The sequence below is a fragment of the Balaenoptera physalus genome (assembly GCF_965194825.1).
Source record: "Balaenoptera physalus genome assembly, chromosome: X".
Lineage (NCBI taxonomy): Eukaryota > Metazoa > Chordata > Mammalia > Artiodactyla > Balaenopteridae > Balaenoptera > Balaenoptera physalus.
Window position 1 is genome coordinate 43,699,331 of NC_138903.1, and position 139,795 is coordinate 43,839,125.

General features: G+C 49.0%; 5 protein-coding genes and 1 long non-coding RNA gene across 10 annotated transcripts; 2 read left to right on the forward strand and 4 right to left on the reverse strand.

The window, feature by feature from the left end:
* Window positions 1-424: 424 nt before the first annotated feature.
* Window positions 425-12,274, reverse strand: SYP (synaptophysin). The gene is made up of 7 exons (XM_082446637.1): window positions 12,185-12,274; window positions 10,948-11,013; window positions 9,626-9,750; window positions 6,723-6,918; window positions 5,817-6,008; window positions 4,295-4,625; window positions 425-2,049 (listed from the first exon to the last, which is right to left on the reverse strand). The coding sequence occupies exons 1-6, from the start codon at window positions 12,218-12,220 to the stop codon at window positions 4,299-4,301; spliced, it is 942 nt and encodes a 313-aa protein (XP_082302763.1). The 5' UTR covers window positions 12,221-12,274; the 3' UTR covers window positions 425-2,049; window positions 4,295-4,298.
* A 3,805-nt stretch (window positions 12,275-16,079) lies between these two features.
* On the reverse strand, window positions 16,080-39,978 carry CACNA1F (calcium voltage-gated channel subunit alpha1 F). The gene is made up of 45 exons (XM_082446778.1): window positions 39,314-39,978; window positions 37,269-37,374; window positions 36,893-37,032; window positions 36,499-36,641; window positions 36,245-36,397; window positions 35,413-35,609; window positions 35,197-35,300; window positions 34,398-34,588; window positions 33,887-33,979; window positions 33,681-33,774; window positions 33,484-33,510; window positions 33,165-33,325; window positions 32,051-32,276; window positions 30,684-31,108; window positions 30,487-30,568; window positions 29,206-29,284; window positions 28,610-28,857; window positions 28,294-28,423; window positions 27,762-27,821; window positions 27,506-27,612; window positions 27,337-27,424; window positions 26,829-26,936; window positions 26,678-26,730; window positions 25,553-25,699; window positions 24,586-24,787; window positions 24,332-24,490; window positions 23,398-23,508; window positions 23,086-23,169; window positions 22,244-22,264; window positions 21,906-22,034; window positions 21,500-21,565; window positions 21,152-21,243; window positions 20,566-20,725; window positions 20,212-20,339; window positions 19,816-19,912; window positions 19,527-19,629; window positions 19,161-19,262; window positions 18,852-18,982; window positions 18,485-18,619; window positions 18,100-18,218; window positions 17,690-17,815; window positions 17,470-17,597; window positions 17,253-17,365; window positions 16,656-16,853; window positions 16,080-16,384 (listed from the first exon to the last, which is right to left on the reverse strand). Exons 1-45 carry the CDS (start codon window positions 39,391-39,393, stop codon window positions 16,154-16,156), a joined length of 5,877 nt encoding a protein of 1,958 aa, XP_082302904.1. The 5' UTR covers window positions 39,394-39,978; the 3' UTR covers window positions 16,080-16,153.
* Window positions 39,979-40,994: 1,016 nt separating this feature from the next.
* On the forward strand, window positions 40,995-54,573 carry CCDC22 (CCC complex scaffolding subunit CCDC22). Of its 2 annotated transcripts, none has more exons than XM_082445167.1 (17): window positions 40,995-41,244; window positions 42,278-42,455; window positions 47,274-47,406; window positions 48,154-48,260; window positions 48,404-48,470; window positions 48,571-48,749; window positions 50,685-50,879; window positions 51,426-51,488; window positions 51,583-51,702; window positions 52,239-52,358; window positions 52,448-52,564; window positions 52,670-52,771; window positions 52,853-52,960; window positions 53,219-53,314; window positions 53,536-53,595; window positions 53,676-53,750; window positions 54,197-54,573. In XM_082445167.1, the coding sequence occupies exons 1-17, from the start codon at window positions 41,195-41,197 to the stop codon at window positions 54,308-54,310; spliced, it is 1,884 nt and encodes a 627-aa protein (XP_082301293.1). In that variant the 5' UTR covers window positions 40,995-41,194; the 3' UTR covers window positions 54,311-54,573. The 2 variants fall into 2 exon arrangements, with proteins under 2 accessions (XP_082301293.1, XP_082301294.1); XM_082445168.1 differs by lacking the exon at window positions 40,995-41,244 and adding an exon at window positions 41,275-41,894.
* Window positions 54,574-54,685: 112 nt separating this feature from the next.
* On the reverse strand, window positions 54,686-61,786 carry FOXP3 (forkhead box P3). The gene is made up of 10 exons (XM_082445193.1): window positions 61,540-61,786; window positions 60,916-61,020; window positions 60,690-60,828; window positions 60,035-60,296; window positions 59,060-59,147; window positions 58,804-58,884; window positions 57,881-58,031; window positions 57,107-57,183; window positions 55,789-55,890; window positions 54,686-55,568 (listed from the first exon to the last, which is right to left on the reverse strand). Exons 1-10 carry the CDS (start codon window positions 61,747-61,749, stop codon window positions 55,419-55,421), a joined length of 1,365 nt encoding a protein of 454 aa, XP_082301319.1. The 5' UTR covers window positions 61,750-61,786; the 3' UTR covers window positions 54,686-55,418.
* A 7,816-nt stretch (window positions 61,787-69,602) lies between these two features.
* LOC309651947 lies at window positions 69,603-73,255 on the reverse strand. Its single transcript, XR_014258466.1, has 4 exons — window positions 72,964-73,255; window positions 70,114-70,150; window positions 69,787-69,964; window positions 69,603-69,694 (listed from the first exon to the last, which is right to left on the reverse strand). It is a non-coding gene; the product is annotated as an uncharacterized lncRNA (long non-coding RNA).
* Window positions 73,256-73,361: 106 nt separating this feature from the next.
* On the forward strand, window positions 73,362-88,711 carry PPP1R3F (protein phosphatase 1 regulatory subunit 3F). 4 transcript variants are annotated; one of them, XM_082445149.1, is made up of 4 exons: window positions 73,362-74,400; window positions 83,884-83,939; window positions 84,158-84,240; window positions 86,946-88,711. In XM_082445149.1, exons 1-4 carry the CDS (start codon window positions 73,400-73,402, stop codon window positions 88,239-88,241), a joined length of 2,436 nt encoding a protein of 811 aa, XP_082301275.1. In that variant the 5' UTR covers window positions 73,362-73,399; the 3' UTR covers window positions 88,242-88,711. The 4 variants fall into 4 exon arrangements, with proteins under 4 accessions (XP_082301275.1, XP_082301276.1, XP_082301278.1 ...); XM_082445150.1 differs by having other exon boundaries at window positions 84,161-84,240; XM_082445152.1 differs by having other exon boundaries at window positions 74,400-83,784; window positions 84,161-84,240.
* Window positions 88,712-139,795: the final 51,084 nt, after the last annotated feature.

The following is a 139,795-nucleotide window of genomic DNA, read 5'->3' on the forward strand; positions in this document are numbered from 1 at the left end:
CCCGGTTCTCCAGCTGGAGCAGAGACAAGGAGATAGAGAGACATCAGGGTCTGAAGAATGCGAGGCGGGTGGCTAGAGGGAAGTCTTCCTTTGAACCGTTTGGGGATTCAAGGACAGGGCTCCACAGGGGCTGGGAAGGGGCATGGCTAAGGGACCAGAATTAGAACTGAACCCTAGAAAGACTGGGCATTCGGTGGCCAGTAGTGGGGCAGTCGGCAGGGCTACTCAGAGCGTGACTTAGAATTATCGGCAGGCGAGGCTTCACAGAGGACAGGGATCGGCAAGACACTGTTGGAGGGGCCGAAAATGGTGGGATGACTCGAACGGTGTCCAGCAGGTCGGAGGCGGAGCTTCCTCTCGCCTCTTCTTCCCCATCTTTCTCTCCCCCCTCCAAAAAGACACACTGAGAAGTAAGAGCCATGTGGACTAGGTGGTTGAGGAGTTTATTTAGGGGAGAAGAATTAATCATATTTGTTCCTCCTCGGGGATGGAGTCTTCAAACAATACCGAAGGGCACGGGAAAGGGTGGGGGTCTGGAGGGGAGGGGGAGGGGCCACAGCCAGACAAAATGGCAACACACAAGCACAGGCACTACCGACGTCACAGACACAGCAGAGGGTACAGGATAGGGGCTCCAGACCGGGCCTCCAACCACTCCGGGACGGATGGGGGTGTGGAGGGAGGGAGGAGGCCGGGGGGTGGGGGGAGAAGGGTAGGTCGGCCTCACAGACCCTTTGGCTCTGTCCTCTGATTGCCTAGCTGTCCCACCTCGGGGTTGGCAAGGGTGTGGGGGGTGCCTCTCTCTGGATCCCACCCCTTACCCTCCAAGTCTTATCTCTCATCTCTTCCCAGGCCACCTCAGTCCTCAGCCTTGGCCAGGGATATTCCCCCCTACCCCTAACAAAACCCATCCCTCAGCTCCTGACCAAGCCTCTCACCTCGCCCTCCCCACTGCCAAGCCCACCCACTTTAAAACATATTTTCTTCACTGCTCCTTTGCGGGGGCGGGGCTGCTCCTTCAGAAACCACCATGCACGCCCCACTCTAAGCCCCGAACTGTCTAGAACCCGGACCACGACCTCACTCCAAGTTTGGCCCATTCCAGAACTCCACTTCTTGCCTTGCCCAAGGTCGGCCCCCTTTAGAATCAAACTCAGTCTCTCGAGTGTTCCAAGCCACACCTCTTCCATAGATTCTGGTCCCAATCCAAGGCCTGCCCACTCTGGGGCCTCACCCACTGCCTGCTTCAAGCCCCACCCCTTCTAGAACCACGCCCTTAGCGTTTTTCCAAACCCAGTGTCCAGGTCCCAAGTCACACTCCTTCCGTAGAACCCTGTCCTACTCCAACCCCTGCCCACTGCGGGCCCACCCGCTGCCTCACTCAAAGCTCCACCCCTTCTAGGACCACACCCTCAGCCTCCTTCTAAGCCCCATTCTAGAATGCTGTAGGGCACCCTTCTTCTTCAGACTCCAGATCCAGGATGTCTGGAACCCAACCCCTCTGCTTACTAGCCCCGTCCACTCCAGAGGTCCTCTTCAAGACCACCTTGGGTCCCACGCTTCCCCAGTCTCTGCCTTTCTCCTCTCTTCAGGGTTGAATTTTCCCTAATGGCCCCTGTTCAGGCATTGCTAGAGGAATCAAGGCCCGAGTTGGGGAGGAGGGGAGGGAGAGAGGGGAGAGAGTCTGAACTCACACCCACCCTCCCCACACAGCCTTCTGTCTCCTCCCTGTCCCCCTTACAGAGCCCCCCAACCTCAGGGCACAGGGCCAGGGAACAGAGAGGGGCCAAAGGATGAAGGGGAAGGGGTAGGGGTAAGAGAGGGGCCCATGCAAGATCGGGTCCCTAATGCATAAGGGGAGTGGAGTGGGGGCAGGGCTCAGACAGATAAATAGATATTTATATATAATATATATATATATAAACAGCAAAGACAGTTAAGGGTCTCCTGGTTTGAGGGGTGGAGACCTGGGGTGTAGGGATGGGAATGGGGGGCAGTCCTTCTCCTGAGCTCTTGCCTACCAACGGGGTCCTCCCGGGCTGCACTGACCTGTGGAGACAAAAGATACAAAAGGAGAGGGGGTCCAGACACAGGTGGTGCCTTTAGGGAAGGGCTGGGCTGCTATGCCTCTGCCCTGGCTTCACCCTCTATCTGCCATGCCCTTTCTTCCTTCCTTCTTCCTTCACTTATAGTCTTGGGGTCAGCTTCATCCCAGCTGCCCCTGCTGGGAAGATATACCTTGCCTCCACTAGATTAGGTACCAAAGAAATTATGGTTTCCCCTTCCCCCAACCCAAAAAAGTCTGTTAACGGGTACTGTTCTCCTCACTGGTGGTAAACTATATTGAGCAGAGCAAAGATCCTTATCTTCGTGGAGCTTACATTGTAGCAGGGGAGAAAGACTTTAAACAATTACCATGATGTATAAATAAGTTATCTAGTAGGACATAAGGTGATAATAAGTGAAATGGAAAAACAAAAAGTAGACTGGAGCGAGGGGGATTAGGAGTGACAGTAGGGGAAGAAAGGTTGCTGTAGTAAGTAGGTAGTCAGAGAAGACCTCATTGAAGAAGTGACATTGGAATAAAGACCTAAGGAGGTGAGGGAATGAGCCATGCAGATAACTGGAGAGAAGAGCATTCCGGGTAGGGAGCACAGCCAGTGCAAAGGCCCTGGGGTGGGACCACATCTAGTGTGTTTGAGGAACAGCAAGGAGATCAGTGGGGCTTCAATGGAGTGAGCAAGTGAGAGTGGTAGGAGGTGATGTCCGAGAGGTAGGTAATGGGGTCACGTAGGAGCTTGTAGACAAGGCTGTGAGGACTTCAGCTTTGACTCTGGATAAGGTATAAATCAAGTGAAGATTTTAAGCAGAGAAGAGTAAAATGATAGTAAAATGTCTCATGCTATGTTGTTTCTTTTATTTCCTCAATAAATGTTTCTTAACATTAGTAGTGCTCTAGGTGATGTGTCTGTAGCGTGAATTAGTCATGGTCACATCCCCTAGTCTAGTAGAAGAGACAGTCAATAAACATATAAACTAATAATTACAGACTGTGATAAAGAAAAGCACAGGGAGAGGTAAGAAAAGGGACTTGTAAGGAGTTGGCCAGGTAAGGTTATCAGTGCGTGTGGGTGTGAAACTCCAGGAGGAAAGCAAGTACCAAGACTGTGAAGTTGGACTGTTGTGCCTGGCACGTGGAGGTGGCCAGTGTGGCTGGAACAGAGTGCGGGGGAGTGGTTGGAGGTGAGAGGTCAGAGAAGTGAGGGGTGGGGCTAGATTGTGTAGGGTCTCGTGGGCCATAGCTTTGGCTTTGGCTTTGAATCTGAGTGAGATGGGAGCCCCAGTAGAGCTCTGAGCTCTGAACACAGGAGGGTCGTGGCGTGATTTAGGATTTAACAGGATCGTTCCCCACGCCATGAGCAGAATATAATGGGAATGGGGGTGGAAACCAGTGAAGAGGTCCAGGGGGACAGTGGGAAGATTATGGATATATTTTGAAGGTAGAGCCAACAGGAATTTTTAATGAATTAGATATGGGATGCCTGATAAACTGCTCCCTGCCCTTTCCATCCTGGCCAAGTGCCAGAAGCTACCTCCACCCATGTGTTGCCACCTCCTTGCCTTTCCCCTCTAACGCCATCAGCCTGCCTCTACTCCCCATCTTCCCCCCTCACATTTGAGGGAAATCTCGCTTCTCTTTTGAGGCCCAACAAGAAGGCCGGCAAGACTTTCCAATGCGCCCCCCCCCACCCCGCCCCGCTCCGCCCCGGCCCTTTCCTTCTTTGAAATTCCACACCACCTCCCTCGCCTCCAGGGTTGTGGAGAGGTGGCAGATCTGTCACCTCCTTCGGATTAGTGATCTTGTCTGACCTTCATGATCCAAGCCCGTTTACCCTCATCATCTGTTGGCCTTATCATAACGTATTGGCTAAGACCCACCTCTTCTTCCCTCCATGGCTCCTGCCCCCAGCGGATTTCCCACTACGCAAGTCCTCCTGTTATTCCCTCCTTTCATTGGTTGCTCTGCCCACTTCTCTCTCCCCTCCCTTCTCTCAGAGCAGCACTTCTACCTCTCTCCCATTGGCTCTTCATTCTGCCCATTTTCAAACACCACTCTTCTGCTCTCCACCATTGGCTAGTTTTTCCGCCCTTAGCACGTAGCTCCGCCTCTCTATTGGCTCCTTCAAATTCCCATCCTTACCTGTCCGGCCAGTGTCCTACTCCTATTGGTTCACTAACCCGCCCATCTCCTTTCATGAACCCTCCTTGGCCGCCCCGCCTGTCTGTCACTCACCAGACTATATCTGATTGGAGAAGGAGGTGGGCGCACCCTGAGGGCCATAGCCTTGCTGCCCGTAGTCGCCCTGAGGCCCGTAGCCACCGCCACCGCCACCGGCGGGCTGCCCGTAGTCAGGCTGATAGCCGCCCTGGGGCCCGTAGGAGTCCTGGGGCCCGTACCCGCCGGGGCCCTGCCCGTAGCCTGCCTCGCCGTAGGCATCCCCGGGCGCCGGTTGCTTCTCGGGGGCGCCGGGAGGAGCGCGCAGGAATGGGGCGGCCCAGCCTGTCTCCTTGAACACGAACCATAGGTTGCCGACCCAGAGCACCAGGTTCAGGAAGCCAAACACCTGCGGGGAGACAAAGCTCGGCTGTCGTCCTGCGCCCATTGCCCTGGCGGCCCCGGGGAACATCGAGGCCGCTTGCGTTGGGCTTGGATTCGCGGGCGCCCGGAGGGTGGTGGTTTCTGAGACCCCGACCCTCCGAGTCCCAGCGCATGAATGTCAATGTGCCCAAAAATCACCTTGGTGGGGAGGGGGGCGTGGGGCGTGTTAGAATTCAGATTCCCGGGGATGTTGAGATATATCAGTATTACATATATGTGTTTATATACACGTTTATACATGTACAAAATATAGTAAACCTAATTTTGTAATATATAGTAAAATGTTAAGCATAAATTTTTATTAAATATGTAGATATACCACTAATGGATGCATATATACACATATATATGTATATACAAATATATGTATAAATACCCATGTATAAAGTATATAAATATATGCTTTTATATTAAAACAAATATATATATATTTGTATAAATATATGCAATGTAATTCAATTTGGGGACAGGAAGTAATATTTCCACTTTACAGCTGAGGAAACTGAGGTGCAGAGAGGCTAAGTGGCTTAGATCTCGTAGCCAGCAATTGACCAAAAAAAGAGTTGGAATCTGAGGATCTGTAACACTTGTATACTACTTACCATGTGCCAGGCCCTTTTCTAAGCACTTTGTATGTTATTAGTTCACTACTTAACTTTGGAGCAGGACCTCTTATTTTCAATTTATATGCTCAAACTGAGGCCTGAGAGGCTGAGTAACTAGTTTCAGGTCGTAGAGCTTGCAAGTGGCAGAGCTCGGATTTGAGCTCAGTCTGACTCTGGCCAGTAGGGGGCGTCCATACGGGAAACATTTCAAGTTATTCTTTCATTTTGCATATAAGGAAACAGGTCCCAAGAGGGTTCTTACTGAGTTGCCAGAGATTCTACATGACTAGGCTGAGCCTGTGATCCAGGTCTCCCAAACCTAACTGGACAGAAGATCTCACGTTCCCCTTTTGGGGACAGTCTGTGGTGTCACAGTGGTTACAATTGCTATCTCATCCTACAAGGCTCTGTTGTTGGCATGCCTCCTCCAGGGAGCCCTCTTAGATTTCCTTTGAATTCTCCTCTCTTTCTCTCTCTCCACCACTCCCCATGCCAGACTAAGTTTCCCAGCCACCCTCCCCAGCTGGCCCAGCCAGCTTCCCAGGGCTTACCACCGAGGTGTTGAGGCCGGAGGTCACAGGGTCCCTCAGCTCCTTGCATGTATTCCCCGTCTGGTGGCAGACAGGCATCCCCTTGATAATGTTCTCTGGGTCCGTGGCCATCTTCACATCTGACAGCCCCTTGGCCCAGGCCGACGAGCTAACCAGCCACATGAAGGCGAACACTGCCGTGGCCAGAAAGTCCTAGGCCGGGCAGGGGGGAGGGAGATGGCACCGTGAGTGGGCTGCTTCATGCTGGGCTGTGGGGCCTCCTCAGATCACAGGCTTTCTTGGGAGGGGGTTCTCCCAGAAGAGACTTGTCTCTCCCCTGCCTTTCCAGCTCTTGAAGCCCCCAACACTCACTTGAAGGTGGCCCTCCTAGCTTGGGCTTGTCTGTGCATGTGTGTGTATGTGACAGAGGGTGTGGGAGTGTGATTGTGGTATGTGGTGTGGGTGTGTGTGGGGGGGATTCTGTGAGATGGTTGCCAAATCTGTGGAAAGTAGTGTGTCTTTCCACTTTTACCTGAATGTGGGAATTTGTGTCATTTTGTGTCTGGGATGAGGGTGTATGAGTACAGCTGTGTAGGAATCAGTGTGTCTGTGTGGTGTGATGACAAGCATGACTGTCACAATGAACCTCTGTGTGCTTCTTTCTTTCATCTAGACTGTAGGGTTTTGTGAGAGGTGGCAAGTTTCCAGGTGTCTGGGATTCTGTGTGGGCTGTGGGTGTGTCCCTGTCACTCTGATTCGGTGTCTCTGATGCTCATAGCAGCAGCAGCAGTAATGTGTGTGGCTGTTATCAGGGCCGCTTGCATGTGGGCCTGTCTGGGATTTGACGTGGCCTCTGAACATGGCTGTGTCCCCAAGGTTCCATGTCCCCTGGCCCCTGTATGCATACGAATGGCTGTGGGAGCTCACCAGCATGGGCCCTTTGTTGTTCTCTCTGTACTTGTTCTGCAGGAAGATGTAGGTAGCCAGAGCCCCCATGGAGTAGAGGAAGGCAAATACGGCCACGGTGACAAAGAATTCAGCTGATGAGGAGTAGTCCCCCACGAGGAAGATATTTTTAGGGTCTCCTTGGCAGGTGGGTGCCTCAAAGTACACTTGGTACAGCCTGTGGAGAGAGGTGGGCAGGTGTGGCCCAGGCCCTAAGAACTCCCTCCCCTCCCCCCCACCCAGTCATGGGTCCCCCCCAGATTCTGACAAGGTCCCAGGAAGAGGAGGAAATAACCATTCACGAGCACCTACGGTGTACCAGTCACATTTCACTGATTGCTGAGAGCATGCCGGTGAAATAGGTATTACTCAGCCCTCACTCCAACCTAGGTACTTTGGCCCCTTGGTTATTCATAGAACATACCAGGCACCCTCCCACCCTAGGATTTTTGCACTGGAATGCTCTTCTCCTTCAAGCTTTGCTCCACTGGTCACCTTCTCAGTGAGGTCTTCCCTGATCTATTTAATTAAATCTAACCATTCCCTCCCAGCACTCCTTAGCCCCCTTCTTTGCTCCATTTTCTCTGTAGCTGTGATACCCCAACTGACATACCATGTATTTTACTTTTTTCCTTGATTTTTTTTTGTAACTACAAGAGGGCAGGGCTTTTTCCTTTGTTTTGTTCAGTGTTGTACCCTTAAGGCCTGGAACAGTGCTGCCACATAGTAGGCGCTCAATAAATGAAGTATATGGAGGCAGAAACAGAGGCTCCGAGAAACGCATTAACTTGCCTAAAGTCACACAGCTGGTATAGGAATGACAGAGTTGGAATCTGAACCCTGTGTTTTTCCCCCTACGTCATGTTGACTCTTCTCCCCACCTCACTTCAGGTCCCCAAGAGAAACACAAATGTGTACATAGCAGGGGAGAGCCCAGGGACTACAAAATAGGAGGAGACAGATAGAAAGACAGGAGGGTAGAAGGGATGATGGAACAGGATGCGTGTATGTGAGGTGTGGGGTGGGGGGCGGCTGCAGACTGGGAAGGCATGTGAGGCTAAGGCCTTTCCTATGGTGTGATGGAAGAGGGGTCATAAGGAGGAACGCGTGTGGAGAGAAAGAGCAGGGTGAAGTCCCAGAGCTCTGGCCTCAGGTTGGGGGGCAGGATCCAAATGGTGCCAGTGCCCTTGTATAGCAAAGGCCCTAAGGGAAGGGCTTACACTTATTGATCACCTCTAAGCATTTTACATAATTGCTTCATTTAATGACCCTCCCCCACAATTCTCTAAAGCAGGCATTATTATACCTGTTTTACAGATGAACAAAGCGAGGCTCTGCAAGGCTAAGTTACTTGCACAGGGCTGCATGGCTGCTAAATGATGGAGCTAGGAGTTGGATCTGGGTTTAAGTTTCTGGGTTTCTAGGGGGAATGAGGGGTCTTTGGGGAGGATTATTGGGGCAGTGGCAGGGTTGGTCAGGGGGACACAGGGCAAAGATTTTTTTACCCTGGGAGGCTTGTGGGTGAAGGGCAGATCCTCAGGACCCGAGGTCCTAGACATGGGAGGAGTTGGGGGGGTCCACAGATTTTTCTGGTCTTCTAGATACCCAAAGGGCCTGCTCTCAGCAGTATCCCATGCTGCAACTCCCACTCCTTCCCCAAACTCTCTTGGCTTCTGTGAACTGGTGGATCCCTGGTTGTCATCCTCCCCTTCCCCAGCCTCTCAGACCACGCCTCCCTGGTGCCCCCTTTTCTTTTGATTATTGCTCAGGGCCTGCGCTGGGCTATCTTCTCTTCAGTCTTGCCTCTCACCCTGGGTGATCCCCTGAGCCTACATTTACCCTTAGTGCTCAAAAATCCCTAATTTCCAACTCAATCCCTGGTCTCTTTCCTGAATCCTTTAAACTTATTTATTTTCCTTATTTTAACAAACACTTATGGAGCACTTATTGTGTGCCTGGCACTGTGCTAAGCATTTTACAAGTATTAATTCATTTAATATTTATCATAACCCTCTAAGGTCGGTATTATTATCCCCTTTTACAGATGAAGAAATGGAGACCCAGAGCAGTTATGTGATTTGTCCTAGTAGTGGAGGAGCCTCAGGAGCCTCTATTGAAATTGTGTCTGTGGGTCTCTGTCTTCCCATTCCTAGGAGGTAAGCCTCTCCATGAGGGCAGCAACCTTGCCTGCTTGTGCTCACTCTTGTGTACCTAGCACCCGGCACACGGTATGAGCTCAATAACTCCCAGAACTGTTTAATTGGGCTTAATCTTTCCCCATGGCTAAGCAGCACCCCCCCATTATTCTCTATCATAAAACCCTGCATGAAGATGCCCTCCTTGGATTTCTCCCAATCTGCAATTATCCTCTTTATTCATTTGTTTATTTGTTATAATGTCGGCTCCATGAGGATAGGGAGCTTGGTCTGTTTTGTTCACTGTTATATCCCCAGCACTTTCAGCAGTACCTGACATACAGTAGGTTCTCAAAACATGTGTATGGGATGAACGAATGGGAATTAAATAATAATATTGGCTAACATTAATTGAGCACCTACTGCCTTAAGGATATATATATGTGTGCATATATATATATATAAAATTTTGAATCTTGTTTATTGCCAGTCTCCTGCCCCTCCTCTTCACTAGAACACAGCCAGAGGGCAACAGCCTATGCCTGTCTTGGTCACCACGTGTCCTAGATGTCCAGAGCAGTGCCAGGCACAAGGTAGGTGCTCAGTGCATGTGCAGTGACCTGAGTGGGTGTGGTCTCCCGAGGTGGGGGCTGGGCAGGAGCCGCTGGGGGGGAGGTGTTGGCCGGTCCCACCCCCACCCCCATCCCAGGTCTGTCAGGATCCCAGGGGTGGGCTAGTGTGGGGGCACACCTGAAGGGGTACTCGAATTCGACCTCGATGTTGAGGTCACTCTTGGTCTTGTTGGCACAGTCCACACTCAGCTGGAGCTCCCCACTGTAACTGCCGCATGTGGCAAAGGCGAAGATGGCAAAGACCTTGGGCAGCAGGGATGGGGATGGCCACGGTGAGCCTGTGTGCACGTGGGATGGGGCTGCCCTCCTCTGGACAGATCGGGGCCCAGCATAGGCAGCAGCAGATGGACTGGTCCCCACCCCCACCCCCTAATCAGGGCTCAGCGAGGCCCAAGGACAAGCTGATTAGAGGGGTGTGGCTATCTCTTCCAGTCTTTCTCCCAGTGTCTCTCTTGGTTTCTACCTCTCAATAATGCTCTGATTCCCCTTATTCTGTCTCAGTCTATTTCTCTGTCTCTGTCTTTGTCTCTCTCTGTATTCTGCCTGTCTCTGTTGTTCTCTGTGTCTCTGTTTCCCTCGGTATCTCTCTGTCTCTGTTTCTCAATGTGTCTTTGTCTTTCTCAGATGTCTCTGTCTTTCTGTATCTGTTTCTCTCTCTGCCTCTCTAGTATCTATGTGTGTCTCTTTCTGATTCTTCTCTCTCTCTCTCTCTCTCTCTGAATGTGTGTGTGTGTGTGTGTGTGTGTGTGTGTGTGTGTCTTTCTGTTTCTTGGTCTATCTGTCTCTATCTCCCTGCTCTGTCTCTGACATTATCTCTACGGTGCTCTCTCTGTCTCCCTCCTGCCTCTCTTTCTGTTTATCAGTTTCTCCTTTTCTCTTTTCCCGGAGGGTCTCTTCTTCTCCCTCTGTCTCTTTCTCTCCCCCACCGCATTTCTCTTCCTCTCTTCCTGTGTCTGTTTCTCTTTGCATCTCTGTTCTCTGTGCATCTTTCTCTGTCTCCCTTTTCTTTGTCTCTTTCTGTTTGTTTCTCTCCCATCTCCATATCACTTTTTTCCTGGTATTTCCATCTCTGTCTCCATCATTCCTGATCTCCCATTCTCTCTGTCTCCTTCACTGTCTCTGGGTTTCTCTGGCTTTTCGTCTCTCCCTGCAGCAACCAGCTTCAGTCTCCACCTCCCCTGCCCCTCTCTCACCTCAGGAGAGGAAGTAGGACGTCGCAATCTTCCACTTCAGAATGGGGGTACCCTTGGCCTTATGTGGCGTCACATCACAGCCCATCTGTTCTCTGGCCCCAACCCCCTGGGACTTCACCCAGGAGCCCAATTCCCCCACCCCCTTCTGCCCCCCCCATCCATCCCTCCCTCCTTATCCCTCCTGCATCCCTGCTCTTCCGGACCCCACTACCTCCCTCTTTCTCCCCACAGCCCAGACCACACTCACCCATTGCAGCACCTTCACAAAGCCGAGGGGCTCCTTGACCACCCGGAACTGACCCCCGGCCACCAGCTGAGGAGAGAAACGGTGGGGAGGCGTGGGGTTGTTGGGGATGGAGAGGGAGGTGAGGGACAAGGCCACCAGGCAATGACCCCTGGGGATAAGGCATGTGATCTCCGGGAGGGAGTGACGTTTGGAGAGGCGGTGAAAAGGAGAAAGTGACACTTTGGGGAAGGTGTGAGCTCAGGGTCTCTGAGAGAAGGTCCCCGGGGTTCAGGGCTGGTGGGGACGTCTGGGGAGATGGTGAGATAGATGGCAGAGGGGGTCAGGGGTGAGCAAGATGGGGATGGAGTCAGGACTAGTTAGGGAAGGGGAGAAGGTCTGAAATGGTAAAGGTGAGTCAGATGGTGAAGGGGATCCGGTGGAGAGAGTGAGGAAGGAGTTGGGGTTCATTAGGGTGGGGGAAGGGGTCTTGGATGGTGAAGGTGAGTCATAACAGGGAGGGAGTCGGGTTTGCTAGGGTGGGGGAGGGGTCTGCAGCGGTAAAGGTGAGTCAGATGACGGTGGTGGGGTGTCTGAGGTGATGAGGATGGGGAGGGGTTAGTCCTGGTTAGAGATGGGCGAGGTTCTGAGGTGGTGAAGAGGAGTTCGATGGCAGAGAGGATCTGGACTGATTTGATTAAGGTGGAGGAGGGCTAGGACATGGCTTCACTGCATATGTGCTGGGGGGAGGGAGACTAGGGGTTTGGGAGAAGCGAAACCGATCGTCCCCCTTGGTCTGCTCTGGGGGAAGAGGTGGTCATCTACCAGGGTACCATCTCTGTTTGGAAGGGGCAGGTGTCAGCCCTCCCCTTCACCCCCGCCCCCACGCCTTCTGTCGCTCTATTTCCTAGCTCATCTGCAGCACCCCCCATCTTCCTTCCACTCTCCCCTCCCCTCCCTCCTTGCCTATACCCTAGCTCCAAGACCCCTCTTCCTCCCCGGTCGCCCGTAAGGAACTGGCTCCTGGCGGCCCCCGCTGCGGCAGTGAGGACGGCCCTCGCTGCGGCAAAGGGCGCACTCCTTCTTTTCTCCACCTCCCCTTTCCTCCCCTCGCCTGCCGCAGACCCCAGCCCCAGCGCCGGGGACCGGGTGTCCGCTGCTAGGATTCTGGCCACCACCTCGTAGAGTCGGCGGATTCGCTGCGACCCCGGCGAGGAGGCCGGCCAGCGGCGGGCTCTGTCCGCGGTGCTGGAACGCGTACCTGATTCACCACGTCCATGTCGGCCAGCAGCAGCATCAGCAATGCGGGGGGCGGGAGGCGCCTGCTAGCAAGGGCGGGCGCGGGGCGCGGCGGGGGCGGTGCGCGATCGTCGGAACAGCCCAGGGGGCCGCAGCTCCGCCCCTCGCGCCCCCGCCTCGCTCGCCGCGCGCGCTTGCGCACAGCGGCCGTGTCTAAACCTCGTAGGCAGCCATTCCAGTCCGCAGGCTGGAACCGTGAAAATGCTGTCAGAAGATCGTTATCTCTGAAAACACAGCGAGAGATCTGGGGAGGTGGGCCGTTGGGTCCTACAGTAGGACAATTTGCCAGGCCGTTTGCTGAACTGTTGAATGTGTTCACTTACTTAAGCCTTAGAACATCCCTACGTGGTAGGGACTATTGGCCCCATTTTTACCGGTGAGGAAAATTAGTCCCCAGAGAGGTTAAGCGACTTGTACAAGGTCGCCCAGCTAGTTATTGGCAGTACCCAAAGTCCCTGCAATTTAAACATGGTTCAGGGTTTTGAGAGTTTCTTCTCATCTGCATTTTAAGCACTTAAAAAAAAAAAAACCCTCCCCCTCCAACCATTTCCCCTATTTCGCTCTTCCTTAGTCAAAGTGTTGCCTACTCCAACTCTCAACTTTTTGCATCCTGTTTATTCCTCAGTCCTCTCTTAATTGGACTATGCCTCCTTCATGCTACTAAAACTAGGCCCACCAAGGTCAATGGCAATTGCCATGTTGCAAAACCCAATGGATAAATACAGCTGGAATTTAAGATGCTCAACCTCACTCATACTAAAAGAAATGCCTATAAAAGCTACTAAGACACTGTTTTTCATCTTTGAGGGTGATGAATATAAAAAAGTTTGATAATGCTCAATATTAGCAGTTGGCCAGAAACAGGCATTCTCATAAATTGCCAGTGGAAGTTAAATTGGTATAACTTCTGTAGAGGGTAATTTGGCAAAATGTAGCAAACTAATAAGTCCATATATGTGGCTCAGCATTTACACTTCTAGGAATTTGTCTTACAGAGAGATTCAAACATGTGCTAAAAGAGGTATGTATAAGATAATACACTGCAGCACTGTTTATAAAGTGTGGACACTCCCCAAATGCTCATTACTGGCGGCCTGTTTAAAAAACTCAGGTAGAGCCGCAAAATGGACTACTATGTAGCTGTCATTACTAATAATATGGAGCTGTGTAATGATAGCCAAGATACTTAGTTAAGTAAGAAATGCAAGATGCCAAATTATGTGGGAATTGTGTACAAAGAGAAGGGAAGCATTATATCATAATTATAGAGAGAATAGCTAACATTTTAAATTGTGGCTGTTCTGTGAGCTTCCCATATATCACTCATTTAAATCCTCACAATAGGGACTTCCCTGGTGGCAGAGTGGTTAAGAATCCATCTGCCATAGCAGGAGACACGGGTTTGATCCCTGGTCCGGGAAGATCCCACATGCCATGGAGCAAGTAAGCCCATGTGCCACAACTGCTGAGCCTGCTCTCTAGAGCCCATAAGCCACAACTACTGAGCCCATGTGCCACAACTACTGAAGCCCACGCACCTAGAGCCTGTGCTCCTCAACAAGAGAAGCCACCACAATGAAAAGCCTGTGCACTGCAACGAAGAGTAGCCCCTGCTCTCTGCAACTAGAGAAAGCCCGCGTGCAGCAACGGAGACCCAATGCAGCCATCACTCAATCAATCAATTAATCCTCACAACAGCCCTATGAGTCAGGTACTACTACTATCCTCATTTTATAGCTGACTACACTAAGGTGCAGAGAGCTGAAGGAATTTTCCTAAGGTCACACAGTTGGTAGGTGGTAGAACTAAGATTTGAACAGGTGGTAAGTGGTGGAACTAGGATTTGAACCCAGGAAGTTTGGCTCCAGCACCTGTTACTCTTAGCCACTGTGCTAACTTATCAGTACAGCATCCTATAACTATATAAAAGATATCTGATAACATTGGTTGCCTCCAGAGGGAAGGGAAACTTTCACTTTATACCCCTTTGTACTTCTGAACTTTGAACCATCTGAATGTATACCTATGTTTTTTTTGTTTTTTAAACAAACACACTCACACTCAAGTTCACACAAATATTGAATATGTAATGGGTACTTCACAGTTATTGCCTTTTCGGGGGAAGAGCATGGGTTTTGGCATTCAATTGCCTGAATTTGAATCTCACCTCTAATATTTATTCCTGTATGACTTTGGACAGGTAAAATAATTTAAAATGGTACTTATAGGATTGTTGCACTGCTTAAACAAGATAATCACTGTAATGCACTTAGCACAGGGCCCAATAAATGGTTCGTTTTACCTTCCACGCATCTCTGGAATCTACTCACTTCTCACCATCTCCTCTGCCACCTCCCCTGGCTAAGGCGACCATCGTTCCTGCCAAATTTAGCATCTCCAGTCTCTTCCTCCTCCCATCTGTTTTCAGCACACCCGTCAGAGCATCTATTTAAAATGCAAAGTTAACTATGTCACTACCCTGCTCAAATCCCTCCCATGGCTCCCCACTGCTTTCAGGAAAAATCCCAGGGGTTGGGGCCTGGCATTCAAGGGTCTGCATCATCTGCCTTCAGGTGGCTTATCCCACCTCCTCCTTCAACAATCTCCCTTCACTCTCTTTACCCTGTCCATGACTTACTTTCGCACAATACACCAGCCCAACCACTCCAAGCCTTTGTTTCCAGACCTAGTGCAATTCTATATTCTGAGTCCTAGTCTCCTATTTTGGCTTCCCTCAAATTTCAGTCCTGGTTCAATTGACACAAATTAGACAAATGAGAAACCCCTGCTCTGAGAGCTGGGAGGAGACCCTAGGTCAGACCCTCCCCAGGGGTGGCCACATCCGGTGTCACTTCTAACACTACCTCCAATTCCTTTGGAGTGGGGATGACTACCACTTTGGACAACCCCCGTCACATGTCTAAGCCAGCTCAATTTGTGCTGAGGGAAACCCAGAACAGTGCCTGGCACAAAATAAATGCCCGATAAACCTTCACTGAATGAATGAGACCCCAACGGTTGGGCAATGACTAAAAGTAGGGCAAGAAACAGAGAGGAGCTCTGGGATCTGGGAGTGGGGTACTGTTAGCTGGTCTCAGGAGAGCCAGGTAAGCCCTGAGTGGGTTGCCCCAGGCTAGGAGCCTCGCCCTTTGCTGTCACCCATGTCTTTTACAAATGAATTTAAATTTCCTTTTTCTCTTTATTTATTTATTTATTTTGGCCACACTGGGAGGCATGCGGGATCTTAGTTCCCCGACCAGGGATCTAACGGTGCCCCCTGCAGTGGATGCATGGAGTCTTAACCAGTGGACCACCAGGGAAGTCCTAGATTTCTTTTTTCACAAGCAGAAGGGGGGAGGTGGGGGTGATCCCAATTTAGCCTCCCTTCCTGATGCTGTCAGAGGACCCCTCTGCCTAAGATACATCACATGCCAGGCTAGTTCTAACCTCCAGGCCTTTCTACTGGCAGGACTCTCCTGGAGGTTTCCTTATCCTTTCCTTTCCATCCATCTGTCCTGCCTCAGTCTGATCTGCCTGACCCCTTGTGGAATCTCTGACTTTCCCCCTCCCCTCATCCGAGCCCTCACACATCCTCACTCTCTCCACTTTCCTCCATCTGTCCAGAAACCTCCCTTCCCCCACCACCTCCACTCTGTCTCCAGCTTTTTTTGGCTGCTGCCTCTTCCGCCTCCCCTCCTCCTCCTTCCTTCCCTGACGCTGAATAATCAGGCCTGGCTGTCCTGGTTTCTGGAAATACCCGCGTGTGGGCAGTGGCTCAGGGCTGAAACAGGGGATGGATAGATGGGGACTGCTGGGCAGCCCCAGGCCTCCAGTGCAAAGACACCAAAATCCAGGGGTGTGGTCCATGCCGGTCTCCTTCTGAGGAAGGGAGGGCAGGAGGTTTATTGAGCAGTGGGGGAAGGATGGGAATTCAGAGGGCATGGACGCAGGCCATCTCGTCTCCCAGGTCCTCCTCATCAAAGCGGGAGAGGATGGACTCCTCGTCACTATAAAGTGAGCTGGTCCCCTGTGCCAGCAGGTCACTGGCGGCACTGTCCATCTCGTCCAGTGTCAGGCGACATGCATCTGCAATCTCCCGCTTGGCCAGGGCCACGAAGCGCGGGTCTCGGGCAAACAGGCCCAGGCCCTCGGAGATGAGCACCTGGGGGCACAGATGGGATCAGTGTTGGCAGAGGGCACAGCATGGAGTCGAAGCAGTGTGCACAGAGGGGTTGGTGTGGATGAGTGATGAACCCATGAAGGCACGCAGGGAAGTCAGTGGGGGACAGTGGGGCACACATCTTGCTGAGCAGAAGTCACAGAGCAAAGGGATAGCTTCATACACAACACAGAGACTGGGGACCCTCCTTCCCAAGCTCCCACCTTCTCCCCTTCTCTCCCATCCCTCCGGCCCCCTCCCCTTCTGGACTCACAGCCTCCACCAGGCTGTCAGCACTGCCCCTTTTGCCATGGCTGGGGTCTGAGTGGGTTCCAGGCACGTGCAGACAGGTGAACGTGCGCAGTGGACCGCTGGATTTGCCGAGGTATCCGTCCCCTGCTGCACCCTCCTCCACCAGTAACAGTGGGGCGTATAGGAGCCGGCCCCGCTGAGGAGGGGTTGCCCAGGAACCCTGGACCAGAATAAACATCAGGGGCATAGTGATTGATGGGTAGGGTATGAGGATCTAGGCATCACTCCTGTGCCTACCTCTTACCCCCAAACACAACTGGAGTCAAACTGAATGGGTATAAATCAGCCTTGGGTTTATTTCAGAGCATAGAAGGCCTGGGTTTAAATCTCAGCTTTGCCACTTACTAGCTGTGTGATCTTGGGTAAGCCTCTCTGGGCCTCAGTTTCCTCATCTGTACACTGGGGCTAGTAACAGTACCCACGTCACAGGCACAGTGAGGACTGTGTGAATTCACACGTGCCCCCTTCTTCAGAAGAGCCCGATTTGTAGTGTATTTGATAAATTCAGCCTAGGCTGCCCCCCACCCCTCCAGGCCTCAGCCCCCCTCCCCCACCTCACCTGTGTCCTGCTGGGCCCTGAGTTGCGCCCACGATGATAGGTGCCTGGGATGGGTAAATCTTCACAACTGCCCTGGCGCCGCAGACACTGGATGGTGAAGGAAGGCTTCCGGCCTGGGGGTGTGGGGGGCACCAGGGGCAAAGAGGAATGTCAGTGCCTCCCCAGCCCTCTGCCCTTATGGCCCATGGGGCCCCCCAGGACCCATGTCCACTCTCACCTGCAGGCGTTGGGGGCAGCAGACGGCGGCGTGGTGCTTGGTGGCCATCCACATATCTCTGGGGTCTGTGAGGTGGCAAAAGGATGGGGCGTGGGGGAGTCCCTGCCTGCTCATCTAGGTAGGAGAGCCTGTTTGGGAGGGAGGGCTGGGGTGAGCTCAGGCCTGGGCATGCGCGATGGGGTGCCATCCCTCTCGCACGTGGCTCATGGGCTCATCCTACGTGTCATGGCCAGAGTGCTGGCTGGGGACTTCCTCTTGTTCATCCTGCTTCTCTTGCCCTTTGGTTGCCTTGGACTGAGAACTTCCTTCTTCCGGAACGGTGAAAATGAGAACCCCAGAGCTTCTCCTGGGGAAAGTGAGGCAAGTTAGGCAGACCAGATCCCCCCAGTGTGGCCCTGGGCCCCTGGTTCCCTCTCATTTCATGCCCTACCTTCTACAGAAACACTAGACTTTTTTTAACTGGGAAAATTCACATAACATAAAATTAACCTGTCATCATTTTAAAGGAGACATGGGCTTTCTTTTAATAGACGTTTGTCTCACTGGAAACACCCTCTGCCCCCTGAAGTACCCCCATAAAGTGGCTAGTCCCTGCCTTCCCTCACAATCCTCCTGCAGACCTTTGCATACCTGTGGGCGTGGGACCCACCCTGGGGCACACTGGACTGTCTGGAGTTGGGAGCACCGGCAGGCAGAGACACAGAAATCACAGAGCTCCGGCGAGATGGGGGCTGGGAGCCCATTGGGGCCTGTGGAAATCACAGGACTGAGCGTTGCATCCAGGTTATAACTAAGTCACTTGGTCAAATAGTGTGTCTCCAATGAGCTCCCCAGGGGCCAAATCTGGGTCTTGCCCTCCAACAGTGGGTGGTAGGTACCACGTAAACATTTGTCTATTGCAGGGGGTCTTCTCTGGGGGGCTTCCTCCCAGGCGCAGTATGGAAATCACTCAGGGGGTTGAAGGAGTATTTTACAATCAAGAGTTCCTGGGGGAGTGAAAGCTTATTGTCCTTACTTTGTACGTTTCCGGGTCCTTCTCGTCTTCCTCCTCCTCTCCCTCCTGCCCCTCTTCCTCCTCCTCCTCATCTGTGTCACAGGTGAGGGCCTGCCGCATCTCAGGACCCAAGTCTTGCAGGCTCCTCAGACCAGCCTGTGGGGGTGGGAAAATAGGGAATCGGGTAGCTCAGGGTCTAAACTTCCCTGTCCCTGAGTAGGAGTGTGGGGTGGGGGAAGGAGCCCCACAGTCACTCCTGACCCTCTGTGGGTCCTGGGGTCTCAGTTTCCTCATCTGTGACATGGGTTCCATGAGATCAAGAAGGCAGTCAGCCTCAATCACAGAGCTCCCACATACCCCCACCCAGCTCAGGCCCTGCTCCCAAGACCTGAAGGGCAGAGGAGGTGCTTGGGGGGGCCTCGGCCCCTAGTAGCCCCTTTTCTTTCCTCCGCCGGAATTTGCGGAAATAGTCCTGGATCAGAAATGTGGCGTAGAATTTGCCCACGGTAACTTCTTCCTCTGGGAGCAAGGGAGAGGAGGCAAGGTCACACAGGAGTCCTCTGCTCCCCAACCCCCACATCAAAGCTTGGACTCTCCCCCTGCAACCCTCCCTCTCCAGCCAGTGATGGTTTGGTGGTGGTGAGCAATCGTTGACATTCAGAGGCAGGCTTAAGGAATTGGGGTGGAGCTAGCTCACCGTCAGCTGGGGGGATGACCTCATCTAGCAGCTTCTGCTTCATCCGCTTCCAGATCTTTTTGATGACAATCCGCAGCTCCTGATTGGCTTGCTCCAGGTTCCCTGCATGGGGAGAGGATGTGGGGCATGAGCCAATAGGAAGAGCCTTTCACAGCCACTCCTTCACTGTTGGAGGGCGCGTCACAAACTTCTACCGCAGCCAAACACCGCCCCCGTTGGACAGGTGGGAAAACAGGCCTGGAGAAGGCAAAGTCACCTATTTTGAGGTTAAGAGCTAAGAGTGGGGCCCATCCCTCAATGAGTTTGCTCCTTGCACCTTCCCCAGGGACCCTCCCCCTCCTGCCCCTCCCCCTTCTCCCCACACACCTTCTGTCTTGATCTTCAGGGATGTCCGAACGAGGGCAAAGAGTGTGGCATTGAATGTCACTGTCCCATCTGAGTTGAGAGGCATGTTCATCGCCACAAGTCTCTGTGCACACCAGGGACATGGAACCCATTTTGGGCAAATGCCAGGGATGCAGGCATGTGATGCCCAAGGGCAGAAACGTTTGAGGATGCCACCAAACACCCCCTCCCCACCCAAGGCAGGGTCCCTGCCCACCCCTGCTGTGTGGTGACAGTCCTCTCAGGGGCAGTGGTGGGCAGGTGCACAGACCTTGCAGGCCACTCGGTGTGGGCACAGCTTCCCGAATCCCAGGGGTGGCTGGATGCGTCTCAGCAGGGCAACCACATCCAGGTGCTTGATGCGGCCTCTGGGGAAGGTGGGGGTGGAAGAGAGGCACTACTGGGTTGGAGATACCCCCTCTGGTCCTTACTCAAGGCCCTACCAGCTCATCACTCCCTCGCCCCACCAACACCCCATAGCCTGCCAGGGAAGAACTGGAGGGCAGTGAGTGAGGGGAGGGGAAAAGGCAGAGGACAGGGGCAGTGGGAACCTTGGGACATCTACTTCCTGGGTAATGGGAGGCATAGGTCAGAGGTTCCAGAGTTGGAAGACTGTGAGGCAGTGCACTGTCCTCTGGTATCCCAGGTATGGGGTCAGAGGGCATACTTGGCCCCAGGGTCATATTCAGACCAGATCCTCTTGAATTCATCGAGGTGATGGGGGCCCAGGATGGACCAATCTCTGGTTAGATAATCAAAGTTGTCCATGATCACAGCCACAAAGAGATTTATGATCTGTGGGCCAGTGAGTAGGAGAGGTTAGGTGCAAGGCAGAGAAGAGTATGGGGGGTTTGGTGGGGGGCGGAGGTAAGCTTCTATGGTCACTGGGTCATGAGTCCCCGGGTTGATCTTGTCGTCAGGCCAGCCCTTTCACCCGCTCTGAAGATCTGGGCTCCCCACCTCATCCCCATCAGGACCAGCCCCTGGGGCAGTAGTGGTGGTTGTGGGGATTGGTCCTTACCAGGAATGCACAGAGCATGAAGAAGCTGATAAAATAGGCTATGGCAAAATTGCTACCACAGCTAAACTCCTCACCAGGGCCGAAGTCAGACTCAGGGTCACACCGGCTCCCAGGAAGGCTGGCAAGCATTATCTCCTGCCATGCCTCACCAGTAGCACACCTGGGGGTCACACAGTGGTGCCATCTTGGTGGGGAGGCTATGAAGTCATGACAAGGGGCACTGTGGGGGCCAGAGGGGTGAGGAGATGACCTATTTCTTAGCAGGGGCTACATCTGGTAAAAACAGCGTTTCAATATTTTAAAAGCTGGTGTGGCCATGTTGATGACAATCATGTTTGCATTTTACAGAGGGGGTGCTGAGGCCTATGAAAGGTATATGTCTTGCAGCCAGAAAAAGGATGGCTGAGGCTAGAATATTCTAAAAGATTCTTTAGAACACAGCCAGAAAAGGTCTCAGGCAATATGGAGCCCCATGCTGCCCTGTTACTTCCATAGCTCAGGCAGTCTGGGGCCCAGAGAGGATGTGTGGGCACCCAAAAGCATGCTGGAGATCAAAGCAGTAGGGGAGAGGGTGTGTGTGTGTCACCTGAACAAAAGCAGCACAGCCTGTGGAAAGGTCTGGAAGTTGTTGTTTCGGTTGATTTGTGTGCCATCCTGAAGAGCCACCTTGCCGAAAATCTGTGGGCATACAGGGGCTGTGTCAGAAGGGTGACTCCGTGCCCCTACAGGTTCCCATCCATTTCACAACACCTAATACTCAAAGGATCCTTACAACCCTGACAAGCAGGCACTGCTGATCCCATTTCACAGATGTATGGACTGACTCAGGGTGGTGCAGCTTGTCTGTCTTTCTACCCCCACTTTGGGCTCATTCCCATCTAACCCCCCTCAACAGAGGAGTGCCTGAGGGATGCTCCCCAGGGTTCCCACTTGCCTGCATCCCAATGACTGCGTAAATGAAGAATATCATTGCGATGAGAAGAGCCACATAGGGCAAGGCCTATGGGGGTGGAGAGGAGGATAGATACTCAGGTCCAGGCAGAGAACTGTAAGCCCCAGAATGCACTCAAGCCGGGGCCTGCTGAGAGATGTGGTCCATCCCCAAAGTGCCCATGACTGCCAGGGTCTCCCGAATATGGACACAGTATTAAATACAATAGAGTAAGGTCAGTGAGGCCAAGACATGTTGGGAATTGAGAGCCCACAAGAGAGAGAAAACTGGACATGGTAAGCTGCACATGGGTATGGCATGCTGGAAGGTGTAGTTCTGGGGGCGGTAAAAGGACAAGCTGAGGGTGTGAAGTGGGGATGAGGGGTGAACAAAGGAGTGGGGGAGTTACCTGAAAGGACTTGATGAATGTCCAGAGTAATGTGCGAATCCCTTCACCCTTACTGAGAAGCTTGACCAGCCGCATGACTCGGAAGAGGCGAAAGAAAGTGATCGAAATGCGGGAACTGTCCTCAGAGCTCTGGGGTTGGGCGTGTGGCGGGTATGCTCAGTCCACATTTGCCCCAGCCACCTCCCTGTCTCATGCTTTGGCCCTCCCAGCCTCCAAATCCCTCAGAACCCAGGCCCCAGGGTGGTCAGGGAGCATTTCTAAGGACTTTCGGGAAGAAAGGAAAGGAGGGTAGGTGAAGAGAGAGGCAGAGAGTCCCTGTTGTGAGGTGGGGGGTCTACCTCGCCAAGGTGGCCACCATTCTGCACGGAGATATTGCCAAAACAGAGGTGATGGAGGAGATGGTGAGATCACAGGGCCAATGAACAAGGAGAGAAATGATGGAGCAGATACGGAGGATAATGGATGGTAGAGTTATTATCCAAGGGATGATAAGGAAGGTTATGTGGTAATGGATCAGGATGGTTGAAGGAAAAGTTGGTAATGAGGGTGAAAGGTAGAGGAGAGGGCACAGGAGATGGTGGAGGAGAGATATTGGAGCCAATGGAGGAAATGATGAAGCCGGTGGTTTCACGGAGATGAGAGAACCGATGGAGGATCCAATGGAGAAGCCAGTGATGGAGATATGGACCCAGCAGCATTGTCAATGGAGGACCATGTAGTACCCAGTGAAAGAGATGATGGAGCCAACCGTGCAGTCAGTGGTGATGACAGAACCGTGAAAGACCCAGTGTCAGAGACGGTGGTGTCGGTGGAGGAAATGGAGCCAATGAAGGAATCAGAGGAGGTGATGAAGTCAAAGCAGGAGTTGGTGGAGATGATGGGGCCAATGGAGGGGGATGTAGAGGCAATGAAGAAAATAATAGAAATAACAGGAGAGTCATTTTAGGAGATGCTGGAGCCAGAGGATAGCTTGCAAATGAATGAGCGGGAGCTGGTAGAAGGGGGCTTTGGCTGAACCCAATAGGGACTCAAGAGGTAGAGCTAGAGGGAGGAGCTCTGAGTCTCCAGGAGTGGGGTGGATGTGAGTGGGAACCACCTCCCCATGTGAAAGAAAGCCCTGGGGTTGAGGTGAGGGAAGGTTGGTAGGGGTTGAGTGGGTTAGTGGAGAGCCAGTCCTCACGTTGACTTCAGTGACGGCAATGTCCACTACGCTGCCCACCACAATAAGAGCATCAAACGTGTTCCAGGCATCGGTAAAGTAATGCTGTAGACAGGAGGAAAGCAGTGCCCTGTCTTCTCAGAGCTAGCAAGTTAGGGTATGGGGCTAGTAGTGGTTGGGGGCATTGGGGAGGCAGGGTCTAGGTTGGATCACATGATAAGGCTGCATCTAGATTCCTCGTCCTCCCTAGTCTCATGACTCCCTGGTTGCTGCCCCCCTGAGAGCTGTGCAGTGAGTTCCACCCTAAGGAATGGGTCTAGGCCTGGGGGGTACCTTGGGTTTGAAGGCGATGATTTTGAGCACCATCTCAACAGTGAAGAGGCCAGTGAAAACCATGTTGAGGATGTCCATGACATAGTTGAAGGGAGCAGTCTGCTCATAGTGCTGGGGGAGAAAATCAGATGTGGGGACATAGCCTGAGGCAGAGATTTCCCCCCTACACCCCTACCAAATATTCTCTGTCTTGGACTGAGGTAAGTCTGGGGATGTGGTAGCACTATGGGTTGGCCAAACCTCTCACACTGTCCACCTCCCATTATGGATATTGGAAAGCCCAGCTCTTGATTTCCTAGCTTTCCTTGCAGCTAGTTCTGACTGAGACAGAAACATAAGCTTGCTGCTGCTTGGGCAGCTTCTGTGAAAAATATTTTTGATTTCCAATAAAAGGTCAAATGAAGAGAGTCCCTTGGTGCAACCTTCCTTCCTATTTCCTGCTTTGAATGTGGTTTTGATGCCTGGAACTGTGGCAGCCATCTTGTGACCATGAAGCAACAGTCATGAGAACGAAAGCCAACTTACTAAGATAGTAGAGCAGAAAGACAGAGCCTGGGTCCCTGATGAGCAATGAGCAAACAGCCTACCTCTGCACTGCTTGCTATGTGAGGTAACTATCATAATTCATTGACTCCAGGATATACATCTTTTCACAGTTTAGAATCTCTGAAATTGGGGTGCATTTCTCAGTCAATGATAACTTACATTTGCCATCTGCCATTTTCCCCACATTCTCACATCTCTGAAATCAGGATACAACTTATGATTATTGGCCTTTGATTTGAAGATATGTGGCACATATCTTTAAAGCTTAAGTCTCTGTCAGTTGGGGGTTTTGTTACTTGTAGCCTAAAGCATTCCTGACAGTTCTCAAGGATTTGTGCAGACAGAATAGGGTCAGGTGTCTGGCGGGATCAGGGTGGGGAGCTCAGACCTGCATGGCTAGAGCAACCGTGTTGAGCAGGATGAGCAGGAACATGAGATACTCGAAGGCAGCAGAGTTCACAGTGGCCCACACCCGATACTGATGCGGGTTCTTGGGGATATAGCGGCGGAGTGGCTGGGCCTTGAGGGCATACTCCACACACTGGCGCTGCATATAGGTGCAAGGCATGAGTGAGCAGTGGGGTCCCGAGGCAAGGAGGTGGTGGGGGGGGGGCGGTTGGTGGATCAGGGGTTGGAGGTCACCTGGTTCTTGTCCAGCTCACAGTCTTGGTACTCCTGCTCGCCCTGGGCACGGAAGGTGATGATGACGAAGCCCACAAAGATGTTCATCATGAAGAATGCAATGATGATGATGTAGACAATGAAGAACACTGAGATCTCCACGTGGTAATTATAGATGGGGCCCTTGTTCTCTGCGTTTGCATCGATGGCCTTGTATAGCAGCCTGGGGAGCCAGTGGAGGCAAGTGAAGGGATATCCCAGACCCCTCAGACCTGTCCCCAGATACCTTAGACACCCCAGAATATCCCCAAATCCCCTGACCTAATTACCTGAGACCTACACACCAGGCCCTCAAAGACTCCCAAAGCCCAGCCCTCCAGAGACCCAGAGATCCCCATCCAACCTTCCTGAGAATCCCCATCCAGGCCCTCCAAGACCCCCAAATCCCTTAGGTTCCCACAGACTCCCAGTTCTCCTCCAGCCATCTGAGGATCCCCATGCAGCTCCCCAGAACTCCCCAACAAGCCCCCAAAGATCTCTAAATCCCCTGTCCCATCAACTTGAATTCTTTGCTCCATCGCCCCCCAACTAGTACTCCCAAAGACTTGTGCAGCTATCTGGAAACCCCTGAATCTCCAGCTCCATCTCCTCCAAGACCTCCACCCAGTCCCCCCAGACCTCTACCTGGTACCCCCCCTAAATCCCACGCAGTCCTCTCTAGACTTCCACCTAGTGCCTCAGAGACCTCTCTACCCAATTCTTGGAGGCCCCCCCTCACCCAGGTCCCCAGAGCACCCCCAGCCAACTTCTGGGAGATCCCCACCTAGTCATCTGATACACCCACCAGTCCCCAGAAAACCCTACCCACTCTCCAGAGACCTTCTTCACATCCCAAGATACCCTTCCACCCATCCCCAGGATATCCAAAGCCAATCCCCTAAAGACTCTTGCCCAGTCCCCTGCCCATCCCTGGGGCCCTGCCCCTCACGCAGGCCAGCCTTCGAAGGTGGAGACAGTGAACAGGGCCATCATGGCTGAAAGGACATTGTCAAAGTTGAAATCACTGTTGACCCAGAGCCGCTCCCGGACCAGGGGCCTTGACACATCTCCATCGGGGTAGACCAGGAAGGAGCCCCTGTGGATGTTGCAGACATGCTGGGTGGGTGAGGAGGGGTAGGGAGCTGTGGAATGGGGACTGGTGTCTCCAGCATGGAGGCAGCAGGGCATAGTGGTGGAGCTGGATAGCCTGGGTTCCAATCCTGCCCTTCCATTTACTGGCTGGGTGACCTTGGGCATTTAACCTCTGTGCTTCAGTTTTCCCCATTTATGACATAAGGATAATGACAGTAGGTATTTCCTGGCTTGTTACAAGGATTAATTTTGTTAATCAATGAGAACAGTGTCTGGCACATTGTTGGGGCCGTATACGTTAGCTATCATCAGCATTATTATCACCATCATTGCCATCCAGGAAAAAGTAATACGAATAATAGCCAACATTTATCAGCACTAAGTATATGCCAGGCACTGTGCTAGGCTTTACATGTACTAACTTTACATTGTAGTACACTCTCTGTGTAGTAACTCATTTGCTCCTCACAACAACCTTGTGAAATCCACACTCTTTTTATCCCCATTTTTCAGTTGAGGAAAATGGGACTCAGCAAGGTTAAGAAATGTATCCAAGTCTCATGAGATCAATTTGAACCAGGAATGTCTAACTTCAGCGAACTATTACCCTCTGTAGGAGTCTCAAGACGGAAGCTGGGGACTTGGTGGTGGGGGTCGGGTGTTTGGGGATTGTTGGGAGTCTGGAGTGGAACGTAGGTAACTCTGGGGAGTGTGGAGAGGGGTTTTGGGCAGTTATTGGGGGGGGCTCTTAAGGACTGGTGATGTCTGAGGGCTTTTGCCATTCTTGGGAGAATTCTCGGGATGTATCTTGGGGCCTTGAGGAATTCTAGGGTCTTGGGGACCTTGATAAAATCTGGGGGGGTTCTCTGCAGTTCTTTGGAGGAACATCTAGGGGTTTTAGAGGCCTGGGTGAGATCTAGGGGCCTCTTTGGACTTTGGGAGGGTCCTGGGCTCCATGGAGGGCAGGGTTTCAGGCACTCACTTGCATTCTTGGGGGGTGTGTTTGGCCTCATCAGTGCAACTGTAGAATTTCCCCTGCAGAGAGGATATTTGTCAAGCAGATTCACCCTTCATCCCCCACCCCCTCCCTGCCTTGACTCATGCCTGGGCCTCCCTCCAGAGTTTCCTCCCACCTTGAAGAGCTGCACGCCAATGCAGGCGAACATGAATTGCAGGAGCGTGGTCACAATCATGATATTCCCGATGGTCCGGATGGCCACGAACACACACTGCACCACGTGCTGCAGACACCCACAAATATGGCTCATGGACACAGCAGGCCACGGTGGCCACAGGGCAAGGACTCCAGGCATGGATGGAGCTCAGGGACTTGGGTCAGGAACATGTGGTCTTGGGTGAAGGATGTGTGGGTACCAACGGGAAATGTGTTTGCCAGACAGGGGTATGTGGCCACATGTCAGGAACTTGGATCACAGAAATGTGGCCTTTGGTAAGGAATGGATGGTCACTTGTAAGGAACATGGATCAGGCCACATGGCCAGTGGTCAGGGCCGTGTGGTTACACATTGCGGCCAGGCCATGTGGTCATGCATCACTGCAAATGGTCAGTCGGATCAGTGATCCTGGCCCCAGGGGCGGGGCAGGGTCTGGGTCCCACGGATTTGGGTGGGATGGGATTACCTTGAGTCCTTTGGCCCTGTTGATGGCTCGGAGGGGCCGTAGTACTCGGAGTACTCGAAGAATCTTCACCACCGAGATGGCACTGGAGCTGAGGAGGGGGCAGTCCTCAGGCCATGGCCCGGGCCTGGTCTTGGCTCTTGGAGGAATGGGGTAGGCAGGTGTCACTCACTGGATGCCAAAGGAGATGAGGGACACGCTGACCACCAGCAGATCCAACAGATTGAACCAGCTACGGCAGAAGGAGCCACGGTGCAGGAAAGCCCCGAACACTGTCATCTGGGGAGTAGGGGGACATCAGGCTAGTTACACCCCAGATCCGGGGATAGAGAGGGGAGTTGGGGATGGAAACAGGAGAGTTGGGCTGCAGGAGTGGGTGGGGAGTAGGTTGAGGTAACTGGGGGTATGATGGGGGGTCCATTAGTCACCTTTAGTAGAATCTCCACAGTGAAAATGGAGGTGAAGGCATAATCGAAGTACCCCAGAATCTGGGGGGCAAGAAAGAGGGGGAGCCACCAAGTCATGGCTGAGGGGGATCTTAGCTGTGTGTATCTCTCAGTAAGTTTTGCTGTCCCTCCCTCCCTCTCTCCTCCCCTCCCTCTCTCTCTCTCTCTCCCATCGTCATCATCATCAAGGACTTTTCTACGAGGCAAAAGCCTTGGCCACCAGAAAGACAAGGGTTCAGATTTGGGCTCCTCTGCCTCTACTCAGCTACATGGGCGCCCTTGGTCTCCTCAACCTCTGAGCACAGCTTCCTCCTCTGCCAAACACTGATCACCTCCCCGGTGCTTCCCCAAGTGTGTTGCACTCATAATAAAGCCTGGCACTGCTGCAGCTGCCATTATTGCTCCTCTCTCTCTGCCCAACTAGGGGTCTTCTCCCTGCCTCCACCCTGGCCCCAGCTTGTGCCCAGTAGAACACCCTTGGGAGTGTCCCCTGAGCCCCCAGCCCAAGGCTCACGTGGTTGCGGAAGGAGTGGGCTCGGATGGGGTCCTCAGCTGCCAGGGACACACTGCTGAGGATGATGAACACCAGGATAAGATTGGTGAAGACGTGATGGTGGATGAAGGTGTGGCAGGCCTTCCTCAGCCTGGGGAGTGGGGAATGGTCCATGGTCAGAACACAGGACCGCAGAGTTGATTGGGGGAGCCCGAGAGATACAGCATGGGCCCTGTTGCATAAGGCCGTGCACCCCACCCGAGCCTTGGCTGCTCCCTGGTCCTCCCCCTGCCCCAGCCCCTCAAGCCCCAACGCCCTGCACATTCGCAGCACTCACGGGTTGGTTTGGCTGAGGCAGAAGAAGGCGCTGCCCTCAGGGATGGGTACCACCTTCTCCTTGGGTACAACTTCCTGCAGGAGTTCCACATGCCCTGCACCCCCTTCCTCCTCCTCCTCTTCCTCCTCCTCCTCCTCCTCTTCCTCCATGCCTGGCAGCAGAAGAAGATCAAAGGAGAGAGAATTAATTGAGAAAATGTATGTAAAGCACCTAGAACAGTGCTTGTCATGTCGTAAATTCTCATCTCCCTGCTAGAATGTCAGCTCCTCAGAGAAGGGATTTCAGACTGTTTTGTTCACTGTTGTGTCCTCAGCACTTAGAACAGTGCATGGGACACAGGAGGGGCTCAGTAAATGTGTGTTGAACGCACATTGCCATCTTCAGCCATATACATACTATTTTATAATAAAGGCCCTGAGAAGTTCTGCAGTAAAACAAAATGTCTGTTTCTCTTCTTTAATCTCAGCGTCTCAAATGTTCCTGGCCACACACCAAGCCCATTATTTTAAAGATGATGTTGGAGAAGGCTGCTCTCCAGAGAGGAGGGTCTCAGGGGTCACGAGCTCTGCCTGGGTGCTGTCCCCAAGGTCCCATACCTCTTCCACCCGGCCTTGCCCACTTGCCTGCTCCTTCATTTTTTGCACCTTCCTCTTCCTCATTCTCCCCACCAGGCACCTGGGGACAGGAAGATGGGGGTCATCGATGATGGGGTAGACACCAGGGGATGGACACAGGGGAGGCTTGGGAGGGACACAGTAAAGAAGGAATGAATAGGCAGAAGATGCGGGATAAAGACACATACGCATAGACAGATACTGGTGGTAGTGGGAGGTGTAGACAGAGCCCAGGCCTCTAACTCACCAGTGCTCCATTCTCCTGTGGAGTTTCCTCAGTGTTCTTCTCCCTGTGCGAGGAAATTGGGGAGGAGGCGACTGTTAAGGATCGAAGCAGATAGGCAAGGCCAAGGGAGGGGGTCATTGCAGTCAGAACAGACCTTTCTCAGGTCCCATACAACCTCCCTGCTTCCTCCCTCATCCCCTTAGTCTACTCTCACAGCAGCAGGAGGGATGCTGTTAAATTCTGTCTGATACATTCCTCTTCTGCTCACACCCCTCCCATGGCTCCCCACCACTCAGAGCAAAACCCAAAGTTCTCACCATGGCCCAGAATGCCCTTCATCTGGCTTTTCTATTCCCCCCATTTGAGCTCACCTCCTACCACTCTCCTTGTTCCCAGACCAGGTATCGAACGCGGGGCCCCGGGTGAAAGCAGTGAAAGAGCCGAGTCCTAACCACTGGACTGCCAGGGAATTCCCTCCATGGTGTCTTTTGAATGTGCTAAGAATATTATCACCTCAAGACCTTTGCACTTGCTGTCCCCTTGCCTTGAACACTCTTTCCCCAGATATTTGCATGGCTCACTCCCCCACTTCATTCAGGCCTCTCTTTAACTGTCACCTTCTCATAGAGGCCTTCCTTGATTACCCTAACCAAAATAGCAATCTTCATTTCTCTCTATTCTCTTATTCTGCTTTCCTTTTCTTCATTACATATTATTAACATATATTTAATTAAATTGTATTGGTATATATTCATTTGTTTGTTTTGCTTGCCTTCCCCAACTAGAATGTCAGCTCCATGAAAGCAAGGACTCTGTCTTCTTTAACCCCTGCTGTCTCTTTAGCATCTAGAACAGGGCCTGGTAAAAAGTAGGTGCTCAATAAATGCATGTTCAGTGAATGAGGACTGGAAGGTTGGATCTGCAGATGGGGATTGCCAGGGTGACCAAGGCATCTCTGGTGGTGTGGGATGTGTGTGGGAGGGTCCCAGTCAGGGCTCCCAGGGAGAGACTGTCTTGGAGGCAGAGCCAGACCTCACCTGCCCTTGCCCTTGTCAGTGCCTGCATCTCCACTGGCCAGGTTGTCCACAGCAATGGCAAGAAACACGTTCAACAGGATGTCTGGGGTGAGCTCAGGCTACAAGGATGGAGAAGCAGCCTGCCTATGGAGTGCCCATGTCCCCATTATCCTCCCCCAACCCTGCCACGATCCAGCCTCCCAAGGCTCTGAGGATACAGTTGCCGCAGATGAAGAGGATGATGAAGTACACGCATACCAGCATCCCTGGGAAGAAGGGGCCGCCATAGGCCATGATACCATCATACATGACCACATTCCAGTCCTCACCTGTCAGGATCTGGGAGTGGGAGGTCACCGTGAAGCTCTTGGGACCCTCTCCCCAACCTTGGGTCCCCCCGCCTCGCCCACCCATCCCATGATCTCCAGGTCCCACCTGAAAGACAGTGAGGAGGGCCTGGGGGAAGGTGTCAAAGGTGCTTCGCTTGGTGTGTGTCTGGTCAAAGTTGAACTTGCCCCCAAACAGCTGCATGCCAAGCAGGGAGAAGATGATGATAAAGAGGAAGAGGAGAAGCAGCAAGGATGCAATGGATTTCATTGAATTGAGCAGGGACGCCACTAAATTGCTCAGAGATGCCCAGTGCCTGCAGCAGAGATGGAGGGGGAAGGGTTGACACATCCAGTGGTGAGTCAGGAGCCGGGGCAGGGCTCCAGCTTGGGATGCACTGGGGCAGACTGGGTTAAGATGAGCTTTTGTGTCATTGTTGGAAGTGATTTTGGAGTTGGGGTGAGGTGAGAATAAGAAGTAAGGAGAAGGTTGTATTCAGGGTTGGGGTTGGCATTAGGGGAGATGAGGTTAGTATGGAGGGTATATGGAAGTTGGTGAAGCTAAAATTGGGTTTCAGGTTGGGCCTGGGGTTAGGGATTGTAGCTGGGGATGGGGTTGGGGAATATTTGGAGTTGTAGATGACTGAGTCGGGGATAAGTCTGTGGCTGAGGGTTGGGATAGAGGAGAGGATGGATGGGGATGATATTGGGGCTGGGACTGGGGATGGGTTTGCATTTGGAGATAGGCTGATGGTTATGAATTTGGGCTGTGGGGGTTGTGGCTAGTGATGGGGATGAGGCTGGGAGCTAGGAATGAGGCTGGAGGTGGGCTTGGGCTTGGGTTATGGGGCTGTAAATGAGCTTGTGGATGATGAGTGGTTGGTGGTTGGGGTTAGAGATGGTGTTATGGTTGGGGGTGGGGTACGGGGTTTGGGTTGGGGATGAGTATGGAGTTGAGTTTGGAGATGGGGTTGGGAATAATGTTCTAGCTGAAGTTGAGGCTGAGGAAGGGGATGGAAATGGAGTAGACACCCTCCCCAGCGGACTTTAATCTCCAGGAAGGCAGGAACTTGTGTCTGCTTTGATTCCTGGTGTTTCCCTAGGGCCTGGAATGGCGCCTTATATGCAGTAGGCACTCAATGGATATTTGATAAATGAATGGTGATGCGGATATAGTCATCATTGGAGCTGGGGTGGTGGCTGTTGGGGCTGTGTTTGGGGCCCCCATCCTCTCCCCCGACACACACACACACACACACCTGGTGACCTTAAAGATCCTGAGGAGGCGCACACAGCGGAGCACCGAGATGCCCAGGGGCTGCATGGCGCCCACCTCCACCAGGGTGGTCTCCAGGATGCCCCCACAGACCACGAAGCAGTCAAAGCGGTTGAAGAAGGAGGAGACGTAGACAGAGGGCCCCAGACCATATAACTTGAGAAGCATTTCCACCGTGAACAGACAGAGCAACACTTTGTTGGCATACTCTGTGGGGAGAGGGGCAGGGGTGACTGGGCTAGTCAGTTTTTGTGGTGACATGTGTGGAGGTAGGGGCCATGGGGCGATCTGGGGTAGTTGGTATCCGTCCAGGCACAGGCCGGTGGCGTGGTTAGGACTAGGGATCGGGTGATTTTGTAGGTCACAGTGGGCAAGGTTCTGAGGGGCTTGGAGCTGGGGCAAGGGGCAGAGCTGGGGTGTGGGCCTCGGTCAGCCTCTATGAATACAGAAAAACTCCAATTCAAGGGTAGAGTTAGAATCTGGGGTTTAGTTGGGACTGGGGCTGGTTTGAGGGTTGGGATTAGAAGTGTACTCAGTATTCAGGTTGGGGGCTGAGATTAAGATGAATAATAGTAAGAGCTAACACTTGTAAAGTGTTAGCTTTATGTGGGCCAGGCAATGTTCTAAGCATTTTTCACTTTAACTCATTTAATCCTCCCCACCACCCCCTGAAGTGGATACTACTACTATTCCCATTTTGTAGATGGGGAAATTGAGGCACAGAGGGCTTAACTTGTCCAGACAGTGCGGTGTTAAGAGCCTGGACTTTGGAGCCAGGCTGCCTGGGTTTGCCACTCACTAGCTGAGTCCTGGGATTAGTCACTTACTGCACCTTAGTACTTAATTCACCTAAAGTTGCAGTGAAGAGAAATTGAGTGAGTACAGGTAAAGTGCTGAGAACAGAGCTTGACACACACAGCAAGTGCTATACAAGTGTAAGCTACAAGGTAGGATGGAACAGGCTAAAGTTTCTGCATTTACTTGGGTAGGAGGGCACTATCTGGGGGTGTGGGGCACCCGAGAGATCCTGGATTGGAGCTTCTGGGGTGGAAGGAATTGGGGGCTGGGGGAGAGGGCTGGCAGGCTGGGGGGTGCACCCTGGATCTGGGTGAGCCAGATGGGCTGCCCGTAGTGCTCCGAGGCGATGGTCAGCGTGTTGAGGAAGACGAGCAGCAGCACGGCCCAGTAGCAGGCATTGGACTTCACAGCCCGCCGGCAGCGCGCCCGAAGGCCCCGGTTGGCTCGGCGGAGGCAGCGGCTGTGGGGATGGGGAACCCACCGGATGAGATCACCTACCTAAGCCTGCCCTGGGGGGCTCAGGTGGGGGAGTCCAGCGGTCATGGGGGGCTTGGAGGGCTTGGAGGTGGGGCTCACAAAGTCATGGGGTCCAGCTGTCACACAACTTTTGCAACTCACCAGACACTGGTTTTCATGATCTTGTTTCTGGAAAAGAGGGGGATGGGAGGTAGGCATCGTCAGGGGCTGAGCGGCAGTCAGCGGCGAGGGCTGGAGGTCAGGGGCTGAGGTCAAGGTTGGAAGCTAAAGTAAGGATTGGGGTCAGGGTCTGTTCTGGGTTCTGGCTGGGTCAGGGGTCAAGGGCTGGGGGCCCTCACAGGCAGCGTGTACAGCTGGCCAGAGCCCCCTCTTCCTCTTCCTCATCGCCTGGGGTCTCTGCCATCGAACCGGTGTCACTGGCTGGGAGGCTGGCTGTGGGCAGGGTGGAAGAAGCGGTCGGCACATGAAGATCCCAGGGCTCTGCCTTTGGCTTTCTCCTCTGCCTACCCATCCCTCCCCCTTGTCAACCTTGCTGGACCCCCACCGTGGCTACTGGTGGAGTGCGTGGAGTGGGTGGAGTGACTGAACCAGTGCAGACGTCCTCGTCTCCTATTGGTCAGCTCTGCCAGTTGTGGCCCTGTGGGGACATGGAGGACAGTGGTGGATCACGGCCTGGGGCGGGGTTAGGGCCCCACGTGTGTGTGTGTGTGTGTGTGTGTGTGTGTGTGTGTGTGTGTGTGTGTGTGTTCTGGGTGCAGTCTGGGAAGGGTATCTGAGTCCGGGTTCTGTGTCCTAACCGGAGGCTGGGCCTAGAGGTTTTTTTTGTTTTTGTTTTTGTTTTTTTTGGCCGCGCAGCATGGCATGTGGGATCTTAGTTCCCCGACCAGGGATCGAACCCGTGCTCCCTGCAGTGGAAGCGCGGAGTCTTAACCACTGGACCTCCAGGGAAGACCCAGGGGCCTAGAGTTGCTGCGGGCTGGGGCTGGATCTCAGGAGGGCAGCCCACATCTGAGGCATGTGTGGAGCAGGGAGTGGGCCAGGTTGGGATTGCCTACGGTGGCTGGCCTGGCCCTCTTGAGCCACAGAACCAAAGTTGCCATCAGCTGAGGGGTCCTCCATGTCCAGCTCCTCCGCCTGTGTGATCCAGTCCAGGTAGCCCCGCAGGTCCTCCTCCAGCTGCTGCTTCTCTCGAAGCTTCTGGAAGTCCCCTCGCGCTTTTGCCTTCTCCCTCTCCTTAGAGAACTCTCTGAGGGAGGAGAATAGAGGGTTAGGTGGGGGAACAACCCTGGCCCCCTTGCCATCACCTCCCAGCCACACTGACCTCCTTGCTGTTCTTTGAATATGCTAAGCACGTTTTAGCTTTGGAGCCTTTGCACTGGCTGTTCCCTTTGCTTGGAACACTCTTTCCTCAGATACCCACATGGCTCAATCTCTTTCACACTTTTACTCAGATAATGCCATCTCAAGGAGGCCTGTCCTGATTGGCCTTATTTGTAACTACAAGATCTCAGCATTCCTATCTTAACTCTTCCTTTCTTTCCATAGCACATATTCCATATAAGACACTACACATATGTGTGTGTATGTATGTACACACACACATTTATTGTGTATGTTGCTATTGTCTGTCTCTCCCCACCAGAATGTAATATCCAGGAAGGCAGAGATTTTTGTCTCTTGTTCCATTCCTAAAACAGTGCCTCACACACAGGAGATGCTCAATGTTGATTGAATGAATGAAGGGGTATTTTAAATGGGTTTTGAAGGATGCCTAGCAGTTTGCCAGGAACAAAGTAAAGGGACAGGGGCTGAGGGGCAGGAAGGAAGGCCTGGGTAGGTGTCTAGGTTCCTCACCCACTCAGGACACCAAGTACAAGGTTGAGGACGAAGAAGGATCCAAAGATGACAAGACTCACGAAATACACCCAGGGCAGCTCATACCCCATGGCATCCTGCATCTAGGGAGAGAGAGGGGGCATGCATCCCTCAGGGTGTGCGGACACTCCCGCCCGAGCTCGGTGAGGAGAGGCAGGTGCAGCTTCTGCACTGTGTGCCCGCCGTCCACCTCACCCAGTAGAGCACGTCAGTCCAGCCTTCCATGGTGATGCACTGGAAGACTGTCAGCATGGCAAAGAAGAAATTGTCGAAGTTGGTGATGCCTCCGTTGGGACCTGCCCAGCGTCCGCGGCACTCGGTCTGGTTCAGCGTACAAGCACGCCCCGATCCCGATGACGCGCAGGGCGATGGGTCCTCCTCCGCCTCTACGTCTGTGGGAAGACTGGAGCTCTGGAACCCGAAGCACGCCCACCCACAGTCGTTGCCACCTTGGAGGCCCGCCTACCTGGGAAGCTCACCTCAGGGTTCTAGATTTTTCTAAATCAAAGACAACCCTTAGCCTCTGACTGTGCTGGGTCAGGATTCTGAACCCCTGGGAAGCTGTGAAGCCCAACCACAGGGATCTGAGGAGTGGGACTGTAAACCTTGGGGCAGAATCTTGTGAATAACAGTGAGGCGTGAGCCTAGGAGCAGTCTTGTGTATTTGGGAGGGTCTCTTGAAAGAAGGGTGGGGCCAAGACTTGGGTTTGGGTGTGGATGAAAAAGACCTGACTATTTGGGACCAGTTCTGGAGAATGGAGTCTTCAGTGTGGGATAGGGCCTTAACCTGTGAGTGGAAACTTGTGATAGGGCGGAGCAATTAGCTAGGGGGGTGGTTGTAGTCTGGAATTGAGGGCGGAGTCTTGAATATGGGGGGGCGGGGTAAGACTTGTTTATTTGGGGGCGGAGCCTGAACTTGGGGGCGGAGTGTTGTGAATTTGAGTGTGTCCCCTTGAGAACAGGGTGGGGCTTAGGAGCCAATGGAAGGGGCGTATCCTGTCCCGGGGGCTGGGGTGGGCTTGCTGACCAGATCCCAGGAAGTAGCACGTTTTGTGCATGCGTCCGAGGAACAGCTCGAGCCCGATGATGGCGTAAATGATGATGACAAAGAGCACGAGAAGTGCAATATGCAGCAGCGGCACCAGCGCCTTCATGATGGAATTGAGCACTATGTGCAGGCCTGTGGGGAGCGAGGGGTGGGCAACGTAGGGGCGGGGTCAGCTCAGCGCCCCTCCCGCTCTCCCCTCCACTACCTCCAAGCCCGGGGGACGAGCCACTCACTCGGGACCCCGGACACCAGCCTCAGTGGCCTCAGCACCCGAAACGCCCGCAACGCCTTCACATCGAAGCCACCCGGCTTCCCTCCGGTATGCGGGGCATCCCCCGGGCGTCCGGGCCCCTGCTCCAGCAGCACGCTGAACAGCCTGATGGGGGAGCACAGGACAAGGAGGCGGGGGTCAGGGGTTGGGACCCCCCCCTTCCCCCCTCCCTTTTCCTCGGAAAAGTACAAGTCCCTCTAACTGGAAATGCAAATAGGTTTAAAATATGTTAATATTCCTGATTCTGGCTGCCGAATGGAGGCAGTCTGAAGCAGTCGCTTCCCCGAGCCCCGAATTTAGCGGGCCTGAGGTGGGAAGTTGAGCTAGGGTTGGGGGTATCCCTTGCAGAGGCGCACCCGACCACGACGATGATGAAGTCGAGCAGGTTCCAGCCATTGCGGATGTAGGCGCTGGGGTGGAGCACCAGCCCGTAGGCCACGATCTTGAGCACGGTCTCCACAGTGAAAATCACCAAGAATACGTACTCCACCTGCTCCTGGGGGCGGAGCCGGGGGTGGGGGGCGGGAGATCGGGAAGTTATTTGGGAGTGGGGTTTGTTTGACAGGGGGTAGGGGAAGAGGAGCTTAGCGGGGACCGAAGGGGGGGCGGCTGGGCAGGAGAGGGTCATCTGGGTCAGAGAGGGGCGGGGCCTGGCTGGAAGGCTTGAGGTGTGGCTCTACTGGGGCTGTATCTAGCTGGAGGCGGGGCGGGGCGGGGCGGGGCTAGCCTCACCAGGTTGTGGTTGGCAGTGTTGGAGTCATCCTCTGGGAAGGGGATGTAGACCCCAAGGGCCACGCAGTTGGCAAAGATGGTCAGCAGGATGAGGATGTCGAAGGGCCTCAGGTGAACACAGTTAAGGACCCAGGCAGAGTGGTCTCAGAGCCCCACATTCCCTTGGGGCCCTCTCCACCCAATGCTGACCCTTGACCCTAAGGTGACCAGCTCTGACATTCCCAGCCCCTGCCTTGACCAAAGCCTTGACTCTGACCCCCCTGGAAACCTTACCCATCCTCAACTCTTGCTGAGATTTAGTCTTTGACTCTTGACCCCCCTGGTGACCTTCACCTTTCTCAACTCCCCCTTGAATCCAGTTCTTGATCCTTGATCCCTGCTGACCTCAGCCCTCTTCCATTCCAGCCCTGGCTTAATCCTTGACTCTTGGTACCCTGGTGACCTTCACCCCTGAGCCCTGCCCCTGGCCTTCCAGGATGCTTCCATTCCACAATGCTGATGCAGGACCGCCGCAGGGGGTTTGCCAGGGTGAGGCAGAAGAGTGCCCGGGGTGAGCGCTGGGCACTGGCCACTGCCACTGTCTTGTGCTTACTGTGCTGAGTCCTTCGCTTAGGGGTCCCCAGGCTGGATGCCCCGCCGATTTCACCACCTGATGCTGGGGGCCCAGGGCACAGCCCCCATTCGGGCCCAGGGCCTGTCCCATTGGCTGGACTGGGCTCTGGGGTGGTGTCTGTGTGGAGAAACCGAGTTGGGGGGGGAACAGGGTATTGGGGCAGTCATGGCTGCCTCCTACATGATCCTATCCCTCTGTCTGAGGGAAGGAGAGAAGAGCATGTAAAATTAGGGAAAGTTGAGGGTACCTGAGTTAAAGATTGGGGGATAAGAGTTGGGATTGGAGTTGATTGACGATAGAGTGAGAGTTTATAGGGGAGTGAAGGTGAGATTATGTTTCTAATTGAAGTAGGGTTTGGTGTTAGATTTGGGGGGGTAGAGCTTAAATTAGCATGGGGTAGGATTAAGTTTATAGCTGGAAGCAAATTTAGGATTAAATTTGAGTGGTAGATTTTGGGTTGGGTTTAAATACCGGTGGGAGTAAAGTGTTCTTGAGATATGATTTAGGGTTAGGACTGGATATTTGAATGAGCTGGAATTTGAATTAGGATCAAGGTTAGGTTTTAACGAGTTTGGGTGGGATCTGAGTTTTGCACTGGGGTTTTCAGCTAAAACCATTCCCAAGTCCCTTGGCCTTGTTTCAGCCTCCAAGGGGCAGTGGGTTGGCCTGGTTAAGATACCCAGCTTTGGAGGAAACAAGCTATCTGAGTTTAAATCCTGACTCTACCACTTGGTAGCTGTGTGTGGCCTTGAGCAAATTATGTAACCTCTCTGAGCCTCAATTTCCTTATCTGTATAATGAGATGACAGTAAGAGTACCTACAATATAGGGTTGCTGTGAGGATTAAATGAGTTCAGCATTCAGAAGAATGTCTGGCACATAGTATTATTCCCATTTTGCAGGTGGAGAAATTGATGCAAAAAGAGAGGTTAAGTGATTTGATGAAGTAGCTGAATTGGGAGCCAAATCCAGGCAGTCTCTGACTCTAAGCCTTCACAACTTACTACCACCATCAAGTGTGTATTCTCTCTCTCTCTCTCTGGTCCTTAAAAATGGGTCTGCACTCTTTCTGGAAAGTCAGAGACCCACTCACTAACAGTGCTTATATCCAGGGGTTGGGGTTGAGTTTCGGTAACTTTAGAGCTTATGGTAAGGTCTGTATCCACGTTGGGGTTTGGACTCTAAAGGGGGTTTGCCCTCTGGTTGGTAAAGTTTGTGTTAGGATTAAGCTTGGGGCTGGCACTGGAGTTGAAGTTGGAGTGGGAGCTAGGATAGAGATCAGGGCCAGGATTGGGGTTGGGTTTCAGTTGGGATCTAAGGCTGTGTTTGGGGCTGGCTGGGATGGGAACAGGGTGATGTGATTCTGGTCTCCTAAAGGCTCTCCAGGGGTGGGGTCCTGGTGGGCAGTGGGTGGGTCAGAGGGGCTGAGGATGGAGCAGAGCCCAGGCTTGCTCCAAGGGTCTGCAGGGGTGGAAGCCTGTTCTCACCTTTCCCGCCTTCAGATGCCGCCATCCTCCTTTCGAGGTTGAAGAGCCATCTGCACACAGCTCCCCTCTCTTCCCCCAGCTTTGGAGGGATTAAGGTCACAGGGCGGGGCCATAACAGGGTCGGATGGGAAGGTGAGGAGGGGTGGAGATGGGACACTTGTGGGCCAGAGCCTGGCAACAGAAAAGGCACTGATTTAAAAAAAATATTTTTACAAAATATATACCAGCACCAGAGTCAGAAACTAAAATAAGAAAAATGATAATTGTTTCCCAACAGTACCTGAAATTCGAAGTATGTAGGAATAGACCTAACATAACATATGTGCAAGATCTCCATGGAAAAAAATTATCAAATATTATCAAGTGATTAAAGGGGACCTAAATAAATGGAGAGATACATTAAATTTACTAATTGAAGTAGTCAATATTGTGAAGATGTCAGTTCTTCCCGAAGTGATCCAGAGATTCAATGCAGTCCCAAACAAAGATCTCAAAAGGGACTTCCCTGGTGGCGCAGTGGTTAAGAATCCGCCCGCCAATGCAGGGGACACGAGCCCTGGTCCGGGAAGATTCCACACGCCGCGGAGCAACTAAGCTCGTGTGCCACAACTACTGAGCCTGCGCTCTAGAGCCCGCGAGCCACAGTACTGAAGCCCGCGCGCCTAGAGCCCGTGCTCCGCAGCAAGAGAAGCCACTGCAGTGAGAAGCCCGCGCACCGCAACAAAGAGTAGTCCCCGCTCGCCGCAACGAAGACCCAACACAGCCAAAAATAAATAAATTAATTTAAAAAAATCTCAAAAGATTTTTCCTTGAAATTTGACAAACTGATTCTAAAATGTATATTGATATACAAAAGACCTAGAAAAGCCAAAATCCTTTGAAAAATAACAAGATGGGAGGACTTGCCATATCAGATATCAAAGCTTGTTATAAAGCAAGAGTAATTACGAACAGAATAGAGTTCAGAAACTGAGTCCCACATATAGGTACACGTGATTTATGACAAACGTGGCACTACTGAGCAGTGGAGGCAGGGTAGCCTTTTTCATGAATGGTTTATATGGATGTTTACTATGTAATTATTCTCTGGAGTGCACACATATATATATAACATTAAAATAAAGCATTTATTGAATGCATGAATACTAGTGACTGTAACTTACATAGTGTTTTGTTTGTTTGTTTTGTTTTTTACAGTATTATGTATCAGGCACACATTTCAACGCTGCTTTACGTGAGTTAATTCTGTTTAATCCTAGGAAGCAGGTACATTAACAGTTCCATTTTACAGATGAGGAAACTAAGACACAGGGAAGCTATGTAACCTGCCCACGGTTGCACATTTAGCAAGTTGCAGAGCTGAGACTCAAACCTAGTCGCTTTGTGCGAAAGCCCCTGCCTTAACTTGTACACTTCTACAATCTAGAAGATGAACGCTGCCTTAAATGAATGAGTAGAGAAGCCTATCTCCGTCCCGCCCCTTCCCCCTTCCTTCCTGACATACACACACACACACTTGCGCGTGCAGTATAATCCTTTGCTCACTTGGGAGAGCGCACTGGGCTGCAGGAAAGAGAAAACAAAAAAACCCCAACCTACAACTCCCAGCAGCCATTGCACGCTCAAGCCTGCGCGCGCCCATTCACACCAGAACGACAGGCATCCGGTTTGCGCCGAACTAGGTCTCGGAACTACATTTCCCGGATCTCCTCGCGCAGCCCGTGACACTCCTTGGACCGCGAGCAGGGAGCGGGCTTTCCACAGCTGCGCCTCTCTTGCTCGGACCCGGCCCTGGACCCAACCTCGGACTCCAACACGGCTCCACCATGGAGGAGGCGGACCGAATCCTCATCCATTCCCTGCGACAGGCCGGCACGTAAGGACACAGCCCCCGCCCACCCCGGAATGCCCACATCCGGGACTCCAAAACTCCGGACCTTGACATCTAGGGCTGCAACTTCCAGGACCCTAAGACCCTCCCTCCTCCTTACACACACACACACGCACGCACACACACACACGGGGCCTCCCAAACCCTTTGACCTCTACACTTGGTAAACCCCAAACTCCAGGACCTAGACACCTCGAGACCTTAAAACCTTGGAACCTCAAGACCCGGGATTCTGAAATCTGTGGATCTTGACATCAATACCCTGGGACTCTGACATCTGGAGATTCTAAGCCACCTTTATCCTGTGAACCAGGGAACTTAAAACTCTGGGATCCTGGCACTCAGGGACTCCAAAATCCCCTGGGACTGGATACTTGGGAACCTTCAAACCTGGTTTCCCAATACCTGAGGCTTTTAAAACCCCAGGACTCTAAAATCTGGTGGCCTTAATGCTTGGTGACCCCGACGCACAAGGACTCCTGCATTCGAGGGTCCTAAAAACCCAAGATGACAACATCTAGGGAGCTTGATTTCTGGATTGCTTGAGACTGGGTGGTCCTGATACCCAGGGACTCTGACATTTGGAACTCCTGAAAACTCCAGCCTCCCAACATCTAGTCTCAAAATCCTAGCAGGTCAGTATCTAGGGGCCTCTGACATGCAGCAAACATGATATCTGGGGATGCAGAAACCCAGAGACTATTCCACCTGGGCTCCTAGGCCTTCCCAGACCCCAGAAATTTGGGGCTTTTAGGCATAGGGAAATTTGAGATTTTTTGAACTCGGATCCCTTCCATCCACCATTCTACACCAAGATCTTAGGACCTGAGGACTCCCTCCATTCTTAGTTTTCCAAATGGAAGTCAGACAACAACACCCAGGACCTGTCTGAACTGTGGCCACCCTCCCCACCCCATCCCAGTACTAGGGCTTCCAGAAGGCAGCACGGCCCAGCCTCATCCTTGTTTCCTGACTGCTTCCCCCCACCCCCCATCGAGCCTGCCTCCTTCTTCTTCAGGGCAGTTCCTCCAGATGTGCAGACCCTGCGAGCCTTCACCACTGAGCTGGTTGTAGAAGCTGTGGTCCGTTGCCTGCGTGTGATCAACCCTGCTGTGGGCTCCGGCCTTAGCCCCCTGCTGCCTCTTGCTATGTCTGCCCGGTTCCGTCTGGCCATGAGCCTGGCTCAGGCCTGTATGGTGAGTGTCTTCCTGCCAATACACACAGCCTCTTCCTTCCTCCTTCACAAAGTCACCAAGCTCCTTTGAGACTCTTGACTTTCCTCTCTGCCACCTCCCGTTGTGGCTTAGCGTTCATTAGTGGTTAAGGCTGCCGGCTCTGTGGTCAAACTGCCTGAGTAGTTCAGACCCTGGCTACAGCACTTGCTAACTGTGTGACCTTGCTAACTGATGCCCCTGTGGGCATCAGTTTCCTTATCGGTGAAATCGAGATGATAAAAGTAGGGTTGTCCTGAGGATTAAATGAGTTGATCCAGTTTGTGCCTGAGTTGCCCCTGGCTCCCATATTTTGAGCTTAGCACCAAGAACTTTTCCCCCTATAGTATCCATTTACCAGTTCCTGAAAAGGCCCTGTTTTGATTCACTTGCTCAGGCTGAAATTAACCACCACGTTCTCTGGTTGGCCCAGCTTGGATCACATGGTCATCCCTATAGGGCACTGTGATTGGCTGCTCCTTCAGGATCACTTGGAGTTGGGGGAGGGAGGGTTACCCAAAGGAAGATACGCTGCTTAACTAAAACAGTGTCTGCACTAAAACTTTACTCTGCCCTGTTGCAGCTTGCCTCTCGTGAGAATAATTTACATACTGTCTCTTTTGTAAATAAAGTGCCTTCTGGTGAAGCACTCATGCCTCCCCAGTACAGACCTGTGTCCAGTTACTATACCCAAGGGCTCCAAGTAAATGTCATTTCTCCTGGCTCATTAGTTCTGGGATTTTAGGCTAGTCTCTTAACCTCTTTGGGCTTAAGTTTTCTCATGTGTAAAATGGATAAGAATTGGACCTACCACGTAGGGTTGCTATGAGGATTAAAAATGAGTTCATACGTGAAAAGCTGGATATAGTAAGCTTTGTGCAAGTGGTATTACTATTATTGGATAGGCTTGATCTGGCTGCTTGTGTTCCAGCAGCTTGTGGCTATGTAATGAATGTCAACATGCCCAGCATACCCAGTATATGGTGGTAGAGGGACAACAGAGTAACTACAGCGAAACCTTCCACATAGCCCCAAGGGACTGGGTGGTCAGGTTTCTTGAATTTGTTCCTTGCTTGTGCGGTTTCTGTCTCTTAGAAATAGGCCTCAGAGCTCTACCCTTCCCTTGGCTCTCTGGTTCACCTAGCTCTCAGGAGTTCTCAGGTTCTTCTGTCTGGGGCTCTTGGTGGCCCTCGAGGCAGGCAGTCTGTCCCCTGGCCTGGGGCTGTCTTCTCGAGGATGGCACTTTATAAGGGGGAACTCGTGTCCTGTTTGGCTAGGAGGGTGCACAGTGGGACGTGTTGAGGAGGGGCTGGGGATCAGGCTTCCCCCAGTTTTCTCTTCCTCCCTTCTCTCAGTGCTGTTTCCCACTGGATTTGGTGGGGACCTACTTTTCCTCACACTAACTTTAGCGTGAGTATGGCTTTTTCAGTGATTGAGAGGTTCACGTGATTGTCTGGCCCCAGAGCCTCGGTTTGCCCTGAGCAGGTAGAAGAGGTCTCTCTTAACCCAGCTGGGCGCTGCTCATGTAGCCCACCTTGGCTCAGCACTGCCGCCTTCTGGCGTCTGCCTCTTCATGTGCCCTACTCCTGGCACCACTTTTTGCGACTCAGCCACCTCCATACTTTAGTGTCTGTCATTTCACACACCCCACTCCTGGAGTGAGTTTCTGTATCAGTCACAGCTCTTTGATTGCAGTTGTTGGAAAAAACCCAAAGTAAAGTAGCTTAAAAGACAGTGGTTTTCACACTGTTTTGACTGTGATCCTCTGAAATAAATATATCTTACGTTGTGACCAAATACACATATGTGTGTATAATAATGATGTTTTTTGAGTGTGTGCTCTGTGCTGGGCATTGTGGTAACCTGGTGTTAACTCACTGAATTCTCGTGACAACTTTCTGAAGTAGGCACTGTGGGTATCCCTTTTCTCAGGTGAGAAAAGTGAAGCTCAGAGAGGTTAAGTGATTTGCCTGTGGTTACCCAGTTGGTAAGAAGCAAAGCTTGGATTTGCATCCACGAAATATGCTTTCAGAATCCATGCAGCTCCGGACCAGAACCCTGATGGGCCCTTTTATCCCTTAAAGCATCCACATCGGGAAAGTACTGTCAGCCCCATTTTACAGCTAGAAACTGAGCTTCTTGGTGGTTGAGTAACCAGTCCAAGGCCTTATAGCCAGTTAAGTAGCACAGGCTGGATTTCAACCCCAATCTTTTTGACTCCAAAGCCCATAGTCTCTTTTAAAAACATTATTTACTATTTTGCGTGGGTCATTTTTATCAGTCAGGGTCCAGTCCAGAGATACAAACCCCAGCAGTAATTTGAATAGGGATATTTCAATATAAAGAATTGTTAACTAGGTAGAAGATGGTTAACTACTGAAAGAGTCAAAGAAATCTCCAAGGTGTGACAGAAGTAACACAATACCTTGAGAAGTCCCACTGGCACTCCAAACCGTTCACCTCGTTACCCTTACCCGTCTGCTGTAAGGGGATTACTTTGATTAGTTTCTTGTGTGTCTTTCCAGTTTTTAAAAAATGAAGATATATGCAAATATAAATATATATTCTTATTTCCCCCCTTTCTTACACAAAAGAGAGCATATGCCTAGTTTCTTACCTTTTTTTCCCCCTTGCCACATATCCTGGAAATCATTTCATATCAGACAATAGAGATCTTTTTTTTTTTAATATTTTATTTATTTATTTATTTATTTATGGCTGTGTTGGGTCTTCGTTTCTGTGCGAGGGCTTTCCCCAGTTGCGGCAAGCGGGGGCCACTCTTCATCGCGGTGCGCGGGCCTCTCACTATCGCGGCCTCTCCTGTTGCGGAGCACAGGCTCCAGACGCGCAGGCTCAGTAATTGTGGCTCACGGGCCCAGTCGCTCCGCGGCATGTGGGATCTTCCCAGACCAGGGCTCGAACCCGTGTCCCCTGCATAGGCAGGCAGACTCTCAACCACTGCGCCACCAGGGAAGCCCCCGTCAATAGAGATCTTAATCATTATTTTTTCCTTTTTGCAGCTGCAGAGTAGTTCATTGTATGTATGCACTGTAGTTTATTCAACCCCTGTCCTATGCTTGGACATTTAGGGAGTTCCCAATATTTTGCAGATAATGCTGTAATGAATAATCTTGTGCATATATATTCTTGAATTGTTGGAGGCCTGTCTTCAGGGTAAACTCCTAGAAGTAGGATTGCTAGGTGGAAGGGTAAACGCATACGCCATTTTGTTAGATTTTTCCCAATCGCCTTCACTGGGATTGTTTAATTTCTGCCTTCCCAACAGCAGTATATGAGAGGGTGCCTGTTTCCCCACAGCCTCACCCACTGCATGTATTGTCAGAGTTTTCCCCATTCAACAGGTGAGGAATAGTATCTCTATATAGTTTTCCTCCTAGCTTTGTACTTTGAAAAACTTTCAAATTTAAGGAAAAATGAAAACAGAAAAATAACACCCTTCTCCTAGCTTTCTGTGTTGTTAACATTTTCCTCCATTCTTTTCTCTCTATCTGGGTACACACACACACACACACACACACACACACACACACACACACACACACACATTTTTTTCTGAACCTTTTGAAAGCAGCAGACATCACGACACTTCATACCTAAAACTTTCAGTGCACCTCTCCTAAGTAAAAGGGCGTTCACCAGTATAACCACAATATCATGATCCCACCCATGAATTGAATATTGATAGAGTAATAGTATCTAATATTTAGTGCATGGTCAAATTTCCTCAGTAGTTACAAAAATATCCTTTGTAGCTCTTTTTGTTTCCAACTACAGAGTCTAATCTAGGATCATACATTTCATTCCACTGTTACATTTCTAATCTTCTGTATCCAACAGTCTGCCTTAGTTTTTGTTACTTTGTTTCTTTTTACAATGCTACATGTTTTTGAAGAGTGCAGGCTGGTAGTTTCCTGGAATGCCCCACAATCTGAATTGGTCTGATTGTTTGCTCATGACGAGATTCAGGTCTGGGACAGGAACTCTGTGCAAGTGATAGTATCTCCCTGCCCGAGTGGACCTCAGGAGAACGTAAGGTCAGGTTGTCCCGGATCGGTGATGCTCGTGTGGGGTCTCTCCGTGTGCTTTCAATTCAAGTCTCTCTTGTAAGCAAGGTTGGACATATTTGCATATGTTTAAGGGCCGTTTTTCATTCTATTTCTGGGAATTGTCTGCTCCTGTCTTTTGCCCCTGTTACTGTTGCACTGTTGGTCTTTTTGCCTGTGTAGTTTTAGGCACTCTTTATATACTAGGCAGATTCACTCTTTGCCTATGATATGAACTCCAAATATTTTTTCCCAGCTTGTCATTACGCTTTTGACTTTGCTCACTGTAATTTTTCTTTAAAAATTTTTTCACGTATTCAGAAATACCCATCTTCTCTTTCATGGCCTCTGGATTTAGAAAGGCCAGAGCTTTAATTTTATTTTTTTTTAAATGTTTATTTATTTATTTTGGTTGCGCCGGGTCTTAGTTGCGACACAGGAGACCTTTGCTGAGGCATGCGGACTCTCAGTTGTGGCACGCATGCCACAGCTAGTTCCCCGACCAGGGATCGAACCTGGGCCCCCTGCATTGGGAGCGTGGAGTCACACCCACTGGACCACCAGGGAAGTCCCCAGAGCTTTAATTTTTAAAGCTCTGAAGGCCTTGGTGAGCCAAGGGTGAGTTCAGAGGGTGGTGGTTGGTGAGAGAGTGGGAGTGCTTGTGGTCTCAGCCCTGGGCTCCCAGGACAGGAGGATCCTGCCTGCCCGACTGATAGCGGCCACCCTTCCCCACCCCCAGGACCTGGGATATCCCTTGGAGCTTGGCTATCAGAACTTCCTCTACCCCAGTGAGCCTGACCTCCGGGACCTGCTTCTCTTCTTGGCTGAACGTCTGCCCACTGATGCCTCTGAGGACGCAGACCAGCCTGCAGGTGTGGGGTGCCTGGGGCGTGGTGGGGATGAGGGAGAGGGTGTCGTGGGGGCTGAGAGAGGTGGAAGTGGTGAAAAGGTTGATTGGTGGGGGGGGGGTATGTGTCTTCAGGAGAGCTAGGTGGGAGGATTGGGGCTGGGAGAGGGGATGCAGGGCAGGGGAAAGGGAACTGGGGCTTGGGCTGACCCAGGTGGGGAGTTGGTGCTGGAAGGGGCCTCTCTGCCTCACCTCCTGCCTTGCCCCTGCCTCGCTCACTCCACTCTAACCACACCAGGCCACTCCGGCCTCAGGGCCTTTGCATCTGCTGGCTTACTCACACAGATAGCCTCATGGTTCACTCCCTTACCTCTTGGAGGTTCCTGTTCACATGTCACCTCAGGGAGGCCTTCCTTGGATTGCCTTGTTCAAAATTATATCTTCCTCTCAACGGTCCTTATCTTCCTTTCCTGATGACCACCTGACAGTCTTCTGTATTGTACTTACGACCTTGGTCATGCTCTCCTCTACCTGCCTCCACAGGAGGGCAGGAGGATATTTATCAGTTTGTTCACTGAAGTAGCCCAAGGGTCTAGAATGGTGACTGGTACAGAGTAGGTGCTTAATAAGTGTTTGCTGAATGACTGAGTGTGAGAATGATAGCTACATAGATATGTATCTCTGGGGGGACAGTCAGGCTGCTTTCCCAGGTTATGCATTTTTGGAGTTGTGGCATTGTCACCTGATTGACACTCCCTCCCCACTTCCCTAGGTGACTCAGCTATCCTCCTCCGGGCCATCGGGAGCCAAATCCGGGACCAGCTAGCCCTGCCCTGGGTCCCACCCCTCCTTCGCACTCCTAAGCTGCAGCACCTCCAGGTGGGACCCCTCAACTCATGTCAACATTGCTTGTTGCTGCGTTGCCTGCCTTGTCCCCATTTGGGTGCTCAGGTTTTTGGCCCCCTCCCACTGGTGCCCCCGTCACGATTCATCCTAGAGGTCTGATTCTGCTCTCTCACCAGGGCTCGGCCCACCAGAAGCCTTTCCATGCCAGCAGGCTGTTCATGCCTGATTTGCTCTCCAGAGGAGGTGAGGATGAGGCTGTGGAGAGGGGCTGGGGGGAGGGGTAGAGGTGGGCCTAACTGCATGGTGAGGCAGGAGGGCTGGCTGACTCTGTTGCTGCCTCCAGAGCCCCGGGAGTTCCAGGCGAGTCCCTTGCTGCTACCAGCCCCCGCCCAGGTGCCCCAGCCTGCTGCGAGGGTGGCCTCGCTCCTCGAACGCCACGCCATCCAACTCTGCCAGCACACTGGCCGGGACCGCCCCAGGGATGAGGACTGGGTCCACCGGGCATCTCGCCTCCCCGTCCAGGTACTGCCCAGTGCTCGGTCCCTGCTGACGAGGTCCCTGCTCACTGTGGCTCCCATTTCGTCTCCCGTTAGTCCTCTGCCCCTCTCCTTTCCCCACTTTGTCCCTCTCTTCCGTCATCTCCTCTCTGTGTGCAACTACCTGGCTCCCTGCCTGAAAGAACACTGGAGTCAGAAAGGTTGTACAAGTCAGTATGGCCCCTCGGAGCGTCGGCTTCCTGCTGTGAGACACGGGTGGTGATACTGCTCTCTTCTGAGGGCGATGTTCCACCGAAGGACGTGCACAGGCAGCCAGAGCTGTCAGGATCTGCCCCCTTCCTCCCTGTTTCTACTGCCTTCTTCCTGCCCCTGATTCGCTCCCTCTTTCTCTGTCTCTGCTGTCATCACCGATGTGTGGCCTCCAGATCTCTGCACCGTCTCTTCTCATCACTGGCTTTCTCGTTCTGTGGTTTTGCTGCCCCTCTTCTCTCTCCCCACCGCTGTCTCCTCGTTTCTGTGTCTCTGCCTCTGTCTTCCTCTATATCCGCCTCCATCTCCCCTCTGTCCACCTCAGTATCTGTCCCCATCCCCTCCCAACTTTCTCCACCTCTGTAGCTGTCTCCTTCCGCCTCCTCTGCTGCCATTTTTTCTGTCTTTATCTTTTTCTCTCTTTCTTAAACTTACAGGCATTTCAAATACAGAAGTAGAGAGAATAGTCTCATAAACTCTATGTCCCTGCCATCCACCTTCAATTATAAGCCTTTTGTGGGGATTCCCTGGCGGTCCAGTGGTTAGGACTCAGTGCTTTCACTGCTGAGGGTCCAGGTTCAATCCCTGGTCGGGGAACTAAGATCCTGCAAGCCACGAGGCACAGCCAAAAAACGAAAAAAAAAAAAAAAGATATAAGCATTTTGCCAGTCTTTCCTCATCCCTTCTCTAACTTTTTTTTCTGTAATATTTTAAAGCAAGTCCCAGACATCATATCATTTTAACTCTAAATACTTAAGCAGACATCTCTTAACTCATAAGGGCATTCACTTTTTAACGCAACCCCTGGGCCATTTTCACACCTAACAGAATTAACAGTGACCTCTTTTTCTTTTGTTTTTTTTTAAAGCTTTGTATATGCATTTTATCTTTTGAACCAGAATCTATTACATCTTTTTTTTCCCCTAAATTTATTTATTTATTTATTTATGGCTGCGTTGGGTCTTCATTGCTGCGTGTGGGCTTTCTCTAGTTGCAGTGAGCGGGCTTCTCATTGCGGTGGCTTCTCTTGTTGTGGAGCATGGGCTCTAGGCACGCGGGCTTCAGTAGCTGTGGCACACGGGCTCAGTAGTTGTGGCTCACGGGCTTCAGTAGTTGTGGCACGCGGGCTCAGTAGTTGTGGCTCGCGGGCTCTAGAGCACAGGCTCAGTAGTTGTGGTGCATGGGCTTAGTTGCTCCGCAGCATGTGGGATCTTCCTGGACCAGGGCTTGAACCCGTGTCCCCTGCGTTGGTAACAGTGACCTCTTAATACCATCCAACACTTGAGTTCATAATCAGATTTCTCCAGTTGTCTCAAAACTGCCTCTGTTCTCATGTCTCTCTCTCTCTCTCAATTCCACTCTGCCTCCGCCCCTTCTTTGCCCAGCACCTCTGACTCGGTTTCCGCTCTGTCCCCACATATCTTTTGAGTGTCGGTCTCTAATTTGGGGGCTGCAGGCTTACTTCTCTCCCTTCCCACAGCGTCCTCCAGTTCAGGGAGCCAGTGGGTAGAGAGAAGCAGGGCTGAAGAAGAGGAGGCCCTGTCCTCAGGGAGCTCCCAGGCCTGTGGACCAGGAGAGTGGGTCCGGGCCCCCTCGTGGGAGAGGCTGGATGGCTGGTGTGACTTGGGGGTAGCACCTTGTCAAGCGGCTCCCTGGTGGAGGCAGGGCCTTGGGTACCCAGCAGGCCTCCACACTCTTCCACTGTTCCTAGGAGGATACTCGGGCTCAGCGGCAGCGGCTGCAGAAGCACCTGGCTGAGCATCTGCGCCAGACCTGGGGCCGGCCAGGGCCCCCCCAACAAGCCCGAGACCTGGGAGAGCTGCTGCAGGCCTGGGGTGCTGGCGCCAGGACTGGTGCTCCCAAGGGCTCCCGCTTCACACATTCAGAGAAGTTCACCTTCCATCTGGTGGGTGGGCCTGAGTGGGCCTGGGGCATGCTGATGGGGCCAAGGCGGTATTGCTTTATGTACACACACCACATTTTATCCATACAGGGGCCTGTGTTCCCACCGGGCCTGCCCTCTCCCCACGGGGGGTGGGCACCCAGAACGGTCCCCTGGCTTCTTGGGAACTTCCGTGGAGAAAGGGTAGAGGGGTGGGAACTATGTAAGCGTGTAGGGCTGCTCTTTGTGCAAACCCCAGCTTTTCCTGGGCAGTTTCCTCTGGACATATCTTCTCTCCTTGGATGGTCATCCAGAGGGGCCCTCATCCTTCTCATGGGCAGATGGGCAAGAGCTGTGTCAGGGTCAGGGAGGTTTCTTTATGAGCAAACACTCCAGTCTAAGGTCACAGAGAGCGCATTGATCCTCACACACATTCTGACAGCCGTCAGTGGTACAGTGGTACTGTACCTGGGTATCGTGCTGGGAGGGTGCTTTTGGGGGATGTTGAGGCTGGGCTGTGAGGGGCAGGGCTTTCCCCGACAGCCAGGACGCTCCTTTCTCGCTCCCCAGGAGCCTGAGGCCCAGGCAGCCCAGGTGTCAGATGTGCCGACCACCTCCCGGCGGCCTGAACAGGTGAGCAGAGCAGTGGTGGGGCGGGGGAGGTGTCCTGGGCCCTTGGCTGTCTACTGGGCCTGACATCCCCACCCCGACTGCCTGTGCCTCCCAGGACATGTGGGCAGCTCAGGAGCAGGAGCTGGAGTCTCTTCGGGAGCAGCTGGAGGGAGTGAATCGCAGCATTGAAGAGGTTGAAGCCAACATGAAGACCCTGGGAATCAGCCTTGTGCAGGTGGGTGTGGGAGAGGGTCTGCCCACCGGGGTCAGGTCACAAGTCCAGCCTAGACGGCTTAGAGGGACTTGAGGGGGTACTCTGTAGAGGTCTGCAGCTGTCAGAAGGGTTCATGGGAGACACTGGGGACCTGTGGGCCTCTTGAGGGTTCAGGAGAATCAGTGGGAGTGAGAGGGCGATGTAGGGGTGGGGGTGGTGTCGGACCTGCAGGGGTTAGAGGTGCCTTGGTGTCTGTGAGAATCAGGAGGGGTGTAAGTGTCCGTGGGCCTCTGTAGGGGCTTGTGGGGCTCATCAGGGGTCCTGGGGAGTCAGTGTGGAGGTGGAGGGGTCAGAGGGGCCTGTGGGTGCCTGTCACTGCTTATAGGTCTCCGTTGCTATCAGGAGGGGTCCGAGGGGCCCATAGGGCCCCTAGAGGGATGTGTTGTCATCTGAGGGGCTTGGGCTAGGCCAGGGCATTCCAGGCTCAGCGGGGGCTGGGAGGTTGTGGTGCACGTGGGGCTCCCCCACTGACTGGGAGTGGGGATCCCGGGTGCCAGGTGGAGACCGAGTGTCGGCAGAGCAAGCTCAGCACAGCGGAGCATGAGCAGGCCCTGCGCCTGAAGAGCCGGGCGGTGGAGCTGCTGCCCGACGGGGCTGCCAACCTTGCCAAGCTGCAGGTGGGGCTGGCGCTGAGGCTGGGCTGGGAGGGTCGGAGTTGAATGGGCCCAGCCTGTGTGACATGTAGCCCCCCTGCCACCACCCCCAGCTCGTGGTAGAGAGCAGTGCCCAGCGGGTCATCCACTTGGCAGGTCAGTGGGAAAAGCACCGTGTTCCGCTCCTTGCTGAGTACCGCCACCTCCGAAAGCTCCAGGACTGCAGAGAGGTAGGTGGTGGGGTCCGGGGCCGTGGGTGGGGCGGGTTCGGTCCCTCCCTAGGGGGCTAGCCCTGCGCTCTGCCTCACTGCCCTCTACCCGTGGGGTACTGGCAGCTGGAATCCTCTCGACGGCTGGCAGAGATCCAGGAGCTGCACCAGAGTGTTCGGGCAGCTGCTGAAGAGGCCCGCCGGAAGGAGGACGTCTATAAGCAGCTGGTAAGGCCCGTGTGGGGGCCCTGGGCCGCTCAGAGCCGGGGAGGTGTCGGTGCTAAGGGAGCACCTGCTGTCTCTGCCTAGATGTCAGAGCTCGAGACCCTGCCCAGAGACGTGTCTCGGCTGGCCTATACCCAGCGCATCCTGGAGATTGTGGGCAACATCCGGAAGCAGAAGGAAGAGATCACTAAGGTACGCCATCGTGGCCGGGGAGGGTGGGTCATATGGGTAGATACACCCAAGGGGCGGATGTGTGTTGCCGGGCTACGCGGGGACCTCACACCCTCTGAAAGTCAGAGCTATCTGGCCATACCCAGACACGGAACAGCCCCACACAGTCCACTGCAGCCGCCCCTGACCCTGTCTGGATGGGACAGCATAAACGTGAATGCCCTCAGCTGGCTGGCCGCCCGCCCCAGACGGGCTCACGGCTACCCTGGTCTCTGCCAGATCTTGTCTGACACGAAGGAGCTTCAGAAGGAAATCAACTCCCTGTCTGGGAAGCTGGACCGGACGTTTGCGGTGACCGATGAGCTTGTGTTCAAGGTGTGGGGCAGGCCGGGCTGGGCGCGGGGGTGGGGCGGGCCTGGGCCCTGTGTGAGCCTTGTGGGTACACTGTTGCTCGGGCCTGGCTTTGCCCTGGGGAAGACCAAGTCAGGGAGTGGGAGAGGGTGGCCTTGTGGGGGCCTGGAGGTGGGGGTGGGGTAGGGGCGGGGTGAGGCGGGAACAGCCCACTGACACCGTCAGGGTCTCCTCTGTCTGGTCAGGATGCCAAAAAGGACGATGCTGTTCGGAAGGCCTACAAGTATCTCGCTGCCTTGCATGAGGTGAGGGGAGAAGCGTGCCTGGGGGCTGGCTGGGCTGGGGCCAAGTTGGGGTGCAAGCCTTCTGCTCCTGCTGTCCCCAGAACTGCAGCCAGCTCATCCAGACCATCGAGGACACGGGCACAATCCTGCGGGAGGTTCGAGACCTTGAGGAGCAGGTGAGGCCCGGGGGTGGGAGGGCTAACCAAGGCAGGCCCGGGATCAGCTCCTCGGTTTATGCCAGGAGAGGCTGTGGAACCAGACACAGCCTGTGTCTGGTGTCGCAGCCCTGTCCCTTAGTCGCTGTGTGTGTGACCTGGAACAGCCCAGTGGCCTGCTCTCACCCCCTCCTTCCCCCTGAGGGTCCTCACGCCTGCCTCCTAGGGCCGTTGGCAGAGGCTTCAGCTCGAGTATGTGGTGGGCGATCCTGCCACATAGCAAAGGATGCTTTAGGTGGACGGATGACATGTGCAAAGGCCTGGCGGTGGGACAGAGCAGGCTGTTATTGGAGGGGGTGGGAGGAGCACGGGAGGGGCCCTGGGTGGCTGTGATGGGGTAGGGGTGGTGAGCAGGAGCTGGGAAAGGGGCCCAGCATGCTGAAGGGCTGCGATTCGCATTGCCTTAGATTGAGACGGAGATGGGCAAGAAGACCCTCAGCAACCTGGAGAAGATCCGTGAGGACTACCGAGCCCTTCGCCAGGAGAACGCTGGCCTCCTGGGCCGGGTCCGTGAGGCCTGAGCAGCCCCCAGCAGAGGTCTCCCCTGGGCCTCAGGCAGGGATTTGGGGTGCTGGGGGCACTGGCCAAGCACTGGCCTGGGCCATGCCCTCTGCTTGCGGTCCAGTTCCTACTGCTGTAGCCTTGGCCCCAGACCCTCGCCCACCTGACCCCAACCCTTATCTGGGGCGATCATCCAGAGTGTGGGAGCTCAGCTGCAGTTTATTGCAGAGGGCACTGGGGGTTGGGGCCTTGGATCTCAAATAAATGAGGGGCTCTGTCTGCAGTCTAAGCTGAGGCATGGATGGGGGCACAGGGCACAGGGCTCAGGATGGGGGAGGGGGCGGGTGGCAGGTGAGACACTGGGTACATTTGGTGAGTCGGTGTGCATGGCCCTGGATGTCTGCGTGGGACTCAGGAGGCCCACTGGGGTGCTTTGTGGGTGTGCATGCGTGAGACATGCAGGTGAGTTCAGAGGGTCTGTGTGACCGAGCGTCTGTGTCGGGAGCTGTGTGATACCGTGTGTGACCAGCATGTGTCTGTGTGGCTTTCTGGGACCTGAGATCCTGAAGGTACCGAGGCTGCTTCTGTGCGGGTGTCTGGGCACGCCCCGTGTGACACTGCACCAGTGGGCCTGGAAGCTGGCTACGGGTGTGTGCTTTGGGGTATGTGGGTTGACAGGACTGTGCTCGGGTGTGACTGTTTGTGTGACTGCGGATTTGAGGTGGTGTGAGTGTACTGAGGCAGGCTCTTCGTGTTTTGGGGTTTGTATTGAGTCCAAGGGACAGGATCGCGACTCTCTGTGTCCTTTCCAGCCCTAAGGTCATCTGTGAGAGCGACTGAGGCAGGCTGTGTGTGTGGTCGGTTGTGAAGGCTCAGTTTGGCTGGAGGGCTGGTCGCAGGGGGCTGGGGTGGGGGTGTGGGGTTGGGGCCGGGGTCCCTCTGAGCAGCCTTGGTGCAGAGCATGTGATCCAGGAGGGCGGTCAGCTGGGGAGCAGGGTCCCTGGCCAGCAAGATGGTGCACACCTTACTTCTTGGTCCCTGCAGGCACGTCCAGGGCCGGTCACCCTTGCCTCCAGCCACTTCTACTCCCCCGTTTTGGCCCCTGTCCTTCTTTCCTTGGCTTTGAGGTCAGGAGCCGGGTGTGGGGTTGGAACACCTGCTGGGCCTCTGGCTCCTCTTCTTGCGGAACTCAAACTCATCCACGGTCCACACGGCCCCCTTCTCGCTCTCCACGCGCACGAAGCACTTGTGCAGGCTCAGGTTGTGGCGGATGGCGTTCTGTGGAAGGAGGACCAGCCAGCCGGGCCGGGGATGTTGGGGAGGGGAGCAGGCAGGCAGTCATCCTCTGAGGCCAGCAGTCCCCACCAAAAATCGACCTCCTGCCCTTTCTCAACATGCCTACAAGCCCAGTCCCAGGCCCACCCGTTCCTGAACTTGACCCAGCACCACAGTGGCATTTGAGGCCCTCCCAGCCACTGCCACCTCCGGAGGTGCTCACCTTCCAGGTGGCAGGGTGGTTTCTGAAGAAGGCGAACATGCGTGTGAACCAGTGATAGATCTCGTTGAGTGTCCGCTGCTTCTCGGGAGCCTCCAGGATGGCCTGGAGGTTAGGGGGTGTGGGGGTAAGGGGAGCTGCTCCCCCAGATTCGGACTGAGAGGGGCACTGGCCCACCTTGGGCCTTCTGACCTGGGTGAAACTGTGGGGTCGGGGGAAGGAAGAGAGATGGTGTGGGGTGACAGGTCAGAGACAGGGTTAGAAGCGGGGTGAGGGTAGGGCTGGGATGGGGTTAGGTAGAGGATCAGGGCTGAGGTTGGAGTGGGGTCTGCTTCAGAGTTAGGGCTAGAGTTAAGTTAAATTTCTGGGGTGGAGTTGGAGTTCTCTGTGGGAGTGAGGTTTCAGAGTTTGGGAAGGGTAAGGGCCAGAGAGTGGGGTCCAGTTAAGGATTTGGAAGGGGTAAAGGACCAGGCAGAGTTAAAGGTCAGGGAAGTGGCTGGTTAAAGGTCAGGCTGGGGATGAACTGGGGTGAGTCGAGGGGTGGGAGGATGCGTTGCATTAGGTCAGGAGTCAGAGGTGGGCCTAGTTACGTAGTTATTTTATGTGTCAGGGATGTGGTTAGTTTCAGGGTCAAGAATGAGGTTGACTGTGTGTGGTCCTTAAGGGTCAGAGCTGGGATTAGGTGTGGAGTGAGGCTAAGGGTCCGGGAATTTGATCTGCTTGGATTTAGGAATGGAATTGCGTCAAGGGTCAGTGATCATGGCTGCGGTGAGGCTGCAGGTTGGGATGGGGCTAGGTAGGTGAACGGGTGGCATTGTGTAGGGTTAGGTGTGGGCCTAGGATAAAGGTCCGGGCGGGCTCTGGTGAAGCCTCTGGGAAGGCATTAGGGGGATGAGGAGGAAGGGGTTGGGATGGGTCAGGTGTTACAAGGAAGGGGTTAGGGATTGGGGTCTAGGGGGGAATGTGTTGGCAGACTAGGGTACGTCTGGGCTGGCGAAGGAGTTAGGGTGTACCTGGAGCGAGTGTAAGGCAAGGGGAAGAATTCAGGCTAGTTTGGGGGCTATTTATAGGCCCAGGAGGCAGTTAGGTATGGAGTTGATGTGGCCATCAGGAAGGGGGTGTGTTGAAGGCCAGCTTTTAGCTTGCACTGGCTTGGATGGCAGTTTAGTTGTGGGTTTGGGGGCAGGTCTGGGGTGAAGATGGGGGATCACATCTGAGGCGTGGGTTTGTTCATGGAGGAGCCCGCCTGGGGGTGCTCAGAGAGAGGCAGGTCCTCCACCCCGCCCTCTCTTCCTTCTCCTCAGCCCGGCACTCTGCTTACCCAGCGGATGAGGGTGGCATAGGTGAAAGGGGGCCGCATGTTGTGGAACTTGAAGTAGTCCATGTTGTGGAAGAACTCTGTCAGAGGTACAGAGGGATCAGGCCCCATCTGGGAACTCCTCGCTCCCTCTCCCACCCTCTGCTTTCGACCGACCGGCTGTCGAATCTGCACGCCTGAAATCCCACCGTGAACACCACTTTCCAGGATCACAGTCACTGTTTGCTAAGCACTTGACATAAATGATATCATTTCCCCTTTGCACCGCTCCCACCAAAATGGGGCTTATTCTCCCAAGGTTTAAAAGAAGTGAAGTAACTTCCACACCAAATGGATGTAACTGGTTAGATGGCGGAGTCAGGATGGCACTCAAAGGCCCTAATCCCTGTTAAGCCCACAGCCCAGACCTTGCGGGTAGTAGGGGATTGGTGAGCTTGGGCGAGTCACCCTGCTTTTCCTTGGTGGGGAGAGGGAGAGTCCCTGGGAATTACTAAGCTAGCTCCCTCCCTTCTGATGACCAAATGGAGTAGCTGAAGCCCAGAGTGAGTGAGCCCTAATCCCCAGGGGAGACAGGGCTAGGACTAGACATCTGAGACCACAATAGGGGCTTGGAGGCCATGGAAATCCAGAGAGGAAGCTTTTACGAGCAGTTGCCAGTTTCCAAAGGCTGGGTGGCAGTGGTGGGGAAGAGCAGTCCCCCGCCCAGTACCAGTCAGGGAGATGAGGGGCTCAGAGGGCACCACGTAGGGCACCACGTAGGGCACGGACCATCCTTACCTGGGATCGTGCTGTTTGCATGGCTGCCCCAGAGGTGCCTCCGCACAGCAAACAGGCCTTCAGGGGCCTCTTGGGGACCCGGCCAGGCTGGGACAGTGGTGCCCGGGGTGCCAGTGGCTACGATACAGCAGGAGCCCTTGTCGGATGATGCCTGGGGGAAGAGGGAGAGGCTGGTGACCCAGAGGCTTAAACTTGCCACTTTAGTTTTAAATAAGTGTTTTTAAAAGTAAGGGCACCCTCTTCTCAATTCCACTCTGATGTAGAATCCCACAAAGCAGCACGAGCCATATTTATTAAAGTGCGGGTGTGGACACTAGTGTGTGTAGCACACCAGTGCCAGGGCCACGAGCTAGGGTTGAATTGGGCTCCTCTGCTACCCAACTGCGACCTTGGGAAAGTCACCTAAGCCTCCCTGGCCTCAATTTTCCTCATCTGTGAATTGGGGATGATAGTAATACCTACCTCACCATGCATCATGGGGATTAAATAAGTTAACATCACGAAAGTGCTCACAAACAGTGCCTGACACCCAGGGCTAGCTTCTGTGTGATCTCTGAAGGTCCCGGGGCCCTACACTTTGTTTAATGCTCTGCGGTCATCATTTTGAAATCTGAGCCCCGCGATTTCATTTTGCACTGGGCCCTGTGAGTTATATAGCTGGTCTTGCCAGCGGTACACAGTCTGCATTCAGTGTTGGGCGATTTGCTGTCGCTTTGCAAACTCAAGATCACGATTTGGGATCTTAAGGTCAGAGGGTTTGTAAGTAGAAAGGGACAGATTCCTAGGTCTGGGCATGTTTGGAGCTGGGGACAGGGGCCCAGAGATCCCAGGGCCTGGGTGCAAGGATAGGTCCCCTGCCCCCTGCAGGGCCCCTCCCCTGCTCCCCAGCAGTCTGTGCCACCTGTGGGCCTGGGGTGGCTCACCGTGGATGGAGCCTTGGTTGGGGCCATCTTCCCAGCCAGGTGGGCTTGCATAGCACCCAGCTTCTCCTTCTCCAGCACCAGCTGTGAGGACAGGCACAGAGTGAGGCCTCAACCTGGTCTTTCTCCGCCACATCTTTGCACAGGCTGCCCCCTTCCTTCCTTCATGCCAGCCCCCATCCTGGGTGAGCTGGGGTCCTGGCACAGGGTGGACGTACGGTTCACCCACCGCCACCCTGACCCCGCCCCCCCATGTCACCTGTTGCTCCAGAGACTGCACCACCTCCCTCTGGAGGAGACACTGCGCCCTGCCCTTCTCATCCAGGAGATGGTCTGCCTGGCAGTGCCTGGGTAGTGGAAAGAGCCCATGCAGGTGACCATGGCGAGCCTGGCTTCCCGGCTCAACATTCCTAGTGGGAAAGGCTCAGACCCTCTGGGAGGAAGGTCTCTCCTCAGAGCCTCAGCCTCCCTCCCCTCTTTCTACCTCAGTCTTCCTTTCACACCTGTCATTCCTTCAACACATGCTACTTGGCATCTACTGTATGGCCAGGGTGCTGGAGATGATGATGGAAGGTTAGTGAGCTGAGAGTGGGAAAGGCATTCCAGGTGGAGAGTACAGCTTGTGCGAAGGCCTGGTTGTGAAGAGGACGGGATGCACCGAATTGCCACTGATAGTTGGGTATGGTTGGAAAAGGTGTGTGTGTGTGTGTGTGTGTGTGTGTGTGTATGTGTGTGTGAGAGAGAGAGAGAGACAGTGATGGGGCTGAGAGGAGGCAGCAATAGCCATTGTGAGGATCTGGGACTTTGGGGATCAATAAAATCAATAAAAGGCTGGTGTGTTGGCATGAGGGGGTGGGTAGCAGGGCAGAACAGTTAGAAGTGTGGATTCCGGAGGCTGGCTGTCACTCAGGAACTGGGTGATCTTGATCAAGACACTTAACCTCTTTGGCCTCAGTTTCTTTGTCTGTAAAATGGAGGTAAATCATAGCACACACACCTCTGTTATGATGCCCCCATTATACAGATGAGGAAACCGAGGCTCCAAGAAACTAAGTAACTTGCCCAAGGTCACAGAGCCAGTGAGTGATGGAGCCAGGATCTGAACCCGCAGTCTCAGCTTTTGCCTCTTTCATATTACCCCCTATCGGGATAAGGCCTGAGCTGAGACCTGCACCCCAGACCTCCTCCCACAAACTGGGGCCCCCCTGGACTGGAACGGGCCTGACCCACTCACTTGAGGAAGTCCTCTGGCTCCTCGAAGACCTTCTCACATCCAGGCCACTTGCAGACACCATTTGCTAGCAGTGAGTAGGAGCCCTGGGGCATGGTTGAAAGGGTGCTGGGGGGACAAAGTGTGTCAGAGGAGGGGATGGCAGGGCAAGGGTCCTTCCCAGCCCTGCACACTGACCTGTCCTTCCTGGGCACACCGGGGCTTGGGAAGGTGCAGAGCAGTGCTGGCTCCCTGGACACCCATTCCAGGCTGGCCACGTTGATCCCTGCAGGTGGGGACAGGGCACCTCTGGGGGCTGGGGGCCAGGCTCTGGAGCTCGGCCCACAAAGCCTCTCATTTTGAGCTTCCCACCCTCCTGAGCTTTGCAGGCCCAGACTCCCAGGGGGCTCTGTGGTCCCTAATCTCCAAGGCTACTGGTGGAGCAGCTCAAAGACTGCGCTGACATTTCGACTAACTTTGCAAAGATCTGTGGTTCCGTGATTTTGACATTCTGTGTCTTTAAGGTTCTGAGCCTGACATTTTTTAGAGGTTGGAGTTTCCAAGATGATAAGACCTGACACCTCTGGCCTCCTGAGGGCCGCAAGTCAGCAGCCCACACCACTTATGTTCAAGGATTGGGGGCTCTGGGCTTCTGTGGAGCTGTGGGGTACAGTGTTACCAGGTGGCAGGCCGGGCCGGGCCTTGAGGGAGAAGACCCCCGTAGCAGCAGTGGGTGGCGGGAGGCTGATCATAGCTGGGCTGTCCAGTGGGCGCACCTGCAGCACAGGGGTCCGTGCATGGGCATCCACCGTTGAGAGCTAGGGGCACATGGGGTCCATTTCAGCCAGGTCCTCTCCCCAGTTCTCCCGCCTGCTCCCTCCTCCCTGCCTGTTCTGGGTTGGTACCTGGTGCACAAAGTGTGGCCTGTCCTGGAGGAGCGCCTGCAAGTGGGGCGAGGGACCCAGCCGTGCGCCAGAGGGTGCCACCATGACGAGGGGCACTGTGGGCAGCTGGGGAAGGCAGGCGGGTGAGATGCCATCCTCATGTTCACTGTTCTACACGTCTAACCCATATACTCCTCACCACAACCCCACGTACTAGGCAGAATGACCAACCCCATTTTACGTATGTGGAAACTGAGGCTCAGGGAGATTGGGTGACTTTTTCAAGATCAAACAGCTAATAAGTGGCAGAGCTGGCCTCCATCCTGTCACCTCACCTCCCTGGGCCCCAAGCCCTCTGTCACAGGGGGATGGAGACACACATGGCTATGCCTGTGGGACCATGATAGGGTCTCCTATCCTGAGACAGGGATTGGGAGGTTGCGGAGAGCCTCGAATCTCTGAGACCTGCTAAGTGGGGACTTTCTTGGCCCCATGACATCTGCATAAGTCACAGACGTGCCTGGGACCCAGAAAACCACTTCCTGTGCCCCAGCTGGGCCCCCCGCCCAGTGCCACAGTAAAGGTCGGCACCTATAGGCCCAGGTACCCCACCCTGCCTGCCCCATCCTGGGCCCTAGGCCTCACCTGCAGCTGCGATGGTGGCATGGGGTTCAAGGAGGAAGAGGAGGCGTGAGCCCCACCTCGGAGGTCCCGGCCCTGGAAGGTTGTCCCTGGACCCTTGGCTCCCAGCTGGTCTGAGGCCTTGGGTGCAGCCCTCCAGCTGGGTGAGGCTCCTGGGGATGGGCTGAGTACCAAGGAAGGGGCCAAGGGCTTGGCTGGCCTGGGGTTGGGCATTGGGTCCTTGTCCAAGGGCAGGCTGCGGGGACACAAGGGGAAGGAGTTACAAATGTGCTGGCGTGTGTGTGAAATGCTCAACCATCTGAACCATGTGGACACCCCCTCTGGTCAGAGCAGGCATTGGCTGGGGTGTGTCCCAAAGGGGCCCCAGCTCTGGTCACGTGTGTGCACGTGTGCACACACATACTCGGTGTCAGGAGCACTGGCGTGCCTGTGTCTCCAAGCACACCCCATGTGCTTGGACCCAGCGCACAGTGAGCCTGTGCACGCTGGCACAGGCCTGGTGGGGAGGTGTCCTCCCTGAGGGTGGTGGGGAATCCGGGGTGGTTTGCGGGGCCTCAGCCAGGATAGGTCTCAGCACCTGAGTGGTGCTCTTCAAGCCTCAGCCCTCCTGTCCTCCCTGAACCCAGTATAGGCCACACAACCTTTGCTGATCCCACGGGGGCTGCTTTCTGATTTTCTCCTGGGAGCATTGTTACCCCAGTGACGGGCATATCTGGGAGTGAAAGGGGGGCATGGACTCAAAAGATCCCTCTGGCTGCTGTGAGGGGGGCAGACTCTAGGAAGGTGAGGGCAGAAGTAGGGGGACTAGTGAGGAGGCTACTGCAATAGTCCAGACCAGGATGATGGCAGTGGAGATGGTGAGAAGTGGGTGGGTTCTGAGTTAATGTTTCGAAGGTGGAGTCAGGAGAATTTGCTGGCAGCTTGGATGTGGAGGGTGAGAGAGGGAGGGTCAAGGTGACTTCTGGGTATTAGCTGAGCAGCTGGAAGGACAGAGCTGACATGACCTGAGATGGGGGAGCAGGGTTGGGGGTGGTGATCCAGGTGTGGAGGGACATGACGACTCTGGTGTTAGACATGCAAGTGGCAAGGCCGAGTGGAAGCTGAGTACAGGAGTCTGGAGCTTAGATGGGCATCTCCATCTGAGATCATCTCTGGGCTCCCACCCTGCATGGAGCTGGCAGGGCAGGTGCCAGAGAGGAGGAGAGACAGGCTCTCTTGAGCCAGGGCCTGTGCGAGCTCCTCGACTCGGCTCCCACCAGAGTTCACCCCAATCTCTGCTCTCCAGGCCTGCCTCCAAGCCTTTGCTCATGCTATTCAACTTGCCTGGAATGCCCGCTCCTCCTCCTCTTCCCCTACCCAAGCCCTATCCAGAAAGTCCTCCAGAATGGCTCCAGAACCTTACACTCCCTGATGGGCAGGGCCTCGGTTTCTCAGAATCCTATAGTCCCAATCTGAGAGGAAGCCAGAGCTGGAGGGGACTGCCAAGCCCAACTTCCATTTTACTGAAGGGGACAACCAGGTACAGTGTCCCACGGCCCCATGGTGACTTGAGATCTCTACTTCTTTCTCCGGAAAGTGTGTGTGTGTATGTGTGTGTCTCCCCACCCCGCCCCATAGCACTGGGTTGGGCACACAGCTGCCGAGAGCAGCCCTGGGGAGTAGAAGAAGGGCTCTGAGGGGGCAGTTGCTCCTTCCTTTCTTTTCTGTCAGCTCATGGGGGTTGCCAGAGTTATGGTGCTGAGGGAGGTGGGGGTGTGAATCCAGGTATTTAAACCCTTAGTCTCTCGGGGCCTTAGAACTTTACTGCGTGAGAATCAGGAGCCTGGGTCTACGGAGGCTCAGAACAAGGGCCAGAGAGAGTGTCGATGACCCTGAAGAGGTGAGTGAATGAATGAGTGCATGAAGGCAGGCGGAGATCAGGGTGTTGCTTGTATAAGCCAAGGAATGTCAGAGTGCCAGCAAACCATCCGAAGCTAGGAGAGAGAACAGATTTCTCCCTCGTAGCCCTACAAGGAACCAACACTGCTGACACCTTGATCTTGGACTTCTGGCCTCCAGAACTGTGAAACAAAACATTTCTGTTGTTTAAGCCACCTAGTTTGTGGTACTTTGTCACAGAAGACCTGAGCGAACCAATACTGATTTTGGTGAATGAGTGGATGTTTTCCAACGCTCTGGCCTGGCCCACACGGCTAGCCTGTGGTCACTTCTCAAACTGCCTGGACCCTTGGCCAGAGCCTATAAGAAATCGCCTCCTCAGACATATCTGGAACAACCTGACTCAGGGCAGCATAGATACATTCTCAGAAAGGGGCCGTGGGTATGGTCTGTCTCGTGGTGGGGTACCTGGAGGGCCAGGCTGGGCAGCCGGCTTCCTGCACTGTCTGTTGGGGCATCCTTTTCTGACTATTTCTCAGAAGCCACATGGAGGATGTTTCTGGGACACAGTTTGTGTTTTCGTATCGGGGTCTGCATCTGGGCCCTGTTGTCACAGCCCCCGACTTCCCCAGATATTTCCGCCATTGACGTCATGGCGGCCGGATGCGCTGGGCTTCATCGGCACCAAGGAGGAAGAGAAGGGGGCAGGTACCCTACCCCACGGGTTTCGTTCCGAGAATTGGCCGTCCCGTCCTGCGGCCGGCCTGGCCCAGGTGGGGTGATGTGGGTGCTGGCGGATGTGGTGAGTGACGTCCATCTGGCCACCATGACAAGCCCCGGGCCCTGTAGACACGGCCCTTTTTGGGCCATGGAGAGGCCCAAGGTTTGATGCTTGGGGAGTGCCATGCAGACCCCACAGAGACTGGGACCCTCAGGGTCTTCAAATGGTACTATGCTAGAACCTCAGAATCGTAGAACATCATTTCTTAGATTCAAAGGATCCCACAGACTCTGTGGGGTCCATGGGTCCAACTTCTCAGTAGGTGAAGGCCTATGTCCCTGGTGTCCAAACTCACTGGAACTTCCCAAAGTTCATAGTGCCTCCCGCCTGCCAGGCCTGGAATTGCAGCAAGCCTCCCCTCAGCCTCCCTCCTAAGTTCTGTGAAGGTAGGAGGATCAGAATCGTCCCCTCTGCTTCCCTCAGCCTGGGGCCAGGCTCTGACACGAACTAGCTGTAACTCTCCTCAGGCTCATACGTAAAACGGGACAATAATTGTACCCATCTTCCAAAGTTAACACACATGAAATGCTTAACAAAATGTTGGTGATCAGTAGATGGACCCCTGCAGGGCCTCCATCTCCCTGTCCATTCTGGGACAGTGCTCCCAGACTCACAGCCATTCTGCCAGAGATGGGGAGGGAAGGAAGGGGACATTGAGGCTGGCAGACCTTCAGCCAGGACCTCATGGTGGGAGCAGGCAGAGCCCTGGCCTTTGCCGGTAGAGTCTACCACCAGGCTCTCTGGAGGAGCCGTGGGATAGAGGATCCCAGGGACCTGTGCCAACTCTGGGGACACGGCTGAGCTCTGTCCACAGCCAGACCCACAGATAGACCGACTGACTTATGTCCCTCTAGTATCACCACCCTCTGGCCATGAGGCCTCCTGACCCATGGGGCCCTGGGACCCCACCCAGCCAAGCTCTTGTGAGGCTAGCCCCACACTGTGACCATGAGGGTCCAACTTGTGAGAGGGCAGAAGGGGGAACGGCAGCAGCTGGGAGACAGCCCAGGGTCCCCCTGCCCCTGTCATGGGTGCTGAGGGGTAAACTGAGGCCCACGGTGGGGGAGAGAGACAGAGCCAGGGCCCCACTGAGAGTCCTGAGATCTGAGCTTGGGTCTCAACTCTACCACTGCATCTCTGTGAGGCCTTCAGAGAGGCCCTCCCGCCCATCTCCCGGCCTCAATTTGCCCCTCTGTACGCTGGGAAGGGGAGAGGTATGGAGCGGATGAGGGCCAGGGGCCTTGTGCTCTGTGTCTGAGTGAGCTGTTAGGTGTCTGCAGGGCTTTGATTCGATAACTGCCGTTCTACCCAGGGGACTGGCTGAGAGACAGAAACAGAGATAGACAAACAGACATAGGCAAACAGAGAGACACAGAGAAGAAGAGCTACAGAGAGAGATGGGAGAGACATGAGGTGGGACAGAGATAGACACACACAGAGAGAAACAAAGAGAACAAGAGAGATAGTGAGAGACACCGAGAGAAGGAGAGACAGTGAGGAGGGGCAAGGAACCCATAGGAGCAGAAAGTCAAAGAGAGAGAGAACAAGAGAGACAGAAACAACACAGGGAGATGGGGAGAGACAAAGAGACGGAGAGAGAGAAAAAGAGAGCGAGAGAGAGAGAGACTGAGAGAAAGAGATGCTCCAAATAAGAACAGTTGTTGGTCTCTGGCTGGAGGAGCTGACCCTTCGTTATTCCAAAATAACGAGGAATACCAAAGGGCAAGATTCCAGGGCCTTCGGCCAGGTGCTATATTGTATTGCAGAGCAACAATCAGCAAAGCGGTGTGGCCCTGGCACCGGAACAGACACTGAGGAACAGAACAGAATGGAAAAGCTCAAATACAGACCAATGTCTAGAGGGAATGGAGTTTGTGATGAACGCGGCATTTCAAACCAGGGGACGCTGGAGAATAGATTGTTTAACAAATGGTTCTGGGATAATTAAGGGGAAAATAAAGCTAATGACTAACCAGTCCATTTTTCCACCAACCCCTTCCTGCCCAGTTTGAAATGTCACCCTCATCATGTACCCTAAAATAAATTCCAGATCCATTAAAGATATAAATAATAATCTTATATGGATCTTGGGTTTATCGTATACCAGGCCCTAGGCTAAGCATTTAACAAGGTTGAGAAATTTAATCCTTACAACCACCCTTTGAGGTCGGTACTATTATAACCATCACAGTACCTATGAGGAAATGGAGGTATCGAGAGGTTAAATGCCTGGCTAAAAATCACACGAATTGCTTGAGCTGAGGCTGGGTTTGTCCCAGACAGTCTGGCTCCAGTACCCACACTCTTAACCTCTACAGTAAGTGGAAAAAATGAAGCCATAAAAGAGAATAGAAGCCAACACAGGTGAACATTTATCTCATTTTCAAGTGGGAAAGGACTTTCTAAGCACAAAACCAGAGACAGTAACCACAGAAGAAAAGACTAACCTTGCTGACAATATAAAAACATCATAAGCATCACAAAACAGCATAAACAAATAGAAAAACAACTTCAGTAAATGATGAACTGAGAGAAAATATTTGCTATATATGTATGGCTGATGGAAGGTTAATATCCTTTTATATAAAGAGCTGTGACAAATCAATCAATAAAAAAGATGAACACCCTATTAGGACTAAGGACTTGACCAGACAACTGAAAAAAAAAAAAAAGCACATATGGTCAACAAACAGTATAATTTATCAAAAGATGCAAATTTCAACAACATGGTAATATTTTTCTTACCTGTTATGTTGAGAAAGGATTAAAAAATGATAATACCCACCCACGGTTAGCTTGAGTAGAGGGAACATAAAACAGGACAACCTTTTGGAAGAACAATTTGCAGAGAGGGTCAGAAACCTTAAAAATGCACAAACGCTTTGCCCTAGCCACTCGATTTGTAGGAATCCGAGGAACTAATCAGGGATGATTATGCGAAAAAGCTAGAAACAACCCGAATGTCCAAAAATCAGCACTTGGTCGAACCAGTCGTGGTTCATACCAATGTGAGGACAGTCTGAACAGTTATGAAAGATCATACGTTGAAACATTTTTCAGTGACCTACCAAAATGCTCCTATTCATTGAATAAAGCAGAAAAAGCAATAGATAGCTAGATAGCATGATTCTAATTTGGTTAAAAAATACTAACAGTTAACACTCAGTGAGCACTTGCTAAGCCTGCAGAGACGAGGTCACCCCAGACCTGAATGGCCTGCTCTGTTCCTGGACATGGATCCTGGCCCTCCGCCCTGCAACACCAGGTCCTGAGGGTAGAACCCCACAGCTAAACCATGGGTGACAATGGCATGAAGTGCCCCCCTGGAGGGTCTCCTCATGCGGTGCAAGCGCAAGTTCAAGTTAATTGCTCAGCCCAATCTGACAGCCCACAATCCTCTTTCGATCGGGGCAAACAGAATTGATGCTCATTCTTGTAAAATGTAAATGTCCTCCTCGACATTACTCAACATGCTGTTATTAAGCGCCAACTGTACAAAGCTCTGTGCTGGAGGCTGGGGGTAGGGGGGAAGAGGCAGGCAGGGGGAAGGCAAGACGAGTGAGCAGGAAAGGCGGTGGGAGAGACGGAGGAAAGGAGATAAATGGAGTGTGGTCAAGATGGAGGAGACAGTGACAGGGGAGACGGTCAGAGCCAGAGAAAGACAGAGGGGTGGAGAGTCTGCGTGCCAGGGAAACAGAGAAAGAGAGGGGCAGAGAAACACGAAAAGAGTGAGACAGAGAGGGACGGGAGATATCGAGAGAGAAGAGCCAAAGGTATGCCAGAGACGTCGCTGAAATTTCCAGTTACACCTGGACAGTGTTTCAAGTTGTTCAAAGCTCTGAGATTCATAAAGACTGGCAGTTGATATATTTAAAAAATCCTACCCGTCCACACATCGATCCATTTATTTATCTTTGCCTCTGCCTCAGCACTGATTAAGTACTTGATCTATCAGTCTTCTGGCGTTTGTTATTACTATTATTACTGTAAAAAATACCTTACCTGACCAGGACCACAGGAGCTGCTGCGTGCGTCTTGCTGGTCCCAGAGGGCCCCTGACTACCCCCCCAACCCAGTGCCTACCTCACTGTCGTCTCTTCCGCTGGACCCGCATCTGGTGGGGGAGAGCGGGGACACTCACCTTGGTGAAGTGGACTGACAGAAAAGGATCAGCCTGGCTTGTGGGAAACTGTCACATATCAAAAACAACTTTGCTTTTATACCGAGAAGAAAAACCACGGTGTGGAAGCCACAGACCTCTCTCTTCTAATAATCCAATTTTTTTTTTCGATGAGTGTGTACGCTGATAATCACGGGGTGGGGGGGGTTCTCATAGTTTTTTCTCTCTCGCTCTCTCTCTCACTCGCTCGCTCTGTTTCTCCTCTTCTTGATTATGAGACTTAAACGGAAATTTTGAAATTTTGGGTTTTTTCTTTGCCCTTTACGAGTCATCTGAAAATATGATTTCTTCCCCTCACTACAGAGGTGAGAGGTATCAATGAGATAACAGGGCTCATGAGAAACCACAGTTTTTAAAACAAAAGTGTGTAGAGTTAGAAAAAAAGGGAAAAGAACTCAAATCACAGGGACATCCCAGGCAGGGAGAGATGCCACTCTGTGAGTGAGGGGATATTTGAGGGTCTCTGGGGAAAGGAAGAAAGGAACTGAGATGCTACGTGTGGATGGGAAACACCAGGGAAAGAAATGGAATAGGGCTGCGTTTCCAGAGGCCTTGCTCTGGTCCAGGCCTCAGTTTCCCCTTAAGTGGAATTGATACGGTCATCACGGTCTTACTGCCCAGGGGTGGGGAGCTCTGGATACTCTTGCAACCCATCTCCTCACAGAGGGTGAGAGGCATGGAAGTTACTTCATGGAGAAAAAAGCAGGGAGTCCCTCTCTACCCCCGACAATTCACAGAATCCAAGAGTCTGAGAATCATTGGCTCCCAGAATCCACTGAACATCACTGAGTGAGAAAAGGGAGAAAAGTCTTGCCTCATTACATCTTAGGGCCTGAGAACTCTGACCCAGAGGGGAAGGTCCCAACCAGGCCCCAGTATTAATGAATCCATCCTCACAAAGCCGAGAGAGGCTCGTTGGGACCCCAACCTTCTCATGGTCAGGGACACCATGGCCTGATGCTTCTGAGGCCCTCAGCCTTTACGATTTTCTACTTCAAAAAGTCCCAGTTTCCAAGGATTTAGGATTCTAAATATCCACCATCATCCCCGTAGCTGACAATTATCTCGGATTTCCCATGTGCCAGATGCGGCGCCGAACACTTCTCACAATTATTGTGTTCAATCCTCACCACAGCCCTTGGAGATCCATCTTGTCATCATGGCCGTTATACAGATGGGGAAAACGGAGGCACGAAGTAGTCGGGCAACTTGCCCAATATCACAGAGCTGGAGGATAGGGGCCCTGCGTTCCATTGGTGCTGGGCTTTGAAACCGCCAGGTTTCCTTGAGCACAACGGTCTCAGGTTTTAAATTCTAGGCTGCAATGACAGGGAGGTTCTGAGATTTGGAGATTCTTCTGGGGTCTTGAAGGTTTCAGGTTGTCCAAGACTTGGCGGCTGCATTTCCTCACCTCAGCGGGCACCCCCTCCAACCAATGGTCAACAGGGGAGACCAGCCCCCAGGGGCTTCTCCTGACAGGCCGTGGCTGAGACTCCCTGCCCTTGGCTCTCACTCTCCAGTGCCCTGCATGACCCAGAGTTCTGTCATCCAACGTCCACTCCAACCCGTCTGCAAGACTGGCTTCAGGCCTGGGAAAGAGAAATTGGAAACAGATTTTTATTCACATGGTATAAACCTACTGGCCAAGACCCACCCCTTTACCCCTTTCCTTCTTTTCCTCCCCCCATCTCCCGAATCCTCAAAAGAAGGAGAGCCTCTTTCCTCAACTCAGACTCACCTTTCTGGAAAAGCCCAGAGGGGGGCTGGTGGCCTGGCTTTGTGAAGACAAGAAAAAAAAAAAAAAGGTGAATAGAAAAAAAAAATCAGCCAACAACAATAAAAAAAAAAAGAACCCAACCCTCCCTCCCATTAGTTCAAAACAAAACTTTCACTGGTTGAGGCTTCTGAGTTGGTGGGACACGTCTGAGACCCAAAGATGGCCTGTGTGTGCCGGGCAGGCAGGGGAGGTACCAAGTGGGGTGAGGTCTCAGGTTGAAGGCCTGCAGGGACCCTGCATACAGCAGGGGCTTAAAAGATACAGCATGTGGTGGGGAGCAAGAGAGGGGGTGAGGAGTGCACTCATCAGGAGGGAGTCCAACTTTAGGGATGGCCCCAAGGTTAATTAATGACCCCTTGCTCCCTGTGGACTTGGTTCTGAACATTCCCTACATGTCCCATGTAACTATAAACCAGGTCAGTTCTAGAAGCCGAGGCCCCATTCCCTGCCTCAGGACCTGTTCCCTCCTGAGAGAGGGGGCTGGTTTTCTCTTTCAGGGTCTGAGGTGTGGGCTACATCCTCCCCAAACCACCTCTCCCTTACTGTCACTTGCTCCATGAGAGGAGTGCCAGGAAAGAAGGAGGAAAGCTGAGTGAGGGGTGATGCTGCTGCTGCTGATTGCAGAATGAGGGCCGAGGGGTCAGGTGGGCAGAGAGGGGCAGAGGTCCCCACCTCCTCTCTGCACTGGACTATATCCTCTCACATGGGAGGCTTCTGGGGGAGAGTGGACAGGATTAAATAGAGAGGTTGGTGAAAGTCCCCAGAGAAGTGGGCCTTTGACAAAGACTTGAAGGAGGTGAGGGAGGGAGCCATGTAGATATCTGAGTAATTCCAGAGGAAACAGCCAGCGCAAAGGTTCTGAGGTGGGAGTGTGCCCGATTTGCTCAAGGTCTACTAAGGAGGTAAGAGTGTGGTTAGAATGGTGTGAGTGAGAGGAAGAGGGGTAGGAGGTGAGGTAAGAGAGGGGACTAGGTGGGGCGTTAAACCATGCAGGACCTTGTAGCCCATGGTAAGGACTTTGGCTTTTACTCTGAGTGAGTAGGAGGCCATGGGAGGGTTGTGAGTAGAGGAGAGATGTGAACTGTCTTAGGACTTAACAGGATCCCTCTGATTGCTGAGTGTAGAATGTACTTTAGGAGTGAGGATGGAAGCAGAGGGATCAGTGAGAGGGAGGCTACTGCAATGGTCCAGGTGACTGATGATGGCGCTGGCAGTGGAGGGGGTGGGGAGAGGGTATATTCGGGAAATATATTGAATGGAGAGCTGACAGGATTTGCTGAAGGATGAGAGTCTTGGGGCCAGACCAGGACACAGACAACACCCTAACTCTGTGGGCAGGAAGGAGTCCCTGGACTACTTAAGAGCTTGAACTTTTAGGTGAGGAAAAAAAAGTTCTATCTTGTTTAAGCCCATATTATTTTGTGGGGTTTTCCCTGTTATTTGCAACTAAACATACTGAATGGTTCCTGGCCCATAACCCCATCCTGGACACTGAGACCTGAGGAGGGGAGCCCGCCGGGGGAACTGCCTCCTTCCTAGGGATGCTGTGAGTCAGAACCTTGCATACAGTAGGTGTTCAGAAAATCCTCCCAGGATGGAGGGGGAATGTATGAATGGCCATGTTCACTGGACACAAGCTACAATTCTGTTCCCACGGAAGGCGGGATCTCAAAGGAAGAGTGAAAGGGGAATGAAAGGAGTTCACTAGATGAGGAAGAAGGAGCAGCACTCCTGGGAGAGGGAACAGTAGGAGCAGAGACCGGGGACAGAAAGAAGGGAGGTGAGGCCACTGTGGGGTGTGGAGCTTGAGTCCCGCAAGAAAGACAGAGCTTTGATTTGTGATTACGTTAGTCAATATCTGCCAGCATGCCCGACCAACTCCTGGCTGCATAGTCACGCTCAGTGTTTTCTGAGCTGGAGTTAGAAAAAGCTAATCTTCCCCAAAAGCTCAATCTTTCATTTGGCCATTCATTCAACAATGGTGCCAAGTCCTGGAGAACACTGAGGATGATAATCAGGGGCATTCTTGGCTAGTGGCACCGCTCAAGCAAAGGCTCGGAGCTGGGTAGGGCAGACCCACTAACTGCGACAGGAGAGTCCGTTTTGCTTTCTCAGATCTCACACTAGGATACAGTCTAGGTCTTCAGGGGCTCTGGGCATTCATAGCCCTGGGGCAATAGGGAGTCACGGAGGGTTAAGGAGAAGGTAAATCCATCCAAGAGAGGCATACTCTTTCTAAGGGCTGCCTGCACTCTACGGTTCAGAGGCCCGACCACTCTACAGCTCAGACGGCCTACGAACCTTCCTGTCCTCTAGCCTCCTTATTGGCTGTTCATCCCCTCCTTCACAGCAGCTACAACATCCCCGTTGGCTCTGCTCTTTCCTGTCCCACCTCCGGGTCCTTCTGTCCCGCTACACTTTCTAGCTTCGGCATTGGTTCATCCCGTTCTTGCACTGCCCCTTGAGGTCTCAACTGCCTTCACTCTGACTCCCCCATTGGCTATCTGCTACCTCTCTTCCTCGCTCTCTCGCCTTCATCACCCACTCCATTGGCTCTTCCCCTCCAGTCCCGCCTCCGAGGCCGCTCACATACCGCCTCTTGGTCACCTCTTGGTCACCAGTCTCCGTATTGGCTAGTTCTTCCCTGGCACCGCCCCTTGAAGGTGTAGTGCACACTCACAAGACTCCCCATTGGCTCGCTGCAGCCATTATCGTCATCCCTCCTCTACGTCACCTGCGCGCGGCTCCCCATTGGCTGTTTGCTGTCTCTACCTTCCGTCCCACTACCTACGCAACCCACGGATCTCCTACTTTTCCGGCCTGTCCGTTCGCTCCCTGCTGCCCCCATCGCCTGTAGCCATTCCGTTTTCCCCGCCGCTCCCACGCCGCTCCCGCTCACACTTCCCCATTAGCTGTCCTACTTCTGCTCTCTTCATCCCGGACCCCGCACCCCCCCCCCATTCACGCGTCCCCATTGATTCCCCGATCATCCCGCCTCTTACACCGCCCACTCTCGGGTATCCCCATTGGCTGCGTGCTTCCCCTGCACTCGCTTCACCGTCTGCGTCACGCGTGCACGGCTCTCCATTGGCTCTCCGCTCTACCTGTCGTCTCGCCGCCTACGCCCCCCCCGTGAGTCGTATCCCCCTCCCCCCGGCGCTGGCCTTCCCATTGGCTGCCCGCCCCTTCAGGCCCTGCCCCCGCCGGTCCCGCTGCCGGTGCCGTCGGTGCCGCCGCCGCCGCCGATATGGCGCGCACGGCCCCTGTGGAGCCCCCGCTGCGGCATCCCGCGCCCCCCTCGCCTGCCGCGGGCGAGCCCCGCACCTCAGTCGAGGCAGCGGTGGCCCCGCGGAGGGTGCTGTTCGCCGACGAGGCCCTGGGGCTGCCGCTGGCGCAGCTGCGCCGCTACCGGCCGTGGGGCGGGCCCGGGGCGGGCAAGATGGCGGTGGCGGCCGGGCAAGATGGCGTCGGCGGCGGGGCTGACGAGGACGACGATGGCGAGGATGGGGATGAAGGGGAGGAGGAAGAGGAGGCTTGCCCCGAGCCCTCGCCGCTGTGCCCCGTTCCCGCTGGCGGGGGGTTTTACCTGGTGCCCACATTTTCGCTGCCGCCCGCGCCGGGCCGTCTGGAGCGCTTGGGGCGCGTCATGGTGGAGCTGGAGGCACTGCTGCCGCCTCCCGGAGCGGTCCCCGGGGGTGCCGGGGTGTGGGTGCCTGGGGGGCGCCCGCCGGTGCTGCGCGGGTTGGTCCGCGTGCTGAACCGCTCCTTCGAGAAGGCGGTGCACGTGCGGGCCTCACACGACGGCTGGGCTTCTTTCTGCGACCACCCAGCGCGCTACGTCCCGCGCAGCCCGCCAGGGGCAGGAGCGGGAGGACCAGGAGCAGGAGATCCCATCCTGGATCTGGGCCTTGGCTTGGGCCCCGGCCAGGCGCCCGCCTCCTCGCCCGACGACGGTGGCCGCACCGACCGCTTTGCCTTCCAGCTGCCCTTTGCTGAGGGTGCGGGCGATGGGGCGCGCCTGGACTTCGTGGTGCGCTATGAGACCCCCGAGGGCACTTTCTGGGCCAACAACCACGGCCGCAACTACACAGTCCTGCTCCGGATTGCACCCGCTCCCACACCCACTGATGCCGAAGGGCTGCCCCAGCAGCAGCAGCTGCAGCAGCTGGAGCCACAGCCCGAGTGCCAGGGTCCCGTGGAGGCTGAGGCCAGGCAGCTGAAGAGCTGCATGAAGCCGGTGAGGCGCAGGTAATGTCTGCCAGCGCCACCTCCGCCAACGCAGGGCTGTGTTTAGGATGGAGGACAAGCATTCCGACCCAGGAGCCCCTGAGGCCTGCTCTCCAGGACAGGGAGGAGGGCGCATTCAGTCGGTCAAAGAGTAATGGAGACCAAACATGTGCTAGGCTGTGTTTTAATTACTGGGGTTTCATTCATTTATTGAATTGCACTGTAAAGCCCTGAACAAGACAGACATCTTACTTGCCCTCAAGGAGCATACAGGCTTTTATGAGAGACAGTTTGAAAAAACCAGCAGGTGGATAAGATACAGACGAATAAGTTTAGCTGCTGAGAGGAAAGTAAAATAGAGTAAGGGGACAGTTTGGGAGGGAATAGCTGCTTTAGGTAGGGTGTTTGGGGAAGGCCTTCGAGGAAGTGAGTCCTGGATGCTGATAAGAGTTATGCCCAGATATGAGGAGGGAGAGAGTTTGTAGAAAAGGGAACAAGGAGGACTTTCTGAGGAGGTACTGTTTAAACTGAGCCTTGAATGATAAAGAGGAATAGTTTTGCAGAGGTGTTCTAGGGAGAGCGAACAGCAAGTGCAAAGGTCCTGAGGTGGGACTGAATCTGGTGTGAATGAAGGGTAGTGTGCTGGAGCGGAGAGAACTGCAGTGATATGGTAGTGTGGACCAAGGTCCTTACCAGTGGGAGGCAGGGAATCTGATCCCCATTTGACGGAGCAGGAAGCCAGGGTTCTAGAGGGAGCAACTGGTTGAGGAAGTGATGGCTCCTGGCTTTTCCAGTTGGGCCATGTCTGACCTTGAAGCCTGTGCACTCTCCTTACTGTTTCGCTCTAATTTAGTCTGATATCTCCTGTGGAGTTGAGGGGCTGAGCCCCTGCTCTCACAGGAAGCAGTGGCTCTTGCAGAGGCAGAACCAGATGGGCCTGGACTGGAAGCTCTTTACCTTTGTTTTTGCTGTACCACCTGTGACCATTCAGGGCCTGGGAGAAGGAACCACTTAACCCCAGAAGCCCCTGATACAAGATTCTCCTAGGTTTTCTCTATCAAGCCATGAGTTCTTCAAGAGTAGCAGCTAGGCCTGATTTTGGGGGGAATCACCTAAGTCTAACCTGGGATAAGTAGATTCTCCAAGCACGTGTGGGAAATGCATACATTTCCCTGCTCCTGGGAGGACTGGAAATGGGAATGGGAAAATGCTGTTTGGACCTTGTATATGCTTGATCAGAAGCCTCTGGCTGCAGCAAGATGTTTGTGATTCTGGAAGGGCCTTAGGCTGTGAGTAGTTCAGAAAGGTCTAGCTTGGGGCTGGTGGGCAGATGTGCCTGGGTAAGTGAGCAAGCAGACAAGTACCTACTTACCAACCTGTGTTGATAACAGTAACCTGGGACTATCTGAGCAGGGTAGGCAGCATGGCTTTCCTTACAGGCGTAAGAGTGTGGATTCTGATATCAGTGCCTGGGTTCAAATCCCAGTCCTGTCATCTGTTGGCCTTATGATCTTGGCCAACTCATTTAACCGCACTGTGCCTCAGTACCCTCATCTGTAAAGCAGAGATAATTATTGCAGCTACTTCACAGGAGATGAGTAAGAGCACTCAGAACCAAGCCTGGCTCTTAGTAGTGCCATATAGGTATCAGTATTAATGCTTAGGGAATCACAGATAGTTCCTTGGATTCCCCTCCCAAACTCTGCTCTGTCCATCACCAGCTGTGTAGCCTTGCCTCAGTTTCTTCATCTGTGAGCCTCCGTTTTCTCATCTGCTAAAGGGGAATGACAGTCAATTTGTGTCCTTGGATTGGACGCAGCAAGCATGGGCAAGGTAACTGAAGCATGGTGGTAGCTTTGAAAGATTAACAGTAGCCAACATTTAACGATCTCTGTGTTGAGAGCTTCAAGTTTGTTCTCTCCTGAGTCCCGCTGTGCATGCTGTGTGGTGTAGGTGCTATGGTTATGCCCATTTAATAGAGGGGGAAACTGAGGTAGCTCAGAGAAGTGAGCCAGCTTGTTCAGGTACACTCAGCTAGTGAGTGATAGGACCAGGGAGGAGACGGTAGGAACGTTTTTTAAAAACTACTGTTCCTCTTGAAGGCCTGATAGGATTCAGGGCAAATTCTGCATTTCACTCCAGGTGTTCCCATGTTCTTAGCATGCCTTGCTTTCCTTCTATTGATCTTAAGTGTGAAGCTCAATAGATTTTTACATATGTATGCCCTTGTGAAACCATCACCCAGATCAAGATATCCAGCCATTCCAGTGCCCCTCGCCTTAATTTCTGTCACTTTTCCCGAGTCGTCATTCCAGCTGGCTGTCGTGGGAGCCTTGTCTGTAAGACGCGACAGTTTGGGTAACAGAGTTTGGTCATTTTAGAGTGTGAAAGGAAGGGAACAGAGAAGTCAAAAGCTTGCAGGGCCAAGGTGGGTGGAGAGGGTGTTTTTCTTTTAAAATACATGGGTGGTTTTAAGGAGAAATTGAAGCAGCCCGTTCAGACAATTGTTTTGGTATCTGGCCCCAGGTCTGTGGTTCCTAACATGACTTGTGATATTATTTTAAGTGGGCAGATGGCTTTTTGATAGCTTCTTTATCTTGATCTCAGCTCTTGCAAAGGGGAGGTTGGTGCTCATTGCAAGATCAGCGATAAGATTTTCTTTGTAGGTCGGTGGCTTTCTTGGCGAGTACCTTTCAACTTATTATTGTTTTAAAACTTGCGTGCTGCCGGTGACTTGGAGTGCTGTTGGAGAACAGCCGCTCCCTGCGACCCAGCCCTTCTGGGAGATGGTAGAGGATCTTAGGGGATAGCCTCAGCCTGCGGGAGCCCTGTTGTAGAGGGCTTCCCATTCAGGAAGTGTTGCCTGCAGGTCCACTGTGCACCAGCACAGCCACGTCACGTGGGGACACGGGAGAAGTCTGTGCTAGCCCTCGGGATACAGCTCAGAAACTGAAATGGCTGCATTCCTCGAGTTGCTGGACCAGGCTTTTGATAACCCTTAGGCTTAGAGCTGATCCATCAACAAGCATTTATTGAGGGCCTACCATGTGCTGGGCACAGTGCTAGGTTCAAACAGGGCCAAAGCTGCAGACTGGCGCTAAGATGTCAAAGGGCCGGTGGTGGAACCGGGTGGGAGGGGCAGGGATGGAGGGTTTGTTGTACAAGACCTGGCAGAGACCCTGCGGAGTATTTGCGTGTACGGTCTCATCTGATCCCTTCAACATTCCCTGTGAGATAGATGGTTTCGATCCCTCTTTTCTGGATGAGCAAACTGAGGCTCCCAGAGTCCAAAATCCCAGGGCTGGTGTGGGGAGGAGAGCCCTCCAGGTCTGCCTTGGCTTAACACCCTTGGGAGGTGTCCTATTCCTCTTAAAAATAAAGACCAAGAAAGCTACAGCATGGCTTTTGAGCACCCTCTGACCTCTCCCCCAGTCTGGCCTCCAGGGCAGCTAGTCTCACTTCATGCCATCCTCTGCCTTCTGAGCTTCTGTCACTGTGGTCTTTCCAAGGTGCTTTGCCCTTTCCTGCCTCAGGGCCTTTGTCCATGCTGTTTCCCTCATCGGGAATGTTGGTCCGATGCCCACTGCAGTCTCATTTTGATCCTTCAGTTCTAAGAGTGCTTCCTCCTGGAAGCCTGTCCATCCCAACCACCTCAGGCCCGGGTCTTTTTATAGCAACTGACCAGCCAAGCAGGCAAGCCCCGTTAGAGAATGTCATAGAGCAGAGGAGATGAGCATTGCCACAAATCCAGATGATTTTCCACCCTGTCTGGCAGTCCTACTGTTTTATTCTGATCCACTCTTGTCTCGTCCCTGAGGTGACTCTTTCATATGTTCTTCACCTTCAGACTTCCTGCTTCAAAAAAACAAGTAGAAACCATAAGAATGGAACTCCCCACAACTTGTAGCCCCCAAGCCTGCAAACTGATTTCCCTCCTTTGTGTTACAGGGGAGGAGGGGGGCCCTTTTCCTCCCTCAGGCCAGTCTCCCCACTTGTGCTCTGGGTTCTGTTTTTCTGCCACTTGCTCCAGAACCTGACATAATCAGTTACCCTTTCTCTCCTGGCAGCTTTTCACTGCCCTCCTCGCTTGAGCCTCTCTATTGGCCTTTATACATGCCAGTGTCTCTGCTGTCTTAGAAATCTGTCCTTTGACCCCACCTCTGTCCCCACTGCTCCTGGCCAGCACCCAATCACCCTTCTCCCCTTCACTGTCGACCCCCCTCTAAAGAGTTGCCTACACTTGTCTTCTCCACTCACTTCTGCCCCTGCATCTGCCAGATTCCATAGGTGGTTTTTTGGTGTTTTTCTTGAAGTGGTTGAGCACTCCTATTTAAAACACTTTCTTCCCTTGCCTTGGGACCACACTCTGCTGCTTTTCCTCTGAACTCTCTGGTTCTTCTCTTTCTCCCTACTCTTTTCTTCAGCCTCATACATACAAACTCGGTATCTCTACTTGGCTGATGTCCCAAAGATGCCTCAAACTCCCCTTGTTCGAGATTGACTCCATCACCTCCTCCATAGAGTCCTCAGCAGCCCCTCACTCCCTGACCCCTCCATTGCTCATTTTCCTTCTAAGCATCTTAAGCCCTCCCTGACCCTGTAGTCTGGGCCAAGACCCCTTGTTCTAGGGCATTCTTTCCTTTTCTGAAGGCCCTGACCTCAGTTTGTAGTTAGACCTTCATTAGGGGATTATCGGATGACCCTCTCTGCCCTCCTAGACTGTAAGCTCCGTGAGGGGTAGGGACATGGTCTGCTTTTGTTCACCACTGTATTCCCACAGGGCCTGCCACGGTGCCTGGCACTTAACAGGTGCTCAATAAATGTTTGTTGAAAGAATGAGTGTGAGTATCTTTTTTTGATGTCTTCCTGCACGCTAAATTGTAAGCTTCCTAGTCGGGTTTGCTCACCATTGTGTCTCCAGAGTCTGTCCCTGGGCTGATGCACAGTAAGCCCTCAATGATTTTTAGGTGTACCTGTAGCCGAATGGATGGGGACCCAACTTGCTATCTGAGTTGGCAGTTGGGAAATCAGAACAATCAAAGTCGAAGCAGGATGGGCCAGGGGTCATCTTAGTTGTCTGGAGTGAGGATTTTAGTGTGAAAGTGATCCTCTTTTATTCCACGGAAAACTGATAGGGCATCATGGTCGAGGATGTGGGCCTGAGGCCACGTGTTATGAAAGCAGCACAGCCGGGATCTGAGCTGGGTGCTCCTGTTCTGGTGCCCCAGTTCTCAACTGCTGTGCCGGGCTGGGTGATGTGTCTTACCAGCTGGGCAATGCTGGGCAAGTTGCTTTCCTCTTCAGAGCCTCAGTTTCTCTCAGTGGGAATTTGGAGTGGAGTACTGTTTGTTAAGCACTTTAAAGGCGACTTTCAAATATTTCCTCAATCTGCCTAACAGCTCTCTGAGGTAAGTATTACTATTATACCCTCTTCACAGATGAGGAAACGGAGGCACAGAGAGGTTAAGTAACTTGCTCCAGGTCACACAGCTGGTAGGTGGCAGAGCTGGGGTTATTCAAAACTACATGTCATGACCCTTTATTAAGATGTGAAATACGTTTACTGGATTCCAACAAACATTAAAAAAATAGCATAGAAAATAATGAGTGCATCACAACACGTAGTAAAGGTAAGTGTTGCCTCATTCAAAGAACAACTGATTTTCAGAGAGATGTATATATGGGTGTGTGCTGGGTTATGATGTAAAATGTATTTCTTACCGTGGGTCATGGCCAAATGAATGAAGTCATTGCTGTAGCAGAAGCTCATAGCACAACAAACTGCTCAGCTTCTTCCCTCCGCCCTACTGGATTGTCCGTAAGTCCCAGAACTGACACTGACACAGACTAGCTGGGGAAGACAGAGCAGTACCCCACATAACTTGGTGGCTTTCACAGCCTCCTTCAAACCCTGTTGTTTTCAGAAAGCAGATGGCTCAGGGTAACTGGGATTCCAAGTATCTCGGGCAGATTTCCGAAGCCACCTGTCCCCTCGGAGAGTCAGCATTATCTTCAGGCTGACTGCATGGGAGCTGGGGTCTGCTGAGTTTCCCTTTGGGTTTCAGCGCATGACCCACTTTGGGCTGGCCAGGTTCTTTGAAAACACGAGTGTTGGGGGCGCTCTCAGAGGACTTGGGTGGTGGTGGCAGTGATGTGACTGCTCTGAAAGTCTGCTTTGCTCTTCTCCACAGAGGTTGTCAGCCCTCACTTGCTCACTCCCTCTCTGACTGTGGCGATTGACTTTTTTGTTCTGTCTTGGCTGGGGCCCACAGCACCTCTTTCTGAAATCTCACCCCCTGGTCTCCCTGGGTGCCGTCTGAGGTCAGAGGCCATTGAGTCTCCTGATGGCAGGAAGACTTCTCACACCCAGGAGACAGGCGTGCAGGCCTGACACGGCCCATCCTAGACTACACTGTCTTGACTAGTTCTCGCGAGAGCACCCAGAGGATGAGTGCCCAAGATGCCCCCTGGTCTGTGCTACAGCTCGTGACTGCCCACTGCCCTTGAGGCAATACCACGTGGCGTGTGTGGGGTTGGTGCCAAAAGAGCAAGTTTCCTTCTCGAAAATTAGCAAGCATACGGGAGGTACAGTTTTGTTCTTAATCTCCTCCCTCCCCATTTTTCTAAGAACCCCTCTTCTCTGTTACTGATTAGTGAGTCAGTATACATTTGTACTCCATTTCTTTCACTATCCTCCTTTTGATTAAAGTCATAGCTGCCTCCGAATATTTACTGTGAAAAGACAGTTCAAGGATATTTAGTGTTCTTTTTTTTTTTTTTAAGCCCACAGTTTCACACACTGTCTTCAAAATGGAACCCTCTTTGGATGTTATCAGTGTGGTGTGTAGTTAGTAGTTAGTGGGTGTAGATACTGTTCCTTGAGCCTCAGTTTCTGCATTTGGGAACAGTTTCTGCAAAGGGAAGGGTGTTGCTTTGAAGGATAGATGTGAGGGTTTTCAAATGACTTGGTGTATCAATGAAAAGGGCCCACGGTGGAGGAGGTGAACAATAGATGCTGTGCCTCCTGCTTTCATCTCTCTGACTTTGGAAGTAGGGAGAGTGACCTGTGTACTTCTGCCGACTTCGTGGATTTTGGGATTGGCTGAATTGCTTGACGTGATTTTTGGATGTTCCCCCTCTTCTCACCCTCCCAGGCTTTGGAAGAGATGTTCTGGGGGCTGAAGGATTTGTTTTGTATTTGTTTTTCTTCTCTCTCTTTTTCCTTCAAATGGACCATGGAGTTCTTTTCCTGCTGGTTGGCTGCGTCCTGAGTTCCCCTCTCTTCTCTCTCATGTACATCTAGGACTCTGGAGTAGCTTTTAGAAGCCTGGTTGTCATGCACCTGCACTGGGCCAGATGGCAGGGGAAGGCTTGCCTAGCCCTGCCCTGAGAGGAGGGCTGCCTCTCTGTTTGTTTGTGGGTCTTGAGGATGCTTGCTTTAGAAGACCCTAGGAAGATGACATTTTCTCTAATGAAGGACTACACCAGCAAAAGAAGTCAGCAGAAATTGTGTTGGGCCACAAATCCAAAGACCTGGATTTTTGACCTACTAAGGGGACTGGTGCAGAACCAAGCCAATTTGCTCTGAATCCCCCTTTCTCATCCGTGAAGTGCAGGAATTGATGGCTGGGCTCCTGGAGTCACCTACTTCATGCCCTGTAGTCTTCTGACTCAAATACCTCTGGTGTGATGTGTGAGCCCTAGTCTGTGGAGAAAACCAGACGGTCCCTTCCGGATCTTCCAGACTCTAGATCCATGTACATGGTTCAAGCTTCCTCCCCAAGGGTGCTAATAAAAACCAGTTCTTGCAGCCATTTCTGTTTCTGGTGGTCTCCTAGCCACATGTCCCCTGAAGGCAGGGAAACTGGGAATGAGGGTGTGGGCAAAAGGCAGATCAAAAGCAAAGCTTGAATGAAGGTGGAGGGAGTGATCTTGTCCATTATTGCTGCCTCTTTCTATCTGCCCTGGAAAGGACTGGAGGTGGGGCTGTGGTAAGACCCCAGCCTCCGTCATCCAAGAAGCAGCAGTTTGTTGGTTGAGAGCACAGAGTTAGGAGCTGAATGACCTGGGTTTCGATCTTTGCTGCATGACCTTGAGCCATTTACTTGGCTTCTGTTTCACCATCTGTAAGATGAGGATAATAAAACTGCCTACTTCAAAAGAGTAAAAGTACCTATCTCATAGGGTTCTCATGAGAAGTAAATGAATATATGTGAAGCTCTGCTACGAAGTACCATAGTAAGCACTATATTCAGGTCAGCTAGTGATATTCTGTTTCTGTAGGTAATTGTGAAGGTAACTGATTGTGTGTTTTCAGAAAAGTTGCAACCACTTCCAGAAATGTCAACATCATCCTGTTACTTCTGAGGAAGAAAAAAGGTCTGAGCTATTGCCTCAGCTCTTCTCAGGTCTCCGCATGTGTTTTAGTTAATGGTTCCCTCATCTGCCTTAATTTGTAAGCAGTTGATACTCATTGGTGAGAATGAGAGCAGCGATTTCTCCATGATCCTCATGCCCTCACCCCTGGCAGGGACTGGCTGAAATACCCTTGGTTTCCGCCACTCAGACCCTGGGGTCTGACTTGCCTGGCAAATGAGGAAAAAAGACCAACAAATATCTATGCTTGATTCAGCCCCTGCTCTGTGCCAGGCCCTGGTGTCTGGCTTGATGTCCTCATTTCCCTCGACTGCCCTGTGCTTGGTGTACACATCCTGGCTCCCCTGTGCTCCATTTTAAGGTGAGGAGAGCGAGGTTCAGGGAGGTTAAGTGCCCTGCCAGGCTGATATGGCGATGGGTGGAGGGTTGGCAGAGGGACCTTAGGCCTCTGTGATCTCGGGTTACTGCCTTTTCTGCTGACCTCCTTCCCATTCTTCAGTTGCTTCCTTCCTTCCCTTTGCTGTTTCCTGTGCCCCACAGTCCTCGCTTGCCCTTTCTTGGAAAAGATGGTTTCCTCCACAGCCAGAAATATACTCTAAAGAAATGATCCAAAATGTTCATTAAGCTCTGCCCAATGATGTCTGCCGAAGTCTGCTTTGTGGGAGCAAGATGAAGGAAACAACCTAGCTGCCTAGTAGGAAGGGAATGGCTACGTACATTAAGGTCAGCCCATGTGATAGGGGTAGTAAGCAACCATTTCAAATGTTTACAAAAGTATGTAATGCTGCTTCTTACTGTTAAATGGACAAAGCCAGCTGCAAAATTATGCCCGCAGAACCTAAGCGATTCACAGAATGTGTGGAATGAAATTTTCCAAAATGGTAACGGTGGTTGCCTCTGGCTGATGCGTGACTTTTCTCCTGCTTCCTTACGCTTTCCTGTATTTCGTCAATTTTCTACAGTGAGTGTGTAGGACTTTATGACCAGAGGATAGAAAGAGGCAGCAGAAGAGAAAACAGCAGCCGTCAGGTGAGGGTGGGCCAGCAGAGAGGCTCAGGAGGTGCCGGTAGGTGGCAGAACCGGCCTTTCAGGGCATCAGATCCATGCATTCTCTCCTCCGCCCCACAGGCCTAACGAGGAGGAGCTGAGGATGAAGAGTGCGGACGATAATACCCCTGCTGTGGGTAAGCGATTGGCAGGCTGGGGACTTTTAGCTTATATTTACCATTTCTTTCTTCCTCCCCTTTTCTTTCTCCACAAATTAAGAGGCACCTCCTGCCTTAGACTGTCGCAGAAAGCTTCAGAGGCAAATCTGCCAGTTGGCTAGAAGAGTATATTTTCTTAACCAAACCAGGCTTGTTTATACCCTTGCCTGGCCCCGACGCTGTCCTCTTCTTTCCAGCAGAGCGTCCTGATGTCCAGGAGTCAGTGGGTCCCTTGGTGGCCCCCACGCCTCTCCGTCCATGGCCCCAGATGACACTTCAGGTAAGCAGGCCTGGCAGCCTCTGGATGGACAGCCCGACGGGAGGCTGGGTGGTGGGGACTGACTTGCTCTGGGTCTGCCCTAGGTTGGGGGGTGGCCCCCCAAATCAGAACTTGGTGGCAGAAGGGTAGAATGCAGTTATTCGCCTGGGCTTATAGAAATGTCATTTGTTAGTTTAGCAAATATTTATTGAGTGCTTGCTCTGTGCCAAGGACTGTTAGGGACACTGGTAATACAGTAATGACCCAAACGCTGTCTTCATGGGGCTCACTTACATTTTAGTGGACTGAGACATAATACAACAAAATAGTAGTTAAAATATATGGTATTTTAGGTGATGATGAGTGCTAAGGACAAAAGAAATAAAGGGATAAGGAGAGAGAGAGAGAGAGTGTATGTGTGTGTGTGTGTCGGGGCGGGGGTTTGGGGGAGGGAAGACGTTTGCAACTTCAGATTGGGTGGCCAGGGAAGGCCTTGGTGGTCAGTGAGATTTGAGAGAAGATCTGAAGAAAGTGGAATAGTGAGGCATGTGGATAACTAAGGTAAGGAAAGAACATCTCAGGCAAGTGCAAAGTCCCCAAGGCGGGGCCGTGGCTAATATGTGTGAGGAACAGCGAGGAGGAGGAGGCCGTGCCGTGGAGCAGAGTGAGTGAGGGGGAACCGCAGGAGGTGAGGTGGGAGAGGTGGAGGCACAGATCGTGTGAGGCCTCACGGGCCATGCAGAGGACTCTGGCTTTTACCACGAATGACAGGGGAGCCGCAGGAGGGTCTTGAGCAGAGGAGGGCCATGATCTGACTTAGGATTTAACAGGCTTCCTCTGGCTGCTGCGAGGAAAACAGACTGCAGGGTTGAGGGTGGAAGCCCGGGGACCCTGAGGAGGAGGCCACTGCAGTGGTCCAGGTGAGTGATGCTGGTGCTGGCAGGGAGATAGAGAGATTCTAGAGATGTAAGTGTGTGTGTGTGTGTGTGTGTGTGTGTGTGTGTGTGAAGATTTTCAAACATATAAAAGTAAAGAAACCGGGAATTCCCTGGCGGTCCAGTGGTTAAGACTCCACGCTTCCACTGTACAGGGCATGGGTTTGATCCCTGGTCGGGGAACTAAGATCCCACATGCCATGCGAGTGGCCAAAAATAATAATAATAATAAATAATAAAAGTAAAGAAACCAGTATAATGAACCCACATGTACTCATCACCCAGCTTCAACAAATTTCAACAGGTCCGTTCCTACTTTTTTCTATACCCCACCCCCTCCTCTCACCTTCCCTATGGAATTATTTTGGAAAAAATCCAGACTTTATGTCACCCATGAATACTTTGGTTTGTATTTCAGAAAATTAAGCGCTCTTAAAAAAACCCCCACAATGCCACATTACCCCTCAGAAAATTAACAATAATTCCTTAGGGTCATCAAATATTTGGTCAGTGTTCAAATTTCCTTGTCTCATAAGTGTTTTAGGGTCCAAACAAGGTCAACACATTGTATTTGGTTGATGCGTCTTTTTAGATGTTTAAATCTGTCTCACTTTTCTTGCAATTTATTTGTTGAAGAAGCCTTGTTTGTCCTATAGAGTTTCCCACAGTCTGGATTTGGCTGATTTCATCCACGTGGAAACACATTCTACTCCATTTTTATTAATTTATTCTATTTAATTAATTTGATCTAGTATTAAATTTAATTAATTTAATTTAGTAAACTATTACTTTTATTAAATATAACCTGTTATTATTAAATTAATTTAAATAGAATTGATTCTACTTAATTCTATTTCCATTTTATTTATTAGCTGGAATTCTTCTCTAAAGAAAAACTTTCTCACATCAACTATTTGGCTACCTTGAGCATATATGCCCTGGGGGTATATGGTTTGTATAGAAAAAGCTGGATAAATACTTAAAAACTTCCCTTTTATTTACCAGTTTTCAGAAGAAATGAACTTCTCCAAAGGTGACCAATTAAGGGATTTAAGTTTTGGGGTGGCATTAATAACTCATGAATTTTAAACATATTTGATGAGTTTCAACCCATTGCACCTATTTATTTATTTTGACACTTAAATTGAACTGTCTCTGGCCAGTGGGAGCTTATTTCCATTGGCTCTAGAGTTCTTTTGATACATCCCCAACATTCTTTGAGCACTTTCTCACATTCTGGTATGTCAATATGTCCCAGCCTCATCTTGTACTTTCTCTGCCCCAAGCCTGGAAACAGTCATTTATTTCAGGAGCCCTGATTCCTTTTAGTGGAGAATGGTATTTAGAAACCAAGATCTGGGTGCTAGATGTGCTTGTTGCTACTAGATTGGTAATTGTTTCTAGGACTTGTCAAAAGACAGAGCTAGGAAATAAATTTTTTTTAAAGGAGAAAATACATGAATTCATATGGATATTCTGGATATGTTTTGGAGGTCAACCAACAGTAGTTACTGATAATCATTCACCAGATATTGGTGCCCACTGAATTCCTCAGCTTTATGATCTACAGGAAGCCCCCTTTTATTCCATCTAATTTTGTTATTTTAATGTAGACATAGTCTTTGGAGTTAAGAAAATTATAGTTCTTTACGGAGTTTTCATTTGGAAACACCTGTGGGGCTGGATGTGGGCTGTCACCAGTTCTCACTGTCTCTGCTTGTCCCATCCCCTCCTCTTCTTCATTCCCTTCCCTTTCTCTCCCCTCCCTCCCCCCTCCCCCTATGGCTCCAGGTTTCTGAAGTTACAGTGACTGGCAAACCCCCAGAGGAAGGTGATGTCCCCAGAAGCAGTCCACCTGTGGCTTTCACAGAGGTCCCCCAGGCACCGGCCATCAGGATTCCCCTCTCTTCCTCCCTCTGTGGCCTGGGTGGCTCTCCCAGGGACCAGGCCTCGGGGCCCGATGCAAGTGAGGGGGCAGCTGGGCCTTTCCTGGAACCCAGCCAGCGACAGGTGGAGGCCACGTGGGAAGTATCCAGAGAGAATGGAAGGGGCCGAAAGGACCCCATAGTGGGAGCTATCATGGATGAGCCCCCTGGGGGTCTGGAGGTCGTGAGTGGGTTGGAGGAGCTGCTTGGCGAGGACACCATTGACCAGGAGCTGGAGCAGCTCTACCTGTCCCACCTGAGCCGCCTGCGGGCTGCCGTGGCTGCTGGTGGGGCAGGAGGTGGTGGGGAGGGCCCCACAGATGGGGGGGTGTCTCCCAGCCATTCCCTGGGCATACTCACGGACCGCGACCTGATCTTGAAGTGGCCTGGCCCCGAGCGGGCCCTGAACAGTGCCCTGGCTGAGGAGATCACGCTGCACTATGCCAGGCTGGGGCGTGGTGTGGAGCTCATCAAGGACACCGAGGACCCTGATGAGGAGGGGGAGGGGGAAGAGGGGCTCTCCATCATACCCTCCAGCCCAGAAGGGGACACCCCCAAGGAATCGCCTCCGGAAATCCTCTCTGGGGCCCATCCTGTGGTAGCCACTATGGGAGATGTGTGGCTCCCATGGGCAGAAGGCTCAGGATGTAACAGCCCTGTGGTTCTGAGTATGGAGGGTCAGTTCACTGGGGCTCCAGAGAAGGGGATGGGCAAGGACTCTGACTCTTTGCATGTGAATAGGGTGATAGCTGGGGTGACTGGGTCACCGGGGGGGACAGAAGTCCAGATGGAGTTTACCACTGAGTTGGCAGACAGATGGGTTTCTATATCTGGCAAGGAGCCAGCTGCTCCAGTCCTGCAGGGGCAAGATCTCCCCCTCCTTGGTCCCTTGGGGGCTGAAGTCTGTCCTTCCAGCCTGGCCAGGCCCCATGTGAGCTCCCAGGATGAAGAGAGTTCAGGCCCAAGCCTTGAGCCCCCAAAGAGGTCTCCTACCCTAGCAGCCCCTGCAGAGAGTGTGTGTGTATTGCCTCCCCAGCTCTGGGGGCCCTTGACCCAGACTCTGGGGGTCCTGGCTGGGCTGGTGGTGGTCCCTGTGGCTCTGAACAGTGGTATGTCCCTCCTGGTGCTTGTGCTGTGCCTCTCTCTGGCCTGGTTCTCGTAGGAGCTGCTTGTGAGATCAGCAATAACAGGCTTCCCCCTCTCTGGGGAGGGGCAGCCCCTCCCCCCAGAGGGTTCAGATGGGATGTGTGGCCTGTACAGCGAAGGGTCCTTTGCTTCTGAGAATGCTTGACTGGAGAGAGGCCTTCCTGTCCCTTAGCTCTCCAGTCAGCATGGGGCTCCCTGCGGTGATACCAGTGGAGAGAAACAGCATGGGTGGGTGGTGTGAGTGAGAACTTTCAGAATGGAACTGGGCATGTCCTCCCTTCCCATCCCGCCCCCCCCAAGCCTGTATTTATTTTTGTATAATTCTCTGGATGAGGGAGAGTGGTCATGAGCTGGTCTTGGGGCACAATTACCCAGAGATATATTTATTAACAGCCAACCTGTGCAACCTGCTGGAGCTTTATTTTTAATTTAATTTATATAGAGTACCTATTATTATATGCCACAATACAGCTCAATGAGAAACGATGTGTCTTGTGCAATGTTCTCCTGTTTGGGTCTGAATGTGCAGGGTGGTCACGTTCTGTGGGAGGACCACAGTGGGGAGTGGGTAGGGGTGGGTGGGATGTGGTCATTGCCTGCTGCTGCTGCTTCAATATGTCCTTGAGGATCTGTGTCACCTCATCTTGTGGTACTAATCCATGTGGTCTGGTGGTCTTTGGGGGGCAGGTCCTTTGGTCTTTTCCACATTCAGGGAGGGAGGAAGAATGGTGGCCACATGAGTGTTTGGTGTCACATACATGACTGCATGACATGTGGTCAGCTGTGGTTGAGGGGATATTTGTTGTGAATCAGCCACAAGGTTTTGAGGTTCGTGGGAAAAAAACCCCCAAACACAGCCTTTGACGCTAGCAGGGAGAGCCCTCTGCTCTCAAGACTGAGGAGGCCTCAGAAAGGACAGAGGACTTAATGTGCTGTGAAAAATTCATTTCAGAGTTGCTGTCCACAGACATTGCATTCTAACTCAAAACTGGAAACCCAGAAGCTTTGAAAGAAAGGATAGATGTATATACTGCATGCAAATAAAAAACTCTGCATAGCAAAATAAAGCACAATATATTTGTTTGCTTCCCTTCACAGCAAAACTTTATACCAGCTTTCTTCAGTCCTTCTGCCCCAGGGCTCCAGTGCTTTTCCTTAACCGCAATTGGATTTTTTTGCCCAACCACTTCGGCAAAAGTGCTGAAGTCACTGATGATATTCACAATGTTCTATCAACAGTCAAGTCTCAGACCTCGTCTTACTTGACCTATTGGCAGCCTTTGACACAGTTAACCATCTCCTCAACCTTGAAATCCTTTCTTCACTTGGTTTCCAGGATACCACACTCTCGTAGTTTTCCTCTTTCCTCACTGGCCACTCTTCTAGAACACTACCTGGCACATAGTAAGTTCTGAATAAATACCTATTGAATTAAATAAAAGAACAAACAAACGTGTGTGGGAAAATATAGAGACACGGCTAGAGAACTTAGTTGGTCATTCAGTGGTTACAGCTCACTTTAGTTCCACAAGTGTTGACGTCTGCTCTGCTCTGAGGACACAGAGGAAGGAGCCCACAGTCTAGTGGGGGAGACAGACGCAGAGAAAGAATTTCAGTGCAGTGTGGTTAGTACATTAGCAGTGATGGATCCAGTGAGCTGTGGGGACCCTAGGACAGATGCTTAGTCCACTGTGGGACTCTGGAAGCCTTCTTGGAGGATGTGGTACCTGAACTGCATTTTAAAAAACAAGAAGCGGGAATTCCCTGGTGGTCCAGTGGTTAGGACCTGGTGCTTTCACTGCCAGGGCCCGGGTTAGATCCTTGGTCGGGGAACTAAGATCCTGCAACCCGCGCGGCACACAAACAAGCAAACCAACTCCCCCCACCCTCACACACAACAACAAAAACACCACACAAAGCAAGAAGGAATCCACCAGGTGATGAAGGGGAAGAGAGGGCAGTCCAGTAAGAAGGAATAGCATTGCAGAGGTCTGGAAGTGGAAAACATCTAGTGAAAACAAATTCAACACACCCATATTTCACCTTTCAATGAGGATATTCTGACTTTGTCAAATATCAAAGTCCGGGCATGTGTCTGTGGCCCTCCACTGATGTGACAATTTGCTCAATGTCCAAAAAAGCAACTTTATGCCAATTGGGTTGAAAATTAGATAAAATGGACAAATCACTACAGACATATAACTTGCCAAAACTGTCTGCAGATGGCTTCACTGGTGAAATACTCCAGGAATAATAATTATAATTTATAATAATTATTTATAATAATAATAATTCCAATTTTATAAAACCAATTCCAGAGTGTAGAAAAAGAGGGAGCATTCTTAATTCAATTTATGGGGCTGCTATAACCTTGATACTAAAACCTGATGAGTAAGTAAAGAATATTACAGAACAATCTCAAGAAAATAGATGTAAATATTTTAAGCTAAATGATAACTGCCTGTCTTAGTCTGTTCAGGCTACTATAACAAAATAGTGTAGACTAGGTGGCTTATAAACAACAAACATCTATTTCTCACAGTTATGGAGGCTGGGATGTCTAAGATCAAGGTGCTGGCAGATTTGCTGTCTGGTGAGGACCAACTTCCTGGTTCCTAGACGGCTGTCTTCTCGCTGTGTCCTCACATAGTGAAGGGGCAAGGTTGCTCTCTAGGGTCTCTTTTTTTTTTTTGGCTGTGTTGGGTCTTCGTTTCTGAGCGAGGGCTTTCTCTAGTTGCGGCAAGCGGGGGCCACTCTTCATCGCAGTGCGCGGGCCTCTCACTATCGCGGCCTCTCTTGTTGCAGAGCACAGGCTCCAGACGCGCAGGCTCAGTAGTTGTGGCTCACGGGCCTAGTTGCTCTGTGGCATGTGGGATCTTCCCAGACCAGGGCTCGAACCCGTGTCCCCTGCATTGGCAGGCAGATTCTCAACCACTGCACCACCAGGGATGCCCTAGGGTCTCTTTTATAAGGGCACTAATGCCATTCATGAAGGCTCCACTCTCATGACCTAGTCACCTCCCAAAGACCCTACCTCCTAATACCCTCACACTGGGGATTAGGTTTCAACATATGAATTTTGAGGGGACACAAACATTCAGTCTATAGCACTGCCTAAGTCCAATATATTAAAAAAGAATAATATGATCAAGTTAGATTTATTGTAAACCTGTGATGTGGTTTAGCATTTGAACTCAATCAGCATAATTTGCCTCATTAGCAGATTAAAGGAGAAAAACCAATATCATCTTAATGAATGTAGAGAAAGGGTTAGATAAAATTCGACATCTATTCATGATTTTAAAAATCTTAGCAAATTAGTTGAATAAATTTTCTTGAAGGGTATCTACAAAGATTTACAGTAAATGACAGAAGTGAAATGTTAAGAGCTTTGACATTTGGAACGTGGCAAGGATGCCTGCTATCACCATTTCTGCTCAGCATTGTACTGGAGGGTCTAGCAGGCACAGTAAGGCAAGGAAGAGAAATAAAATGTTTAAAGATTGGAAATGAAGAACAGAATTGTCATTATTTGTAGATGATACCACCGTATATTTAGAAAATCCAAAATAGTCCATGGATAAATTATTAGAATTTTTAAGAATTTAAGAAGATTTCTGATACAAAATCCATATTTAAAAATCTATTGCTTTTAGGGACTTCCCTGGTGGTGCAGTGGTTAAGAATCCGCATGCCAGTGCAGGGGATACGGGTTCAAGCCCTGGTCCAGGAAGATCCTACATGCCGCAGAGCAAGTAAGCCCGCGGGCCACAACTACTGAGCCTGTGCTCTAGAGCCCACGAGCCACAACTACTGAGCCCATGCACCACAACTACTGAAGCCTGCACACCTAGAGCCTGTGCTCCACAACAAGAGAAGCCACCGCAATGAGAAGCCTGCGCACCGCAATGAAGAGGCGCCCCCGCTCGCCGCAACTAGAGAAAAGCCCACGCACAGCAACGGAAGACCCAACGCAGCCAAAAATAAATAAATAAATAAATAAATAGATCTATATTAAAAAAAAGACTAAATAAATAGATATACATGTTCATCGAATGGAAGAGTCAATGTCATAAAGCTGTCAGTTCCCTCTAAACTGTTTTATAGGTTCAATACAAATACAATCATGATTTCAATAGATTTGTGTGTGTGTATCCTAACAAGTTAGTTAATTCTTAAATTTATGTGGAAGTGCCAACTAGCCAGGGCACCCATACTTATTTTAAAGGTATAGCAATTAAGATGGTGCGATATTGCTGCAAGGGTAGACAAATAGACCAGTGAAAGACCAGTGGTCTCAGAAACAGACCCATTCATAATGTAGACAGATAATAGGTGGCCAAGGAGGTACTGTGAAACCAGTGGGGAATGGTTGGACTTCTGATAAATGGAACAATCAGTTATCCATATAGAAAAAAAAATGAAATTGGATCCTTACCTCACAACACAAATAAAAATAATACTAGGTTGATTGAAAACCTAAATGTGAAAGGCAAGACAAAAGAGCTTTCTAATTTTTAAAAATATTTATTTATTTATTTATTTATTTTTGGGCTGCATCGGGTCTTACTTGTGGCACGAGGGATCTTTTGTTGTGGCGCATGGGCTCAGTTGCCCCGCAGCATGTGGGATCTTAGCTCCCCGACCAGGGATCCCCTGCGTCCCCTGCATTGCAAGACAGATTCTTAACCACTGGACCACCAGGGAAGTCCCCCAAAGAGCTTTAAGACTTTAAAATAGTAGAATATAGAAGATAGGAAAGTTTTACTTAAACAAGACAGAAAAACACTAAATGACAATTATAAAACATTCAATTACATTAAAATTAAGAATGTCTATTGATCAAAAAACACCATAAAGAGAATGAAAGCCACAAACTGGGACACAAATTGGGAGAAGGTAATTGAAACACATCTAGAATATATTAAAAACTAAAAATAGAAAAACCAGAAGTGCCACGAGGTGTATAAATAAGTTGTATATTCACAGAATGGAATATTGTACAATGAGAATGAAAGATCCATGAATACATGGAACAGTCTGGACGAACCACACAGATAAGACGTCGAGCAAAAGAGGCCGAACGTAAATGATTACACACTGTATGACCCATTTACACAAAGTTCAAAAACAGCCAAAACGAATCCATTGCTAGTGGTAAAATTATAAAGAAAATCAAGGGAATGATAATGACCAAGTCATAATAGTGTTTACTTCTGGTGGAGGGAGGAACATGATTGAGAAGGGACCCAGGGGACTTCTGGAATGTGGATAATGGTATACTGCTTGATCTGGGTGATTGTTCATGGATGTGAAATTCATTAATATTCATTAAGATGTACATTTCTCAGGTTAAAAAAAATACCAAAGAAACAACTAAAAATGCAGTGAGAATGGGGAGTAATGTGACACTCTGGGACTCCTCCACACAGGGCCTGAGCCACCCCAATTTCCTTGTCTAGACCACAAAGTGTAGACTACTTCCTTCAGAACCTCCTCTGGTGTAGAGAATGGACTTGAGGACACAGGGAGGGGGAAGGGTAAGCTGGGACGAAGTGAGAGAGTGGCATGGATATATATACACTACCAAATGTAAAATAGATAGCTAGTGGGAAGCAGCCACATAGCACAGGGAGATCAGCTTGGTGCTTTGTGACCACCTAGAGGGGTGGGATAGGGAGGGTGGGAGGGAGGCTCAAGAGGGAGGGGATATGGGGATATATGCATACATACAGCTGATTCACTTTGTTATACAGCAGAAATTAATGCAACATTGTAAAGTAATTATATTCCAATAAAGATGTTAAAAAATAATAAATGTGTAAAATTAAAACATTAAAAAAGACAAAAAAGAACCTCCTCTGGGGTCAGGGTCCTCTTGCCTTCAGCCCTGGAAGTTACTGAGGTTCCCTCAGCCCTGTCTGTGGAAGTCATATTTGGGGGAATTGTTTATTCTTTATCTCCTGACACCAGCTGTGGTGTGGGGACACCTGTCTCTGAGGGGATGGAGAGGGTCTGCCCATTTTGTCCTCAGATGTTGGAGTCCATCTCCCCTTGGACCTCATTCACACTCATAATAACTGAGGAAATGTGGTTTTAGAGCCTGGCAAATCTCATTTAAAGGCCAGAACCCCAAGCTCTGGTTGTGTGACCTTAGGCAAGTCATCTATTCTCTCCTAGCCTCAGTTCCTCATTCATAAAAGGGTGCTAATGCCCACTGGGCTTTGGAGAAAACATGTGTAATGGCCCTCACTCATGACCACATTTTTTTTTTTTTTTTTAGGCCACACCATGCTTGTGAGATCTTAGTTCCCTGACCAGGGATTGAACCTGGGCCACAGCAGTGAAAGCGCCAACTCCTAACCACTGGACAGCCAGGGAATTCCGCATGACAACATTTGATTAATCTAGTAATCCAGTCAGTGCAGTAGGGTGAGCAAGAGGAGGGGCTCTGGAATGACACAGTCCAGGACTAAATTTCCATCATGTCACGTGATGGGCAAGTTACTCAAGCTCTCTGTGCCTCCCTTTGCTTCTCTGTCATCAGGGGTAATAACTTTCCCTCCTCACAGGGTCATGGTGAAGGTTAAATGAGATAATACATCATTCACCTAGGGAAGTGCTTGGTAGAGCAAGTAAACATCAGTTGTTATCAGCCCCCTCTAGATCTCACAATTACCGTCACTCACGACACCTTGTCCCCACTCTCAAGTGTGTGTATTATTGTAGTGGGTGGATAATGGGCAATGTGGGGGCATCCTCCAGGCCCCTTCCCTGCCTGCCCCCTTGAGAAGCACTGGGTCCTAATATACCCTCCCCAGGGGACCCGTACCCTCCTCAGTCTCCCCCTGTTTCTGAGGTTGACCGAGGGGACAGGGCCACCACCTCATCCCAGGGGTACCATCTCGTAGGGGCCACAGGACTGGGCATTTCTGACAGAAATAGGGGCCTGAGAAGGAGGAAGGAAGGGAGTGGGGAGGACATGTGTTTCCCTATCTAGTAGTTTCCTATTAATGATGTAACAAATTTACACCAAACTCAGTGGCTTAAAACAACACAAATGTATTATCTTTCAGTTCTGGAGTTCAGAAGTCTCACAAGGTGTCCTCAGGGCTGTGTTCCTTCTGGGCCTTCTGGAGGCTCTCGGGGCGAAATCATTCCCTTGCCTTTTCCAGTGTCTAGAGGTGGCCTGCAGTCCTTGGCCCCTTTCTTCCATCTTTAAAGCCCAGCAATAGCCAGTCGAGACTTTTCTCACATCAAATCATTCTCTTTCTTTCCTGCCTTCGTCTTTCACTTATAAGGACCCTCGTGATTACACTGGGCCCAACCCAATAATCCAGGACAATCTCCCCGTCTCAAAATGCTTAAATTTAATCATATCTGTAAAGTCCCTGTTACCATGTAAGGTGGCATATTCCAGGTCCTGTGGTTTAGGACATGGACATCTTTCGGGGGCCATTATTCTGCCTATCAAACACCCCCTCCTTCAGCAGGCCTCTATGGTGACTGCCAGTGTCCCCACACTGGAGCCACAGAGGTGGACAGATGGGGCTTACCCTTGAAGGGAGCAAGGTGCCCACCCCACGGGAGAGAAGAGCATGTCAACAGTTAATTAAGATTGAGTGATTATTGTAATAATAAAAATAACAATACCATCAGCATTAACCTCGCAGTTACTCTGTGTCAGACACTGGCTGATCATTTTACATGAACCGTGCTTTTCTCACACCAACTGCACCATGTAAATTCAACTTTTATCACCAGTGTACAGGTGGGCAAACTGAGGCCCTGAGTGTCCATGTTTTCATCAGTCCTGAGCCCAGTCCTTTGCAGAGGCCTTCCTGATCTTCCTCTCCCTCCTTCTCCTCATTACTAGGCCCAGTATCTTGATCTCACAGTGGCCTCTGCCCTCTGTCCTGAGCTCTCAGCCCTCAGCCTGGCTGTTACTGGACCACATCCTACAACCTCCCCACTTCCCGTTCTGGATGTCTGTGGTGCAGGGTGAGCCCAGGTCCAAACCTGAGCAGCCTGCTAAGTTAAAGCAGCCTTTTCCTTTCATCCATGGAAGGCTGACTGAAGCCTTGGCCCCATGGGAGGTCTTGGTGTCACCAGGCACTGCTCAGCCACGCACTGTCCACGTTACAGCGATACCTGCCTTCGCCAGCAGGGGCGTCTCATCTCCAAGTCTGGGAAGGCTTCAAAAAAGACAGAGGAGAGACAGAGGCTTTCACATTCACACCTGAGACGGTCACAGGCCTCTGGGTGCGTGAGCCCCAGGCCTGGGTGTCCCTCGGAGGCTCCCTCTCTGTGTGTGGGCAGCTGGGGGTACCTAGGGTCAGCTCTGCCTGTTCCTCCTGGAGGACCCTGGTCTAAGTTCAGGGTCTTCTGTTAGTGCCTTCCTCTCCCTCCTGCTCTACTGCCTCCTACCAGAAGCTCATTTCCAGGGCTAAAGGGAAGTTGTCATAGTTTTAATCTTCTTTTTCTCATTGAAAGCTTGCATCATATGCTTTTTTTCACCAAGACAGACTGGCTCTGCAGCCTGGATCCTGGGGCAGGTTTGGCTATAGCCAGAAGGCACAGCCACGGATGCTGAAGGCACTGGGGGAAGCCCCAACAGAGCCTGGGGTTTAGGAAAAGGCCCCCAAGTCCCCATTCAGATCCTGGCCAGCCGCCAGCTCTGCCTCCACCTAGTCCCCTCCCTGGGCCTGAATGCTGGTCTAGAACCCCTGGCTGGGGTGAGTGGAGCACCAGGGCTGCTTGTCTGGGGAGACACAGGCCTGGAGGGAGAAGCAGCAGAAAAGCTCCGTGTGGCTTCAGGGGATGCGCTGCTGCAGGGCGAGGACCACAACCCACAACCTGCCTGCTGACCTGCTGTGGGGCTGCAGACCCAGCCCCTGCCCTCTCTGGGCCTGTCTCCTCACCTACACAGCAGGCACTATTACACTCCCAGTGTAATGCAGGGAGTGCTCATGAATGGAGGGTGATCTGTAGAGATGAGAGAGCAGATTTGCCCAAGAGGAGGAAGAGAAGGGGGTCAGAACTGGTGGGGCAGGACTGAAGTGGCCGCCTCAGGCCTGGCCCAGGGCTGCCTTCCTGGAAGTGCTCGGGGCAGGCAGGCAGGTGCAGAAGCTCTGAGATCAGAACCCTGGGCCAGGACCCGTTGAGGCCCTCTCCGGAGTGCTCTGGGGCAGCCAGCAGCCTGTGTCACAGGCTCCTTCCTGTTTCTCCTTATCTCTGCCCTCGGGAGCCCCAAGATGAGCTCAGTGAGCTCCCTGCCCTAAAGGTTACTGAGACCCATCTGCAGTCTCAGGGACATGAGCCATCACCACAACAGCCCCTGGTGAGCACTCGTGTAACTTATCCAAACAGTGGCTCACAGGTTTTGAAGTGATTTTGATAATGTGCCATCATCTATTATAGCCAGAGTGTATTCAGTCATTCCCTATTGGGTGGTTAGGTAGTGTTTGATTTACTTTTTTGCCATCTTATACTAGCTGTGGTGAGCGTTCCTGCACATGCATGTAAACCTGGGAGAGATACAGGAATGTTCATGTAGTAAAACTATTTTTAATAGTAAAAAACCTGGAAACAAGCCAATTATACATCAATAGGAAATGCATAAATAAGTTGTGTTATATGGATACCATGGAATACTACACAATTATGAGATGGAATGAACTAAACCACACAGACAAAATGTTAAGTGAAAGAAGTCAGATACGAGAGGACATAACTTAGGATTCCCTTTATATGTAGCTCAAAAGAAAACAGAACTGCTGTTTAGGCATAGGTACACCTGTGTTAAAACAGTCTTACAGAAAGCAAGGCTTCTCACCTGCTTGATTGATAAAGTCTTAAAAATTTATTTAAAAAATAATCATACAGGGATTTCCATGGTGGTGCAGTGGTTAAGAATCGGCCTGCCAACGCAGGGGACACGGGTTCGAGCCCTGGTCCAGGAAGATCCCACATGCCACGGAGCAACTAAGCCCGCGTGCCACAACTACTGAGCCCGTGCTCTAGAGCCCATGCTCTGCAACAAGAGAAGCCACCGCAGTGAGAAGCCCGTGCACCGCACTGGGTCTTTGTTGCTGTGCGGGCTTTCTCTAGTTGCGCTCGCCAATGCAGCCAAAAATAAATAAACAAATTAATTAATTAAGTTAAAAAAATCATACAGTAAAATTGACCTTGGGGGTTCTGTGAGTTTTAACCCATGTGTGGATTCATGTAACCACCACCACACTCAGGATACATGACTGTCCCATCACCCTACAGAACTCCCTTGTGCTGTCCCTTCATAGTCACACCTTCACACACAAATATGACCAATTGATATTTTACAAAGGTGTATCTATCCCTTTGCCAATACTACACTGTCTTGATTATCGTAGCTTTATAGTAATTCTTAAAATCCATGTTAGTCCTCCAATTTTGTTCCTCCTTTCAAAATTATTTGGACAGTTGTAGTTCCTTTGTTTTTTCACATACATTTTATTCTTTTTTTTTTTAATTAAAAAAAATTTTTTTTGGCTGCCCTGCTCGGCTTGCAGTATCTTAGTTCCCCAATCAAGGATTGAACCTGGGCCCTCAGCAGTGAAAGAGCAGAGTCCTAACCACTGGACTGCCAGGGAATGTCCTCCACATACATTTTAGAATCAATTATTCTGTATTTACAAAAAAATTCCTACTGGGATTTTGATTGGAATTGCATTAAATCTAAAGATCAATTCGGGGACAATTGATGTCTTAACTACATTGAATCTGTCAACCCATGAACACTATATTCATTTATTTAGGTCTTCTTTCATTTCTTTCATCAGCTTCTTGTAGTTTTCGACATCCACAGAGCCTGTACACGTTTTGTTAGATTTTTTGAGGAGCTGTTGCAAAACAGTATTGCGTGTATGTTTTTAAATTTTGGTTTTGACTGTCCATTGCTAGTATAAAGAAATAAGCTTGATTTTTGTGTGTTGAACTTATATTCTGCAATGTTGCTAAATTTACTTATTAGCTCTAATATGTTTTTAATTAATTAATTAATTTTTGGCTGCGTTGGGTCTTCGTTGCTGCACGCGGGCTTTCTCTAGTTGTGGCGAGCGGGGGCTACTCTTCATTGTGGTGCGTGGGTTTCTCACTGCGGTGGCTTCTCTTGCTGTGGAGCACGGGCTCTAGGTGCACGGGCTTCAGTAGTTGTGGCCCATGGGCTCAGTAGTTGTGGCATGTGGGCTCTAGAGCACAGGCTCGGTAGTTGTGGTGCATGGGCTTAGTTGCTTCTCAGCATGTAGGATCTTCCCGGACCAGGGCTCGAACCCGTGTCCCCTGCATTGGCAGGAGGATTCTTAACCACTGTGCCACCAGGGAAGCCCTCTTCTTATTTTTAATCCCTATAACTCTTTCACTTCTGGTTTTCTGAAGGAAAAATTATATATGTTTTGTATAAAAATTATAGATGTTTTAGTATTTTCCCACAGGTCTGTTTATTTTTTTCGATCTCTTTTTTTCTGAGTTGTTCAGATTGACTAATTTCTATTGATCTATCTTCAAGTTCACTATTTTCTCATCCCCATTCTGCTATTGAATCCATGCAGTGAGAGTTTTATTTGGTTATCATATTTTTCACTTCTAAAATTTCCATTTGTTTCTTGAAACATTCCCTCTCTCTCTCTCTCTCTTTGCCAGGACTTCCTATCTTTACATTTATTTCAGAAGTGTTCATGACTGATTTGCTTATGTATTTTTTTTTTTAACAATAGCTGCTTTAAAGACGTTGTCAGATAATCCTGGCATCTTAGTCTTTTCTGCATTGGTGTCTATTGATTGTCTTTCCCATGTGAGCTCAGATTTTCCTGTTTTTCATATTTTGAGCAATTTTTTCACTTAAAAATTTTAATACAATTTTAAAGGTTATTTTCCATTTACAGTTATTACAAAATATTGGTCATATTCCCTGTGTTGTACAATACATTCTTGAGCCTATCTTGCACCCTATAGTTTGTACCTCTCACTCCTCCACCCCTATATTGCCCCTCCTCCGACTGGTAACCACTAGTTTGTTCTCTGTATCTGTGAGTCTGCTCCTTTTTTGTCGTATTCACTAGTTCGTTGCATTTTTTAGATTCCACATATGAGTGATATCATACAGTATTTCTCTCTGTCTGACTTATTTCACTTAGCATAATGCCCTCCAAGTCCATCCATGTTGCTGCATTCCTTTTTATGGCTAAGCAGTATCCCACTGTATATATATCTCACATCCTCTTTATCCATTCATCTGTTGGGGGACACTTCGGTTGCTTCCATGTCTTGGCAATTGCACACAGTGCTGCTATGAACACTGGTGTGCATGTATCTTTTCCAATTAATGTTTTTGTTTCTTTTGGGTATATACCCAGGAGTGGAATTGCTGGGTCATATGGTAGTTCTATTTTTAGTTTTTTGAGTATTCTGAGTAATTTTGAATCATATGCTGGACATTTTGCATATTAGGTTCTGAGACCTGGTCTTATGCAAATCCTATGGAGTATATTGTCATTTCGGTTTTAGCAGGCATTCTACTCATTTCACAGGCAGCGAAACGGAAAACGGTGGGCCACAAAGGGGAGAGGGGCAGTTGAAAGTTGCGAGAGGCTTGGGGGCGTTACTTGAGGTATCTGAACCCTGGAGGGACCGGAACTGCAAACGAGTACAGATCCGGGAGTTCTCTGGGGGGTCCCGTGGAGGGGCGGGGAAACCCGCCCACGCGGCACGTGCGAGACGCAGTGCGCATGCTCAGGGCTGCACGCCTTCCCGTCGGCCCTTGTGCGGCGTGTGCAACGTGGTCGGGGTGCGGAGTTGCGCACATCGCTTTTTAGCGTCTCCGTTCTTTCTGCCTGGCTGAGACTCACCAGGTAGGTCCACAGGTCTGTCGTGCGTGGAGTTTAAGTGTGCGTGCGTGTGAGGGGGAGCCAGCGGGCTTCGGGCGGGTCAGGCGGTGCGATTTATGGCCTCTGAGGAGGAAGGCCCTCGAGGTCGTCGTCCTTCTCGCCACAGGCGTCACGGCCACCATAGCTCTCGTCCTGGTGGCAGGAAAGGGAGCGCGGTGGGCGGTGGAGGTCAGGGGGGTCAGATGAAGGTAGAGCGAGTCATGGCGGCGTTATTTGCGGTATCTGGGTCCTGGAGGCCCTGGAACTGCAGACAGAGCACAGAATCCGGAGTCGGCAATGGGGCCCGGGACATCGGGGCGGGGCGGGAGGTAAAGGAAAGGCCTAGAAAACCTAGGACCGCTGTGGGGTTGTAACTGCATCCCGAGATTTGTAGTGCCCCGAACAGGGTGCCAAGGAAGGAGAGTGCCTCATAAGAGTCTTTACTGCAGCCGCTCAACTCTGCAAGTGCAAAAATAGCTGCAGACAATATGTGAACGAGTGAGTGTGGCTTTGTGTTCCAATAAAATTTTATTGGGGTGGGGGGAAGGGCTTGGTAAACGAGAGCGTGACGAAAGCAATAGTCACTCAAGTTTTAAATTTCCAGTAGTATTTCACTAAATGTCTCCATAATGGTGAATCAAGTTGTGAATCCAAAACTCATCAAAAATGTGTTCTTGTCTTTTACCATGTGTTTTAAGGTGATTTTTCTGTCAGCTTGGCCATGACATAAACAATTGCTTTTGCAAGTTGCCAGATTTGGTGTGATTGGAAAGCACACACAATTAAATTACCTTGAGACTTATTTTGAAAATGTGTTCAATATTACAAAAATAGTATACATCATCATTTGGCCACAGAAGTGTTCAAATATAATTATCCTCTTAAGTGCATTTTCCAAATGACAATATTCTGTTTTCAGTGGGAAATATGAGTCGGAGAATAAAGTCAACATACAGACCTAAAGAAAGAGGTTATGATCAAGGCTTTCCCAGGGCAGTTGCGCCTGTGGTTGTAAGTGTTTTAACATTTGATGTTTTTTATTAGTAGAAATTAATTTTTGTGAAAATGTTGTTGAACTAATATAGATACAGTGATGAAGGTCTTCCATGTGATAAGGAACATTGAGCCAGGAGGATTACATTCTGGTGTTGCCTGGATGAATGCTGTTATGTTCCTGGGGAATTTGACTGATGACTTCCTTCTCATGCTTATTAACAGATTGCACACAGCCATCCCGACATAGATTAAAATAGCTTCCAAAGTCCTTGTGGGTAATTGTTTTCTTGGAGTAGTCTCTCTGTGGGTAGAGTAACTTTATTAAGAATAAGTATGCTGGGAACTCGAGGCTTTTTAGGGCATGAGCCACCTTGTCTCCTTGCATGGCCTTGCAATACAACTTTCTCTGCTCCAAAAAAAAAAAAATAAGTGTACTGAATAGTATTGGAAAAATGTCTTTAGATTTATTTATGATCAAATGTATCTTTGTATTTTGTATATTTATATTGTTGACGTGTGTTAGTAACAAAACTTTTCATTTGCACACACACACCCATAGTTCCAGCAGCCCCGTGATGAGCAGCCTCAACGAGAGAAGCCACTAACTGAAACTCAGGACATTACACCTGGTCAAGAGAAAAAGGATGAAGGAGCATCTTCAGTTCAAGGTGAAGGGAAAAGGAAGAAGAATGCCTGTTGGGTGTGTGTATGTGTGTGTGTGTATGGGATGTCTCACGCATTATGATATACCAGTAAGAGAAGGAAAGAAAACAATAGAAAGGGATCTCAAACATGGCCTGAAAATTGGCTGGAGAAGTGAAGAGAGTATAATTTGCAGCTTAGGGCAATCCCTCACTATAATAAATTTTCCCCATTTTATGAATGAGAAAATTGAGGCTAAAGGATTGGGTTTATCAAAGAGCACTTGGCTTTTGAATACAAAATCTGTATTTCACTCCAAAGTTTGTGTCTTCCTACCATGAATGTTGCTGTAAAAAAGGTGAATGATTTTGCTCAAAACTCAAATGTCTGTACTGTAATGTAGCTCAGTATTGCCCCAGTTCAATGTAGTAGGATAGAGGCTCCAGAAATGAGTCATGCATGATGGCCATTGTTTCTGTAATTGATATTTTTACATGGTAAGTTTGATGAAAGCTGGGTAGTTCAGGATACTGGCATACAGGTAGCTGGTTTAGTATGATTTTTTTAAAGTGGTTTTCAAAAGGTGGTTAAATCCTTCTATGGTTAGGAAAATCAAAAGATTAATTATTCTAAGATTAACATGAGACAGACATTATTTCTCCTGGATATATATAGTATTTTGAAGCAAAACATTTACATAACTCAGGCCACTATTAAAGGTTTGTAGAATATGACTGGCAACAATGCCCTTTCATTGCTTTCTACCCCATTTCCTTTATTCTCATTGTATATTTGACTGTTATTCATAAATAATTTTACTGTTATTTTGGTTATTTTTTTTATTTAAAAGTAAAATAATTTTACTTTGTTTTACATGGGATTTATTTATGGAAAGTTACATAAAGGACCTTTGGACCTAAATATAACTTTTGTTTATTTTAACAAAGTAAGTTTCTGGCTACCCCAGTAGAGGGTGGGTGTCACACTATAAGATTTGTCATGGGCCTGCAAATCCACTGAGCTAACCCTTCAGAAGATTACATTTTAATTGTAATTGAAATCCTATACATGGTATAGACTTCAGGCTTTGTAAATAGCTGATGCTCAGTGCTTTTAGTACACTATAGCAAAATACAGAAATTATACATTTATTATGGTTTATTCTTAGACCATTTAAAATAAAGGTTTCATAATACAGGAAAACAAATATGTAAAGTCCATTCCTAGTTTCTGCTAATGATGCAAAAATAACCCCTTACTGAGCTGTACACTTAAAAATGGTTAAGATGGTAAGTTTTATGTTAATGTGTTTTTAAAAAAAAAAATTTTTTTTTTGGCCGTGTGGCTTGTGGGATCTTAGTTCTCTGACCAGGGATTGAACCTGGGCTCTCGGCAGTGAAAGCACAGAGTCCTAACTACTGGACCACCAGGGAATTCACTGTTACGTGTTTTTTTTTTTTTTTTTGTTACGTGTTTTTAAACCACAGTTAAAAATAAGATAACTCTTGTCTTCCTGAAGTACAATGTAGTTGTCATGTATTCTCTTTAATTTTTACTTTATATTTCTAAAAACATAAAATTTACAGAAAATTTGGAAGAATAGTACAATTAACTCATATACTTTTCACCTAGATTCACCGATTGTTAATAGTTTTTACCACATTGGTTTCATATCCTCTTCCCTTCCCCCCTATATATATACACACACACACATACACACTTACTGATATGTTTGCTATTATTACTACTGAGTCATTTAGATAAAGGTTCAACTATTATGATCCTTTACCCTAAGTACATTAGTGTATATATAGTCTGAGAACAAAGAAAAAGTCATTCTCTTGGCTAATCACTGTACAATTATCAAAATCAGGAAATTTGACAATGAGAATATGCAGTCGTTAAATACACAGTGTATATTCAAATTTCCCCAGTTGTCCCGATAATTTCCTTTATAGAATTTTTTTTGATCCAGAGTTCAGTCCAGGATCATGCATTGCATTTAGTTGTCAAGTCTGTTTAGTTTTCTGGCATTCATGACACTGACGTTTTTGAAGAGGACATACCAGTTGGTTTGCAAAATGTTAATCAGTTTGAGGTATTTTTTAAGACTTTTTCCCTACTCAACATTTATTGTTGTCTGCTCATGCCATGTAATATGCTAAGTACTAATAAGAGACATGGTTTCAACCTTGAGCTCACAATCTAGTCGGAGAGACCCAAACAAATCACTGATAAGTACAGTCACAAGTACAATATGGATAAGTACAAAGGGAGCGCCTAATTTGTCTGAGGGCAGTCTTGGGAAAGGAAGAGGGTAATAAAACCCTGTTTTCCTAGTTTCTGGTAACAGACTCCTGAAATAATGCTCTTGTGATTCTCATGCATCACATTTATTACCACACTAGCCTAAGGCTTTTACTTCACAACACTGAAGGAGTGAATATTATCATTCCCTTATTCATATCTCAAGTTTTACTTCCTAAATTGATAAACTTTTTATTTGCAAGGGCTTGCCCTGGAAGCTAATCAACAGGAACTGGCTCAGCCAAAGACTGGGTGTGGGTGTGGAGGTGGTTCTGATGTCAAGGGGAAGAGACTGCCAAATCCAGAGCCCATTGAAGAGCCGGAAGCAGGTATGTTATCTATTAAGCATGCAAATTATAGGGTGTCAGTTTTCCACAATATTATATTTTTAATAATATAAAGATAACATTACTGTTGCTTTAATAACAGAGTTCACATATAAAGATGATTTGAAATGTAGTTCAGACCTTAACTATCAGGTATAGAAACAAATTGGGTCAAAGCCATATTGAATTATAGAATGAAAGCATTTTCTTACTTTTAAGTATAAGCCCTTTAACCAACAGTTAATAATTGTCAGATGCTTTTATAGAGATCTGCATTTAACAAATGCGTAATGCATTTGTAACACACATCAGTTTGTATGAAATATGCTGAAGCGCTGAAGTAGGTTCTAGTACCAGCTCTAACATAATTTGTGTGACTCCGGGCAAATCCCTTAACTTCTAAACCCATCTTTGCTCTTATAAAAATAGTGACTTCAAATCAGATATTTAAAAATTATTTTCAATTCTCATTTTTACTTACTCTGGTTCTGTTGCATAGAATACAAAGATAAGCTGCTTTATGTGATTTTGTTTATCATAAATCGTCAAATCCTGACCTGAGTCAAATTACATTTGAATTGAGGTTTCATCACTACTAAGAAAATGAACTAACACTTTGCTTGATATTTGTTTTTCTGTTGGAGTTCTGAAAGCCTGTCCTCAGATTCTGTTGAATTCTGAATTCTCTGGCTCTTAAAGAACAATTCCATTTTATTTTTTCTTCCAGCTTCATTGGTGTATAATTGACAAAAATGTGAACAATTGCATTTTAAATCCTTCCCCGAATGAAGCCTCAGATGACTGAATAATAAAATATCAAGAGACAGTCTCGTTTCTGGTCTCTGTGGCTGATCAAGTAGAGAGTGCATGTAGTCAGTGATGCTCAAGGTGACTGTTAGTAAGATACCTGTGCTGAGCACGCTCCCTGTCCCCACAGTCAGTCTTAGTGAGCTACTGTTCCTAATAACATGTGGACAGCATGATACAATCACCTCTAACCATGTCAAATGCATGAAGATTTTGCACCTTGAGGCATCAAATTGCTAAGACTGAATTTCAAAGACCATAACTGAAGTACTTCCTGAGTAATCAGTTTAAGTGTGTTTTACATGTGTGTTTTCCAAATTACTGACCATTAATCACACAGCTTCTGAATTTAAAGGAAGCACTTGATGTTTAGAGAAGGAATTACCCTGCATTAGTGTTCTAAATATTTTCACTTTACATTCCTGGCCCATTCCAGACTCTTTACGTTAAAAGATAGTTTTCAGGCTACTTTCAGGAACCTATTGAACATGGCTAAAATATACTCATAGGAAGATCATAGCCTTAAATATATATGCTATTTAAAAAAATAATAAAAGTACATGAGTATCCAATATAAAAAAATAATAAAAAGGCAACAAAATAAATCTAAGGGAAAAGGAAGGGGATTCATAATAAAAGACAGGTATGAATCATTAGGAAAAGGAAAAATAATACAACTAATAAATCAATGAGATTGCTGTTATAGAAAATATTTGTGAGTGGAAGATCCACTAGTTTAAATAATCTTGCAGAAAACAGACAAAAGGCTAAGTATACACAATACAATGGAATATTACTCAGCCATAAAAAGAAACGAAATTGAGTTATTTGTAGTGAGGTGGATGGAGTTAGAGTCTGTCATACAGAGTGAAGTAAGTCAGAAAGAGAAAAACAAATACTGTATGCTAACCCATATATATGGAATCTAAGAAGAAGAAAAAAAAAGGCCATGAAGACCCAGGGGCAAGATGGGAATAAAAACGCAGACCTACTAGAGAATGGACTTGAGCATACGGGGAGGGGGACGGGTAAGCTGGGACAAAGTGAGAGAGTGGTAGTGTATATATGGACATATATACACTACCAAACGCAAAATAGATAGCTAGTGGGAAGCAGCCGCATAGCACAGGGAGATCAGCTCGGTGCTTTGTGACCAGCTAGAAGGGTGGGATAGGGAGCGTGGGAGGGAGGGAGATGCAAGAGGGAAGAGATATGGGGATATATGTATATGTATAACTGATTCACTTTGTTATAAAGCAGAAACTAACACAACATTGTAAAGCAAGTCAATACAAATGTTAATAAATATACAGTGAAAAAAAAAAGACACTAACAGATATTGACTATATTATCTACCTGTCTATCTAGATATTTGGCTCTCCAGGTTTTTTTCCTTTCTCTCCACCCCGCTTCTGTCCTTTTTCTTCTTCCGGACTATGAGACATGGTACTATTTTCCTTCACAATGTGATGTTACTTTTGATGGTAATGGCTTAAAACTAGTGTAACCATATAATTTATTATACAAACTGGAATGCTTTTAGGTGTGTAGAGTCACTTCTCATAATTATAGCAGGAGTATGGATGAAAACAGGGACAAATGGTTCACCTACTACTATGTAAGGGCTAAACTGGCTCATAGAAAGTTTTGTACTTTTCCACAGTAGAGCCAAAACAAATGCAATACTAGCCTTTCTGTTTTCCATTTAAGTAATTCTAAGTGTGACATTACTGTTTTAGATATCCTATATTAAGAGTATTTTCTTCAAGTCAAAACATTTAAATGAACTTTTAAAAAGTTTCTTTTGTTTCTTAGGTTTTTTATTTGTTGTTTGGTTGGATTTTTACTAAAAGTATAAAAAAATGTTGCTTTCTATCCAAAACTACCTCTGAATGGAAGCATTGGGTTTAATCAGTTCTGAACTTGAACAGTCTCTTTGTTTCTCTGTACCACTAGAAAGAGTGGTGTGTTTACAAATATTGTTAATGTGCCTGAAAGTCTACCTTCAAAGTCTCTACAGAGGTTTAACTGTATATAAGCCAAGGGTCACCCTTAGGGTTCTGGGTTTAGTCCATTTTATAAAACTAAGACCGTAGTGTCCTCTGTATCCCTTTAGCGTCATCTGAATAAAGTTCTAACTAATATTCCCAAATGTTATGTTATCTTACAGGTGAAGGGCAACCACAGGTTTAAATGAAGACAAACTGTAACCATGCAGGCTGCTCTTGTGTTGGAAACATGACTTGTTCAAATTCGCTCAGTAAAGTTTTGCAGTTTTGTCCAAAGAAGTCTTGTGTGTCTTTTGTTCAATTTATTCCTAGGTATTTGATGCTATTGAAAATTGTACCTTTTTTTGGAAATTTTATATTTTGTTTAATCTGGTATATAGAGACCTAATTTTTGTGTATTCTTTTTTCTACCCAGCAACCTTGCTAAAATGTGCTTATTAAGTCCTAAAGTTTATCTTTAGATCCTTTTCAGTGTTCAACATACATAATCATATCATCTTTGAATACTAATAAGTTTTGTTCCTGCCATTTTAAACATTATAGCTTTTATTTCCTTTTCTCATTTTAAAGCATTAGATAGACCCACCCAGGAAAATAATGTTGAACAGAACTGGTGATAGTGGACATCCTTGTTTTTCCCTGATGAGAAATGGAAAATTTTCAATATTTCACCATGGTGTTTACTGTGCTTTTCTTTTGGTAGATATACTTTATCATTCTATTCTATTATTAGTTTGCTTAGACTATTCATCTTGATTACATGTTGAATTTCACCAAACACTTAAAGTGCACTTATTGAGATGATCATAAGATTTTCCCCTCTATTAATATGTTAATGGGTTGAATTAAATGGATAAGTTTCTATGTTTAAGCCAACTTTATATTCCTAAAATAAACACAGTTTGGTCATGAGTAATCTATGTCCTAATAATTTGTTTAGGATTGTGTGTGTCCTCATGAGTGACACTAGCCTATACTTTTATTTCATGTACTCTCTTTCTTTGACTTTGGTATCAAGGTTATGCTAGCTTCATACAATGAGCTGGGATGTAAAACCTCTTCTTCTATTCTCTAGAGCTTCAAGGCTGTGAGTAATGTAGGGCCAGGCTCTCCTGTGATCAGCTGTTTCTGAATTGCCTTTCTCTTTGAAGATAGGACTTTACTTAAAAGGTAGAGACAGAAGGGGCAGCTCCAGGTTGCCATCCCTTCAAACTTTGTGAGGTGCCCATCTTCCCTGCAAGATACCTCTAATGATGCTGTCACTCTGAAAGCTACCTGCTCCTGTTTCTATGCTGATACCAATCTCCTCTACACAGAAAGTTAAAAGTCACGGCTCTGTTAACTTGCCTAGATGATTTTGATCTGTCCTGTATGGTCACGAACGGCTGACCAACCCTGGAGCTATGTAAAATTATGACCGTAGCTTCATTTATTGAGTTCTTTTATCTAATAATGATAGGATTTACTATAAAAACTCACATTTACAGAGTATGTACTGTTAGCCATTTTTGTGTGCTAGATTCTGTACATGTATGACCTCATCAGATCCTCACAAAGGAAGTCAGAGTTTTCACAAAATTGAGAATCTCTGACTCCAGTAAAAAGCAGATTGGGGGTTCGAGTTCTGAGTTCAAAACCCTTGCTCTTTTCTCAGAGTAGAAGCTCCTGAAGTGTTGAGTACAGAACTGATGGTGTATATAATGACTTCAGTTATAATCTGATGTTTTTAACAGATTTAATATAAATTTAAAAAATATATAAAATTGTTTGACTTAAAAGGCTTTGTTCTTCTCTTGAAGGAAGGGTTTCCCAATATGTGAAACACAGACCACATACTGCAGATGAAGCGTTGCCCCAGATGGTATTCCAGACGAAATCATTGATATTAAAAACAAACATTTAAAAATAATAACATGCTTATCTTATAGTGCTACAGAAAAATATAACTAGAACACTAAACCTTTTGGGGACAGTTTGTGGAGAGACAGAGAAAAAAACTTACGCCACAAGTCTCATGGCAAAATGCCACAACATCCCCTGCAAACACACCTATCCTTCCAAGTTATTCAGAGGTGGGGAGGGAGCAGCCACAAATCTCTTATTTCCTCTGCAAAATCCTCCACTGGCTTGACAGTCACAGATCACACTCAGAAGCCCCCAACTGCCTGATTCCAGCCTTATACCCCTATTAATATATACGAGAGCAAGTTACATCTCTGAGCTCGCATTTTTATCTTAAAACACCCCAAAAAAACAGTTCTGAAGAAAAGACCCTGCTCAGAATCCATCCTGCTTAAGGAATAATAAATGCAATTATTTCTCCCTCTTAATACAGGTTTAAAGATACTTCCTGACCCAAAAGGACTGAAAATCTATGGTTCAAATAAAAAGACTAAACGTAGGGTATCCCAATTTGCTACAAAATATGTGAGAAGTCCCTAGGCTGTAGAGTTGGATGAAAGGATTAGAATGTAAGTAGAAGAGGGAAAGGGAGCAGGGCAACTGGCTGAGGCCAAACGACTTGGGTCCTACTTACTCTGTCTGCGTACAGGCCATGGCATGAAATAGCCATTGGTTTCGATCCTGCCTCTGACACGCACTGTGTGATGGTGGGAAAGGTATCTATATCCTTTGGGTCTGTTTCTCCATTTCTAAAATAGGAATTAAAATATTTACACTAAATGATTGCTGTGGTGAAATAAGTGAGGTAGCATATGGATACATATGGTGTTTGCCATGGGGGATATTACACTGGTGGGGCAGAGAAGACACATAAACAGAAGCGCAGTTGAAGTGCAAAGGAGGAACACAGGGAAGGAACCTAGAAGAAAAGTGATGAGTGGGGTGGCCGCAAAGCAGGAGGAAAACAAGGAGAGGAGACTCGTGAGGGTGAAAGAGGCCAACTGGACTTCCCACACCCACTGATCCCTGGGTTCACTTACTTGATTCTGTTGATATAAGGCTGAGTGACATCTATGCCTTACACTTAAAACTAAAATAACCAGATTGGCAGTGTTGTGTTTATTCAAGAAGTATTTACTGAGAGCCTAGTCTCTTCCTTAGCCCCTTTGTGTATGGGAAGGCTTTAGCGAATTAGCCAATGCAGCCCCTGGGGGCTGATATGAGAAAGTAGCAGTGACCAAGTTTCATTATAAATACAAAAGTGGGCAATACACTGGTACTAGTTGATTCTGGCAAGAGTGTGGGGTAAAGGGCACAAGCTCCCTGTGCCAGAGATTCCCAAGATCACCCTCAGGCTTGATGATCTGCTAGAAGGACTCACAGGACTCAGAAGCTGTTATACTCCTGGTTTGGTTTATTACAGTGAAAGGATACAGATTAGAATCAGCAAAGGGAAAAGGTGTATGGGATGGAGGCCAGGAGAAACCAGGTGCAAGATTCCTTTCCCAGGGGTCCCTTCCCAGTAGAGTTGCATGGGGACATGCTTGTATATTCTCCTAGCAATGGTGTGGGACAATACATGTGAAATGTTGTCAACCAGGGACGGTCATCTGAGCCTTGGTGTCCATGTTTTTTTTGGGGAGTCAGTCACATAGGCATGCAGAGTTCATGTGACTGATCTCAGTTACTCAGACCATATCTCCCCAGAGCAAAACCAGACATTCATCATAAATCACATTGTTAGGATAAACTTATTTGATCCTGCTGGTACAGCATGGCCCAAGGTCTCAAACATGCAGAAACTCTTATCAGGCAAAATATTCGAAGGGCTCAGAAGTTATCTTTCAGGAGCCATCCAAGGGCCAATCCCGGAGGCAGACTTTTCTTTGGTATGTGCAGGATTTGAGCAACCCAGGCCCACTGAGGTAACCCTTTCGTGCACATCCCCCTCTAAGAGAACAGAAGTTTGCAAAGAGATATTTCCTATGATCTCTTGTTTATAATGTATTATTTCCAATAACCAAATGCTGGTTTAATAATGGTGTAGGGAGGAAAAAATATCTTTTTTCTCTACCCTTCGAAGTTCTTGGCTGGGGCTGCTGTAACAAAAGACAGATAACAAGAGAAAAGCATATTAATTTGTTTAATATAAGTTTTACAAGACCCGAAGAAGTGGTTAAACCTGAGCGTTTTATGCTAGATTTGATGAAGAGTGGGAAGTCCTGGAAAAATGTGATAAGATAAAAAAGAATGTGAGCCGAGTGTAATAAACTAGGGGAAACATCAAGGCCTGTCTGTTCAGATTCTTGTCAGTGTCCCTGTGTCTTTGGAGATAAGGATGCTCCTTTCCTCTGGGTAGAGGGAGGGCACCTCTCACATGAGGGTCTTATGACCTATTTCAGAGAAAGGTCAGAAAATCCTGCCTGTACCTGCTGCTTCTTAAATTCCTTCAGCTGGAAATATTCAACATGTCAAGGTGCCATATTTTGGGGTAGCGTGTCCTGAACTTCATCATCCTCTAAACTTGATTATCTAGTGTCGTCATCACTCAGACAAAACCCCCCAATCAACCAAGCCAAACCGAACCAAACCAAACCCAAAACCAAAGACAAAAGAGTCTTGTCTGAGCCCCTGCTGGGAATCAAACTCCTTGCTCTGGGCTAGGCAGGCTCTGAGGACATAGGAGTGATTGATTCAGGCAGGATATAAGTTCTCAAAGAGCTCAGAGTTAATGAGTAGAGAACCATCCAGAAGATAATGATTGATAGAACAAGTATGATGAGAGCCATGGCAGGGGAGAGCCAGGGGGTGCTCAGAATACAGAGGAGAGCCCTGTAACCCAGGTGGTCAGGAATGGCTTCTCCCAGGGGGTGATGTGAGTGCTCTAGGTACTGCTTCACTATAAGTACATTTCAATCTCTCTGTTACTACCCTTTTTAAAAAAAAAATCCTCACTGCTCTGTTACCCTCATTTTATAGGTCAAGTAATGGAAGATAAGAGAAGATAAGTACCTTGTTCAAGGTCAAATCACTAGCCCCCAGTGCAGCTAGTTTTCAACCCAGGACTCTTAGAACCCCTATGTGCTTCTCATTATAACCATCTATTTGCTTTTAATATGGTCTTCTGTCTTAATTCACATTCACCATACATATGTTTCTTTGCTCTGCTTGTCCCATGAATTCTTTCTCTTTAATTCATCTGGAGTTTATTTATTTATTTATTTATTTATTTATTTTTTTTTTAAAGTTTTTTTTTTGTTTTTTGTTTTTTATTTATTTTTGGCTGTGTTGGGTCTTCGTTTCTGTGCGAGGGCTTTCTCTAGTTGTGGCAAGCGGGGGCCACTCTTCATCGCGGTGTGCGGGCCTCTCACTGTCGTGGCCTCTCTTGTTGCGGAGCACAGGCTCCAGACGCACAGGCTCAGTAGGTGTGGCTCACGGGCCCAGTTGCTCCGCGGCATGTGGGATCTTCCCAGTCCAGGGCTTGAACCCGTGTCCCCTGCATTGGCAGGCAGACTCTCAACCACTGCGCCACCAGGGAAGCCCTATTTATTTATTTTTACAGCTTTAGTGCCAAACCACCAAAATATTTTTCAAACTGGCTGTAAAATTTTGCATTCTCACCAGCGGTGTATGAGGGTTGCTTCACATCCTCATTAACTCTTGGGATGGTCAGTCTTTTTAATTTTAGCCATTCTAAAAGGAGTGCGTGGCATCTCCTTGTGGTTTGAATTTGCATTTCAACATGTTGAGCCTATTTTCATGTGCTAATTTTTCATCCACATTTATTCTTGTCTGTTCACATTTCTTGTACATGTTTTATTGGGTTGTCTTTTTTTTTTGGCTGCATTGGTCTTCCTTGCTGTGTGCAGGCTTTCTCTAGTTGCGGTGAGCGGGGGCTACTCTTCGTTGCAGTGCATGGGCTTCTCATTGCGGTGGCTTCTCTTGCTGCGGAGCATGGGCTCTAGGTGAGTGGGCTTCAGTAGTTGTAGCACGTGGGCTCAGTAGTTGCGGTACACGGGCTCTAGGGCACATGGGCTTCAGTAGTTGTGGCACATGGGCTCTAGAGCGCAGGCTCAGTAGTTGTGGGCACACGGGCTTAGTTGCTCTGCAGCATGTGGGATCTTCCTGAACCAGGGATCGAACCCATGTCCCCTGCCTTGGCAGGCGGATTCTTAACCACTGTGCCACCAGGGAAGTCCCTGGGTTGCCTTCTCTTTTTTTTTGGATCTACTATTTATTTTTATTTTTACTTGGTATTCTGAAATTTTACAGTAATATCCCTTTGTCTAAGTCGTTATTCATTTGTGTTGGATACACATGGCCTTCATTTCTAAGGCACATTCTTGCATTATTTCTTTGATACTTTTCTCTGCCTTTTCCTCTGTTCTCAGTATCTAAGTATCTGGGAAGTTTTAAAATCTAATTCTAGATCACCTTTATTAAGACTTAAAAAAATTGTTTCACTCCTTTTGTCTGTTTATTCAACTTTCTGGAAGATTTGCTCAACTTGTTTTTTCAAGCCTTCCATTGAATGTTTCATATTAGCTGCCTGATTTCCAGGAGGTTTTTTGGAAATCTATTTTTTTTCACTTCAATAAAAAATTTAAAAACACAAAAAACAAAAAAAAATCTACTTTTTGGGAATTCCCTGGTGGTACAGCGGTTAGGACTCCACGCTTCCACTGCAGGGGGCATGGGTTCCATCCCTGGTTGGGGAACTAAGATCCTGCAAGCCTCACAGTGTGGCCAAAAAAAAATGTACTTTTCTACTTTTTCTTAATTAATGGGTGATTAAAATATAAACATACACTTAATCCAATTAAGGTCTCTTTATTGAGTTCTGAAACCAATATTACGGCAAATTCCTACAAAATCTTGGAAATTCATTTTTTTCCCTTCCCAATGGAAGAGTTTACAGAGCACTGAAGTTGTGTGTTGCCCATAGACTTACAAACCCTGGTGTCCCCTAGCCTTGACAATAACCTTTTGTAAAGGACAAAAGATGGCCCATGGGAGCAGAAATTCTTAGGTTGTATCAACTTTGGAGTGTTTTCAATGAGCTGAAAGCCAGGGAAAACTGGCTGATGTTTGCTCTTTCCCCCAAGTCACCTGATGACTGTCTTTGATTCAGAAATATAGGTGAAGAGGCACTCAAAGGATGACAGAAAATACAGGGAATGAGGGAATGTAGGGAGTTGTTTTTTGTTTTGTTTTTTTTCTTATGGAAGAAGATAAATCCCTGACATCTGGTCAGTTTAGACTCAAGTTTATGCATTAAAGGTGTTTGGAAATCTCTTTTTATTGCTCAGGCTTTGGATCACAGACCTTTGTCAGGAACTGTGTGGCTGGGTCAGAAGTCATGCTGAAGACTGGTGTCAGGCCCCCTCAGCCAGGGCTCCTTAGAGAAAAGATACTTATCTAGGCCCCAGGTAAGGCTTATAGTTGCACAAATTGGTCTATGTCATAGGGACAAAGGCCTCAGGATGACCAGAGACCACCAGATGTGTCTGCTGGGAATCATGAGGCTGAGAATCCGGTGATGAATTCCCCAAAGAGGCACCAGCCCCTCCAGGCTGCTCAGCTCAGGTCGGTCAGGGTCTTGGGCACCTGGAATTCCAGTACTTGCAGGACAAGCATTTGCAGCAGTTGCGGGTAAGCAGCCTCCCCCTCCTGCACGAAACATTCTGCTTTGGGGTCCTGGTAACAACCATTGCTTCATTCAAACAATTATTTTATTTACTTAAAAATTGCGGTTAAAGATACATAACACAAGTTTTACCTTTTAAACCATTTTCAAGTGTACAGTTCTGTGGCATTAAGTACATTTACATTTCTGTGAATGATCACTATCATCCATCTCCAAAACTCTTCATTTTGCAAAACTGAAACCCTGTACCCATTATACATGACCTCCCCACTTCCCCCTGTCTCTCTTTCACTCCTGATATTGGTAATTTGTCTCCTCTTTGATTTTTGTTTGTTTGTGTTTTTGGTCAGTCTGGCTAGAGTTTTATCAGTTTCATTGATCTTTCCAAGGAACTAGTTTTTAGTTTCATTGATTTTTTTTCCCTCTTGTTGTTCTGTTTTCTTGATTTCTTTTCTATGTTATTTCCTTCCTTCAGCTTGGCTTAAGTTTGTTTGTCTTTTTCTAATTTCATGAGGTGGAAGCTTAGATCATTGATAGGAGGACTTGATGGAGTTCAGGACATGCTGCTCCCAAATATGGCACCTTGGCATATTGAAAACTTTAAGCTGAAGGAAGTGGAGAAAACAGCAGAAGCAGGGAGGTCACTCTGACCCTCCTGCCCTCTCCCCTGAAACAGTTCATATACCCTCATGTGAGAGGTGCCCTCCGTATACCCAGAGGAAAGGAGCATTCTTATCTCTGAAGACAAAGGAACCCTAATAAGAATCTGAACAAACAGGCCTTGCTAACTTTCCCCCAGTTTACTACACTTACTACATGCTCTCTGACCCTATCATATTTCTCTATGACTGTCTAGGCTTCATCAAACCTAGAATAAAACTACTCAGGTCTGTTTCCTCAGGTCTTCATTTCCTTATGAAGGTTCCCGTGTCATGTAAAATTTATATTAAATGAATTTGCATACTTTTCTCCTGTTAATCTGTCTTTGTCATTTTAATTTTCAGACCCAGCCAAGGACCCTAAGAGGGCCAAGGGGAAATTTTTCCTCTCCTATAACCTTCTTTTCTAACATAAGCATTTGATGTCATAATTTTTCCTCTAAGCACTGCTTTAGGTGCATACCACAAACCCTGTTACATTGTGTTTTCAGTGTCATTTAATTAAAAATATTTTCTAATTTGCTATGTGACTTACTCTTTGATGCACCCATGGGTTATTTACAAGTGTCTTTCATTTTCAGACGTTTGGAAATTTTCCAGATATTTTTCTGTCATTGATTTCTAGTTTAGTTCCATTACAGCCAGAGAACATACTGTGCATTATTTCAATTCTTTGAAATTTGTTAAGATTTTGTTATGACTCAGAATTTGGTCATATGGACATTGGTTTTCCTTCTTCCACTTATAAGGATCTTTGTGATTACATAGGGGCCATCCAGATAATCCAGGATAATCTCCCCAGCTCAAGATTCTTAACTTAATCACATCCGCCAAGTCCCTTTTGCCATGTAAGGTGACACATTCATAGGTTCTGGGGATTAGAATGTGGACATCTTTGCGGGGGTCATTATTCTGTGTATCACACCTCCTTTCCCGCCCCCAAGCCCTTGTGGTGACTGTCACTGTCCCCAAATGGGTCCATAGAGGTGGACAGATGGGGCTTACCTCTAAGAGTAGCAAGGTCCCCATCCCACAAGGGAGAAAAATCCAGCAACAGTCGATGGCCTTAAGAATAATAGTGGCCTTTGTCACCTCTGAGATGGCCCACACTCTGTCTGTGGAGTGTGTTTCTCTCTAAATAAATCCACTTCTTACCTAAAAAAAAGAATAATAATAGCGACAATGTTGATCATAACAGGTACCGTTTGCACTAGGCTTGCCATGTGCCAGTGCTTTGCATGAGTTATACTTGCCACTGTCTCCATTTTACAAGTGAGAGTCTGAGGCCCAGCAAGGTTCTATGATTTGCCCAGTATCACGCAGATGGGAAGGAGTGGAGGAGCCAGGGTTAGAACTCCAGCTTTCTCCACAGCCTGCGCCCCTAAGCCACTGCCTCAAGTTATGACCATGACCCCCAGAGGTCAGGGGAGACCTCCTTAGAATGGATCGTTTATGGACCTAGAATTGTAGGATGGATTTTAGGGTTTGCTAGTGGCCAGATCACTACCTTTTATGAACCTACAGAGAGGCTTTTTGGCTCCACCTCTCTCTGTGTCTGACTCTCTGATTCTGTCTCTTCTCCTTCCCTCCCTCTCTCTCTCTGTCTGTCTCTCTCTTACACATACACACACAGCATGGTATCTTATACTTGTGGCTTAATCTACATAAGTTAGGGGTTATGTATCTACATAACTCAGGGACGATGACCCTCAGCACGCGTGGGGCATGCCTTACACAAAGCTCCACATTCCTGTCCAGGATAATCTCCTCAGCTCAAGATTCTAGGCCATTAAAGTGGCCTAGTTGTTGAGAGTGAGCGGGAGGCAGCCTGGGAGAGTGAAAGTCTCCTGTGGGCATCTGGGGGGAGGTGGGCAGCAGACCGTGAATGGTGCACGTGTCTGGACAAGGACTTCCGGACACCCCAACACGTCTGTTCCCAAACCTCCCCTCGCCTGCCACCAGGCCTCCCCTTCCACCCAGGGGCCTCTTTAGCCCCCTCCCCCAGCCCTATTCACAGGGCCTCAGTTACACCCTCCCCCCATTTGTGTCCTCTCACCCAGCACCCAGTGCTGCCTCAGAGGATCCCTTCAGGACCCTGCCAGCTCCCTGCAAGGGCAGCGGTGTCTTCAGGACACCTCGCTCCTGCCCACAAACAGGGGTCTCTCAAAAAGTCCCTGTGAGGGCGGAACTGAAAATCTCCCCAGGATCCAGATGAAATCCAGACCCAGACCAGGAGTCCAGGGCAGTTCCTGCAGGGCTGGGGGGAAAGGGAGAGGGTCTCTGAGAGCAGGAGCTGGGCTGGGTGTCCCGCAGGAGGTAGGATGACAGAGTGCAGGGCTGGGTCTGTGAGGACAGGGAAGGGACCCTGGGAGGGGCTGGGGCAGGACTGCCCCAGCTGCTGTCCTCGTGGGCTTTGGCACCTGCCCTAGCTGGATGACAGAGCCGGTTAAGTGCCTTCTCTGGGCCTGAGTGTCCTCATCGCTGACAGGGGTGACAGGGTTTTCTTCCAAGGGGCCTAGTGAGGATTAAGTAGGATGGCAAGAGGGAAGAGATGTGGGAACATATGTATATGTATAACTGATTCACTTTGTTATAAAGCAGAAACTAACACACCATTGTAAAGCAATTATACTCCAATAAAGATGTTAAAAAAAATTAAAAAAAAAAAACCCCAAAACAATAAAAAAAGAAGTGCTTGGGATCAGCCATAAAAAAGAAGGAAATCCTGCCATTTGCAACAAAATGGATGGCCCTGGAGTGCATTGTGCTAAGTGAAATAAGTCAGGGAAAGGCAAAGACTGAATAATCTCACTTATAGGTGGAATCTAAAAAACCAAACTCATAGAAACAGAGCACAGATTGGTGGTTGCCAGAGGCAGGGCGGTGGGGTGGGGGTTGGGGAATGGGTGAAGGGGCTCAAAAGGTACACAGTTCCAGTCATAACGTAAATAAGCCCTGGGGATCTAGTGTACACACACACACACACACACACACACACACACACACACACACACAAGCACAAAAATAAAACAATAAGGCACTGCAGTATGTGGTTACAAGGATGGAACTCTGGATCCACATGGCCTTGGTTCAAATCCTGGCTCCATGATTTCCCAGCTGTGTGACCTCTGGTAGGTTTCTAAACCTCTCTGTTTCCCAGGTGCCTCACTTGTAAAATGGAGAAAACAAAACTACCTAACTCAATAGGTTGTTGTGAGAGTATTATGTGAGTTAATATTTGTAAAGAATTTCGAACAGTTCCTGGAATATAATAAACATTTAATAAGTGCTTGCTAATGAAACAATTTTAAAGCACTGAATTAGGAGTGCAGCCCACGGAAGTTCAAGAAGGGACACAGGGGAAGAAGACATAAAGGTCACCTCACATGTAAATTGGAGGTGATATCAGCACTACCCTCCAAAGTTTATTGCGCCTATTTTGTTACATCTTTCTTAATGTGTTCACTTTGAGAAAGCCCTAGCCTTAGTCCTAGGGCTAAGTCTCCATCCCTTAGCAGGGGGCCTGTCTCCTCCATTCTGGATGGCACTCCTGTTATTGCGCCTCCAAGATTTCCCTGTGGCTCCCAAGGGTACCTTCCCAAAGTGACATGGAACCCCCTTTCCCTGCCATGAAAGGGCCCAGCTGGGTGTCAGGGCCTCATTCTGGGCCCCGTGAAGGTCACTCCAGGAGGCCTGACTTCCTGGAGACAGTTAGGGTCTGGGGATTCCTGTCTTCCCACTGTCAGTCTGGATAAGCTTCTCATTGTATCTTCATCCAAGTCCTAAAGGTAACTGGCAGCCCACTGCATTTGTGAATAAATGAATGACACTCAAAGGAATGGCTCACCCCCTCCCAGGCTCCTGAGCCAGCCCTCCCCAAGCCCCTCCTCTGAGATTGTCCTGCGAGTGGTGTGGAGACAGACCTGCGGTGAACAAAGCCCAGTCCCCATTCCTTCTGCAGGAATCGGGCACTAGCCTCTTGGGGTCGGACACTTTTCTCTGCAACACACTTGTTCCACCTGCTGTTCTCTGTTAATAGCGTGTCCTGTAGAAAGCACTCCCCCTTGCCCCTGCAGGTACACACAGGTCCCACTCATTTTGTATCATATCCAGTGGGTGCTGTGGATATAACATGAATCCCAGTCATTAATTTTACTCTGCAAGCTATTGGCTATAAATGGTCATTTAGCCCCCCTCCCCACCCCCCGCCGCCCTCTCCAATAGTTTGCTCGTATCATCCTTGTGTACACAGCTATGTGCACGTGTGAGTGTTTCTTTAGCACACAATCCTAGAAGTGGAACTGCTGAGTCAAAGGGGTCAGTCAGTCAACAACCTTAGTGCCTACTCTGTGCCAGACACTGCTCCAGGCGTTGGGGAGACTCAAGGAACTAGAAAGCCACATGTTCCTGCTTTGGTGGAGCTGACATTCCAGTGGAGGATAGTTCCAGTTTTTATTTTGATAGATGCTGCCACACTTGTCCAATTACTGACATCCTCGGCCTTCTTCTGGGGCGGGAACTTTAAGGCAGGTGGGTGTACTCCCTTGCCTTTGCTCTCTGCAAGACCTTCTGGGTCAGGGCCTGGGATGGTCCATTTGGGGACGTGGGTGTGGAGTGGGGGGAGACAGGGATGGAAGGGTCCAGGGAGTGGCAGGAGGCTGAGGAAGGAACGGTTCACAGGGCATTTGCATCGAAGCCTACTTGATCACACCACTAGGGGGCCTACGGGAGGTAGGGATGAGGAGTCGGTAATAGAACCGTCCTCTCAGGTTATACCCCTGCGTGAGGCACAGATGGAACAGTCAGTTCTGGGAGGTACCACTGGGTAGGTGGCATCTATTTTGGAACAAACTACTGCGTGCGTTGGAGGGGACACTAAGGGCCGCTTAAGTGTTTCCGCACAAGCTCCTGATGGAGGCAGGAATGTCAGAACCTTGACCGTTCGCAGCACCCACCCATCCTCCCGATTCCTATCCGAGTCCCAGGCAGGCACCCTCTATTGGACTGAGGCCTCCACATTGCCCAAGCTTCCTTCGCAGCTTCTCGGTCTCCGCCCTACAATTTCTTTACCTTTGAATCAGTGGCTTGAGTGTGCAGGAGCAAGCGATTGGATCCACGCAGAGGTGAGCGGGTCTCAAGGTTCGTTTTGGGATCTGATTGGTCAACACGAGTTTTTACCAATCCGGAGCTTTCTCTGTGCGCACAGCGGCATTAGCCCCGCCCCCAGGCGCGCGCCGAACTCCAATTGGCCTCTGATTTGGCGCAGGCGCGATGGTGGCTTGGCCAGAGTTTCGGGCTGTGGAGGCGGGGTTTTCGGGATGGAGATTCCGTTCGAATCCTGTCTACGTGACTCAGTCGGTTCACTTGTCAAAGATGCTGAAGATTCTCCTGTAGCAGAATTTAAAACTATATCTCTTAGTGCAGCGGTGATGGGGGCCGACCTTGTGTGAGCAGCTGCAGTCTCATGTTTCCCATTTGCCCCTAAACTCAGTCACAAGCCCAGCAAGCGCTTCTACCTCCTTGCATTCATTCATTCATTCATTCTCTCCATTGCTAAAATTGCATCGTTGGATTTGAGATTTAGGGAAATTTCACAAAAGTTACTTTATTAAGCAGAAATCCTGCCCTGGTGGAAGGCCCACGATCCCAGGACCACAGAGCAGGGCTCCTTAGACAAACCCAGTTTCCAGCAGTTGGTGCTTTTGCGATGAAATATTTTCCCATGTGGGTTTTCTTTTTGCTGTTATTGCAGAATACTTTAAGCCTGGAACCAGGTTTATCTTGAAACCGTACTGCAATCTAGTTTTAAAACACAGCAGAAATGTTTAAAGGCAACAAACACCTGTGTTTGCAGCATATATTTCAAACATTTTCTCTTGTGATGCATAGGAAAGTGGGGAAAGCTACGTAGTCAAAAAATAAAAATGTGAAAGTATGGGAGGAAAAGCAAACCCTAAAAGTGAACACAAGCATACACAAATGAACCTCTTTTTTAAAAAATTGAAGTATAGTTGATTTACAATGTTGTGTGAATTTCTGCTGTACAACAAAGTGATTCAGTTATACATATATATACATTCTTTTTTAAAATATTCTTTTCCATTATGGTTTATCATAGGATACTGAATATAGTTCTCTGTGATGTACAGTAGGACCTTGTTGTTGATCCATTCTATATATAAAAGCTTACATCTGCTAACCCCAACCTCCCACTCCATCCCTCTCCCACCCCCCTCCATCTTGGCAACCACCAGTCTGCTCTCTATGTCTGTGAGTCTGTTTCTGTTTCGTAGAGAGGTTCATTTGTGTCATATTTTAGATTCCACATATAAGTGATATCATATGGTATTTGTCTTTCTCTTTCTGACTTACTTCACTTAGTATGATAATCTCTAGCTGCATCCATGTTGCTACAAATGGCATTATTTTGTTCTCTTTTATGGCTGAGTAGTATTCCATTGTGTATATATATATACCACATCTTCTTTATCCATTCATCTGTTGATGGACATTTAGGTTGTTTCCATGTCTTGGCTATTGTGAATAGTGGTGCTATGAACATAGGGGTGCATGTATCTTTTCGAGTTATAGTTTTGTCTGGATATATGCCCAGGAGTGGGATTGCTAGATCATAGGATAATTCTATTTTTAGTTTTCTGAGAAACCTCCATACTGTTTTCCATAGTGGCTGCACCAATTTACATTCCCACCAATACTGAAGGGGGGTAAATGAACCTCACTCTTGATCAAATTGAAAACCCACAGAGAAAAGTGTTCTTCCAGATAACTTTCTCTGGCTGTGTCAGTAGGGCTTCAGTATTCAATTCAATACAGTCTTCAGTATTCAATTCGATCTTCTTTTCTTTTTGTCAGGATTTCTGAACGATTCCTGTTTGTTTTAATCAGGATGCTATCATTTATCTGAAGCCAATTTCTCCAAGACAAAGGCAGACTGGATAAACAGCCTGTTTAAATCAGTTACTTGTCTGGAATTTCCTCAGAATACAAGATTCAGAACTGGGTAAGCAGGTGGCTGGAGTAGTCTCACTTTCCTCCCAGGTCCCTTCACCATTTCTCCAGCCCCTGGAGTAGCCCAGATCACTCTAGCTGCTGAGGGCCATAACCCAGCGTGGTGCTTGTCATTAACCCTTTCTTAGAATACCACTCTGATCTTTCTCTGTCTTTCCATATCAAAGTGGCTGCTGAGAAGCCATGATTTGTGGCTGCCTCTACTTATGACAGTCTGCCCCCCACTGTCCCCAACATAGCTCTGAAGTCCCTGCATTATACTCCTCTTCTGGAAAAAGCATAGAAATAGGACAATAGGACTGTTTACATTGCTATTAGCAGCTATTAATCGTCTGGTTGATCCAAATTAATGAGTCACTTAGCACTTGTCTATGGGGATGTGACCCACAGGGATAATGAAGAATGGGTCACTTTTGGTGGGCAGGGGAGTTTAATGGGGGAGAAGGTCCTGGAGGTTTGCTGGGGACCCAGGTCACAGTGAGAGTTCACATGATTAATGGAGGAGAAGGAGGAGGATGCCCAAAGGGAAAAGTGAAGACCCTGAAGGAACATAACACGTTTTACAACGTTACTGAGAAGTGTTCCCTTCCATTTATATTCTTTAGTGTAGCTCCCTCTCTACACGGGCCTCCATGTGTTTCCAAGGAAAGGAATACAGAAAATAACAGTTTTGCTTGAGATGAAATAAGAACATCAATTGACCTCACACAGCTCTTAATAAAGAACTGATTCTTTATTCCATCCAGGAGTTTGTGCTTGTAACACTCCTATACTGTCTGTGAAATCTCTATTAAAGTACAATTTTCAAACATGACTCTGATACAAGTATAGAATGAACACATATGTCACATGTTGTATTCTCCCAAGACAGTTGGGGGCAAGACATTTATTAAGGACCAACACCTGTGAAAGAAGGATACAGAAGTGGAACTGGGCAGAGGGAGAAATCAAACTGTGATTGAGAGCCTGACAAAGCCTCGGCCAGCCAACCCAGGAGGGAACCCTGGAGTGTCTTAATCTGCTTGGACTGCTACAGCAAATTACCATAGACCAGGGGGCTTCAGCAACAATATTTATTTATCACAGTTCTGGAGGCTGGAAGTCTGAGATCAGGGTGCCAGAATGACTGGGTTCTGGTGAAAGCCTTCTTCTGGGTGGCAGGCTGCCAACTTCTCATTGTATCCTCACCTGGCAGAAAGAGAGCCAGCTAGGTGTCTGGCCTCTTTTACAAGAGCACTAATTCCACTTGAGGGTTCCACATTCATGACCCATTTACCTCCCACAGGCTCACTTCCAAATACCATCACGTTGAGACTAGGGTTTCAATACATGAATATGGGTCGGGGGACAGAAACATTCAATCCATTGCAGTAAGTAATGCTCATCAGAGTGTCTTGTGTTGGGTGGAGCTGGCTGGGCCTTCATCCATCCTGTCTCCCTCAGTCACTGCTTGTGTGCTGTCTTGGGAAGACTATAACCCAGGTGGTTCTCTGAAGCTGAGGCAGATGCCAAAGGAGCTTGAAGCGGGCCTGGGAGGCTCAAGTTTGTGTCTGCACAGCCCACCCCTTGTATCACATGGATCTATTTCTCCACATATGATCAGGTGCTGCTCTTCCAAAGTACTGATGGGCCTCTGTTCCTGAGGGGTAACTTAGAAGAGGGAGATTAGTGGGATGAACCACAGACCCTGCCATTGCAACTGGTCTTGGACAACTACACTAGGAAGGGAAATATCCAGATGTGTTAAGGACTGTTGGACATAGGATCTGAGTTGACATTGATATCTGGAAACTTTGTGTCATCATGGCCTCACTGTTAGAGTGGGGGTATATAAGGACCAGGTAATAAATGGAGTCCTGTCCCAAGACCAGTTCACAGTGACACTTTTTCTAGTTTATGGTGGGGGCACTGAGTCCATGGTCCCAACCCGTGGTCATTTTGCCAGACTTTGAACGTATAATCAGGATTGACATGATGGGCAGTTGGTGCAACTCCTATATTGGTTCCTTGGCCTGTAGGATAAGAGCTATGATAGTGGGGAAGGCTAAGTGGAAACCTCTGGAACTGCCTGTATTCGTTTCCTGGGGCTGCTGTAACAAAGTACCACAAACTGGGTGGCTTAAATAATAGGAATTTATCATCTCACGGTTCTGAAATCTAGATGTCCAAAATCAAGGTGTTGGCAGGGAAGGTTCCTTCTGAGGCTGAGAGAGAATCTCTTTGTGCATCTTCCTAGCTTCTGGTGGTTTGCTGGAAATCTTTGGCATTCTTTGGCTTCTGCTGCATCACCCTGATCTCTGCTTTCATCTTCACATGGCATTCTCCCTTTGTGTGTGTGTGTGTTTGTGTGTGTGTGTGTGTGTGTGTCTCTAAATTTCCCCTTTTCATAAGGGCACTGGTTGTATTGGATTAAGGGCCCATCCTGCTCTGGGATGACCTCATCTTAACTAATTACATCTGCGACAATCCTATTTCCACATAAGGCCACATTCTGAGGTACTGGGGGTTAGGACTTCAACATATGAATTTTAGGTGGACACAGTTCAACCCATAACACTACCCTTCACTCATCAAAGGTAGTAAATCCAAAGCAATATTACATCCTTGTGGGTATGGCTGAGATTAGTGCCACCTTTAAGGATCTAAAGGATGTAGGAATGGTGATCCTCATTGTATATCCATCTAATTTGCCAGTCTGGCTCCTGCAGAAACCGACTGGATTCTGAAGGTTGACAGTGGACTGCTCCAAGCTCAACCTAATAACAGCAGTCCCAGTGGCAGCCAGATACGATATTATTGCTAGAGAAGATTAACATGGCCTCAGGTACATGGTATGCGGCCCTCGATTTGTTGAATGCATCCTTTTCTATCCCTATCAGAAAATAAGATAAAAAACAGTTTACAATCACATAGAATGGACAATAATATTAATTTACAGTTTTGTCCCCAAACTCTTTTAACTCTCCTGCCTTCTATTGTAATTAGTACAAAATAATCAGGACTGTCTGGCCACTTCACAGAACATCATATTGATTCATTACATCAGTTATCATGTAAGAGATGGCCAGCACACTGGACAACCAGAAAACATGTGCTCCAGAGGGTAGGAGATGAACACTGAAAATTCAGAAATCTGTCACATGCTTAAAAATGTTAGGAGTTCAGTGGTCCAGAGTTCAGTTCCAGAACATCCCTTCCGAAGTAAAAGATGAATTATTGCATCTTGCATCTCCCGCCACAGAGGAAGGATAGTGCCTGGTGGGCCTCTTCAGATTTTGCAGGCAGGGTATTTGACACCTGGGGTTATTGCTTTGGCCCACATGCCAGATGACACAGAAGGCTGCTGCATTTGATTGGAACCCAGAGTAGGAAAGGGCCCTGTATCAGGTTCAAGGTGCAGTTCAAGCAGCTCTAGTGCTTGGGACATATGATCTGGCAGACATTAGGCTGTTGGAAATATCAGTGGTGGGAAAAGATGGTGGAGAATTTATAGTAAGCCCCAGTGGGAGAATCCCAACTCAGACTCCTGGGGCTCTGGAGCAAGTCCATGACATCTTCAGTGGAGACTTATACATTAAAAAAAATGGCCCTGGAAATCCTGACACATGCTACAACATGGATGAACCTTGAGGACATTATGCTAAGTGAAATAAGAGAGTCACAAAAAGACAAATACTGCATGATTCTGCTTATATTAAGTAGAACAGGACCTACAGTGTTGCAGACTCCCATCCAAGTGTTGCTGTTGCTAACAAATCCCATTGAAATATGCATCCCCCAGTTCATACTCACAATAGGATGTACACTTCCAGGTGAAGACCTTGGCAGAATTTTTTTCTGAGAATTGGTTTTGTTAGAAGTGTGATGGGGGTAAGGTGGAAAGAATATGGCTTCTAACATCTGAGAGGTGTTCCTGAGGGAAACCAGTAAAGCAGGCAAGGGAGGCTCTGACACAGAAAGACAAATGTTTCTGGTTTCCCAATGTTGTAGAGTTGCCCCTATACAGAGTTTATCTCCATGAACTTCAACTTGCCTGTCACAAAATTTTTCCATAGGCATTTGCCCTCATTTGGATCTGGTCTATAAATACCCAGTCTCACCAGATTCGCTAGCTTCATAATGCACCTTTTGTATAAATAGTCAGTTGACCCTTGAACAACAGGAGTTTGAACTGCTTGGGTCCATCTAAATGCAATTTTTTGGACAAATAAGTATTACAGTACTACAGGGACCACGGATGCGGGACCATGCAGATTTTCAAGTGTGCTTGGGATGGTCAGAGCCTCTAACCCTCCACGTTGTTCAAGGGTCAACTGTATATATTTTTCAATTTTTTAAAATTTTATTTATTTATTTTATTATTTATTTTTGGCTGCACTGGGTCTTCATTGCTGCACATGGGCTTTCTGTAGTTGCAGCGAGCAGGGGCTACTCTGTTGTGGTGCGTGGGCTTCTCATTGCGATGGCTTCTCTTGTTGAGGAGCACCAGCTCTAGGCACGCGGGATTCAGCAGTTGTGGCTCGCGGGCTTCAGTAGTTGCAGCTCGTGGGCTCTAGAGCGCAGGCTCAGTAGTTGTGGCGCATGGGCTTAGTTGCTCCGTGGCATGTGGCATCTTCCTGGATCAGGGCTTGAACCCGTGTCCCGTGCATTGGCAGCTGGATTCTTAACCATTGTGCCACCAGGGAAGTCCCTGTCAAACTGTATATTGATAAACTTACTGACTTGTGTATGCATTTCATGTAAGTTCTCTCTTTTTTTAAAAAAAAATTTTATTTATTTTTGGCTGCATTGGGTCTTTGCTGTGCACGGGCTTCCTCTAGTTGCGGCAAGTGGGGGCTACTCTTTGTTGCGGTGTGCGGGCTTCCCATTGCGGTGGCTTCTCTTGTTGAGCAGCACAGGCTCTAGTCATGTGGGCTTCAGTAGTTGTGGCACGCAGACTCAGTAGTTGTGGCTCGCGGGCTCCAGAGCGCAGGCTCAGCAGTTGTGGCGCATGGGCTTAGTTGCTCCGCAGCATGTGGGATCCTCCCAGACCAGGGCTTGAACCTGTGTCCCTTGCATTGGCAGGCAGATTACCAACCACTGCACCACCAGGGAAGCCCGTAAGGTCTCTTTTTAAAGCATAGATTTACATGTTACAGACTATAAAATATGGACGTTTCTTTACTTTCTAAAATACAATATTTTATTTAGAATGTTAAGATATCCTGTGCCCATTTTATAGAGCCATAACTATCTTGAAAAATTGTTTGTTGCATAAATATTTTCAATAGCTCTGACTGTAATCCTAAAATGGTTTCTAACCATTGTGACAGAAGAGGAGCTGATCACTGCTATAAACACAGGAATTCATGCATCCTAGTGGCTACTTTAGCCTGAGAGGCTGGTTGCAAAAGTTGCAAGACAACTCCAGAGTCCGACGGCTGTATAGGGGGTGCGGGTGCAAGTGTCATGAAAGAGCAGCAACAACAAACTCTGATAAGAGTATTAGGAACAATCATCTTTATTATTTTTATTTATTTATTTATTTTGTTTGGTGTTTTGTTTTGTTTTGTTTTGTTTTCTAACATCTTTACTGGAGTATAATTGCTTTACAATGGTGTGTTAGTTGCTGCTGTATAACAAAGTGAATCAGCTATACATATGCATATGTCCCCATATCTCCTCCGTCTTGCGTCTCCCTCCCTCCCACCCTCCCTATCCCACCCCTCTAAAGCACCTTACACCCTAGATCAGGGTCTCTCAGCCTCGGCTCTACTGACATTTGGGCCAGATAATTCTTTGTTGTGGGGGCTGTCCTAGGATGTTTAGCAGCATCCCTGGCCTCTACACACTAGACACCAGTGGCACCTACCTGCTTATGACAATCAAAAATGTCTCTAGATATTGCCAAATGTCTCCTGGGGGACAAAATCACCTCCTTGTTGCCCATTGAGAACCAGTGCCCTAGAGTAAAATGTTTAAATTAAAAAAAAAACAGCTTTACTGAGATACAATTCACATACTATACAATTCACTTATTTTTTTATTTATTTGAATTGTATTTTATTTATTCATTTTTATATAGCTGGTTCTTATTAGTTATCTATTTTATACATATTAGTGCATATATGTCAACCCCAATCTCCCAATTCATCCCACCACCACCCCCCACCACACTTTCCCCCCTTGGTGTCCATATGTTTGTTCTCTGCATCTGTGTCTCTATTTCTGCCTTGCAAACCAGTTCATCTGTACCATTTTTCTAGATTCCATGTATATGTGTTAATATACGATATTTGTTTTTCTCTTTCTGACTTACTTCACTCTGTATGACAGTCTCTAGGTCCATCCACGTCTCTACAAATGGCCCAATTTCCTTCCTTTTTATGGCTGAGTAATATTCCATTGTATATATGTACCATATCTTCTTTTTCTATTCATCTGTCGATGGGCATTTAGGTTGCCTCCGTGACCTGGCTATTGTAAATAGTGCTGCAATGAATATTGGGGTGCATGTATCTTTTTGAATTATGGTTTTCTCTGGGCATATGCCCAGTAGTGGGACTGCTGGGTCATATGGTAATTCTATTTTTAGTTTTTTAAGGCACCTCCATACTGTTCTCCATAGTGGCAGTTATCAATTTACATTCCCACCAACAGTGCAAGAGGGTTCCCTTTTCTCCGCATCCTCTGCAGCATTTGTTGTTTGTAGATTTTCTGATGATGCCCATTCTAACTGGTGTGAGGTGATACCTTATTGTAGTTTTGATTTGCATTTCTCTAATAATTAGTGATGTTGAGCAGCTTTTCATGTGCCTCTTGGCCATCTGTATGTCTTCTTTGGAGAAATGTCTATTTAGGTCTTCTGCCCATTTTTGGATTGGGGTGTTTGTTTCTTTAATATTGAGCTGAATGAGCTGTTTATATATTTTGGAGATTAATCCTTTGTCCATTGATTCGTTTGCAAATATTTTCTCCCATTCTGAGGGTTGTCTTTTCGTCTTGTTTATGGTTTCCTTTGCTGTGCAAAAGATTTTAAGTTTCATTAGGTCCCATTTGTTTATTTATTTTTTTATTTCCATTACTCTAGGAGGTGGGTCAAGAAAGATCTTGCTGTGATTTATGTCAAAGAGTGTTCTTCCTATGTTTTCCTCTAAGAGTTTTATAGTGTCTGGTCTTACATTTAGGTCTTTAATCCATTTTGAGTTTATTTTTGTGTATGGTGTTAGGGAGTGTTCTAATTTATTCTTTTACATGTGGCTGTCCAGTTTTCCCAGCACCACTTATTGAAGAGACTGTCTTTTACAATTCACCATTTAAAAGTGGTTTTTAAAATGTATTTATAAGGTCAAGCAACCATAATCACAATCTAAGTTTAGAACAATTTTGTCCTCCCCGTCAAAGAAACTTCGTGCCCGTTAGAAGTCAGTCTCTATTCCCCCCCTCCCCAAGGTAACCACTAATCGACTGTTTCTATGGATTTGCCTATTCTGGACATTTCATATGAATGGAATCATACAATATGTACCTTTTGTGACTGACTTCTCTCATGTAGCATAATGTTTTCAAGGTTCACTCACTTTTAGAATGTATCAGTAGTTCATTCCTTTCTTTTATTTTTGGCCGCACCACGCAGCTTTTGGGATCTTAGTTCCCCAACCAGTGATTGAACCCCTGGCCACCGCAGTGAAAGTGCCGACTCCTAACCACTGGACCGCCAGGGAATTCCTAGTATTTCATTCCTTTTTAAGGCTGAATAATATTCCATTGTATGGATAAACCACATTTTATCTCTTCATCAGTTGATGGACATTGGGCTAGCATCTACATTTTGGCTATTATTAATAGTGCTGCTATGAACATTCACGTACACGTTTTTTTAAAATAAATTTATTTATTTATTTATTTATTTTTGGCTGTGTTGGGTCTTCGTTTCTGTGCGAGGGCTTTCTCTAGTTGCGGCAAGCCGGGGCCACTCTTCATCGCAGTGCGTGGGCCTTTCACTGTCGCGGCCTCTCTTGTTGCGGGGCACAGGCTCCAGGCACGCAGGCTCAGTAGTTGTGGCTCACGGGCTTAGTTGCTCCGCGGCATGTGGGATCTTCCCAGACCAGGGCTCGAACCCGTGTCCCCTGCATTGGCAGGCAGATTCTCAACCACTGTGCCACTAGGGAAGCCCCACGTACAAGTTTTTGCATGGACATATATTTTCATTTCTCTTGAATAAAAGGAATGGAATTGCTGTGTCATATAAAACACTTTTCAAACAGCAAATTCTTTTCAAGATACATTTTATGGGAAACCCCAAAATGCAAGATAAATTGAAGTCGAGTACTTGAAGTGAGGTTAGTTGGAGTTCCAGAACCCTGCCTGTACTGCCACTTGACAGCCCTGGTGGCCTTGAGATGTCTACCCAGAGCATGAATGGGGAGAGAGGAGGTGGGGGACAGGTTTCCCAGGAACACAACCTCCACATCTGCACCTTAAAGACTTCCAAGACCTTTCAACAAAAATTTTAAAATAATGAGTTATTATCAACTAAGCTCAGATCTTGAATCAAGAAGGAAAAAAAGCACAGAACAGTTTGGCAATTGCTCTCTGCTTATTTGTGTCTAGGGCACCTCCATGTTTAGTTACCCAAGATGAAACCTTATCCTTCATCTCCTACAGGCCGCACGTCTTGGCTTGAAATGCCTTTCCAGTTTGCTCTTTCCTGTCCAGGCCCAGTTCTACTGTCTGGATCTCTACCTTTGTCTCCTCACTCCGTGATAATCACAGGTCCCTTATTTGGCTCCTCTGCAGCCTCCTTCTGGTTTCCCCTTCTCTGGTCTATTTGCCTGCCTCAGCCAGGCTAAGCTTTGGAACAACTTTGCTTTGATTTGGTCTTTGTCTTTCTGCCAACGACATGAATTCAATTCAACTCATTCATTCATCAGGTATTTATGATGCCCAGAATTTACTGTGCTAGGAGTGCTGGAGGAGTTCTGGATATGCATTAGAGTCCCTGTCTTTCAGTAGGATACATAAGACAGTTAAAAACTACCCATCTGAGGTGGTATGTGGTAAGAGCCATTGGAATGGTACAAGCACAAATATAGTTAGCGATCTTTTCTGGTGGGTGAGATTGGGGATGATTTAGTGAATGGGATGGCACTGAAGAACTGGTAGAAATTCTTTATATAGAAATGGTGGCAGTGGGACATCTGGTGGAGAGGATGGCATGAGCAAGGGCATGGAAATAGGAAAGCACAGATTCTATTCTGGGAATCATGAGTCAGATAATTGAAGTAGATGAGTAATGAAAGATCAAGTAGTACAGTTATGTAGACCAAAGAGAATGGAAAGCTTTGAAAGCCAGGCTGAGGGGTTTGAATTTTATGTAGTGGACACTGGAGAACAAGTGACCTGGGGTTTCTCTGTTATTATAGCCCCACCCCCCAGCCTATTGTTAGGAGATGCTGTGATGCAGTGAAAGGGTTTTTTCTTTTCTTTTTTTTCTTAAATTTTATTTATTTATTTATTTTATACAGCAGGTTCTTATCAGTTATCTACTCTATACATATCAGTGTATATATGTCAACCCCAATCTCCCAATTCATCCCACCATCACCATCCTTTTTTAAAAATTATTTATTTATTTATTTTTATACAGCAGGTTCAGTGAAAGGGTTTTGCTGAGAAGTTTGGAGGAACCCATGAACTTTTGTCATGAACTCCCATCATAATTTCTTCCAGTTGCTTTATCTCTTTGGTCCTGGTTTTCCTTGTTAATAAGTCAAAGGCTATTGGACAAAATGATCTTCCCAGCATCTCTACTCCTGACAGTAAGCATGGAACAAGAAGCCCTGATGCTACTTGAAGAGTTGAGGCTAACGGCTGTGGGAAGATGGTGAGGATCATCTGTGGGATTTCCATGGAGAAATGAGTCCTTTGGAAACACTAGAAAATAAAACCTTTCTCTATACTATATCCAGGTTCCCTGTTGCACATCTTTTTCTTTTTAGTGGCTTCCTTTCAACCTTCAATCTAGAGGGCTATAAAATTCTTCAGGGATGAAGCACATGTGCTTTGCTTCATATTTGTATCCCTAGGGTGTAGCACAGTGCCTGGCCCTTAGCCTCTCAGTAAGACTCTGCTATATGAATAATTTCTTCCAGCCTCCATCAAAATCCACTCTCAAGAAGGAAATATGTAAGCAAATTCATACTAAGGTATAAATGGCTGATAACCATTTAAATGATGGCCCATATACTAATAGGAAATTTTCCTATAAGGAATGAAATAGCCCTTTGCTAAAAACAAAATCCAGTTCTAATAGTGGCATACATAGAACTGAAGGAGGTGTCAGGATGGTAGCAGTGACATTTCCAGCTGGCTTTCTAGTCTCTATTATCATTTTCTCCTAAAAGGACCCCTCAATTCCCACCTCAAGGCTAAATCTTGCCTCATTCTCTATAACAAACACTGTCTCTTCGCAGTGAAAACTTCTGGAGCCCCGCTTTAACATTCTGGGCTCAGCGTTGGGCTCTGCTTGCTTCTAAATTGGTTCTGGATCTTTCTAGTCCATTTCACAGAACTAGACTTTTGTCTCATTTCTTCAGCCTGTATATCTACCATGACGATATGTCTTCTCCCCTGGATGCTCTCAGATTAGAACTCTGTGTTTGTCTCTTTCCAGTATATCCTAACGTCTCTTCCCAATCTGATTACCCATGGGGTCAAGTTTTGGCTTCCATAGCTAGTTTAGTACCTGAAGTCTTGCTCTCTGTTGTGCCCTCCCTTCGTTCAAGCACTATGCCTAAGAGGGAGGTGGATGCTGACTGGCCAGTTTAGGTCACAGGAGGCCCAGTCCTGTGGTCAGGAGGGGCAGATGGTTTCAGCTCCAACCAAACTGCAAGGATGATAGGTTCTCTGCAGGATAAAGGGGTTCTCTTACCAGAGCAGGGCAAAGAGAGTCTGAGCTAGAACAATCACAGTCAGATATCCATTTTAGGGATCAGGTGAATAAAGGGGCTGTATTGCATATTTGCCTAGATCCCCAACACATTTTTGCTCACTTCAGTGAGAATTTAAAGGTAAGAGTGGGGGCAGGAGTGGGGGTAAGGAATCATGCTGGGTCACATCTCCGTGTGAAAGAGTTTGTTCCAAATGTTCCCCTTGTGCTCCTCTTGACCCAGGTCATAGAACACTTTGGAGAGCAAGTCAGAAAGCCTAAAATGGGAGAGTCTCAAAATAGGGCAGAGAGGAGTATCAAGAGCCAGGGAGATACTCCCAGCCTGCTCTACAGCGTGACCCTAGGCCAAGGGCCAGCCTGAGGATTGCCATGTCTGCATGCCAATGGACGCTAGGTTCTGGCACTCATCCCCGAGCAGCCGAGCATGTGTGGGGGTCTTTCCTTCCCTGTTTATCTGCTTCCTCTCTCCTGAGTGCCTTTCCACTCGAATAGCTATCCACAGCGCTTTCCTCAGAAGTCTCCTCTCTCCTCGGGCAAGGTGGCTTTGTCCCCTTGACCCCGCAGAGTAGGCTCTCCAAGGACAGTTGTGCTTAACACATCTGGACAGAATTCACAATCACACTTTGACAAATGCTGCCATTTTACTGAAAAGCACAGTCTGTATGCCAACCTAAGGGCAGAAATGAAACTCTAAACCAACACAAGCACATTCCAAGTCAGTAGTATCATGAAAAAGGACCGTATCATAAAACATTTGTGTATTGTAGCTTAAATTCAACTGCAGTAGGACGTTTTAGCTGTTTCTGGGGGACAGGTTTTGCTTAACAAGAAACTGAATACTCTCTTCTCTTCCCACCAGAAGCCCCGTCCCCACTAGTTTCTAAGAGCCAACTTGTCATTAGCTTCAGCAAACGAATAATGATCCTCAGTGGCTGTGATCACTTCAGGGTTTTCCTCTGATCGTATCCTTCCTAGTCTTTGAAAATCATGTTTGTGATAATTACCCATCTTGTGTGCGTTCCTTAATGCCCATGACTTTGCAATTAGTGTTGAAGGAAGGGACCATCACACCTATGCATCCATCAAGCTGTCAGCGAGTATGTCTCCCCAGGCTCCTTTAACACCTTCTGTCAAAGAGCTTCTTGCTTTATTTCACAGGTGCTTCTCTGCTTTTTCATGTACCAGCTCCATTCATGGCCAGGCTCTATAAAACAGCAATTTGAGTGTAAGAAATACTGCTCACCAGAAAGTTCTTGCTGGTCACAATGCACATGTTTCCCTTTCCTCAGCCCCTCACCCTTAGTCTCCCCAGACAAACTCTTGTTCCCTCCTCAAAATCTGTGTGGCCTGGTTTTAGCCACCAGTAGCTGAGACTGTGTCAGCAGTTAGACATTTTCCCCGCCTCTGGCATTCAGTTGTAACAGTGATCTCTGTCTCCAAATTAATGGCCTGCTGTTGTCGGAACCAGAATCCTTCTGAACGGTGGGGTTTCTCCTGCCTTGATGTTGGGACATTCACAAGTACCCCTCAAGAAAAATGGGATGATGTTTGCTATGTGTTTCTGTCTGTTCGGCAGGGGAACAGCTTCTCAGTGACTCTTAAAGCCTGGTGTCTTAGAAACAAAAGTCTAGACTGACAGGAGGAGCCTGCTGAGTGCTAAAGAATTTGGAGACTCCTGTCTCCGATTCAGGTGCCTTTCTGTGAAAAGCTCAGACCCTATGTGTGTGTGTGTGTGTGTGTGTGTGTATACACACATACACGTACATACACATATACACAATGGAATATCACTCAGCCATAAAAAAGAATGAAATCATGCCATTTGCAGCAACATGGATGCAAGTAGAGATTATCACACTAAGTGAAGTAAGTCAGAAAGAGAAATACAAATACCATATGATATCACTTTTATGTGGAATCTAAAATATGACACGAACTTATCCACGAAACAGAAACAGACTCACAGACATAGAGAAGAGACTTGTCGTTGCCAAGGGGGATGGGGGAGGGGGGAGAGATGGAGTGGAAGTTTGGGATTAGCAGATGCAAACTATTATACATAGAATGGATAAACAACAAGGTCCTGTTGTATAGCACAGGGAATGATATTCAATATCCTGTGATAAACCATAATGGAAAGAATATGAAAAGAATGTATAACTGAATCACTTTGCTGTACAGCAGAAATTAACACAGCATTGTAAATCAACTATACTTCAATAAAATTAAAAAAAAAAGCTCAGACCTTAAATCCTTCAGCAATCCCAAGCTGCTCTAATCATCCAAGCTTGCAATTATGATACTTTTTATTATTTTTTTGTTTTTGTGGATTTATTGTACAAATTAAGCACTGATAACTATTTACAAGACACAGACTCACAAATAGTATTTTATCCTCTTTATTCTAGGTTATTATAATTTTACAATCATATCTTTATTTTTAGACTTCATGGGATAGTATAACAAAAATAAATTCTGGCAATGAAAATGAGCTGTGTTTCAAACCTCCATATGCCAACTACCATACCTCCTTCCAACTGTGAATAAGGAATGTTATATTATGCATGAAGCATTTCATATAATGTTTTGATATAGTTACAATTCAGGTATTCATAACTATGTAAAGCACTTGTTAAAATTGTGAGGGTCTCCTAGGAACTGAATCTGGGGAAGGATAGGATGGGGGGACACACACAGTGAGAAGATTTCCCCTTTTGGCATCACTACAATTATGATATTTTTGAATTCTTCTTTAGCCCATTTATTCCCAGCTACTACAGCACAATGGCATGACTCCTGTTCTTCATAGGAGAAATTTAGGCACCCAGCAAGCATCAGGCAGATGTGGGAACAGAGCAAACTTTGTGAATTGCAGGCTAACTTCTGTCTTGCCACCTCTGTGTGTGGATGAGGCCAATGGACCTCGGCAGAGATATTGAGACAGGGCTGGCTAATGTTGGACAAGCATTTGAAGAGAAGGTGGTGGTTGGTACATGCATCCCTCCTTGTGAGGTCCTCCCCCATTTTCCTGGGGCTCCCTCCTTCTGTCTCCTGAAGCACCCCTGATACAATCCAACATGCCCTCAGGGCAGGAAATGACCTAACAAAATGAGCTGGATAAAGCTATAGCTGGAAAGCAATTGCTTAAGGATTTTCCCCACTGAGGGATATTTACAAGACCAAAAAGACTTTTTTGGAGATGTATTTCTTAAAGTTAAAAAAGTTATTTTGAAATAATTATATACTTAGAGGAAATTGCAAAAATAGTACAAGTTCATCCTTCACCCAGCTTCCCCCCAATATCACAACTGTAGTATAATATCAAAATTAGGAAACTGACATTGGTCCATTACTCTTAATTAGACTACGGACCACATTCAGTTTTTAGCATTCAGTTTTCACCATTAAAAAAACCCTGTGTGGAGTGAAGTAAGTCAGAAAGAGAAAAACAAATATCGTATATTAACGCATGTATGTGGAACCTAGAAAAATGGTACAGATGAACCAGTTTGCAGGGCAGAAGTTGAGATACAGATGTAGAGAACAAACGTATGGACACCAAGGGGGGAAAACTGTGGTGGGGTGGGGATGGTGGTGTGCTGAATTGGGCGATTGGGATTGACATGTATACACTGATGTGTATAAAATTGATGACTGATTAAAAAAATAAATAAAAACAAAAACAAAAAACCCTGTGTGTGTGTGTGCGTGTGTGTGTGTGTGGTTCTATGCCACTACCACAAGCAAGATACAGAAGTGGTTCCCATCACCACAAAAGAACCCCCTAATATTACCTCTTTGTACATATTCACTCTACCCCCAACTCTTCTCCAGACTGGCTGCACCATTTTACATTCCCACTAGCAATGTATAGAGATCCAATTTGTCTGTGTCCTCACCAGCATGTGTTATTTATCACTATTTTTTATTTCAACTGATATCTCATTGCAGTCTTAATTTACATTTCCCTAATGTCTAGTGGTGTTGAATATCTTTTCAGACACTTATTTGCCATCCGTATCTCCTCTTTGGTGAAATGAATGTTCATGTCTTTTGCCCAGTTTCTAGTTGGATTGTTTCCTTTTTTTTATTGTTGAGTTCTGAGAGTTCTTTATATATTCTAGATATAAGGCCTTCACTGGGTATGTGGCTGGCAAATATTTTCTCCCAGTCTGTAACTTGTCGTTTCATCTTCTTAACAGTCTTTCAATGAAACAAATGTCTTTAATTTTGATAAAGTCCAATTCATCAATTTTTCCTATTAAAGACTGTGCTTTTTGTGTCAAGTCTAAGAACTCTTCACCTAGTCCTAGGTCCCAAAGAATTTTTCCTATATTTTGTTTCTAAAAGTTTTAGAGTTTTACATTTTACATTCACTCCTTGATCCATTTTGAGTTGATTTTTGTAAGGCTTGAGGTTTAGGTCAAGGTTCATTTTTTTGCTTATGAATATCCAATTGCTCCAGCACCATTTGTTGAAAAGGCTATCCTTCCTCCATTGGATTGCTTTTGCATCTTTGTCAAAAATCAGCTGGCTGTATTTGTGTGAGTCTATATGAGATTTTGATTTTGTTCCATTGATCTATGCCCATCTCCCTGCTAAGACAATAATTACCTTGATTACTGCAGCTATATAGTAAGCCATCAGGTATGATCCCTCCCAACTTACTCTTCTTTTTTTTTCTTCTTCTTCTTTTTAAAGATTATTTTATTTTAATATTTTAAAAATTAAAAATTAGGTATGTCTTATTTACAACTTTATTTTAATATTGCTATTCTAGGGCTTGTACCTTTCCATATACATTTTAGAATAAGCTTGTTTGTGTCTCCAAAAATACTTCAGTAGGAATTGCATTAAACCTATAGATCTATTTGGAGAGAATTGACATCTACAATATTCTCAGTCTTCCAATCTATGAACATATGTTTCTCCATTTATTTAGGTCTTTGATTTCTCTCATCAGCGTTTTGTAATTTTCAGCATACAGATCCTGTACATGCTTTTAGGTTTATATCTATTTAATTTTCTTTAGCACACACTATAAATGGTATTCTTTTAAATATATATATAAATTTATTTATTTATGGCTGCATTGGGTCTTCGTTGCTGCCTGTTGGCTTTCTCTAGTTGAGGCGATCAGGGGCTACTTTTCGTTGTGGTGCACGGGCTTCTCATTGTGGTGGCTTCTCTTGTTGCAGAGCTCGGGCTCTAGGCACGTGGCCTTCAGTAGTTGTGGCATGCGGACTCAGTAGTTGTGGCGCACGGGCTTAGTTGCTCCATGGCATGTGGGATCTTCCCGGACCAGGGATTGAACCCATGTCCCCTGCATTGGCAGGCAGATTCTTAACCACTGCGCCACCAGGGAAATCCCTGGTATTGTGTTTTTAATTTTTGTTTCCACAAGTATGTTGTTA

Excerpts from the sequence above, each read along its gene's own strand:
- PPP1R3F (XM_082445149.1), top strand. The coding sequence starts at position 73,400 with ATGGCGCGCACGGCCCCTGTGGAGCCCCCGCTGCGGCATCCCGCGCCC. Across the intron at positions 83,940-84,157 it reads CGATAATACCCCTGCTGTGG|CAGAGCGTCCTGATGTCCAG; the intron begins GTAAGCGATTGG and ends TCTTCTTTCCAG. Across the intron at positions 84,241-86,945 it reads GGCCCCAGATGACACTTCAG|GTTTCTGAAGTTACAGTGAC; the intron begins GTAAGCAGGCCT and ends CTATGGCTCCAG.
- FOXP3 (XM_082445193.1), bottom strand. The coding sequence starts at position 61,749 with ATGCCCAACCCCAGGCCAGCCAAGCCCTTGGCCCCTTCCTTGGTACTC. Across the intron at positions 58,032-58,803 it reads CAACCAAGGCTCCATCCACG|GCATCATCCGACAAGGGCTC; the intron begins GTGAGCCACCCC and ends CTCTTCCCCCAG. Across the intron at positions 55,569-55,788 it reads ACCACCCTGCCACCTGGAAG|AACGCCATCCGCCACAACCT; the intron begins GTGAGCACCTCC and ends CTCCTTCCACAG.
- CACNA1F (XM_082446778.1), bottom strand. The coding sequence starts at position 39,393 with ATGGCGGCATCTGAAGGCGGGAAAGGTGAGAACAGGCTTCCACCCCTG. Across the intron at positions 21,566-21,905 it reads CATTCATCAAGTCCTTTCAG|GCCTTGCCCTATGTGGCTCT; the intron begins GTAACTCCCCCA and ends CCACCCCCATAG. Across the intron at positions 19,263-19,526 it reads CCTGAAGATCAAGACAGAAG|GGAACCTGGAGCAAGCCAAT; the intron begins GTGTGTGGGGAG and ends CTCCCCATGCAG.
- CCDC22 (XM_082445167.1), top strand. The coding sequence starts at position 41,195 with ATGGAGGAGGCGGACCGAATCCTCATCCATTCCCTGCGACAGGCCGGC. Across the intron at positions 48,471-48,570 it reads TGATTTGCTCTCCAGAGGAG|AGCCCCGGGAGTTCCAGGCG; the intron begins GTGAGGATGAGG and ends TGCTGCCTCCAG. Across the intron at positions 52,565-52,669 it reads AGCTCCAGGACTGCAGAGAG|CTGGAATCCTCTCGACGGCT; the intron begins GTAGGTGGTGGG and ends GGGTACTGGCAG.
- SYP (XM_082446637.1), bottom strand. The coding sequence starts at position 12,220 with ATGCTGCTGCTGGCCGACATGGACGTGGTGAATCAG. Across the intron at positions 11,014-12,184 it reads ACATGGACGTGGTGAATCAG|CTGGTGGCCGGGGGTCAGTT; the intron begins GTACGCGTTCCA and ends TTCTCTCCTCAG. Across the intron at positions 6,919-9,625 it reads GAATTCGAGTACCCCTTCAG|GCTGTACCAAGTGTACTTTG; the intron begins GTGTGCCCCCAC and ends CTCTCTCCACAG.